We start from the raw sequence: 134,632 nt of genomic DNA, 5'->3' as shown, positions 1-134,632 counted from the left end.
ATATTACACAAATAACGAATTTTGCCTTGAACAATTCTCGAAGTCACGTGTCACCATGAGCGACGTCACAGTGCAAACACGTGTACGTAGGCGCCCTAGCACTTGTACGTCATCGTCCGGCTTGGAGTGCGGCGGCTACGAGGGGAAGGGAAACCGGCATTCGGTTCGAAATTTCGGATCTTTCCGCGGCGCGTAGTGATCTAATACTTCGCAGACACGATCGTTATCGCGCAATGTATGCTCTGCGCTTGTCAGCTCAAAATGGCCAGACTTGGTGAGGGGCCCCTTAAAAGGGCCATGCAACAGTGCCGCGCGTTGCCCGCTTCTTTGGAACGTCTGGAGCACGCTGAAACCTGTGAACGGCTGCTTTCCGCAGCTGTCCAGGGGTGGCGGCATAGGTTTATGGTATCGCCGCTTTGGCTTTCCCATACGAAAGCAATTTAACATCTTTCTTTAAAAGAAAAAGAAAAACAGACTAGTGACTGGGGCAAATGTTACATTGAACGATCCGTACCATAAAATTATATTTTTAAATTAAATTATATTTGCGGTTCGTGCATGCGCCGTCGATACGATACCATGACAGCATGGCGGCGACGGTGACGTCAACGGCAAAAATGCACTTCCAGGGTCTCGTATATTCTTACCGCAATAAAGCAGTCTGTTGTCTTCGCTATAGACAAGAACGGCACCGCGAGCGGCGCTGCTGCGCCGGCGTTGAGAGCGCCGCATGCGGGGCAAAATTCAACTAGCGGGTGGTACGCTTCTCCCATCTCGTTCGCACCGCCTTGATTGCGTCTGGCACTGTGCGTGTTTGGGCATCACGTGGCCTACATGCGTGTGCGTGGACGTTTTATTTGAAGGACGACGTACACGCTTATATTTGCGTTTAAGTAAATCGGTACGCTTGACGATTATTTTTATGGCTGCAATGCGGCGAAAGGGCAGCGTCTGCTTAGCCATGTAAGTGACGCTGCGCAGGTAATTGGAAGCGAAATCGTATGTGCCGCCGGAAAAATCATCGGCATATACGGTGCGTGTTAGCTAAAGTCATTTTTGCAGTCTCCCAAAAATGTTTGCTACAAATCCGTGTTTTCTCTGATGGTGACAACGGACTTCCATCAACACTGTGCGGAAATAAACAAAACATATCGCCACAACTTTAACACAACTTCGCACACAACTTTAACTAGTACGTCCCCTACAATATAGAATAGAGGCAGCAATGTAATTAGCTTGGCCATTTTTTAACAGTGCTCAAGAGAAGGAAGTTGAAAGTATTAGTAATCATTTATGCTTCAGCAATGCCGGCGCGACCAAGACGCGGGCCTGTATCGTCCAGTAACTCGATCGATCGGTGCAGTCGTGATGCAGGAATGAGCTCCGGTCATGTTCAGTGCATCGTTCAGTTCAAGCCACTGCTAGCGCATGCAACAGAAGTGGTTTACATTCATGGGCAGGCACACACAAACGAAACACGAGAAAGAAGACGGTACAAGCGCTGGTCGAAGAACTGAAAGTTTTTATATGAATAAAAGGATTATATACCGAGTAATCATGCAATTCATGTTGGTTACATATAAAAACCGTCATACATTCACGAGTGATCAATGAACGAGCTCGCTTCGTTTGCCAGTTTACTTCGTAGGCGCACCCCAGTAATCCATGTCTGTCGTCTGCTTTTTTCGTACCATTTTCTTGTGAATCGGCAGAATTTCACTGGTGGCATCAACCCTTTCGTGTTTACATTGCTGTCGTGACAGTTAACAACATAATAATAATTTCCGGTCATCCGAAGAGGCGCCGTCGCAAACAAGAGGCGTTTCGCGCGCAGCGCGAACTGAACGCGGGCGCGACCGTAAAGGGAAGCGGCGGAAACATACACCCGTTGGAGGTGAAATCGTTCCGCCAGGGGAGAAACGAGTGCTGGTGTCTAGGATGAAATAGTGTTCCTGTATATGCTCCCTGCAGGAGCATATATATATAATATATATATATATATATATATATATATATATATATATATATATATATATATATATATATATATATATGCTCCCTGCGGGAGCATATACAGGAACACTAGGATGAAACTAGGCGTGCGGACGTCTATAGCGAACGGAGTCCAGCCGCTTTCGGAGCAGACGGTCCTGTAGTGGTGCGGCCTGTGCAGTTACAACAGAATGCGATCATTTGTGCGCTCGGCGTCCCATCCGACGTCGCACCCTGTGGGAACTTGTTCGAAATAGGTTGGGTGCAGTAGTTGTATAACAAGTCGTAGGCCGGATCTTACCGTGTGTCTCCGACTTGACATTCCAGCGTGCCCTGGAGCACGTTTCCCTCCTCCCCCTTCCTCCTTCGTTCTTATCTTTCTGCCCCCCCCCCAATATCCCCTCCTCTTGTCTAGGGCAGCAAACCATAGATGTTGTCTGTTGACTACCCTTCCTCTCCTACTTAGTATGCCACGCTTGTTTTTTATACTTCGAACAGATTATAAGATATCACCTAGCTATGAGATACAGCACAGTTTCTTTTTCTAATGTGGATTTCTGGAAGAGGCGGAAGTTACATACTTGAGAAGGCCCAATGTTGCATAGCTGATTCAGTATAATTTATAATTAATTTTTTTCGATATTCACTGTTGGATAAATGTCGAAAATATTAAATTGAGACCGAGCATTGTACTAAAGTAATGTCTGCTTAGCAGAAATGTACCACCGCTTTCGAGATGCCCATCTCTAAAATGGACCTTTTGGTCAATTTACCCGATAGGTGGAATGAATAAACGTGGCAAAATGAATGAATTCGAATACTTTCTTGTTGCTGCAGACAGTTTGCAATGTCTTTGAAGAACTTTCTGTGGGCCTAGTTGGTTCATAGTTCACAAATTCTTAAAGCGCAAGAAAGACGCGACACAAAGGGAAGGTCAAACACAGACAGGCGTTGAATGCAGCGCCTGTCCTGTGTTTGACCTTCCTTTTGTGCCATGTCTTTCTTGCGCTTTAAATATTTGTGATATCATACTTCTTAGAAATACAAGAAAATAAAAATTGGAGGACGCTTAAGCTTCGCCTTCAAGAGTGGAACGCGACAGCGTTCTTGTCGACGCGCCAAGGGGTGTAAGACAATGGGCTACGGCGCAGCGACTACGCGCCCCGCATCGGACGCGGTGAGTGTCGAACAACGCAGCGTTCGGCGCGACAACGAAATGTGCGCCTGAGCAAGCGACGCACGCCTGAGCCTTAGAAACAGCTCGTTTCTAAGGCAACACCGCGTTCACTAGAGGCGCTTTTGTACCGCTTTGAAGCATCGAACTCGTGGCTCAGTGGTAACGTCTCCGTCTCACACTCCGGAGACCCTGGTTCGATTCCCACCCAGCCCATCTTGGAAATTGCTTTTTAACGCGATAGCGTTAAGGAGCTCGTGTCGCAGAAAAGCCGGTGTCGGCTTCCGCGGCGTTGGCCGTGAGCGATAAATCACGGCAGGCACTTCATAAATAAAAAGCAACTTCCAAGATGGGCTGGCTGGGAATCGAACCAGGGTCTCCGGAGTGTGAGACGGAGACGTTACCACTGAGCCACGAGTTCGATGCTTCAAAGCGGTACAAAAGCGCCTCTAGTGAACGCGGTGTTGCCTTATATACGAGCTGTTTCTAAGGCTCAGGCGTGCGTCGCTTGCTCAGGCGCACATTTCGTTGTCGCGCCGAACGCTGCGTTGCTCGACGCTCACCGCGTCCGATGCGGGGCGCGTAGTCGCTTGGCGGGTCGACGGGAACGCTGTCGCGTTCCACTCTTGAAGGCGAAGCTTAAGCGTCCTCCAATTTTTTTTATTTATGAAGTGCCTGCCGTGATTTATCGCTCACGGCCAACGCCGCGGACGCCGACGACACCGGCTTTTCTGCGACACGAGCTCCTTAACGCTATCGCGTTAAAAAGTAAAGTACAACAACTTAACACTCGGGGGTGCAGTGGCTCCGTCAGCTGAATTTCAGGTTTTTCTACCCGTATGTGGTAGATACTGCGCGCATGAGGGGACGCTGGAGGGTGTCGAATTAACCGAAACACAGGCCTTAGCGTTCGAACTGAGGGACCTTTTATTTCATAGCAATGTATGGTTTCTGTATTGTTTTAATGTACGGACTTTTTCGTGCGTTAGAATTAAGCAAGAAAGTCGAGTTAACCGCGTGGTCCAATTAATTAGAGTCGACTAGTTTGGTGAGCGCGCCTCTGTTATAAGCGCGTAATCAAAGAATATATCACAACACCAAACGTTAATGTACAGGCGCGGCCACTGCTAGCGGGAACACGGGAGCTCATGGCTTCGCTCCGCGGAGCGCCACCACCGGCGCCTCGTGAAGCCTTGGCAGACGACTCAACATAGCAGACGGCTCGCCGGGCTTTTCGCCAATCGTTTTTATTGCGCATGCGCCGCAAGAGTTCATGAGGTGCCGGTGGCTGGGCTCTAGCTCCGCGGAACGAAGCCACGACTCCCGTGTTCCCACTAGCAGTGGCCGCGCCTTTACATTATGTACATTAATGTAGGCTCACAATAGTCTCTAGAGCGCGCTGGCCTCTTAACGGCATGGTGTATTATATAGAGCGGCTACATGGATTTTCTTACATTTCTTACATTTGGCCTACCCGGCCCATTCTTGGACAACTGGGTATTTGCAACTGGTTATGCGCCCACCATTGGTGAATGTTCAGAATGGGTATGTGCCACTGTGACGCGAGGAGTACAAAAGCCCTAAATCTACTGTCATATGCGTCGCACTCTTAATTAACCAGCTCGCCCGCGAGTCGTTATTAGCGGCTCCCAACCGGACTGCAAGAGCAGCGTTACCTGCATGCAGACGGATATCGTCAGCGCAGCGCTTGAGTATATGCACCGTCAACGAGACCCTAATGGTTTCCAGTGCGTTACCGCAATTGACTAATAATTCAGTATTTTCCCCCCTCTTTCTGCCATGCTCCTCTCCTCACCATTCTTCCCTCGACAAAAATATCAAACATCGCTTTCGTGCTCATGACGTCACTGCGTCGACGTCTCGCAATGTGCATCCGGGGTGAACTATACGTTGTTTGCATTTTTGCCATAGCTTGTGAACGGTGCAGTGCACAAACGCAAACATTGCGTGACAATAAAGTTGTGCCCTGTGCCGCGCACGGGACTGAATGTTCCGCGGTATGAGAAATAAGGACAACTGTGTGCATCGCATTCAGGTGTATAGTATAGCATTATATTAACCGCTTCACCAAAGCTTCGTTTCACGTATATTCCAATATTTGGCAATGGACCTGCATACTTCTGTAGTGGGAGGGTTTATCCATCGAAGGCATTTGTCGTTTTCTAAAGTTTAGTTGTCACATACAGAATGAAAGATTAGCAAGAGAAAAGAAAAAGAAAAACGAGGTGAGAAAAGCGAACACGAAGAAGGCGAAGCACGTGAGAAAAATAATTTGCTTCGGCGTTCGGACGATGCTTTAGTTAACGGAATAGTTAGACTTTAACTAAATTGGAAAGGTTAAAGTCTTTGCTGTCATTGTTTCTTCAATCTGTAATAACAATGAAATAAACTAATATTTAGAGATTGAATATGCCACGATTAGTGAGCGTGGCATAATATAACAATTTACATGATGGCTGACGGATTTTTTTCTCCCGCATGTATGATGAGGTTGAAACAAGCACTATTACGATGATTATAATACTGCTGCAGATGATGATATTTCTTCTTTTACTGAAGTTTCTCAGAACTCATAAATATGCAGACAACAATGAGACAGAGAAAAATAAAGTTGGCGGACTCAATGAATAATTCCGTGGAAAAAGAAAGAAAGATTGAAATAATCAATAGAAACAACGTCGTACTGAATAACTGAACAAAACAAAACGTAGAATCTACAAATTAAGATAGAGTTAATTTATTAGGTTATTTCTCGACGTAGCAAAGTTTAGCCTTTTCGTTCCGTTGGGGGATCTGGCAGTCGTGTAATTTCCCACAGGGTAAGAGTGTGCCACGTGGGATAAAGACATAACTGTAGCTATTGGAGGTGGTCAGTGTGGGGAAGTCACGCAGCACATAACTTGAGTCAACAATCACTGAAACTTGGGAGGCTAACTACAGAGGAACCCGAGCATAACGGAGAGAATAAATCGATGGCTGTTTACCGCTATACGTGCTGCTTACGAGAATTTAGATTCTTGCTTGAATGTGAGAGAAAGTTTGTTTTGTTCAGCATAAGATGGACAGAAACCGCGAAAGGAAAGTAAGATAGAGTTCCAAACTGTCGAGGGACTGGTTGAACTTCATACGGTGGACCAGATTAAGTTTCCAGTCGGCTACTCTGCACAGGGGGATCGGGAAAGGGCAGAAAATGTAAGAAAAAAAAGAGAAGGTTAAAAAAAAAGAGGAAGAGGGTAGATGGCAGGAATTCCTAACGTGCCGGCCTGGAGTCACTGGAAGAAAAAAAGCAAAGGGGCAAAGCTTGTATATCTATATATCCCGGGATATTGCGCAGCAAACGACGGTGATAGTTTTCGCCTGCGACCATTACGCCGGCTTTTCGGCCGAGACGAGCTACAATTATTTTCTTGCGGAGGGTTGATACTTTTCTGGCGACTCGCATTTATACATTTTAATGCGGACGACATTCTTGGAATCGCCAGACCAGCGTTCTTTCCTTGAGTCTAACCGTTTTCGCGAAACACGCTGAACTGACGGTTCCGCCGGCGTTCTGCAGAACTACGCGCCGGCATATCTAAGTTTTCCTGAAATGTTTAATAAATGAACCGCACTCGGGAATTGCTTCTGTCGTTCGGCTGACAAAGGAGTCTTCATTGCAGCATACATAATTTATTAATTTCCGTAAAAATACCTTAGAGGCCTCGATAGGCATTGCGTTGGGGTGACTTAGAAGATATATATATATATATATATATATATATATATATATATATATAATAAAGTACACTAAAATAAATACAGACAGTAACACGTAGCACACGCTGAATGAATCACGTCGAAAAAGAAAAGAACAACAACCCCGAGACAAGAATCGCTTCTGTCGGTCAGCTGAAGTGAGTGTCTTCATTTAAGCATACATAATGAATGGTATAGGTGGGAAAAGAATCAGTGGTGATATAGCGGTAAATGCGCGAGAAATGCGATAGCATTACGCCCAATAAATATCGAATTAGGAGCGACATTTAAGATCTTTTTTTTTAAATTAAGGGTGCATTAATATGTGAGTGCCTTCAAATTCGCCATTTGTACAACTTTCCCTAAAGCACTAAAAAAAAAGTTAAATAATGATACTTCTAATGAGTATTCTGACGCGCACGTTGTTGTGGCAAAGTATGTCCGCCTCGCCTAGGGACTCATCTGCAAAAACGCCACGTTCGTTTCGCTTAGTCTTTTTATAAAAAAACCTGTTATATAAAAACACTGTCAATATATATATATATATATATATATATATATATATATATATATATATATATATATATATATACGGTTCCATCGGAGACATGCCGTCCGTGGTGACGACCACAGAGCGACGGGTGACATGGTGTAATTAGTAGCAAAATAGCCAAAATTAATTAATTAATTGTTAAAATTTTTACAAGCCATATCAATTTTTATATCTGGAAAAACGCGATTACACGTGGAGCTGTGGCACGGCCAATTTTGTCTATCGGAGCGCGCGAAATCGAAACTATGGGAGGCTGCAGCGAGCACAAAGCCGAGCCGCTCGAGGCGACGTTCTGATTACGTCACCCAACAGCGGGAAGCCAGCACGCTGCTCGAATTTACGAAATATAAACAGGGCGTCTCCTCAACTTTATCGAAGACACCACAGGCGTGTCACATAATGCATGAAAATGGGAAGATGGCGACGGTTCAGTACTTAATTGTAAAACTCATAATTAATACAGAAACATTATTTTCTTACCACACATTGCACCTAAGAAGCCCCAAATGAGGAGGAGGAGGAGGAGGAGGAAGCACGAATAGACGGAAAGACAGGGAGGTTAGCCAGTTCTCAGACCGGCTGGCTACCCTGTCCTGGGGAAAGGGTGTAAGGGGAATAAAATATAATAGAAAATAGATGTTACAAAGAAAGGAAAGAAGAGCAAAAAAGAAAGGGGAAAAAGGAAAGGAGAATACGGAAAGGAGAATCTGTCTCTAAGACCAGTTCTCCACGTTTTTAAAGCTTTCTGATTTGAGAACGGTCTCGGCCAGTGTCCCTGGACCCTTTCCTCCGACAAAGGGCGTTTGTAAAGACTATCTAACACTCTTGAAAGTTCTTTCACGGGTGTACTGAAGTGAGGACATTCACAGAGAGTGTGGGCGATTGTTTTCTCGCACCTACAGTTATCTCATGCTCGGCTATCGCTTATTCCTATCCGAAATGAGTAATCCTTCGTGAAGGCCACGCCAAGCCACAAGCTGCACAGAAGCGTCTCCTCAGCTCAAGATAGTCCTGACGGAAGACGTAGCCATAGATTCGGATCCAAGTTGTGGAGACGATCGTTGGTAAATTTCGTCGAGTTCCACTGTGGAAGTGCAAGTTCACGTGCGGGCGAACGAGGCCCTATAGCTATGTCTGTTCTGGATTACGGTATAGCCACACAGTGCAGGCCGTCATGAGCACATCGGGTGGCCTTATCTGCATGGGCGTTCCCGTAGATACCGCGACGTCCCGGTATCCACTGATAAGCTATGTTGTATTTTTTCTCTATTGCGTGGTGATGAAGAATTCTTATTTCAACGACAAAATATTTATTCGGTCCATGACGAAATGGTGACATAATACACATGGAGAACGGCCTTGGAGTCGGAGAATATTAACCGCGTCTGTGACGGTTCTTCAAAAACGAATTCTAGAGCAGCACGGAGGACGGCGAGTTCTGCAGTCGTCGATGATGTAAAATGCGATCTTTTGAATTTTGTGGGGACGAACTTCGCGGGAATAACCACTGATCCTGCTGAGTTGCAGTAGAAACTGAACCATCTGTGGAGATGTGAAGGCGTCCGCTGTGTTTGAACACGGTGCTGCATAGAGTCCTGTCGGTGTATCGGGAGACAGAGTATAACGACCGTAAAACTGGGGTCCTTCATTTACGGATGAAACACGATAATTCCCAATTTTCGCACCCTGAGCAAGTCTTATCAAGTCTAGTTTGAACCATATTTCTCCCCGAAGTTTGCCCTTTCGTATATATAAAGAATAATAATAAATGCAGCCGCTGTAAAATTAATGAACGCTGCCTACCTTGTGTGAGCGAATGGTCAAGTTATGTGATTGATATTAGTAATATGTATTATTCCCCTATGAATACGTATAAACTTTCTTGCCGCTGATCTTGGAGGAAGAAGAAGTGCCTCGGAAGATAAATATCCTTTCTCTAGGAGCCTCCTCTCTTGGACAGTGCCACAGGGATATTTGCTCAACCGTGGAGGATTTTATAATTGCTACAAAGAGATTTTCTTGAATTCTTAAACATTTTATTTTTGTTCATTTCCTCCAGTTAGCTTTACCAGTTTCAGTTTTTTAATAAAGATAGCCTAATTTCATCCAAATCTTGGCCAATCCCCCACAGTGGGTGTGCGCCATCGCATAAGGAATACCATACCATACCATACCAAGAACGCCTATAGCTGTGGTCTCTTCATTTTCCTGTGTCTCGGACGTTTTTCAACATCAGAGACTGTGCAAAGGGCACAACGTCATCCTCCAGGATGGGGGATAGGAATCCCCACCAAGCGTTTGACCCTGGTCGTCCACCACTGGCTGCATCGAAGACAAGGGACCGCACTGGCCCTTCCACTGTCGCCCTTGAATCTTCCGACAGCTCAACGGTTGAAGAAATGGAATCGGACAACGATTTCACACTTGCCGTGGGTCGCCGTTTGAAGAGAAAACTCAGGAGGACATCAACAGACAGTGAATCGTTGCCCAGACAGGACAGTGGTAAGCAATCATTCACTGTTGCTTACGTCCCTACCACAGCTACCGACGATCTGAATACCTTGAACAGGCAGAGCTTAACAGAGTACTTTGAGCGAATTGCGCCAGGCCAAGTCAACGAGATCAGAATTAACGCACGGAGGAACATCCTTTCGGTGGACGTGAACAACAAGTCAATTCTGGATACGCTAAAGGCTGCCACACTACTAGGAAACATCCCAGTGCGCTCCTTCTTTGCGTATGGAAAAGGAACCTCGACTGGCGTTATTTCTGACGTGGACAAAGAAATCGCAGACACTGACCTCCAGAGGCTTTTGAATTCCACCGCACCAATAGTGCAGATTCACCGCTTCGGTCAATCCCGGTGTATTAAATTAGTCTTTGACTCTGAAACATTACCTGACTACGTAAAAGTAGGATACGTAAGACACCGTGTGCGCCCTTACGTGCCAAAACTGGTGCAGTGTCGGAAGTGCTTCAAAATAGGACACGTAAGCGCAGCTTAATTGCAAGGGCGGCGTAAAATGCCAACGGTGTGGAGGGGCCCATCAAAATGATAGCTGCGATGCTACTGCCCTAAAATGTCCTAATTGCGCCGGTCCACATGAAGCGACATCAAAAGACTGCCAGAAAATCAAGGACGAAATGTCAGTGCTTCGAAAGATGGTGCGGGACAACTCCACTCACAGACAGGCTGCTACATCGATACGCCGCCGCAGACGTCGATCGCGACACAGACGACAGCACGACAAGAGTACTTCCCATACAGATGGACCATCGACCGCATGGCAAACTCCTCGCTTGCCAAGTTTGCTTCTGCGATCAAGATGCGGGCCCGACGTACCTTCTTCGGCAGCAGCACGTGGAACACATGCGCTGCATAAAACGACGCTTCCGCCGACCGACTCTGACATTGACTGGCCGTCGCTCCCACCGAAACAAACAGGCTTAAATGCGTCGGGTGATGTGTCTTCAAAGGTGGTTGAGAATGATCAGACAGAAAATGAAAATGTACGAAGTATGCTGAAACACCTGATAACTACGATGCGTTCACTTCTCTGCGGATTACAGACGCCGGTTGCTAAGACCGCGCTACATGTTCTAGATGCTTTGGAACCGCTTCTCGCGGCTCTACAATAAGGCATCATGGCGCTCTCTTTTGAAAACCAATTACGAAGATCTGCAATAATGCAGTGGAATGCCAGAGGCCTACGAGGCCGCCTGGCAGACTTTCGGCAATGGATGTTCAAATACCAGTTTCCCGTGGCTGTAATATGTGAACCAAACATGACGTCTTTACTACGTGTATCTGGATATGTGCCACTGTGGTCGAGGAATGATCACAATTTAAGCAAAGTGCTCATGTTTGTTCGTCGGAATTTAACGTGCCTTCGTAAAGACATTCCTGCACACGCTTCCAACGAGTACGTTTGCATAACGCTGAAGTACAAGCGGCGCACACTCTCAGTAATTGGCGGGTATATACCCCCAACATCGAGCATAGACTGTTCGTATTTGCTGTCCATACTGAAAGCTTGTCCGGGTCCCCACGTAGTCATCGGTGACTTTAGTGCCCACCATCCCATGTGGGGCTCTGCTTCGACGAACGCCCGCGGTAGAGACTTGGCTGACTTCATGCTTAGTCAAGGCTTGATGGTGATCAATGATGGCTCACCGACATATCTTCGAGGCTCTTACTACAGCAGTTGTCTTGACATTGCGTTCGTTTCAAAAAGCCTGCTGTCTGCTACGCGATGGTGTACTGATCTCGACACCCATGGAAGTGACCATCTACCAACATATGTTCAGTTGAAATGGTTACATCCCCCAGCTCCGCACACTGTGCGTTCTATCGATTGGCCAACATTTCGAGAATCTGTCACCACCGCATGTCAAGCCGTCCAAGCACCATCCAATATTGAAGAGGTCATCGCGGCAACTTTACGTGACACAACAAAACACCTCAGCGCACCTTCACCTAGATCATCCATTGATGACCAGTACGAGCGACTTCGCGCGATACGGCGTCGAGCAGAACGGAAATACAGAAGGACCAAATCACCATTAGACGTCACTGCATCACGCCGGGCTCAGCGTCATGTCCTGCGCCACCTTGACAAGCTTGACAAACAACGCTGGAGATCATTCTGTGGCTCTCTGGATCCGAGAAAACCTCTCTCTAGAATTTAGCAAATTGTGCGAAGCCTTCGCTCGCCTCCACAACAGCTTCACCCGTTCAGCGCTGTGGCCATACGGCAAGGCCGGCGTGAAGTCGAGGTCGCCGATGACTTTTGCAAATTACTCGTGAGCTCCTCGAACGATATACCAACCCATTCACGACTGACTTTCCCGTCATCTAGTGATCACCGTCTGGACGCGCCTTTTACTATGCACGAGCTCGACGCTGCGATATCTTCTTCCCGCCGATCAACTTGTCCAGGACCAGACGGAATTACATACTCCGCGATTTGTCATCTTGGAGTAGAAGCTCGAGAAATTCTCCTGGCGCTCTACAATTCTACGTGGGACACAGCAACTGTGCCTAATCACTGGAAGTGCAGTCGTCTTGTGGCTTTGCTAAAACCTGGGAAATGCCCGCATGATCTCTCACATTATCGGCCAATAGCCTTGGCAAGCTGTGTCGGTAAAGTGATGGAGCGGATGGTACTGAGCAGACTGGAATGGCTACTCGAGAATAGTGGTGGACTTCCTGATTTCATCAATGGATTCAGAAGAGGCCGATCATCCATTGACGGTGTGATCGACCTAGTAACAGGAAAAGAGACGCCGTCGTCTGGTATGCGCAATATTTCTGGACATCAAAAGTGCCTACGACAACGTCTTCCACCATTCGATTCTTCAGTCGCTTGAGGATATTGGTGTTGGTGGCCGGATGTATGCATGGCTGCAGAGTTACCTCAGTGACCGCACCATTTTCATGTCCACTTCGGATGGCGAGACTGATAGACATGAAGTTCGCAGGGGTGTTCCGCAGGGTGGTGTCCTTAGCCCAGTATTGATCAATATGATACTGGTGGGCCTTGCAGACGAGCTACCTGAAACAGCGCGTATCAGTACGTACGCGGATGATATCTGTATTTGGTCATCCGGGGTCACACGTCCACAAGTGCGTGCAAGGCTTCAACGTGCGGTTACCATAACGGCGAAGTACTTGCGCCGTAGAGGCCTGCAACTCTCAGCAACTAAGTGTGCAGCCATGGCATTTACGCGCAAATCGATGTCAAATTATCCAATCTTTGTCGACGGAACGGCGCTTCCTTTAGTCACCCACCACAGATTTCTTGGCGTGATAATAGACCGCAGTCTTTCTTGGACCAAACATGTTACTGCGCTTAGGGCTAAACTGATTAACTTCATACACGTTCTTCGTGTAATATCAGGACTGAGATGGGGCCCCTCTGAGCGAAGTTTGCTCCAAGTGTACCAGGCACTTTTTGTGGGCTACATACGCTACAGCATGCCTGTGTTATCTAACATGGGGTCATCTTGTATACGCACGCTGGAGAGCCTTCAGGCTCAAGCACTACGGATATGTCTTGGCTTGCCACGCTGCACGTCAACTAAGGGCACAATAGCGGAAGCACGGGCTTGTCCTATCGACATATACAGGTCTTGTGAACCTGTGCGAACCTATCTTCGCCTGCTAACCAGACACTCACACCATCCACTGTCAACGCTTCCAAGCATCAACCTTGACTGTGCTTTTTCTAAAGCTATTGCATGTCACGCAAGCATTGTACCTGCAAGATTCCAGGCAACCGACATCCCCGCGACACCTCCATGGACATTGCCAAGACCACTAGTGAGGCTTCAGATACCCGGAATTAGGAAGAAATCTCACGTTTCCTCCATTGGCTTGAAGCAGCTCACCCTGTCCCGTATATTTACTTTATATAGTGGGACTGTACAAGTATATACCGATGGTTCGGTCACGCCATCTGCCACAACGGCCGCATTTGTCATCCCACAACTTGGAATTACTCAACGATTTCGATTAGACCACAAATCGACATCTACGGCTGCGGAACTTGCGGGAATACGGGAGGCTGTCCGTTTTATGAGAACGCAGACACCCCATAAATGGACAATATTGTGCGATGCCAAATCAGCGCTACAGGCGCTAAAATACTTTTTAAACAAAGGACCATACTATCTGCTCGTGCTGGAAATCGTCGAACTTTATCACAGTGCCGAGTTAAGTGGCCACGTGATCACCTTTCAATGGGTGCCTAGCCATTGTGGTGTTTTTGGTAATGAACTCGCTGACAGTGAGGCAAGATCGGCCTCCTCTTCCTCTGATGAAGTACGGATTGCCTACTCGCGACCTGACACCAACTCCATGATCAAGGCACTCATGCAGGACCTTACAAAGGCTTACAGAGCCCACTCTGATAACATTCACAGACGTCTACATATGATTGACCCAGACGGTAAATTCTGGTTGCCCCCGAGGCTTACACGGAGCAAAACATCATTGCTACACAGGATTCGGCTCGGCGTTGCTTTCACCCGTCGCTACGCACACCTCATCGGCCAATCGAACAGCCCTGATTGTGTACACTGCCAGATGCCCGAAACACTGCAACACGTCCTGTGCGACTGCCCAGCATATATGCTGGAGCGAAGGACGTTAGACAGTTTCTTAGCCAGTGTTGGCAGGCAACTACTGTCGGAGGAAGCTATCCTCGGCCCATGGCCTGACACTGCAATTTCAATGCGTGCAACAAAAGTATTGTTGGAGTTTCTGCAGGACACCAAGCTCGACGAGCGGCTCTAGCGAGGCAACTGTCTCATGTACATAAGCACTCACCACTTCTCTTATCATCATCATCCATTCCAATACTTTCACTCCCCTTCCCTCTTCCCCAGTGCAGAGTAGCAGACTAGAGCGCACTAGCTCAGGTCGACCTCTCTGTCTTTCCTATCAATAGATTCTATTCATTCATTCTTGCCGCTAAACACTTTCGCGAGAATTGGCATGTGTAATATCTTAACGCCTGCCGGCCTTGTGTGAGCGAAAGCTTGTTGCTTTTTTCATTCGCCGCGTCATAGGACAGCTGGGTGCATCGTATCGCATTTTCGCACGTCGCACGCAGGTAAGGCGAAGCGAATGGCAGCTGAGATGCTGAAAGGGCGTTTGCTCAAGTATGTTATGCTCAAAGAAGGGGGGCAGATTAGTTGGTATTTTATTAATTTTTTTTGCAAGTGCACGTGGTGCGAAACAGTAAAACATGACAGCAGACAAGGACGAAAGACCCGATAGAGATCTAGTATATAGACATTGCAACGCTCAGAATGCATATGAATGCCAAGATACGGCAACAAGAGCCCGTAAGACGTGGAAAAGCGTCTCACTTCTTGCGAAGCATGCCTGTGTGAGCTACATACTTTTTTTTTCGTTTGTTAAATAAAGTGCGAAGAACAAAGTAAGGACGCCACAACCAAACATGTACAGTCAACCACAAAATTTTACGGAACACGATATCTGAGAAAAAGCTGAATGTCTGCACAGCCTCACAACGCTGCCTAGTATTGGCATTTAGAGCCTCTGGTAGTATACGTGAACATCATTATGATGCTCTGTTTTACTGGCTGCTGTTGCAGGCTGCTCTGAAATTGAACGTTTCCTGAGACCACGTGGTTCGTAAACTTTAGGCGGTTGACTACACGTCCCAATTTGTTGTTTGTTGGTACGAAGTTATCATGTCTTCGACAAATGGTGCATGCAGCAAAATCATCGTTTTTGTTCGTCGTGAACTTACCTATGTTTTGCAACCAATTGCGCCCCACGACGACAATCACATCACAGTTACATCACAGTTAAAAAGAACAATCTTTTGTTTACTCTCACAGGCGTGTATATATCGCCTTCAAGCAATTTTGATACTAAAAGATTAGCGGATATCTTGAGTGTTTGTCCAGCCCCATGGGTCATCATAGAAGATTTCAATGCGCCCCATCCAGCATGGGGAAGTACAAGGACAAATGCAAGAGGGCGAAGATTAGCAAGCATCGCCTACAAATATGGCCTTACTCTTCTGAACGGTGGTAGCCCCACCTTTCTTCGAGGCGTGACGTACGGCAGCTGCCTCGACATTGCTTTCGTCTCCAACTCTCTCGCCAGATGTGTGAAGTGGTTTTCAGATATTTAGACACATGGGAGTGATCACATCCCCACCTATCTAAACATCAAAGGCTTGTCTAGATCTGGTCCACGGAATACCATTCGGACGATTCAATGGGCCAACTTCAAATCTGATATGGCAACGATGGCGAGGACCTGCCCTCTGGGTTAGAGCAAACAATTAAAAATACGATGCAAAGTGCCACTCGCATGATGACGATCTTTTCCACGTGAAACGACTTCCACATGGAATTAGAGCGACTTCGAGCACTTCGTCGCCGGGCGGAACGTCGATATCGGCGTACAAAATCAATCCATGACCTTAGGGCAGCTAGGAGGATGCAAAAGAAGATTCAGCGTCGTATTAGCGTCGTATTAGTAGAACATTAGCGTCGGAACGTTGGACAACGTTTTGCCAGACACTACACCCCCGCAAGCCACTGTCTCACATTCGGAAAACGGTGCAAGGTCTGCGTTGCCTTCCGGAACAGCGTTTTTCATTCAAGGCGCTCGCGCTTTTCCAAGAGCGGCAAGACATCGATGTCGCAGAAGACTTTTGTACGCGGATCGCAGACCAAGTGACTCGTCCAGATCCTCCATCCCGAGGTGACGTCCCCCATTCCCGTGATTGCCGCATGGACCTTCCTTTTAAAATGGAGGAGCTCGAGGCGGCACTAGCTCTCTGCAGACGCTCTTCATCTCCGGGTCCAGATGGTATATCATACCGAACATTGTGCAATTTCGGAGAATCCGCACGTATAGAATTGTTGAATCTTTACAACTCCTCATGGCAGGAGGGAAATGTTCCTGACGAAAGGAAAGTAAACCGCCTGATGCCACTCTTGAAGCAGGGCAAATCCCTACCAGAGCTCTCCTCTGACCGCCCAATAGCGCTGGCCAGCTGTGTAGGAAAGATAATGAAACGGATGATCCTTGGCCGCCTGGAATGGTACCTTGAGCACTACAAAGTTTATCCGAATTCCATGGCTTGTTTCCGACGTGACCGCTCTTCCATCGACAATGTAGTTGATCTCGTTTCATATGTCCACCACGAAAGGTCCCGTAAGCGTTTATCTGCAGCTTTATTCTTAGATGGGAAAGGAACATACGATAACGTATTACATGAGTCTTCAAGGGGAGTACGATAGTGCGATTAAAAGACGCGACAAAAGAAGAAACATAAGGACACACACAGTGCTGTGTTTGTCCCTATGTGTCTTCTTTTGTCCCGTCTTTTAATCATGCTACCGTACTCCCCTTGAAGATGCATTACCAACAAGCCCACATTGCAACCCTCTTATTACATGAGGCCATTCCCGACGCTTTTGCGACGGTTGGCCTAGGTGGTCGAGTCTTTTCGTGGGTTGCAAGTTACCTATCTGCAAGACCATTCTTTGTGTTAACTGACGATGGCCCAACTACGCGACGCTATACCAGCAGGGGCGTTGTTCAAGGCGGTGCTCTCAGCCTGTCACTATTCAACCTCGCTCTTGTTGGACTTGCTGGATACTTGCCAACTACCATCAAAATTTCAATATACGCAGACGACGTCTGTGTCTGGACTTCGGCAGTTACACGTCCTCAGATACGTGCGCGGCTTCAAAGAGCGGCAACTTTGACAGCGAACTACTCGTGTAAACAAGGTCTTACCATATCACCAGAAAACTGCACACTAGTGGCATTTACTGGCAAACCAATGACGCCTTATGTCATCTCAATCAATGGGCCTATGGGCCCATTGGGCCAATCAATGGGCCGTTTCCTATGTCAGATCCCACATATTTCTTGGTGTAATTATTGACCGAGATCTCTGTTGGAGCCCGCACGTGGCCTACATGAAATGGCGTCTGCCAGCAACTTCCCAGTTTTTTAAATACTTGACAGGAAAGACGTGGGGGATGTCAGTAGACTCAATTCTGAAACTCTACAGAGCTTTCTTTCTCGGTTTTTTTTAAGATATAGTCTGCCTGTACTGAAAAACACCTGCAAGACAAATATTCGTGTTCTGCAGGCAGCACAAGCTCAAACACTCAGAGTTTGCCTTGGTTTGCCCAGATGCACGTCTACAGAGGCAGCTATTGCGATTACTCGGGACCATCCAATGCAAACTCACGTTATGGTGGAAGCCCTGAGAACGCACATCAGACATTTCGCACGTGCCCCCTATCACCACCTTGCAACACTACCCTCAGACATGCACCAAGCATCATTCTCTAAAACTATCGTCGAGTACAACGACAAACTTGCCTCGGGCTTCACCGATGCATCTAAACCATCGATGTTCCATCAATGTTCAGAGACAGTCCCTGGCGTCCGTTCTGGCGCACCTTGACAATAGGCCATTGTCAGTTGAAATGATTTTCGCATGTCGCCGACAGAAGACATCGCAGCTAAAGGCGATGAAGGGACTACTTCGGTTTTTGAAAGGTATACGGGCTTGGACAAGCGGCTGTTACAGTGATGTCACGTACCACGCAAGAGTGACGGACTGTTACTGACGGTGCGTGTGCTGTGCCATGTGCTCTCTCTCTCTCCTCCCCATCTTTCATTCCTCTCATCCCGCTCCCATGGGTAGGGTAGCAAACCGGTTGAGCTAAACTGGTTAACCTCCCTGCCTTTCCTTCTCCACTTATTCCTTCCTTCCTTTCCTCCTTGTTTTTTTGTTTACATCGTTTCTTTCAAAACTACAAATAATATCTGTTAACGAGGATCTGCATGCATGACTAAGTTTGTCTAATGACCTGCGAGCAGCCCTCCTTGCAGTTACCTTGTCCGTGAGTGATTTCGCTTGTTTAGGTACGCCGTGTCTAGGAAGTAGTCACTGCGTGTGTTAATTCTTGGTGAAAGTTACCAGAAAAATTCCTGACCTTGGGCTGCAAGACGGTAAAATCCCAATTTCTCCCCGGTTTTCTTTTTAAAAAGTGACGCCCGATTTCTGCACCACGAATAAAAAAAATCATAAGACGCGAAAACGAAGGAACCTACGTATAAGGCATTCGAGCACTTCATCCAAAAAAGTATTTTTTTTTTTACAAAAGCAATAATTTATGCTTACACATCTATCCCCACATGCACGTTTCGCTTTCTCAACAAATTTCGTCTCGTCGGCAGTTAGACATCCACCAAGACGGCGGGCCGTTCGTAAAAGACGGTGCCATTTGTAAAACATTTAACGTCCCGGAGCGCTTGCATACGTAATTTACTGGAAAGGCGGAAATCCACCCGCACACTCTGTCCTGAAAAAAGCAACTAGCCCATCAGTACTTCCTATAGCACTTCCTATTAAAGCTCCGTGAATTATCTTGTGATCCAAGGGCACCACTAAACCGGGCACGTAAAGTGTTCCCACTAACAGCTTCACTGGTAAAAGCTAGCAGAGCAATGTTGGAAGCAAAGGGAACATTTAGCAACATATTTTCGAGGTGGAAGTTGTTGATACCATTAGGAATTAGGTTTGTTTACTGAAATACATTTTAGTGGGCTTTTCCCTTTATTATTGACATTCGCATAAATTAAATAAAAATATGAATTAATAGAAGGTCGGAGGACGCCCGCACCAAATATACTGTAAGAAGCTTTTAGTCAATTGAAAAATTTAACGAGTGAAAAGTTGGAAAAAGAGACCTCAGATGTGGGCGGCAGAAGTCTGGAAATGACAAGCTGGGGCGCGAGGAACGGGAGGGGGGAGAGCGAGGACTCCCCCACCCCTTTGTAGTCGGCGTCTATGCCTATAGTAGTTACTATATATTTTTCTGTTTCCACCTCTCTTACTGTCAACCAATCTTCCCCTCCTCCGTGCAGGCTAGTAAACTGAAGAATTGCGTCTGGTTAACCTCCCTGCCTTTCGTACTTCTCTCCCTTTACCTCTAGGCATAGGCTACACGCGGCAGGGAGCATAGGCTCCCTGCCGCATGTCCCAGCCAACTTTTAATCTGGTCGGTTGGCATTTGCAGTGAAATAAAACAGCGTCCTAACCCTTTCCCACCTCAGTTATCCCGAAAAAAGCTGATACCGTATCTTCATTGCAGTTTATTTAACGTCTCTCCATTGCTTCTTGTTATTATCTTTTTTTTTTGCCCAGTCGTGTAATTACACTCGAACGACTAGAAAACTTGGTGGGTAAGCGAGCGAGCGCGAAGCGAAACCATGAAAATGTAATGAGCCCTCGCAAGCAACCGCACAGTCTCAGTCCTGGCGCTCGCTTTGTTCTCGCGCGAAAAAGAGGCAACCGCGAACGTCGCGCGGCTCTCGTAACGAGGTGAACCTCGTCGTTGTCGCAAGAAGCGAAAACGTCGTCTCGTAGACAGTATATAGTACGCTCGCGTGGCCGCACGGGTAGCGGGAGAGAGTGCAGTAGCGAGAAGCGACGGAGAGATAAGCTCGGTTCACACGAAGACGAGGATGAGAGAGAGAGAGAGGGAGAAGGAGAGAGAAAGAAAGAGAGAAACAATACGTTTGGGCAAGAAGAAATGTGCCAACCTTGCAGAAGTGCTGTTGAGAGGGGGACAAAAGTAAGGATATAGAAGGCTGGCTCTCTAGACGCCTCACGTGACCCCCCCCCTCCCCCCCTCGTCGTGGGAAACGCCTGCTCGGCACGCGTCCCTCCGCGTGGAGCAAGGTGACAATTGCATCGTACCCGGCCCTGCGGGGACAGTCGAAGCGGTCCGACTCCAGGAGCAATCACCTGTGCGAAGCGCATGCCTCTAGTGGCGAGGGACGCGCCGTGACCGCTCAGGTATTCCGTGCTCCTCATTCAACGCGTACGTCGTTCCTTCGTAAATGGCGTGGTCTAAGTCGTATACGCTCTGCGAAGCACCGGAAATGATGCGGGACGAAGCTTCAGTTATTGGTTCGAGATCGCCTGATAGGTATACTGCAGCCGTCGAAGTACAGCAATCATGAGCTGGAATGCGTTTGATTACGTCGGCGTTGTTGTCGGTCTCGGTAACCGTGCTTTGCTTGAACGAATGTAGAGAGAGAGAGAGAGAGAGAGAGAGAGAGAGAGAGAGATGTTCCGGTGGGCACGAAATGAGAAATTCCGTTGTTGCGGAATTAAGGCATTTGGTCGAGAACTCTCGGATCAGCGCGAGGGCCTTGCATGACACACCTCCCTGTTCACTGATATTTGCTTTCAGTGGTTGTGCGCTGCGGAGGCGCTACTTTGTACGCTAATGACGCGGTTTAGGCGGTCAAATGACACGTAATTAAGTGCACTAGCTGGCGCTTTGAGCGGGGATAGCTAACGAGAGAAGACATTTGATAACACCCTTTTCATCTATGCAAGCTAAGAGAAAAAGTAACAATAAATAAACTTCGCGGGAACGACAGTTTCTGGTTATGTGTTGTACAGATTTGTCCTTTGACATTAACTTTTCTGTGCGAATTTGCTATCAATAATAAAGCATACAAGCGGCGCTGATTTAGTGTGGTGGGCGGCACTAAGAGCAGGGACGCGAATATTAAGCATGCTGGATGTAACACGTGCCATCTCGCGTGCATTATGCAATGTAGCCAGAACGGTGCCATTAGGCACAAGCTTATATACATAAAAAGAAAAACGTCTGCGGGCCTTCATGTTATATATCTCTATCGCAAGTGATGGCAGGATACTGACTGAGCGTTCCTTCTTAGAGCAGAGTATAACGCAGACACTTCGTTTTATAGCATCAGCATATAAGGGTTCACGTCACGCCTTGCCGTTTTCTCATCCGTTCCCGGTCCACTGTGGGTAGACATAACCTTTGCTGACGAACGAAGTATGTTATGGCACACTCTTATATGGAACATTTAGTTAATATGCTGCCATCAAATGAGGCCAACATATAACATTACGCCCGCGAACTTTCTTTAATGTAAAGGTGTCGGCCTGTATAACGGCGTCATTTCGTCTTTATTACGTACTGTGCGTGGGATGAATGAATCCTCACCGGCAGGCGTCAGTGATATGCTGGACAAGTTAGTCTGGCTGATCGCCTGCATGGCATCGCGAGCTTACATTGGCGCCGTATAATTCGGGAGGCATTACAAACCAGCGCCTATGTTCCTTGATTTAAAGCTCTTTCTCCCGCACAGCTTACCAGGACAGGAGGTAGCTCTTGTTTGTCGCCTATGGTTTGAAGTAGCACTTGAATACTGATGCCCGCACCTCCCTCATCGGAATGGCCAGAAGTACGGAGTGGGAAGTTTGTGGATGCAAATGGATGATTGCGCACCTTATATGCGACTGTCATCACTTCAGTGCACAACGAAAAGAGCTCTGCACAATGCTCGACAGGCTTGATAACCATCTCCTTACAGAAAAAAATATTATTGTGTCCTGGTCACAGCCGAGGTTAGCTCGAGTTACTTTAAAAGTTCTAGTGTGTTCTTTTAAAAGCTTCGGTACTGAATGAAAAGCTAGAGTCGTAACTCGAAAAGACACAAAGCCGAAAGACGTGAAGCCATGAAGTTCCCGCACCATGTTTCTTTGACGTCACGGTTTTTGGCGCCGTCTGCTCGGGCCTATAGTCAAATGTTTATCGGTAAAATAAGGACTACGCTGTATTCCAAAAAAGCGAAAGACTAAGGAAGTTTCAAGAGCTTTTACTGAACTACACCAACCGAGACGCTAATACTCTTTGAAATTCGTGGCGACAAGCTGACGTCCCAAAGCTTGGATTTCGGCGCGAAATTAGAAAAAATTAACTTTCACTTTCATCTTTTCTTTTAAATGGCCCCTTACCAGGGATCACAGCGAATATTGGTTATACGCTGGAAGTTGTTACGTGTTTTCCAGGGAGCGTTTCGCCGCAAAATGTTTTTAAATCGGCTCATTAAAAGCCGAGACAGAAACATTTCAGTGCCGCGACCCCATGATTTCAGGAGGCGAGCTCCACTGCCAAGCGAGACGCTCTCTCCACTTGCCCCGTCTAGCCCACTCTAGCCTCCGCAAGCAAAATTCTTTCCCTGCGTTTCCCATACCGGGAAATTCTACCGGACCTCGAAGATCACGTGACGCGTACGTCACGGGCCCCGCCTTGATTTTTTTTCTCCTCGCTTTCTTTTTTTTTTTTTTTTGTTGCCGCGCGGCGCACTTTCGCCGACGACGTCGCGCGCGAACTGTTGTGATTGTCTCGTTTCGCGCAGCGCACGATTTTGCGCGCTGTGCACGAGGACACCTGACTAGCGGTATAAGCCAGTGCTGCACGAATACTGAGGCAGACACAAGCGGATCACAGAGCATGATCCCGCCGCTGCAACACGGTAGTAAATGACGTGGTTTCGGTGTCTGCACGCGCGACTGCACGACGTGGGAACAAGCAGACGAAACGGAAGCACATCTATCTTGCTACGGTGCGAAGTAAAAGAAAAAAAAAACCCTGCAGACATTCGGTTTGTGTGTTTTCTTATTTGTCTAAGATTTAATTCGTCTATTCGAGCAACATATTACACAAATAACAGATGTTGCGTTGAATAATCCTCGAGGTCACGTGTCACCACGAGCGACGTCACAGTGCAAACACGTGTACGTAGGCGCACTAGCACTTGCACGTTATCCTCCGGCTTGGAGCGCGGTGGCCGCGAGAAGGGAAAATGGCGGTCGGTTTGAAATTTCAGATCTTTCCGCGGCGCGTTGCGACGTAATACTGTACGTCGATTAACATTGACAGTGTTAGTAAACATTTCGCGAGGACAACGACGGTGGATGTGGAGGATCTTTTTGAAACCTTTTCTGTCAACTGTGACAGTGACCCGGACTCTCCCATTTCGAATCTGTGTATTGCCATTGACCGTGCTCGCTTAACCGCTTTCTCGAATGCTCCGTTCATTTATCCGCTGGTCTTCGGTCGGTCGGTCGGTAGGTCGGTCGGTCGGTCATAAAACTTTAATACTTTATTATCGGTACTGGGAGTGATGGGTTCCACCACCCCACCAGATGGCCCTCAGTCGGTGCTGAGGGCGACATCTTGGGCTCCTGCTGTGATCTGGTCTTGTTCTTCCGTAGCAGAACTGGCCAGCAGGGTCTCTCACACTTTCGATACTACAAGATTCTGGAGTTCTTCGGGTGGCGGGCCTGCGGAGTAATCCCAAAAGATGTGGTTATCTGGCCACATTTTGAGCAATCGGGTTTGAATTCATCTGGGTTGATGTGATGCATTCTGACCGGGTTTGGGAGAGTAATGGTTTGGAGTTGTCGCCGTCTAACCACTTGAGCTTTGGTAAGACTTTTGTGAGGTAGCGTAGCGTTTGGGGGGGGGGGGGGTCTAGCTAGATTAAAGTATTGGATGATTTCCTGGTAGCTGGTGAGACCTTCCTCTGTGTGCTCCGGGCTCGAGTCGTTGCTTATGGCTTGGCTGATAGGTCCTCCAGCCATATTGTAAGCTGCCTCGTTTCTAGGGTTGCCAGAGTGATCCGGTACCCAGATCAATTCGTCCCCCCGGTTTTCGGGTTGCTTTGGAGAATTTCGAGAAGGGTTTTTGAGATTCTTCCTCTGGAGTAATTACTAATGGCACCTTTCACTAACAAATTCGTTCAACGGTTTCTTTCTAGCGCAATACGCCATATATGAACGAACAACTTAAAGTTCCACATTCTACTTTTGCCGTTGAGAAAGGCTAAGAGACACTTCTATTCTTCGTTTGACGTGCGAACACCTTCGGCGCTAGCCAAAGCCTTATCCAAAGCCACGACATATGCCCACGACGATATGTCCACGATATATTGAATGATGTCATAGAATTCCATCTGCGCAAGAAAACTACCAGGAAGCGTTGGTGCCGTTTTTCGAGACAAACAAAATGCGCGACGACCTCTGACAGCGTGTATGCTCGCGGGCTTTTGTACATGCCTTCACTGTCTCTCTTCCAAAGCTCCGCACTCTTGTAGTCCCTCTTACTTTCTTTCTTGTCTATGGCAGTGAACGGGACACGAACCTTGCCCCCTCCTTTTTTAAGGCTTTTTTTTGTCTTTCTGTGCGAGACAGGAATTGAACCTTGAGAATCCAATTGCTTTGCAACCTTTGCGCGCTTGTGCTTCGTTTTTCAGAACCGAACCGAAAACTCTGGGCTCATGGCCGTTATAGGATTTCATGTCTTCGTCTGAGAGCAATATGGTTAGTCCCCGACATTTCGGTGTACAGCGGCTGTCAAACGGAGGCTTTTCTCACGTGCCGTGTATTTAGACGGCTAACGAACAAAAATATAAATCTCTTGCACGGCATCGCAATCGATTTTTTTTCCCTTAGAAGTTGACAGGTTGATCACGGGCCCCAAGCCATTTCTTCTGAAAATAAGACGGCTATCTATAACCTCTCGGAGAGCGCACATTTCAAAGCGCGTCGTGCTGTTTGTTAGCACCTCACACTGCTCTGTATCATTTACGTGCATCCTTTCTGACGCTAGCGCCCACATGACGTTGAGCGTTGCGTGGATCAGTATGGGTTAAGTCAGCTTAGCTGCTGTGATGATAAGAGAGTCACGTTTCAGCACTCCTTGAAAGAACCAAGTTCGTTTCCACTACTTCCTGCTTTCCGTTCGTTGATAACGCGGATACTAATATTTCATAATTAAAGGAGTTTTACCCGCCGTGGTTGCTCAGTGGCTATGGTGTTGGGCTGCTGAGCACGAGGTCGCGGGATCAAATCCCGGCCACGGCGGCCGCATTTCGATGGGGGCGAAATGCGAAAACACCCGTGTGCTTAGATTTAGGTGCACGTTAAAGAACCCCAGGTGGTCAAAATTTCCGGAGTCCTCCACTACGGCGTGCCTCATAATCAGAAAGTGGTTTTGGCACGTAAAACCCCAAATATTATTAAAGGAGTTTTGTTGCTATTGCTGGAAGCGAGTCTCAACTCGGTGAAAAAGCAGAGCTCTTTTAACGAGAAACCGAGGCGCTGGGAGCTCTCGAGTGTTGCTGAGCCCTAGACTCCAGCGTGCGTCGCGTAGCGCAACTCCTGGCACTAGAAAACTGAGGGATAGAGTTAGTCTCGCTTTCCAGAGTTCGCGAGCAGTGCGAATATAACGGGAAACCGACTAGGCGATTGCGAGTGAAATAATACCATGTTGTCACGAATGCAGTGACCTCCTTAAACTTGATTTGAATTAAATTTTTATTTGTCGTACCACAAAAATTATGAAAAGGACTTAAAAGCAACACTGGGACCCGTAGTCACAAACTAGCACTGCGTCTAGTTGAAAAATATGAGTTTCTATTAGTGCAACTTGAGAGACATAAACATTAAACTTTGACAAAGACATAAAAATAGATTATGGAGCCAAAATCGCGATCTGGTTATGAGGCACGCCGTAGTGGGGGAGTGGGGAAATTTGGACCACCTGGGGTTCTTTAACGTGCACCTAAATCTAAGCACACGGGAGTTTTCGCATTTCGCCCCCATCGAAATGCGGCCGCCATGGCCGGGATTCGATCCCGTGCCCTCGTGCTTAGCAGCCCAACGCCATAGCCACTAAGCAACCGCGGCGGGTGTAGCCATACCCCCCCTCCTCCCCCTCCACCCCAATGAGCAAGATATACACACTACGAATGAAAAAAGATACGCTATTCTGCTGACGGAAGACAAGGGTCGTGAAAAGAGGCAGCGTTCTGTAAACAAATGGTAATAACCTAAATCATATTAACGTATCAAAAAGTGACCGCATGTAGTGCTGTTGTTGTAAAATATTAACGTTCTGACATATTAAAAAAACAAAAACAAGACAAGATATACATTTGTCTCGGCCCTTTACTCGTCGCTCCATTACTGTACAACGGACTTCCTTTGCAGAAGTAGCAAGTGAAATGACCTGCAGATTGTACACGTTTAGATGTTTCCCGATGCATTATAACTGAGATTTCAAAAAAGAAATGGACCGCGGATCCTTTTACCGCCTTTCAGACGGGCGAGCTTAAGACCCGTGTCATGCTCACCAAACTGACACGCGCATAGAATCAGAATGAATGGATGAGGTTCTGCTTGCGCAATTAGAGCACCATACATCAAAAGAACTCGTCTAGTTATCGGGAGGGGATTGCAATCTATGCGGCCTCTGGCAGCCCCGAGGGGACGTACCTGGTCAGGCATAGTCTTAATTATCGCATATGTTCACTTCTTTCACTCCAGCTTTCGCCGTTATCGGCAACGTTTTTCTTTGTCAAGCTCGGAATTCTTTTTAACTTTGTGGGATGGTGGAAGAGGCTTTAACACGGAACGAGACATTTAACAACGCCGCCGGTTATCTTTGGTGGGATTCGTACGGGCACGCATAATTTAGAGCTTCAGAGCTTTATTTGAAATACGTTTATGACTGCATGTGAGTTTGCTTATTTGACAATAAGAGGTATGCGCAATTTTGTTATCTTTTTTTTCGGTGAACAAGAATTCAAGAAGTTAGGCATACTCGTTTGGTGCCTTCTGGCAATAAAGCTTTTTCACCATCATTAATCGAAAGCAAAAGAGAAAGTGAAACAATAAAAAAAATGAACAAAATAAAATATGGTCTGGTAACTATTTCGAAAACGATGCTGCGGGCATTAGCTGCTTGAAATCTAGGCTTTCCCTTTTCGTTGTTTCATCATTTCTTGTAGAGATAGTATTCACGTGTAAAGGGCGTAGAAAGCTATATTCTTGGCGTTTTCTTGAGCGGCAGCACCGAACGTGTGTGTGTGTGCATATACATGAAACAAGCTTTAATGATATGCTGCAGCTGTTAACCTGGTGTTTCGTCTCGTCGGACATGCTATTCCAGGTGCTAGGTGAGGATTAGGATATATGCAGTGATGTTCTATATATATATATATATATACACGGCTGTTTTCGCATTTCGCCCCCATCGAAATGCGGCCGCCGTGGCCGGGATTCGATCCCGCGACCTCGTGCTCAGCAGCCCAACACCATAGCCACTGAGCAACCATGGCGGGTCTGCTCGATCTGCTCATGAAGACTGCGTGCTGGAGCTAATCGCGCTGTAAAAAAACATGCAGCAGCGCAACTTCCCCGAGTGCCTGCAAATGATGCCTTACAATCGTCCTGGAACACACCTAGTTTCCAGTACACACGTCTACATCTACTGGACCCCTGTCTGCAACTTCATCCTCCACCTGGACTCTCCCGTACTTTACCGTACACCGTACGGTAGACAACCGTACTTTACCGTAGATTGTGGCTTGGAGTCGCATTTACGAAGTCTTTTGCTTTCCGTATCGGATGGGGGGATAGTGCTGCGTGTGACCACTGCGGGTGCGAGGAAACTCTCGAACGCATTCTTTGTCATTGTCCCCGATACAGCGCACACAGGCAGTCACTCGCGACCGCGCTGGCATGTCTTGACCACCGGCCGCTTTAGTAGCAGACAGTCCTGGAACGCGGACCTATACGGTCGCCACACCGCGAGGCAGTAAAGGCACTCTTGAAATTTTTACGTTCGAGTAAATTGGAGCGACTGTAATTCTCATGAATGTTCACGACCTTCCCTATGTTTTTCTTTCATTTGCTTGCTTTTTCTCTCCGCTGTGTTTCCTGCCTCTCATTTCCCCTTCCTCTTCCCCCAGTGCAGGGCAGCAAACCAGAATCTCATCCAGTTAACCTCTCTGCCTTTCCCATCCCGTTTATCTCTCTCTCTCTACCTTTCAGTTTTCTCACTTAAAATAAAATAAGCATTATGTTTTTACTGTACTAGATTTACCAGTTCCGGATGGGTATTATGTAACATTTTCTTAAAAATAAGCGATGGCTATATTTTAGACACATTTACAATATCTTCAAATTTTTGCTATTCTTGCAATTTCAGCATTTTCGGGGTTTTATAACGAAATAAATACGCGGTGTAGTTGCATACTTCCTTTTTTTTTAGTTCGCGAGAAACCTTTTGAACATTTGTCAGAAATATTGTTCAGCTTCATAACCTTAGCTAAAATGGCCCCCACAGAAAGATACCCTTATTTCTAGGTCAGTCAGAGGCAGTTGCTCAAAAATCAAAGCTTGCCAAATTTTGAAGAAAGAAAAGCATACTGAGAGTGACACAAGTTTAAGTTTCCATGGGGCAATATAGTGGTGTAGATTTACAGAAAACAATTTTGGCAGGGTACAATGCTTTAATTTTAATGTGATAGGCCTTCGCTTTTTTATAATCTGCAAGTCGTTAAAACGTTCTTTTCCACCTTTAGTGGAGTAAGAATTTCTTTCAACAAATCCGTGCTAAGTATGGCAAAAGGAAGGTTGATTCCTTTCTACAGAGACATTTTGCCACGTCACGTAAAATTGCCGCTGAAAACTAAAAATAGTCGTACCCCCCTTGTCTGTCCTTATCTGAACACATCCAGCTCGAAAGACGATCAAATGTTGCAAGATCATCAAATTGAAAGATCGACCTAATGTTTAAACACTGCAGTCGTAACAAGAGAGAGAGAGAGAGATGCAAATGAGAGATAGGCGGGTATGTTAACCAGAGTTAGAAGAGCGTGACAAAAAAATAAAAGCGTGAGAAAAAGAATACGAAAAGCGACGGAATGGGATCATTATAGACTTTCTATTGGGCCACTGTCCCGTAAAAAGGTCAACAAAGCCTTGACTGACTTTCACTGCGACGACAGTTCATGTCGTAACAAGCGTTAACATGCATCTAAGGTACAATCAGCGGCAAACGCTTACGGTACACGCGTGTTCCACGACCAACGTGAATTTCTGCTGTGCTAATGTACCATCAACAGCATCACCTTATTATTGTTTTTTTTTGTTGATGCCCACTGCAGGACAAAGGCCTCTCCCAGCGATCTCCAATTACTCCTGCCTTGCGCTAGCTGATTCTAATTGCGCCTGGAAATTTCCTAATTTAATCACCCCACCTAATTTTCTGCCGTCCTTGACTGCGCTTCGCTTCCCTTGGAACCCATTCTGTAAATCTAATTGTCCACCGGCTGCCCGCCCTACAGGCTCAGTCTATCTGTAACGGGACGCGTTGAAACATATAAGCCTAGCTGAATCACATTGTAGGTCGCAAAGGTTGCCAGGTACACGCTGAAACATGCGAATCACACCGCTGTGGCGGTTTAGTGGCTACGGCGCCACGCTGCTAAGCATGAAAACGCGGGTTCAATACCCGGCCATGGCACCCGCAATTCGATGCAGGCGAAATGCGCAAACGCCCGTGTACTATGCATCGGGCGCATGTTAAAGGTCCCCAGGTAGTGAAAAATTAATCGTGATTATGGCCCATGAAAGCTTAGAATTTAATTTTATTTTAAACTTCGAATTCGAGGCTTTAGTATATGTGTCCGGCCTTCGCGGAAATTCAGTACCCCCCCCCCCCCCCTTCTTTTTTTTTTTTTGCGAATCCCACATCCCGTAAGCTTTTGCGGCTGACTGTACAATCGCGCACAAGTAAAACACGATAGGTGAATTTCAAACCATAACAGCAAAGGCGCAAGATTTGTGCTTGAAGGTGCAGATATTCTTACTAGTAGATTTCAATCATAACTCCCATATGTGATAGCCCGTTTTCAGTCGTGAAAAATCAACACGAGAGACCCGAGGAGAAACGCGAGAAAAATTCTCAGGCTTTAGTTTCTTTTTTTTTTCTTGTTGTCGCGCTCACACTTGATTTTTTCGCAGCAGTATATGCATTCTAGGCGTAATTTGCTTGGGCGTAAGTAGAGAGTGTTAGCTCCTTTAACAGAGCAAGTCTAAACGAAAGCGTGTCCACCATGGTGGCTCTCCGGCTATGGTGCTCGGTTGCTGAGCACAGGGTCACAGGGTCGAATCCCGATCGTATTTCGAGGTAGGGGTGGAGTGCAAAACCACCCGTGTAGCTCCGATTCAAAAGGAGAAAGAAAGAAAGGAAGAAAAAAAGAAAGTCGAGCTAGCAAAATTTATGAAATTTCCTCTTCCGCAGTGTTCTTGCCAGCCGATTGTGCACACTTTGAGACGTTTAAACACAGCCAATCAATCGCATTGACTTTGAACAACCCTTAAGGAATTGTTGTGAAAAGTTCCTTTTTTAGAAAACTTGTCGCCTTACCAATCCGCCGAGGACTTTCTCAACGTACTACTTATAGTTTCCAGTTGTTCCAAGCCAGAGGTTTTAAGCATTTGCGTTTTTCCCACGGCATATACTCAGGAGTACGCACTTTTGGGCCAGTTTGTTTGATACAGTTACTGGGCCGAGGAAGAACGACAAAGACGGTATACGCTTTCAAATGAATTTTTATGTTGAGAAGTGGCATAGCTTTACCGGAAATAACAACATCCCACGAAAGCGAACGAAAATAGGCAGGGCAAATCATCATCACGTGTAGTTAAACGAAGTTCAGCCAAGCCATTTCCCTTCTACTTGATCAGTGCTACGGAAGAGGTGATGACGTAGTTAGCATCCGCCTTTTTTGCGGTCAAGCTCGTGTCAGCGCTCTGTCCGTAGCACTAAGTAGAAGGGAAATGGCTTAGCTGAACTAAATTTGCTTAACTGCGCGTGACGGTGATTTGCCCTGCCTATTTCCATGTTTTCATGGGGTGTTGTTATTTCCGTGAGAAAAACGTCACTTCTCAATATAAATATTAGGTTGCAAGAAAACGCATCTGCTTTACATACTTTGTGGTTCGCGTCGCTCAAGCGCTGTGGTCCCATGGTAACTGTAGTACTCAGGGGGTTTACGATAAAAGAGTCAGGAAACGCTCCCTTCCTCAGAGGGAGACGCACTTGCAAAACACAGTAACACAAATGCCGCTACATTCGAAAGCAGCACCTTACCTTATACTATTATCAATTTTTGTCAATTCTTCAAATATGTTATGGAACAACGGTTTCGTTGACATTTGCACAACTGCTTCGCTCAAAAAGGGTTACCCTGACACGAAAGGCACGTATATATACGCTCGGTAATGCTTCCGCGTTTAAGGAAATCGGCTAACATTTGCGTCTAGTCGCTAACTTGCACTTTACATCGGGCTGACGTCTCGTTTCTTTTGCCCTTGTGCACAGAGTCATCCGACATGCCTCTCGCTTCTTACTACTGACGCCATTTCCGCGCCTGAGTGCGCCCGTACTCATGACAGAAGGCCGAGCTTTCTCGTCCTGTGTTTGCTTTGCTTCTCGCGATTACGCTCACGTCAAGGGCAGGGAAGAAAGGAACTGCAGGCGCTTTTCAAGCTTTCTGTTCTGGTTGTCTTCAAGCGGCACATTTTATTCTTGGCTAGCTTTAAACCGAGACGAACGCAAATCCGTTTTTTTTTTAGTTCATCTCTTTCTGGGAAAACTCGACGTCCATTTTTCTTGCGGATCCGCTTTTGGCCTGTCGGAACGGCGAGGCTCAACGACGAGGCTCTGCCGTTTCCCGGGAGGCGACCGCCACACTCTGTCGTATCCTCATGAGGCTCGAAAACAGCTTAGGGACATGATTGCTTTTGAAGTCGACTCTTATTGCCTATACTGGTAAATTGCGGACGTGAAAAACCTGTTTTCCGCATATGTATCGAGGTTAGACGCAGAAAGCAACGTCTCCACGTACGTGGACAAAGTACCCGTCTCCTCATGTTTGTTATATATGGCAAGAAAACTCTCTAATGATGATAATGATGATGACGTTCTTAAAAATGGCGCTAAACCACTGTTGAGGTTTCGAGTTACTTTTTGAAGCCTTCGTTTTCTCCCTTGTTAAGACCGTCGTCTGAACGCTCGTTATTCTTTCTTTGCCCCGCTAGAATACTGTAGTGGGGCATTCTTGAGGGCTAGTTGGTTCATGCTTGAAGGAAGGTTAAAACTGCGCGAAAAAAAAAAAAAAAACGAGGACAAGCGCAAGAAACACACTCGTGGTGTGTTGTGCGTTTCTTCCGCTTGTCCTCGCTTCTTTCGCTCAGTTTTGACTTTCCTTTTCGAATACTGCAAAGGATGCTACATATACCTGTGCTTACCGCTGAAATCCGGCACATTTTCGCTTTTCCGCGCGCATCGCTGGTCACCCTCATCGGCTAGCTTATATAGGTGCCGGCCGATAAAGCATCCACCGCATGAGGCGCATCTCCATCGGGCGCCGCGCCTGTTCCGCACCTGCAATGTGTTCACGCAATGAATCCCAACGGTAACGTATTCCGTGAGGTGGTTTCTAGTTTAGGTCAGGTTAGGTTAGGTAATTAAGCGCGTATGGGTAGCGCTGGTCTGAGTGACAACCACGCGATGCCGTGCCGTGAGCGTCGTCCCGCGTGCGCGTAGTATTCACCCTCTCCTCTTTCGATCTTTACAGCCTCTCACCCACCTCTCCTGCGTAAGGCAGGAAACAGGGTGTTCGTCCTCTCGCTCTCCCTCTTTACCACTTCTCTCTCTTCTCTCTCCCATTTCTTTCTCTTTCTTTTTTTTTTTGCTCCCTCTACAGTAGAACCCGAGTATAATGAGCGGACATGTTCTAAATAAAAAGTTCGGTATGTGACGTATTCTGATATATTCAAAAGTGCCTATAACGAACTATAACGTCCTCTGGTAATGCGTTCGTTGTACGGTATATATATATATATATATATATAGCTATATATAGATATATATAGCTATATCCAGTGAAAAATAGATGCAAGAAAGGAACCCATTTACTGAAAGCAGAACCCCGTGAAGTAGGCAGTAAGTTCGGCCTGTGTCTCAGCTTATAGTGCATGGTCTCCCCCTCCTAGCGTGAAAAAATAAATAAAGATAACGCCCCTCTACGCTGCCTTCGCCGCATGCACGTGACTTTGTGGTGCTGGCAGTGGTGGCGCCGAGTTCGATATAGCTTATGTTCAGTTCGTTTTGAATTTACAATACTGTTGGCCATAAGGCCGTTACAGAGTGGAATTTAAGGCATCACAAATACAAAACTGGTTGTTACAACAAAAATAAGTTGTGAAACATACAAACTATGTGTTACAATAGTAAATCACATCGATTAAGTGTCACTCATAGAAAACGGGTAAAAGTCATAATTTGAACAGTAGTTAAAGAATGTAAACTGGGTGCTACGACACTAAATTACATCATCGAAGAGAGAGAGAGAAAGAGAGAGAGAGATAAATGACATACGAAACGTAGCTAGGGAGGTTAACCTGAAGATATATATCCAGTTTGCTACCCTGCACTGGGGAAGGGGTAACGGGACAGAAAGATACATGAATATGCGCATACATAGAATGAGAGAGAGAGATTTCAGAAAAAGAGGCAAGAAAGACACGCACACACATATAATCGAAGTAGCCGTCATAGAAAACAGGCAGAATAAAAAATTGTACACTAGAGTACACTATAGTACATCAGTAACGTGGCAGTGATAAAAAACAGATAAACTAATAGGTTTAACGGTATTATAGCACTTTGGCAATCACTTTTCTAATTCATGAAAAGCACTCAAATTCATAAAACAGATGATACGTGGTATATGTAGTAGTCGATAAATATATATATATATATATATATATATATATATATATATATATATATATATATATATATATATATATATATATATATATATATATATATATATATATATATATATATATATATATATATATATATATATATATATATATACATACAAGAATGGAAGCAAACATCAATATTCAGGTTTGCAATATCGTCAGTATGCATTTTTCCAAGATTCCAGCTGAGGTGCATTGCACAATCGCAGGGCGTTCCAGTCTCTTATACTTCGAGGCAAATGAATATGCATATGCATACGCGTCGATATGCAGCTGTGGCACAACGAACATTGAGTCGTGCTTTTTCAGGAGTATTCACTTTTTCTGGGGGAGCTAAGTAAGCCGCAATGTCGATGTTAGGATGGTGTTTAGAAAGCAAAAATAGGAATTATAGTTTTGCCTCTAGGGGCCGCTGGGATAGAGGTGGTAGTTGAATCAGATTTAACATCTCTCTTACCGAGTCGGCGGAGGAATATCTGGACAAAATAAACTGTGCAGCTCTTCTTTGTACCTCTTTCGCGTTCGTTTATTCGACCCACTTGGAACGGGTCCGTTATAATGCTTGCGTACTCTAACGTTGGCTTCACATAGGTAAGAAACGCGGTTAGTTTGACAGATTGAGGCGCAAGCTTCAACTTCCTGCGCAGAAACTGAAGTTCTTTTTCGGCAGTGCTCCTGATATTTGTGATGAGCGTTTTCAAGCCTAGGTTCTCGGTGATAATTATTCCTAGGTATTTGAGTGTATCAAATGTAGCTAGTATTCGGGAATCACAAAGTATTTGTGATCTAGGGCATTCTTTATCTTGTTGGATACCCCGAAAGCCAACCGTCTTTTGTTCATTTATCTTCATTTTCCAGTTTTCACCCCGCATTTCAATGCAGCAAGGTGTCGCTCAGCAATTTTTTTATCATTGGTGTCATTAATTTTCGGGTAAAGTAGACAGTCATCTGCGTACAAAAGTACGGCGATGTTTTCACTAATAACGGGACTGATACCATTCATGTATGCCAAAAATGAAACAGGACCTAAAACAGGCCCCTGCTGTACGCCTGAGCTCACAGTAAGGGTGGTCAATTTTATGCCATTCATTTTCGCATACTGCGTTCTACCGGACAGATATGCGTGGATCCATTCTACCGAATTGCGATTAATTCCCCATTTGTGCCAACTTGCTGAATAATAGAGAGTGAAGGACTCTGTCAAAGGCTTTAGAGAAGTCTGAACAAATCGCGTCAAGTTGTTTTTCGTTATTCAAAGCGCTAGGAAAGTCATTGATGGTTTCCATTAGCTGCGTGGTGGTAGAAAGGCGTTGGCTAAACCCGTGTTGGTTTGAAAAAAAAAAGAGGTTTTATGTTTAGAATAAGTGTATATGGATTTCCATTTAATATTTTCGACTAGCTTGCAGAAGCACAGGTCAAAGATATGAGACGATAATTTTCAATTTGCTGCTTGTCACCTGTTTTATGTATTGGGATTACTTTTGCCACTAGTCAATCGTCCGGAAGTCGCTTTTGAGCGATTGATGCAGTAAATATTATTTCCAAGTAGTGGGCGCTACACATTCCGCTTATCTTCGGAAAAATGAGTTCGGTATTTTATCCTGACCGACACATCCTTGTTTTTCATCCCTGTCCAAAATAAGAGAGAGAGTTCCTTCGTACGTTACTGTTATATCAGGCATTGGTGCGCAATGGTACTGATATCGAAGAAGGGACAATGAACCAACTTGATCTGAAGCAGTAAAAACTGACTGAAATTATGAATTAAAGCATGACGATATCACCGCGGGGTCAGTCACAAGCGCATTGTTTACGACTACGCTGTAATATTTTCCATCACTTTCCGGTAGGTAGCGCCAAAGACGTTGCGGGAAAATTTGTGAGTGTTTCTGTGTGATATTTATTTTTGGCTTCTGTTAGCATGTTTCGTAGTAGCGCTGGCATGCTCAATATTTTGTGACGATTCCTTTCCTTTTTCTGCCTTTGGCGACTGATCCTTCGCTTAAGGTGGATGATCTCGCGAGTAATTCATTGTTTTACAAAGTAAGTTTCGCTTTATAGAATAATTCGCTTTATCCGGGTTCAACTGTGTGTACCTTCCACATTGTTTTCTCTTAACGCTTAATGTAACAAACTTGGCTGCTCAGATTTTTTTGTTCAGCTTCTTAGTGTATAACGCTGTCTGAAACTTTCACAATTCTGCGCCATTTCGGAGACTCCCAGTACAAAGCTTCGTGCGTGTTCAAGTCCCTCGGTTAGTTCTATCGTGCCCGCAGGGAGGCGTAACAGTTCATAACACCGCCACTGTCCCCGAGTTTTTTTCCAAACGATTCTTCCTCCCAACTCGATTTTACTCGTTTGTTTATTTTTTTTTTGTTAGTGTATTTGCCAAACTAGTTTCACGGTTCCCACTTCTTTGGCATTCAAGCTGCTGCTCTTTGTACTGGAACGGCTCCTTCTTTTTGAACAAGTAGAAGCTCCTTTCCTTAAGACGTACTCCGGCCATCCACGGTCTTAAAATCGTCCTCTTGTACGTAGTATCCGCAGGGCAGTGCTTTTAGCGGGTCTGCCTTGCTGAGATAAGCTTCACAACGAACTGTTGGAGCAAAAGCAAGGAGAAGTCGTGTACTTTCTAAAGTAATTTAAAGACGATAAAGTAGGGCGACAAGTCGCAACAGTCAAAGTAAATCTGGTCAACACGGCCCTCTCGAGATGGCTAAAGCCAAAGGTATTCGAAAAAAAAAACAAATAAAAAGCCTAAACAGGACAAAACTGGGGCCTGGTTTCCCTGGGATGACAAGATCGATCGATACTGAACAGCCGCTTTGTGTACACTGTTAGAGAAATAAATGAAGAAAGAGTCGTTCCTTTGAAATTGAAAAGGGTCTCTTTGGAGACATGGGAATTGCACCTGAGGCTGTTTCTTTTGTTAAATTTTTTATCTGGGGCTTATTATTTCACTTATTTTTACCTTGACAAAAGCTTAAGCCTGCTTGAACTTGTCTTTGAGGTCACGGGATCAGAAACAACGTTGTTTCAAACAATGTCATTTTTTTTATTCTCCGTAAGCCGTCATGTGAACGTAGCGATACGCCTCTTTGCTCAAGAACATGTTTTCACTCTTGTGTAAGCTGCTCAGTGGGCTCAGTATAGAAGGGTGGATACGTGCAAAATGTGACTTTTGTTCCGAATCCGCTTCCACGGAGTCATGCGAACGTAAAGTTCTGGCCTGAAACATTGGCAAGTTAGTTGCGCAAAAGAAAAGAGTGATATAGTGAGCAACGCCGACGACGATGACAACCACAACAGCAACTACAAAACGAGACGTTGGCGTTTGCTTTCATTACGAGGCTCAAGTCCCTGATAGTTGTAGTACGAAATCTACACAATGAGTGTATTTTTTTTTCAGGCTATACTAAGACTATACCGGAGAGAGAGAGAGAGAGAGAGTAAGAGGGAAAAAGAAGACAAGGGTATTAAATCAGAAAATGTCTGGGGGGGATCTACTCTACACTGGGGGAGGGGAAGAGGAAGAAGAAATATTTCAAAGAGATGTGGCTGCAATGCATAGCAGTCTACTTTTTCAGATGCAATAGTTTCCAATACTTTAATTTATCTTTAACGAAAGAAAGAGAGCGGGCATGGCGCACTGCTCCGCGTACGAAGAAGCATAGGATGAAGCATGAAGCACAATACAATATTGTAGGAATATTGCAAGCATGGACAGGTGGTGCTGTGCAAAAAAGTTATGAAATCTTTACTTTTCACGTTTTCAAAACTTTATTGAAAGCTATGTAATTTTTTTAATTTGTTTCATGCCCTTCATATAAGTTGCACAGGCAAGGAAAGATTGTAAAACGGTTTCTTTTTGAACTGTAAACAACGCCGACAACACTATCAAGGCATCGACAGGTACCGTTAACTGAAGCAAACAGAGAGAGAGATAATTAAAATTATGGGGCTTTACGTGCCAAAACCCCGATCTGACTATAAGGCATGCCGTAGTGCTTATAAGGTACGCCGTAGTACGGGCTAATTTTGACGGGTGGTTTGATGTACACGGGTGTTTTTGCATGTTTCTTTAAAATGTTTGAAATAGACTACTTGGTACTGGCTTTCTCGCGCAGGTGGAAGGAACGTGAACCAGCGCCATTCCGTCGTCGTCATCAGCGTCTCAGCCAGTGCCGCAGAACGCCGCGTGCATGACTGTTGTCGCCCGGGCAGCAGACCGCGCTGGTCGGAGGCAGCGCTACGTCATCCTCGGTTCCCTCCTAACATGGGCGGCGCTGCTCGCGTTCGCTTACGTATGGAGTCCCTCAATCGTCAGGTGAGCAGTAGTGCGATTTTATCTGTTTAGTGCGATAGCAACTATACGGACACTCCAGGCGCATTTTTGCCGTCGCCGTCGCCGTGATGTTACATATAAAGTACAATGGCGATAACACCATGCATCTCCGCGCGTCGTATGCTGTATGTGCGAGTGCAAGCACGCGAGGGAAGCGCACGATCGCGGCTCAATCTGGCTCTCGCGAAGGAGAAAGCGGGGAGCAAACGCGCCGTCTTGCGTCGCGCCAAAGGTCGTGGGGGGATGGGAGGCAGGGAGTGGTGGCGGCGTTGCGCTCCGGCAGCATGTGCGCATTTCGCGACCGGGTGCAAGGGGAACTGACGATGGAAACGTGGAAAGTGGAGAGGTAGTACCGGAGGGAGTGAGGGCGGAGTTTTTTTCCTTCCTTCATGGAGGGCGACTTCGACTCCGCCAGCAAGCGCGTAGCACGGCTTGCACGGCCGCGCGCGCCGTATCTTGAAAAGGATCTGCAGACGGCTCGTAACTTTGTGCGGGCTGTGTTATCGCCGCTCTTGCGTTGAAGCGATAGATCATGCGAAGGTCACTTCGCTCGCTACTGCTGCCGCACTTACTCGCACCAGCTTCCAGCGTTTTGCAGCGACTGTCCATGCTCATCCAGTGCGATATGTTCATGTATGCTTGTGCACGCTGACGCCATGCTTGTTAATTCAGTTAGTAAACGAATCTTTCCAAGTTTATACTGCCGATAAAACTACTATCCTCACTTCTCATAGCTGTCTACTAATTTGCTATCGCAATCGCGAAACTGCGACTTCTTTAGTTAATTTGTTTACGTTTGCAGGATACTGCAGGCCAGGGTGTAATTACGAACTGGCCCGGCTATACGCCTTGCTTCAGTATATCTAACGCAAATAGGAATGGATTATTAGTTGCTGCACCCCCTTCTGTCACGTTGAATACGTATGTTTACGAGACTTGTTTTTGCCGCTTCTGTCTAGGGGTGCATAGAGAAAAAGAAAAAAAGAACAAACGGCAGGCTTTGAGCGGCGGGTCAATAGAGCTATTTGCTTATCCAACATGGCTATTATTCGCTTCAGTACGCTGATTGTTTCTACACATGATCACTTTGACGAAGGCACTAGACCGCGTATGATACATTGTTGGGCGTTCTGCGTTCCGTCAGCAATACAGATAGTTTTTCCTTTTTCGTAATACTTGCGGCCAATAACACAATTTTTCATGCGCTTTGAGTACGTCCTTCGTTTTCTTTAAACAATAAAAAGACGCTACATGCGTGATTGTGCACTAATCCGAGAATTAATTACTCTCATTAGAAAAGGCATAAATTATCGTCCTGTCACCTTGACTTCCTTTGAATAGAGTTTACCGCGCCTTGACATAAAATTATGTAACTTTCATGCCCGTTTGTCGACACATCGTCACTATTCTTGACTGAATGGGATGTACTCTGCAGACTGCAGTAAAGAGAAAATTAGTTCAAGTGAAATAATATTATTTCATGTTCCAGTGACATGAGTTGTAGGACCCGATTAGCAGGGATTGAATGAAATCAAGTTATATTATTAGTATGATTACTTTATGTGATAACATATATACACTTGAAGGTGAGGAAAAGGCAAGCAAGGATCAGGCTGGCAACTGGATCAGCAAGGGGCAGAACACCTGCCAACTTTTCAGAAAGGAGGGCACAGAAATATGGAAATGAAAGTTGTAAAGAAGGGAAGTGAAGTGCAAAGAAAGAACAAGATGGCATGTCTGATTAAACAGAGGAAGAAATATGACAAAATTTACAGTACAGCCGGTCACTGCAGATCGCGCTACTAGAGGAATGTTAGAAAATAGAAGAAATAAAATCCGAGGTCTTGGCCATCGAAAACAAAGGAGATAAAAACGTGAACCCAAGTTAATTACTTCTAGAAAAGTAAGGAGAGCGCGATGGGCCTGATCGTGTCGAGACGCACGACCACTGGGGTACAAACATTCGTCGAGTGTCATACACCACAGGCCAAGGAGGTGTAGTCCCTCACCCAGCGACGTGTACTGCGCAATGAAAGCGAGGCACTCCAATACCAGGTGCTGAAGTGCCTCGCCCCAACCGCAAGACGCACACGAAGCACAGTCGACGCGTCCCTGTCGCTGTAAACGTTCACGCACGAGAACATATGCCAACGGTTAGCTTGATTAGCAGGGCTCTAGGGCGACAAGACAAGCCTCGACCGCTAACACGGAGCGGTGGCGTTCTAATTGAGGATGCGCTAGTCTGGGCGTTGCTTGACGAGGTGATGACGAATCAGCAGACGAGCGTCATCAATCTCGCACAAAATTTCCGGGCAGTCACGGTCGTTGTGAACGCCAGTTGAAGCCAACCGACCAGCCTCTTCATTTCCGGCCGGCAGCTCATGTATTTTTATTACTTGAGTCTTGCTTTTCCGTAATTTTGTATTTACTGTGAATGTAACTCTTCGATGTTATAACTTGGTTCAATTTGGTGCCTTCGCACGGACGAATGAAGTTATACAATGCAATAGTTACATTTACTGCAGTGACAGGAAGAAAAACATTATAGAAAGGAAAAACCGAAGTAATACATAGGATGCATTTGGATTATGAAAAACTGACAAAGCATAACGAAGCTATAACGTGCATATAAAAATAAGATTTCACCTGGTTTGGTTACAGGCAAAATATTTCAGTGGACACGGGTACACATTAGTAGAAGTGAATATATCCACAGACGGATCGCTTCATTCAATGACTGTATTTCAGAAGAAAGGAAAACTTGTAGCTGGTGTGCGAGCGACAACTGGATTTACAAGCATACTGTAGGGGCTGCTGACGCCTGGTATTTCATATAATTAATGGAAAAATAAAATACATTGCTGGTTCACTTTGCCGAATCCCGAATTTTTTGAGGTACTGTAGAGGGAAAAAAAGAAGCAACGACAGGCTGACTGTAAGTTAGCTAAATTACATACTAATATGTTTACCTGTAATCCATTGGTCTTGCCGTAACTTCTCTTTTTGTTCCACGACCGTCCACCAGAAAATCTCGTTACTTTGATTTTGGACTGTAATCTAAGTTTTTCAGCATCCTTCAGCTTAATACTGCTTGACGATTCACCGCATTGTGCTTGTAACTAGAAGCCATTCCCATCACCGCGATGTGACCACTACAATTTGAAAGCACCCTTGTTAATGGTGCGTATTGATGACACCTTAGCGTGCCCTATATATTTTGCATATAATGCATGTTGGGACTAAACTACTCGGTACAAAGCTACGCGCTTAGTACATGGTCATTTTTAGGAATCTGTTGAAGTAAACCAATGCAACATTGCTTTGCTTTCTTAGTGAGTGAAGTAATAGTACGCCATAAAATATAATGATGTTATTGCTTGTACACCATGGTAAATATGTTAGGTTGGCCATTATAACTAGATTACTCATTACAACGTTCTGCTATAGCGTTATTGTTCCACACGGTTATCGTTACAAGCCTAGAAAAGTTGTCGCATGTGCGCGAGCGATGGGGACGAGTCAGCACTGCTAGCTACTAGCACCTGGCAGCAGCATGTGGTAACAACAATAATTCAGTTCAATTCAGTTCAACTTTATTAACATTGATCAAAACTTCAAAGAATACTCAGAAGAATGTTTGGACCCATAGCCAACAAGGACCGGGCCCAGCAACAATATGAGAATTAAAAAGAAAACAGCATGTAGTAGCATATCAATACATTTAACTTAATTCCTCGGTATTTCCTTAACTAGACAGCAATACTTAGCGCTTAATAAGGTTTTTGATCGTCAAAGTTTCTTAAACACAAAGAAAAAGCTCTTCAGTGACTGAAAAAAACTGTGTGAGACCTTGGCGTTGTGGGGCATCCAGCATTACAGATGAGATCGCCATAAAATCCTAGAAGCTGCCTTGTATATAGCAGAATCAATATAGTATGTTTCGAGCAACAGGAAAATATAAACAATTATTGTTTGCAGCTCTCGTATTGCGGGCTAAAAAAGTACATTTGCCCGCATGGAGGGGATTGCTGCATTTTATTGCGCTATAGGTGCATTGAGCAGCCTTCATTCTATCAAGCGAGTCTAACGGTAAAACCTTAGTTGAGCGAAAAAAGGTTTGCTGCTATTCGTCACTTGAAAATGTATCGTGACACTGTATGATGACAAGATTGTGCTGCCAATAACCTACCAATATCAATAAAATAATTCCTGAAAGTCTCCCCCGTTTCTTGCTCATGGAAACTGAACTCTATCTGAAGTGTTTGTCCTCCATTTGTCGAAATATTCTTGGTCCTCTTCTTTTTCTTGGCTTTCATTTATTGCGGAATTCGCGGCGCTTTGGGTGGCGTTAGGCCGAATAGGAGTCGTAGACGAAGCATTGCATGGTTGGGGCGGTCGCTCTCGCGTTGTGCTTTAGCCAGCAGGTCATCGCGCGCGACTCGTCCACGGGGCTCGTAGGACCACGTTCAAGATGGACGCTGAGCAAAGCCTCGCGGAAATGAACACGAGTATCTAGGACATTAAGGAAATCAACGGCGAGGAGCAGGAACGGCCGAGAGGACGAACGTAGTCTTCGTGCGTCGAACGGGAAACGACTACTGTGTATAAGAGCGCGAGCAATTTGGATGGCTTTTCATTCGCAGTCGCACTTGCGGTGCCTGTATCCACTCGTCATGTTCGTCCGTCAAGTATTCCCCCTCGGTGCTGTCCTCGGGCTCTGCGCGATCGGCCTGGCACCGCTGTACCGTCCGGCGTGGTCGCATCAAGTACAGGATCTCCGGGAAGTGTTCCGGTTTGCGAGATGTCGCGCCACCTGCCTCGGTGAGCTTGGCCTGAAGACGGATAAAGACGACATCGAATGCGCGCCGGACAAGGAGTGCAACATGTGTTGGGACGTGTGCGAGTTCTTCTACAAGGACTTCGAAGTTTGGAAGCACATGTGCACCGTGGACGAATTATGTTTTCCCGGCTGCCAACAGGCCTGCTCGTTCTGGCACAAGACGTCAACGAAGCTACGTCCCGGCACCGCAGTGACTAGCCGCACCGAGGAAGAGCACTCGGGCGTGTTCTCTGAGCCTCCGATGCTGGAGGCGCGTGGAGCACATGACGTGCGTGTGACCTGGTCCAGGCCTCTGAGCTCCCAGGACCACCACATCGAGCGAGCGCTAGTCTACGTGCTCTTTCTCAGAGGGCTTCTCGACGATCAACGCTTCGGGGACGCCGAGCAGACGCTGTACCACAACGCCACCCTGAGCCGCAGCAAACTCAAGCAGGCCTCGGAGCTCGAGATTGTCGCACTCTCGCCGCAGGGCGTCTTTGCTCAAACTCGAGTGGCGTTGGGCCTGGACTCGGCAGACTTCGACTCCGTGCAGGCGGACGCCTCCGTCGCCAGTTCGCTTCCCTCCTTTGCCGCTCCGAAAGTGGTGAATCAGAGGCACACCGGCGGACACCAGGTCGAGGTCGACATCGCCTGGGACTTTGACGTCTCGCCGGAGGCCAAGAAGGTCAAGTACGAGGTCACGTGGAGGGTCCTCGGCGAGACGGCGGACGTGACAGGCCACATGTACACGTCGCGGCAGTCGGCCACGCTGAAGCTGTGGGAGGGAACCTCGTACTCGGTCTTCGTCAGACGCCTGTCGCCTCGGACGGGTGAGCCCGACGCCGAGACGCTCGCTCGGGTCGTCGACGCACCCGTCGCCGAGCCCGAACCGAACGCACGAGACGTCGCCTCAACGGCCAGCTGCGTGCGCGTCGAGGTGGTGGCGGCCTGCGCCGTCTTCGCCGCGGGCATCCTTTTCATCTGCATCTTCGCGCTGGCCTTGATCACGATGCGAAAGTCAATTAGGCCCAAGGGAGAACACCCCGAAGTTACCAAGTCCCCGTCCGCGCACAAAGGTTGTCCCGAGAGGCCGCAGCTGACGAGGCTCCCAGCTGTGTAGAGGCGCCAAGTCTGCTCGGCGTCCATCTTGGAAGCGGTCCTACGAGCCCCGTGGACGAGTCACGCGCGATGACTTGCTGGCTAAAGCACAACACGAGAGCGGCGACACCAACCAGCGGTTCGTCTACGACGTCCAGTCGGCTAGAGGGACCGTGAATTCCTGACATGCGCAGTTGGCAAGCACACATGTGCTGCAAAAAAGTCACCAGTCCCGATCTACAGAAAGTTGGTGCTCTTCCGACACCTGTCAGAAGATGCGGTTCTCTTGAAAACCACCTTACACGGAAATTGGCGCTTCTAGTGGCAAGGCGGTTCTATTCTGCACCATTGACGACAGAGTCAGCCCACATATCGTTCTTCGTGGCCGAACAGGTCCGTCTTGCAAGGTCATGGGCGAAGTGTTACAGAGTCGGATTGAGTGTGCCGTGTAAACTTAGAATGACCCTCTCGTGTGCGCCATACACCGTTGAGACTATTCTGTGTCCAGTATGAGTGCTTCTATACTGAATGTTGTACAGGTTAACTGACAAGGTCAAAACGTCACAACGGCTGTGGCGTGGCCTACATCGCCGAACTTGAAAACCTTAAGACGGGCATAGATTGGAACCGATATGACCTAGCCAATGGTAACTCGGGTTTGAACGCAGTACCGGTATATCACCCGAAGACGAAGACATGCCAATATATGCACATTCCGACGGGACGTGACGAATAGGGCAAGTCGTAATTTCCCTTGCATTTACGGGCGCGCGCATACACTGCGCCATATAAACCGCGCTTAAGTAAGCGTCATTGATTTTCGATGTTCCTGTCTGTGTGAACAAAGGAGGAGTATGAGCCAGGGAATGCAAAACTTTCGTGTCTCATCTGACTGTCGCGTGTTGTGCACCACTTGAGCCAGCATCTCACATATTGCAACAATGTGTCATCATCCTGCCTCTTCTGTAGCGATTATCATATTATGTAATCTTGTTTTTAGCATTGTTATTTATTTGTCATTAAATAGTGTTGCCCTTTGTCGTCGTAAATAAGTATATTTATCTTGCTTTAGCGCCTGCAAAATACTTTGTCATCCACATTGGACTTTCGTATTTATTTCATTTAATCGAAGAGCTGCTCTGAAAGATTGTGTATTAAAGAGAGTCAATAAAATTATTATAGTCTGCATTGTGGACATCGCTGTCGTAAGTAACGCAAACGTGCACTTCCTGAGTGCTTTTGCGAAGTATAGGAAAGTCAACCCAAATAAAGAATTGTTGTTCGGAGTATGGTGCTGAAAAGTTGTACATATATGTAATGTTATGTGTCTACTTCTAATATAAGGTCCATTTTTGTTTATTTGTCCAGGTTCCAGTTTTATGCACATTTCCTTTAATTGATTTTCTGCAATGTATTGCAAGATATCGGTTACTTGGATTTCGCTAAAACGTCGCTATGTCTTCTGTATAATTCAAGAAATGCCATAAAGCCAACCTTATTGCTTTGCCTATCCTGGAACAAGAGTTGCGAGACTTCGAGCTTAGCACCAAAAGCACACTCTATATATCTCTCTTGAGTTTCAAATGAAACTTCTATCAATTCTTTTTCTAAGGTGGGCAGAGCAATTAAGTTGGTCTTTCGGAATTCCTTCAATCATACAGAAGCCATTGATACGATGTTTAGCGAAATCTGAGGAACTCGTAGTTTGCAAATCTATGCATAATATAGTTAAAGGAAGCTAGCAGGAAATTAGAACCAAAGGAGATAAACAAAAATGGACACTCATGTTCGAAATAGGTGCATACCATTACATATATACACACAACTTTTCAACACCACACCGCGAAAAATAGAATTGACAGTCACTTAAGTATCCTTACGTTATTTCAACGCGAAAGCGTTATGGCTTCATTAAGTTACTTCATTTATTTATTTATTTATTCAGATGCCCTAAAGGCCTGGGCAAGCATTACATAGGGGGAGGGGGTGAAAACAGTAAGCACAAAGCAACGCAGCACAACGGTGTGTACAGAAGTCGTCGGCCGTTAACAGCATGTTGAAAAGAAAAACTCAAAATATAACGACAGTTAGCAACAAGTGTCAACAAGCATTCAATTTTTACAGCGAGTTGTGGTATAGATATATATATATATATATATATATATATATATATATATATATATATATATATATATATATATATATATATATATATATAAGGGGGGAGGGGAGCGGGGGGGAGAGGAGGGGGAACTGTCGTTCGCTCGACCGCTCGTTCGTTCGGGCTCTTCGCTTACATTGGCAATCATTGTCGAGGGTTTTTGCATAATCTTTTTTCAAACTTCTTTAAACACATGATTAATCAAATATGCAGTGATAAACAATGGTCGAACGAGAGATAGCGATGGAGCCAATGTTTCGACACGTGGACCTGTTTCTTGGTCAGGGGAACAACTCAAGTACACAGTTTCTTTGGGCATGTTACCGGTGAACAGGTTTCAAGTTAAACCGCGTTTAACGTGTTTAACAAGAGCAAGCTACTTAAGCGCGGCATCATACACGCAACTTTGGGGGAATGTCAGTTACATAAGGTCACAACACAAAACTTCCCTGGAGATCTCTCTAGTGAGTGAAACAAACCTACCAGTACGACACCCGGTATTCAAGTGGTCTCTGAACAGCTGTACCAGCATTCGCATGCAATCTTGTGGCGAAACTGCCTTCATTAGCAGGCACGTATATTCTGAATGGCTGTGCACAGTAGCAGGGTAAGACCACGCTATTGTCTTTCCCGCTACCTTCTCAGGCAATACGAAAACTCAGATACCTAAATATGCACGGTGAAGTTTGCCTTCCCGAAATATCCTTACAGCTCTCTTTCTGACCCTCCCCTTTTTCCTTTTCTCCCTTCCCCGCTTTACTAAAATGATTCTGTGTCTCAGAGACACCTTTCGTTTTGCGTATTCATGAAGTCTTTTATTCCTTAGCTCAAAAACAGGCTGCTTAGAGAGTCACACATGGCTGCTTTCCAACGCGACTTGTGGGAGCATGAACGTAGCAGTTACTGTCGCAGCATTGGGAAATTATTTGCATTATGCGTGGACAGGAGTTAGGCGACACTCCGGGCGAGGTAAGCGTGGTCGCGAGCCGTACGGGCTATCTGAATATTAATTCGCGTCGTCGGGCTCGCCGGCACCGGCGTGCGAGCACCGACAGGCATCTCGAAGGAGCATCGACACGTATTTTGGAAGTTGTAGAGACTTTACCACGTGTTCCTCGCGCGTATGGCACTTAGAAAGTATGACGCTTGGGAAGAATAGGTAAGAGATATTTTAACTCGATACCGAAATTGGGCCCTGATAATGCAACGATTCCTTTTTATTTTTTTCTCTCGGATTGCCGCGCAGCAAAGCGTCAGTATGAAAATAAATATAAGCATGCAGGCCTAGTTCATAGAGATACTGCAATAGTAACTTATAAAATGCGTTGTCCGTAATTCATCTTTCATAGTCTTCAGCTTGATCACTGTTAAATTTCACGCATATGAGTATACACCTTCGCGAAGTGTCTTTGTCCCAGGGTGCGCCCGAAGTAGACGGCGGGCATTCGCTGCGGACGCAGGAGCGGAGCACTTCGGACACTGGGAAATGTCTTCGTACACGGTTGACCCATTCCAATGACATTCCTGTTCACGCTGCGTCAGTGGTCACAGCGGCACTGCGCGCCCGCGTTAACAACTGGATCCGGCGGTTGTGGATGCTGGATGACAAAAGTAGCATAGTGGAAGGAATCGCTTCGTTAACCGGCCTTGGTCTCGAAATGTCGGATCTGGCGTCATAGACATCATCGCAAAGTCATGAAACAGAGCAAAATACACTGACATTGTATCGTTGTATAGTGATAAGCCTAAGTATGAAGATGCAGATAATAAATAAATAAATAAATAAATAAATAAATAAATAAATAGGCGAAGGAACGTGCAGCGCATGCGTGTTGCAACCTCATCCTTGTCGTCATGAAGCATGCAACTTCTGGGTACCGATTAAAAAACTGGACCGGTATTCACAAACGTTTTGGCTTGTAAGTGCTGTTTATCATTGGTTGGTCACCGTTGCTAATGGCGATTCTGCATCACAATTGGCTGAAGTCTGATCTTAAGACGAACACTTCTAGCGCAAGTTCTTTCTTGCGAATATGCGGGACCCTGAGGGCGCTTTCCTGACGTAAGACCGTGGAAAACAAAAGGCAGCCAGAATTCTGCGCCTGCCATAAGAGCTAATTGCTGTTCTATAAACGTGCCGCGCAAGATGAAGAACAAAAGAAGAGGCAGACAGGACAGAGCGCTCTGTCCTGTCCTGTTTTTATTTGCTTGCACAGCACGATTATAATTCAAGTATGAGCCAACTAGTCCGGAAGAGAGTATTCATTGTAGTTGTTTCACGGAAACATATGAACGTCACACAAAGAAAAATGGAAACAAACTGACAGTTGTGTCTTGAGGAGGACGCCACGCCCACGCACTTGAAGAGAAGGAAGGACAGGAGAAAAAGGGGAGAAGTGGAAGGCACCGCTAATCACTTCACACATGGACTGAGTAATATCAAGTATTGCACAAGCAAAGTAGAGTCATAACAAGCATCTTCATTGCAGCGATTTTACTGCATTCCGAAGGGTGCTCCGAAGCGCATCCAATTATACCGCTCGAACAACATTGTAACTTCTTTTTTTTTTCTCCGGCAATTAACATTTACAGTGTAGCTGTGCAATTTTTCCTTCGCTTTGCTCGCGTTTACGGGACTGAACCACGCCAAGGATCGCAGTTAATTTGCTCGAGATTGAGCTGTAGGATTGTTTACATACTCACCTAACTAATACCGTGCATTGCCGTTGAAGCGGCGTATACCTTATCACTGGGATAAGCTCGCAAGGCTTTCTGCGTTCGAGAACAGTTCGTAAGCATTGAATATGGCATTGTTTAAGCTGTCGCACTTGGCCGGGATCTTGACTTTCATGTTGTAGGATCAATGGCGTTTCCAGGTATCTTTTTTATTCAGGAGGGTAGGGGGGGGGGGGGGGTGTTCTACGTGAAAACAGGCCTTACAGCACACAACGTACATGCGGCACTGTACGAACAAACAATAGCCTGATAACTTCAGGACTCTACCGATGGCGTTGTACGCGTTACTCAAGTCCTGTTGACGCCACAGAGTTTGATGTCATGCAGAACTAGCCGTATACGGACGAGATGCGCCGAAAGTGGACGTAGTCGGTACGGATTTCCCTGATACGTGATTCATTTTCGTTGCGCCTCGCAACAGCCTAGTTGCGAGTCAATGCTGAATCCTGTCCTTGTGCACGCGTTTTTTTTTCTTATTTTCTATTTGCGCTCTCTAATAAACAGAGGCGAGATCTGAATTCTCGAAGCTGGTCACGCGTAACGAACTGTTCGAATCAACGATTCATCCTCTCACTGAACCCCTCGGCTGCTCCTGTGTCCGTGTGCTAACAAGTCGCACCGATCAGGAGCGCACACCAAGGAGCGTACCATATTTTTAAGTGAACCCTTATGAGCTGCATATACCCTTCATATGCACCCAACAGTTTCACGTGATAATATGGAGTCCTACGTAAAAAAACCGACAGCATTCGACGCAGGACAACATGACGCGTTATTATGCGCGGTTAACTGTCGGGCATATTCCTGAGCGCAGCCTCGACCGGCCCTCGTTTAGTTGACACCACGGCCCTAGCCTCAACGACGCTGCGCAGTATTAGTGAGAGAAAGTGCTTGCACGTGTGAATTCACGACACGCCGTCCTTACCTTCTCGCGAGTAACGCGGCTGGTGAGGCAGGTTTGGAGCAAGTGCGCTTCCGCGTAAAGGACTCGCTTGGGCGTGCACTGACTTCTGAGAGGTCCGTGCTATGCCGCTCTCGTTCGAGGCTGCCTGGCATCATCGCGCTATCTCGGAACGCGCTCAGCGTTGCGGCGTAATTGGGTCCTATAGAGGAGGAAGTTACCTTGCGCTCTTTGACGCGCCTGTGCTCCAACCCCCCCCCCCCCCCCCCGCCACCTCGCCCCGCCGCTTCTTTCACACCCATGCCCTTCCTCCTGCCCGTGCCTCCAGGGTTCTGCGTTTTTAGATGGGCGTCGCATATACAAACTGTTGGCTCGGCTGTGCCATAGAGGTCTCGTGCCCTCCTGGCGCCGACTAATTACTGCAGCCTACGGTCGCGGCCCCGACCTCTTCGCTGCATTGAACGAACTAAGCTAAACGATTACGCCTCGTGTTGTCCTGCCGTCAACCGGTTGGATTGGACGTCGTCCTACTTGGTACCGGAAATTAGATAAGCGAAAGAGCAGATACGTATCGAATTGTTAGGAACGTCGCTGGCGCAGAACTTTAAGCGGTCGAAACGGAAAAGTTGCAGCGCAAGTTAAGACGTCGCATTTCGAATTGTGTGTCGTTTGCCATTTGGACCATTTCGTCTTTGGTTCTTTTCTGTCTTGCCAAGCCCCCCCCCCCTTCCCTCCCCTTTTTCTTTCACGGAAATAGCGATCTTTTTGCTATTATGCGAAGTGCGCAAGTTGATTATACAGTATAACGTAATATTAACATTGAGGTTTTCTTTTAACAAGTGTTCACACAAATGGGGATTTACACGACTTCTGCACTACTGTCGAAGCACTGAAACGGCCAGCTGAAGAGCACATTACATAAGAACTCTCTCTTCTTTATACACGCTATAAGGAAACTATATTTTTGGAGGGGGGAGGGAGGGCTAGGAGGTGGAAGAAAGGGGAGGGGGGCATTCACCGCTCAGACGATTTTGCGCATTCTTGACATGGACGCGTGTTTTTCTCTGAAATAGTAGAAGAATGATTTCGCTCCAACCACTCTTTTGTTCTTGCCTAAATTATCTGAAAATATTGCATTTTATGGTTCGGATCATTCAATATAACACTTGGCACTGTTCTTCAAAAATAAAAAAAAACTACTTTGAATTTGACTTCATCGGGGCCCCTCCCAGTAAATGATGCTTAAATTATGGTGGCTATGTCACTACCACTGTTCGGAATACCATCGATCATGACCTTCGAGATTTGTTTCCATTGATCGCTCGGAGTTACATCCGAGGTACGCAGGCGAAGACAACTCGGCCTTATTTTTTTTTACTTTTTATAAGCAGGCTAGTAACATTGCGAAAAACTACAATGAGTGATCCGAACCATCAAATGTGATTTTGCTGCTAAATCTGAGCAATAACAGAGCAGCGTTAAGCCTAAGATTTTTTTCTATAAAACGCACGACCGTATACAAAGCAGACAACATTTTCTTGTGAGCACTTCACATTTTTTTGGCCTACATTTCTAGTCCACAACTTAAGCATTCAGCTCTTCGTATCCGAGCGTGCTTACCACGCTTGCGTAAACGTGTTCGGCCTATTAAATTAGATTGGAGTCCACCCCGCTTTGATCGGATCCGTTGAAGCAAACAACCGAATTGGCGTCCCTTATTAATTTTGCATCGGCGGCTTAACGTACAGCACGGCATTTGAACGAACACCCTCAGAAATTTGTAGCACGAAGACGCGGGTAACTAGTTTTGAGGCTAACTGAAACTGATTTCTAACGCTCGAACATGGGGGGGGGGGGAGGGGGAGAGGGTGGATATAGGTCTTCTCTCGCAACTGTCTGCCGATTATTGGGGACGGAACTCGCGTCATATCTGGCACATAATCAAATTTGTGGGAAAGAGTTGAGAGAAAGAGAGAGGAAGATTAAAGAAAAATAAAAGCGAAGAGAAAACGTTGCTTTAGCCCGGGTATTGCTTGCCGAGCCGCTTTCGCGGCGAACTGAAGTAAAATTTCGCTGTTGTGGTTCTGAAGTGAAATGTCGCAACGCCCTAAAGAGGACAAGTCAAGAATCTGATGGTACGAGAGGAAGAAATCAGTAACGAGTAAATAATTTTGGAAGAAGAATAACAGTAGAACGAAGTTACTGAAGGCTGAGGCCGCGTCACATCTCATACATGGTGCACACGCAGCATAGACGCTGAAAATGAAAATTTTCTTAGAACGTGGCTTCCGTTCTTCTTCCTTTTTTACAGATCGTGTCTTGCATGCCGACTAGCTTGCTCTCTTCCCAGCAATTTCGTGCTCGGTCTAGTACTAGATCGTCTCTTTAGAAAGAACATTAAAGAGGAACAATAAGATAAGCTAAACTGGTGCACATTCGAACCAGATTATAGGAAACAGGCTCATGTGATAGATACATGCACGCACACAGATAGATAGATAGATAGATAGATAGATAGATAGATAGATAGATAGATAGATAGATAGATAGATAGAAAAGGAAGAGCGCAGAATCTTAAGTGGCGTTTAATGGGTAGCAGATAGGGAGGGGCAAATTGTATAGCCAGATCTGTATAGTCGCGTTCCGAACTCGTATAAATAAATAAATAAATAAATAAATAAATAAATAAATAAATAAATAAATAAAACGTTCGCGCCAAGTAGTACCACCATATGATGTTTAGAAAAAAAAAAGAAAACACGAAATAAAACGCACCATTCAGACACACTAAACACGTTAGAGAGGCAGGCTGAAAGTTTGGTTTCACACTTTCCAGTGACACGTGCCGGCGCTGATGTGCAGACTGCGTTATGATGAACTCTGCGGAATGGCATTAGGCACGGTGCAATCAGCATTGGAAAACAAAGTGCCGACGATGACACGAACTTAATTGAACGTACGTGAAAGCACGAAACCGTAATTATGACAATAAAAGCAAACTTCGAGCAAGCACTTCATGTCCGACTGCGGGTCCACATGAGTGCGCGCGCGTTCGTTCGAGGGTCGCGTCTGAGCTCGTTCAAGTGTGTTGTTCTTCGTCTGGCGCCATTGTCCAATTTCAGCGGTACTCACGCAGAACACGCATTCAAAGAACTAATCGCGCTGCACTACCGGAAAGCAAGAGTGTTTTTCATAAAACCTGCAGGCTCCGTTCTTTTCTTTCCATTATGTATTCTCACATTTCTTTTTGTCTTTTCTTCTTTTTGGAAGTCGGAGAGATATATTGTGCAGGTTATACATAGGTGGTTCTTGTTTATTCTTTCTTTCACTTACAAACATTTTTTTTTTTAAATACAAGGCTATGAGAGTAGAGAACATGGTGCTTTCGCAGAGGAGTTCCCGGGTGAGGCGGACATATACTTCGCCGTGAATAACGTAAATTTCAGAAGACTAGTTAATGAAAACTTACTGAATGACTTTTTTGTTAGACCCTTGGGAAGAATTTTGTTTATACGCCAAATTTAGACGCAGTCACATTTTACTGCATCCGCGTTTTCCTTAAATCTTGAAAAATCACTCCTAATTCGAGATATTCGTAGTCAAATTTCAGCGCTCAACCCAGGCAATATCGAGACCGAGCGCGCCGGGTGAGCGTAAAAGGCAGGCCCGCCATCATAGCTCACGGAAGCGTCTTGCGACGAAAAGCGCTCCAAATTTGAAACTGAACGTTGCGGCCAGTCGCGGCCGATAGCGATGCGGCACCTTTTGCCTCGCAAGCATATGTCACGACGTCACGGTATCAGCATTTGCCGCGACGCGCCATCATTCAAAATTCGCCACGCACGTGGTCGCTGAGCGTTTCCGTCTGACGTAATACCGGCGCTGCCTTTTTAGCGCAGCCGGTGCTCTCGGTTTTGATGTTGCCCGGAATGCGGGTTGAAATTCGATGATGAATATCTTGAATTAGGCGCGATTTTCAAGTTTCTCGAAGAAAAGGTGTGCATTAAGCTGTGACAGCCTTCAGATTTGCCATATAAGGAGCCGCCCCAACAAGGTTCTAATAAAAATTCTAATTACCGATGTTTTTGTTACGTAGTATTTTAAAACTTACGTTATTAGTGGCAAGGTATGTCCGTTTCGCCTTACAACTTCCATGTAAGAATACCACGTTCGCTGTGCTCATATACGCTTCATAAAAAAACGAGTATATTCTATACTCATATACGCTTCATAAAAAAAAAAAAACGAGCATACTCTAAAAAAAGAAAAGAAAGAAGCACACCCAGTATAGTGCGAAGCTTCGCGCGCACCTTTCAATTTCGCGGGAGATAAGCGGAAGACCCAGTCTCCATTGTTTGACTCGTTTCGCACCTGTATAGGGGCCTTCTTCTCGGGGAGCGAATAAGCCCCGGCCTGAGTACGTCGAGCGCAAAAGCGGATTTGGAATCTGCATAGAGCCCGGAGGCGGCAGGCCATCGATCAATTTCACGGGCGCAGTGTGACGGTCTGTGCATAAGAAGGTCGGGACCGTGAACAACGGGATAGAGTTCGGCTGCTACACTCTTGCCTCTTATCAACTGGTGGCCGTGAGGAAACGAGGTTGGCCAACAACAAAAGCTGGAAAGCTGATATCGAGTGAGATTTCAACACCCAGAAACTCTGGACGGACAGGCTGATTGGTATAGGGGCCGATGAGGAAGAAACTCATCAAAGTAAGAGTGGTGGAAGGTAATGAATAATAGGGAGCGCGGAGAGCGAGAAATACTGGTTACTTTCCTTATTTCTATTGCTTGACCATTGACAGTGCATCCAGCTATATCTTTGAATAACAACTTACAGTAGGTTCGTATTGGGATCTCCTCCTGCGGCGTATGCCATATGTATACGTGTCGTACTGCTGCATTGCGCAATAACGCGAATTGTGGTTTGATTATGACAGAGATGGGGGTGCACGGCGTACACTCTTAAAACGGTTGCACCCTTTGGGGTGTATATTTGTCCCAAAACAATAATCGTGATCTGCCTTGCTTGCGTTTCATATATCTTGAAAACTCGGCGCTCGCTATTTTCCCGTCGAAAATTCTGTGTCACACTGATAACGCCCAAGCCGTTAGTGACTCGCAAGTACCGGGTTCGCAGCGTTAAAGAAAGGAAATGCGCGCAAGACAGATGGCGATTATTGCTCTGGGACAAGATACACCCCAGCGGGTGTTAACTTTCTCAAGAGTGTATGCTCAACATTTGCACCCTTTGGGGTGCATATTTGCCACACAACTATAATCGTCATTTGTCTTAATTGTCAGCATTTCCTTTATTGAACGCTGCTCGCCTGGTACTTCAAGTCACGAACGGCATGCGCGTTATAAGCACGACAGAGCATTCTTGACAGGAAAGTAGCCAGCGCAACGTTTTCAAGAAAGGAAACGCAAGTAAGACAGATGACGATTATCGTTGCGTGGCAAGATACGACTCAAATGGTGTACATTTGTTTAAGAGCGTAGCGCACAATGCGAGCGTGATTCGCCCATGCATCTTCTGTGAAGTTTTAGTGCGCCCACATTGTAGCGCGTAAGCCTTATGCTTTAATAGATTGTGGTCGAACGGGGTGATCGTTATTGACGCGTAAGGCACACTGCTCATAAGCGGTAGTGGTTGCCACTGTACGCATATTCCCGGGTCGAATCATACGCATTGACCGTGCTCGGGCGGACGCCGATGACCAGTCAGGTCATACTATAGTGGATATCGCTGCTCCGTTCTTTTGTGGACGGGTGACTGAGGAGGGATTGCAACATCCTGGCTACGCCATTTCTCTTTGTTCAACAATAGAAACAACTAGATAAACAAACCGAAAGGGATAATAGATATAATATGGATAAGGATCAATGACACGACGGAACGCTCAATCTGCAAGCACCTAAAGTCCGCACCGCTACACAATGGAGAGATGTATACTTTGCGGTGTTTAACCTTTGGTGCACGAAAATTCCACGTACAGACGCAGATGACATGTCCAAGAGCATAGTTCCGAGCTCAGCTCACAGCAAATAGCATAAGCGAAGGACACATCGCTGTGAAACCTTGCATATTACCTCGCGTGTAATACCCCACCAGTGCAATAAAGATCAACACCGATCCAACCACGTGTCCACTACAAAGCCCTTTAATACGATGTTAACCTTTCGCTGCGAGTACTCGTTGACCTCACATCCAACCGATATCCTCTGCCCCTTGGTGCGGCTATTGCTATGAAACGATATCACTAATAAAAGAAAAAAATAAGAAAAAAACACGCACAAGCGTAGCTAACTTGCGCTGTCACTCTTTCGACGTCCCTTCCTGCCTTCCCTTCGACGTCCACTGACGAGGCGAGACAAAAGCGCAGCAATGTGGGCGGCTCCCATCGTCTCGGCCGGCGCGGGTGAGGGCCACTTTTCGGGCGCGCAACATCGTCGCCGACACGTATATTTAGGCACAGTCCAAGCCGCGGCGCGACGCTCCCCGACGGCGTTATCCCGCTGCGCCGCGACCTCGCGGTCGCTCGCTCTCTCGCTGGCGCGTGGCGTTGTTGTCGACGTACGCTACGCGGCGGCTGACGGCTAAATGGACGGGGTCGAAGGCGTGACGCGGAATCGTCTCCGCGCGGGCGTTGTCTCGCGAGCGGATCCCACGGTCCTCTCGGCTATAGCCGTCGCGCGTGTCGCCGACAGTGACTGATGGTTGCGCGCGCTCTCGCACGAGACCACTTCGCGGTGCATCCGAGCGCCGCCGCCCGCCCATCCACCCGTTGTCTACGGCGAGCGCCCCAGATCGAAGCAGCAGGCATCCCAACGCGTGGCATATCCGCCTGGCGACCTTTTGAGAGTGCGGTTGGCTTTGAGCGTCGCAACGAGGCCGTGGGATATTGTTCGCGTGCAGTGCGCGGTGCATGCCGGCGCGTTCCGCGCGTGTGACGTAGGTATAAATCAAGCGGCTTGCTTAGAGAGACACTGCGCACGAGCGTTTCTTCGGAGGCTGGCTTCGATCATTTACACGGCGCGGTGTCTCCGTGGCTATGACATTCCACGGACGCGCGCAGGATCTAATTCCGACCAGGGCACAAGTATATCGACGAGGGGGGAACCAAAGAAAGCTACGTGGCGTGTACTTATATTTAGGCACGCGATTAAGAACCCTAGGTGGTCGAAATTATTGAGTAGAATTCTCTACTGCTGCTTACTCCAAAGACCGAGTGCAGTTTCGAAACTTTACAACCGCATCTATTAAGATAGATAGATAGATAGATAGATAGATAGATAGATAGATAGATAGATAGATAGATAGATAGATAGATAGATAGATAGATAGATAGATAGATATAGCGAGAGAGAGAGAAGGAAGGAAAAAGTGGAGAAGGAAAGGCAGGGACGTTAACCAGTTTTGCTTAACCGGTTTGCTACCCTACACATGGGAGAGGGATGGGGGCGATGAAAAATAGGGAAGGAGAAGAGAGAGAGAGAGAGCTCATAGCACAGCACACGCACGAGACAGAAGTTATAAGGAAAAGGCAGGGAGGTTAACCAGGCTGGACACGGTAGGCTACCCAACCCTATACCAAATTAAGTGGGAGTGCACGCTACAAAACATACAACTACACGACACGAACATCACGAGGGTGCAATGGGAGGCACTGCTGTCTAGCTCGGCCCTCTACGACCAGCTCAAGCTGGTTCAGAGAGCTGAGGAGATGGCAAGAACCAGTGGATCTCTGGGCTAGGGGCCCCGACCATTAGCTATTATTCTGATTATTCTTTGATTAAAGTTTATCTATCCTATCATACCCTGCACTAGGGAAGGTGGAAATGGGATTGAAAGAGGAGAAGGAAGAAAGAACTTCACAGCTTCAATTGTTACACACACAAGCGTTCATCACTGAGTCAATCACAGGCGGTCATACAGGCTGGTGCATTTCAAGAAACGCAACCGCGCCTTTGTCGCCTTGCACATAGCAGACGCAAGAGCCTCACGTGCCCAAGATCTTGTCCTCTTTAAAGGACGGTCGTTTAAGTGACCTAAAGGTATTAAAACTATGAAAAGATATCTTGACACTTATTCCACTTATAGCGTATGCTTATAACTTGTCACGTCATACTTTAGCAAAACACTTATGGGACTCATATGGAGGATGTTCAGCAACTACAAGTTCAGTTACTTGTAATCTTGACGTTTAGCCCATTTATTCGCCATGACGTTCCATTTTATTAAAGTCTGAATATACTCCTTCTGCGTGACTTATTTCTTGTGATGCTGCCGCTGATTACGTTCAAGCTCTATCACCGTTCCTGGTGCATTACTCGGTCTGATCTTGCACGTCTTATGAATGACAATGAAACAAGGTACGTTCGCTGGAAGCCAGAACTTCCTCTTTCCTAAACTATGCACAAATTAAGTAAGATTTTCTCAGGGCTATAATTTTGAGACAGGACACCAATTGAAATAAAATTATTTTGCGCCTATTTATATACGAGCATGTTTCTCATTAAAAAATGTTTTAATTGCGATTGTAAGAACTCTGAACACATACCACAGCATTAACATTTAGGCGCATTGTACAGAAACTGTGCTAAAGCACGATACGCGAACTGTACTGAAATATGCGCATAAAATAATAATAAAGCAATGGAACCACTACTGCCCGCGTGGGAATAAATTATATATATATATATATATATATATATATATATATATATATATATATATATATACGCACGCACGCACAATAAATTTGGTGTGAATACCAAAGAAATAGGATGCTTTAACAACCAATCAAAATAAGAAAAGCTAATCACGGCCTCCTGTGGAAACTACTACTACGACCGCTACCATAGTAGTAGGGGAAAAGGGGAACAAAAGAGGGACGGATGATGACAATGATAACAAAATTATTAGTGCAGTAATTGGAGTCGTAAACAAAACGGCATATTTAATCTTCACTCTTAAGGCTAGTCCCTATGTCGCGCGAAACCGTAACATGCCCCATACTGCTATCGCAATTTATTTCCGGTGAGGCCGAGGAACCAAAATTAAGCCCTCTCAGAATGTCCCGGCAAATTAGTAGATGACCGAGAAAGCTACTGCTGCTACGATGTGTCCTTCTAATTAGAATGCCGGAAATTTCGAGTAAGCCGCCTCGTCGGACAGCGAGAGTGATGCACTTTTGTGTAATCCGCGGCCGCCTCTTTCTTTTCCTTTCTGCTCACAGCGAGCCTCCAAATCCCCTGCTGAAAAAAGAAAGATAATTTAATCTGGGCATCGTTTGTTGAAGCAAAGGTCAGCCAGTGCGGACTACAAGGTGGAATTTATGTTACGTTTTAAGGGATTCAAACCTCAAGTCTGTCCGCGGGCATATTTTATTCACAAGAGAGCCCACGGTGCTTGAGGTCAATTTAGGGAGGTATAGGTTTATTTAGGAACTCACATTCGCTTTTTTTAAATATATGGTGTTTAGGAAAAGAGCCTTGGCTTCGTGACTGAGCAAAACCTACTAGGGGGGGCTGCAGCCTGCCTCGGTGTCTAAGTTATCACTTCTCCGGCACGCTGCTTCCAACCAAGGTGGCACTATAAGAATGTCAGTGTTCCTCAATGTACATGGCGTCGTCCCCGTCACTGAACTCCCGTTACCCTTCGTCCGCGCGTTCCGTCTTTACTAAAAACGATGTTTTTCTGCCTTTATACATCCTAATCATGGTAACTTTGTGAACGCACGCAACTTCACGATGTAAAGGTAACCGGCGCTAGTTATAGTTTAACTATATAGTTTAGCATATGCCGTGTAGGCTTGAATGTTTGGTTATTTGTCGCCAGTAGGTCTGAATGTATATACCAGAGACGTTAGTAAAGGTTACTTAAGTGATAAAAACTTATCAGTGCCAGGCATCAAGTTACACGTGCTGGGAGTAAAGTTTATGGGCGAAAACCATCTGTAACTTCGCCGCCAGGCGTGGCGCTATAAATGCTGTAAATTTTACTTGTATTGATATTAACTGAGGTCTTACGAAAAATGTGTCGCGAACGTCCGAACTTGTGCTTTTCTTTTTGGCCGTTACGTTAGGTAAACAGTGCTGGTCAGCTTTAAATTGTGCAAACGTTTACTTTTGTAGAGGATGCCACGTTCAGAGTGTATACTTTTGAATTAGAATACATGGCGACATTGACAAACTCTTGGTTAAGCATTCGCCTTATATTCTGCACCGTCTTAGTAATGTTAGTGCCGTTCACCACTGGAGGACCGCCGTAATGGAACAATTTCTTTCCCTCAACTACCACTCACGACCGATCGATACTGGTTGTAATATACCGCAGACGGGACCTCGGGCTGGTTGTTGACGAAGCAGCAAAAGAAAAATAGTTGTAATAGAATCGCTACAATATCCTAGGTCATGTAGGTATCCTAGGTATTGTATTGGTTCAGCTGCTGAATGTCTCTGCTGGTAATAGTTGTAGATGTGATAAAGAGAGAGATATATGGGAAACGAGGCGAGGTCAAGAAGAATGTTTACACAAGGAGCTTCTATATAAGTACATGGGAATAGAAAAAAATATTTTTGCTCAGCACACGCTTCACCGAATTTGATTAGGTCTGTTGCACTTAAAGAAACAAAGCTGAAATCTACCGACTATACATGGAGCGGATTTATTATTCTGGCTATAAATATTTTAAAACAGAAAGTCGCAGTTTCGCCCGTCGTGGAAACATCGATTTCGACAGCAAATTAGTGGACAACAATACGAGATAAGGATAGTAGTTTTATCGGCTGTATAAACTTGTAAAAATTCGCTTAATAAGTAAACTAACAAGCAAGGTGTCATGTGCGCACAAACCAAGATGAAGACGTCTCACTCGATGACCACGGAAACTCGCTGTCAGAACGCTGCAGTGAGGAAACGCGGCAGCAGCAGCGAGCGAATTGACCTTCGTGCAGCCGGTCGCATCAATGCGAACTACGCCTGGCTTTCAAGATACAGCGGCCCGGCCGAGCGCGTGCGGCCGCCCGGGCCTTTCGGAGTAAAACGTGCCCCCTTCCCTTCCCTCCCCTCGAAGCCTTGCGTGCGACGGAAGGCGGCGCGCTTCCTCCCCGCTTTCCGCCGTTGCGTGCGCGAGATTGAGCCGTGATCGCTAGCTCACGCTCGCAAGCTTTCACTCGAGCATACAGCGTACGGCGCGCGACAACAATTTTGTCGCCCTTGGACTTTATACAGAACATCACGGCGACGCCGACGGCAGAAAGGCGCTAGGAGCGTTCATATGATTGCTATCGCAATAAATTTTGTTGAATGTTGCAAAATTTAAGGAAACCGAGCTATCAAGTTTAGAGCTTTGTAACTCAGCAATAAACAATGTGACTACAATTCTGTAAAATGAATCTATTGAGGCGTCTAAAACGGACGAAAGTGATGTGCTATACACCATTCTGAAGCACAGCACTAAATTGTGAGTTGAGCTTTTGCAAATCAATCGTAAGCATTGTTTCATTTTCTCGGGCCGAGCAATTGCCGGCGACCTTTTGCAGGACTATACGTACGCCTGCAGCAAGCAACACTCCACTTCCTCTCGTTCTCTCGTTACATTTGTGTTTTCGTATGAGTTTGGCACCATTTCCGCGTACGTGCACGGAATCGTCGACGAACCGAACAATGCTGTTCCAGTTGTTGGTCCTCGTTTCAGAATGCGATTTGTAAAAGTAAGTTATGCTCTGGGGTATTATGTACCACTACCACGATCTAATATGAAGCACGCTGCAGTGGAGACACCGGATTAATTTTGACCACTTAAAGTCATTTAACTTGCCCCTAAATCTGAGCGACTTTGTCCTCCAACGCCATCGACTTGAGGTCGCCACGGCTGGGATCGAACCCATGACCTCGTGTTCAGCAGCGTAACGCCGTGGCCACTGGGCCGCCGAAGCAGGTGCTTTGTATGTTATGTTTATTATAATGGTGAATCTGCATTGTATTTGTAGAAACCAAACAAATTTCTTCCAAGCATAAGACAATGTACCGTCATCGTGAAAAACGTTCACCTCGCGAGTTGCGATTCCTTTCCGCGCAAAAGATTCAGAAAGCGAAGTCATAAATTTAACTACCGCTCGATACATGTATAGCGCCAGCTCCAATAAACTGGTTATCGCGCACCCCTTCTAACTAGGCTCCATTCCATTTTTATTTCTTCTTGTAATGGCGACAGCCCGTAATAATATAGAAGTAATGACGCGGTTATGAGCGGTAGTGAACATTGCCCCTAATAGTTCCGGAAATAAAGTTTCATCAGCTGCGCTGCGCGGCCTTTATTCTTATCGTTCTATTTCACCGGCAGCTGCAGCAGAATTTGCTTTGCCGTGAAGTAAATGAGTCGGAAAGTTATCACGCTTATCAGGACGACCTGAAAAATTCAGCAGGACTCGTACGCTGAACGCTTTTCTGTCCGTGATTTCTTTGTGCGTTGCCTCGCATTGCATCCTATCTCTAGTCACCGTCGATGGCGACTGCACCCGACTGCTGTATGGTTGCTCATTCCACGCACGCACACCGGCGATCAATGTCACGGCTCCCGCACCTCCATTCATGCAGTCATTGATTAGGGAGGAGAGAGAGAAAACACAAACGGCAGCAAACATACTCAGCTTGCACGAAACGCCTTCTACAAACAGTCTGTCGACAGGCAGAAAAGTAAAAAAAGAAAGGGTTTGTGGGTAAACTTACCAGCGTTGCAAATTGTGCACCCACCAAAGAACAAGATCGAAACTTTTTTTTTAAATAGAAAGGGATACCAACTTTGACAACTAGAACATCTCCCGTTCCTGGAAACCTGAAAGCTGAATTAGGCACCCTTTCGGTACCTTCAATAATTTATGGCCCCTGTTCTTATCTATTGGCAAACCAAACTGCGTCTCCCTGAGTAGAAGCAACGAAATGCAAAATTCAGACTTGCAAATCTCGGACAAACTTGCACGCATTACTCGCTGCGCACTTACAAGACGAGTACGCACGCAAGCGACCGAAGTACACCCCTGTGTGCCAGAAACGCCCAACGCACTCCAGCAATTTGTCTTCGGCATCACGCAACGCGAACCGCACGCTTCAGTCGTCTGCCCAGCTCGCGCAGCACTCATATTATTTTCAACGGCTCCGCGTGAACCGAGCGTTACGAATGGTTCCGCCATGTCTCGCCTCCGCGAGAGGTAAACGTGTAATCTGCGAACTTGCTGCTAGGGAAGCAAATGCGCAGACTCGCCAGACGCGTCCCTGTCTTAAGGCGGGCGTTACAAATGACCGCAACCGTCTTCGCCAGAAGTTTGCCCGGTTGTGCTTAAGAGGAAACTGTGCCTTGGGGTCTCCTATTTAAATACGTGGGGATGAAAGAAGTGTTTTCCCCGCCATTCACGGCACATAATTCCACGATGTTTCTTTCCTTCTTTTTGCATTTAAAAGCAAAAGTTAAAATCTAAAATCTATCGACTGCAGGCAGCAGATTTTGAAACGAAGCTTTGTTTACCTGCCCTTTGAGTTTGGTGTAACTGCTGTTGTTTCCGGGTCGGTCGGTATCTCGGCGAACCAGGAAATATATATATATATATATATATATATATATATATATATATATATATATATATATATATATATATATATATATAAACCTTTAACGTGTAATGCCGGCTCACAAGAGAACACTGACCCGTTAATGAAATAGCGCATAGTAGTGAGCGTGGCGACTTCTTTGTTTTACTCTATTCTCTTCGGTTCAGTCATTCGGTGTGCACCACAGCTTGTGTGCCTGCCCTTGACCTGTTCTCCAGAACGGGCATGTGCCACCGTGACGCCACAGGTTGCGGATCTTTTTTAATGAAGCCGTGCCGCACTTCTCTGCGTACACCTGTGATCGCCATTTTCTTTCCTCGACAAGCGTCATACACCGCCTTTGTCCTCGTGACATCGTGGCGTAGACGTCTCATAGAGTGCGTCCGCCTCATTTGGTGTTTGCGTTTCGGCATGAATCTTGTTCCGTGTAGTGCATAAACATAAAAAAATTGCGTGAAAGGTAAGTTGTGGCACTTGCGGGGGGTAAACATTAACATTGAGATTACGCGTTACATAGCTGTAGTAGACGCACTGTTAAAAAAACATTCTGTTTGACACGGTGTAAAAGGTTTGTCCGCTTTAGATGCTCTAACTAGTGCAGTTTGCAAAACAGCGATATGCTATTCTTGTGCAGTGTTACGAATTTGTGAACCTCATCGCTTCAATTCCTTCAAAACTTCCCAATTTTTGTCAATTTACGCAAAAGAAGAGAGAAAGAAACCTGGAAAACGCTAAATAAAATTTCAGCTTGATTCGGTAGAATTCATACTTCTTTTTCTTAAAGTCATCGTTTCATGCAGATTGATTCAATGGTCGTCTAATGCAAGTGTTTATACGTTTCACGTGTATGTGAATTCGGAAATCGAAATTTGCCACAGGCTGCAGCTTCCTCCTGCTGCTTTATACCTGTTCCATCATAGTGCGCGAATTGTTTACAATGCGTGGCAGTACATCCTGTGCGCGAGCTCGCCTAGCGATTGAGTGATAAGATGAACATAATATAACCCGAGAACAAGTTATCTTGTCGAACTGTCTTCTAGTTTTCGCAAAGAAAATGTTCAAGATGCAACTGTGCTTCCGCATCGTGCGTATCTTTGCATAGCTTCCGGGTCATGTTTTATTCATTTCTCATGGACACTGAAAGAACAGCAGTAACTCTGAAAGCGCGAGAAAAAAAAAGATAAGCTCGTCGGGCAGTGCATTCTTTCTTTCGGGTTATAAATAAGTAAAGCGCTCACGTGTTTCCTTATTCCAAAAATATATTGCAGCCAGTCGAAAACACACTAGTGAACAAAACGCTATGATATTGCGGATTCCAGCCAAAAATTCATTACCTGCAGCTCTATGCTATCTGTTGATGTTATTATTTTCGATATTGTCAAACAGGACGTACGCTGCTTTCTCCAAGTGGACAGATCGGGGTGAATAATGGTTTTTATTTTTGTGGTGTCTTAAAGCTCGCCTTTCCATTTTGTTCATTTCATGGCGCTCACTGTTGTCTAAATATCCAAGTTGGTGTGCCATGGGGTGTCTGTTTTTTCTTCCTTTCTCTTTTTCTTTGATCTCTCATGATACATTAAACCTGCCTTAGCTTGCCAAGAATTTTCGTCTGCTACCCTCTCTAGTTATCATTAGACTTTCTTTCACTATTGCACACGCGTGTTTTCGCATACTGTTTGATGCACACGGTTTCCTTGTGACACGAATACTCAAGCTGTGTGCACGACGGGTGGGCTATGCTGTGTCAATAACCTAAAGTGGCAGTGAGTGTTCAAGACACCATTGCGCTGGGCTAGCCGTCATCGATTGCGATAGCAAACTAGTGCACATATATACGAAGTAAGGAGAGTAGATTTATCGGCTGTATAAACTTGTAAACGTTTGCTTACTAACTAAATTAACAAGCATGGTGTCCCGCTCGCACAGGTAAACGTGAACACATTTCACTCGATGACCGCGGAAACTCGCTGTCAGAACGCTGTAGTGAAGTAGCGTGGCAGCAGCAGCGAGCGAATTCAGCTTCGTGCTCCGTCCCGCAAACTTTCGGCACTAGCATGGGAACACCATTCGCTCCCACGTATTCGAACATTTTCATGGGACATCTTGAAGAGGACCTGATAGAACTCTACCCTTTGAAATGCCGCACCTATATGTGTTACATTGACATGTTTATGATATGGGAACACGGCAAAAGGTGTTAACCTACTTAATTAGTCATTTCAACCACTTTCACTCGAGTATTAAATTTACTGCTCACCATTCTCCTAGTCAAATCAACTTCCTCGACCCGACGGTATACACAGAAAAGGGAAAACTGAGAACGACACTTTACCGGAAGCCTGCGGATAGCCAGAAATATTTAGACATACAACAGTCATCACCAGCGACACTGCAAGCAAGGAATTTTTTGTTGGACAAGCAATACGAATAAGGACAATATGCGGTGAAAGCAACGATTATATCCACCACCTTAATGACCTTAAAGCAACGCTAGCAGAAAGAAACTATCCACAAGTAGCTATAGACAGAGCTTACGACATCGCGTCACGATTGGAGAGGCAGTTGGAATTAGCTAAGAAACAGCTTACACCAGAATCTGGCAGACCACCAGCCTTTATAACAAGATATTCTAATGCCGTCCCAAACATAAATAACATCTTACGAAAGTACCACCCAATATTATAACGTAACGAGCGTCTGAGAAAAGCGTTCCCAGATGTACCAAGGGTTACCTATCCCCGCAACACAAACTTTAAAAACATGTTAGTGCACGCAACAGTCAGCCAACACAATTCGTCCTTAATGAAGGCATGTTGTTAACCCAACTGCAAAGCCTTCAGGCACGTTCAAAGTGACATTAAAATTAAAAGCACCGCAAATAGTTATACGCACGAAGTGAAAACTAGCTTTACTTGTGTAAGTTCGGATGTGATTTATATGCTTGAATGTTCCTTCTGTAAGAAGCAATATGTCGGTGAAACGTGACAATCAATGAACGTCAGGTTAAATAGACATCGGGCGCGGACACAGCTAAAAAGCATCCCAAACCAGTCACCGAGCATTTCAACCAATCAGGTCATAACATTGATGAACATAAGCTCTACATCTTGCAGTCAGATTCCCGTTGTGAGCGAGAAAGAAAATACAGATAATTATACCTTATCCATAAGTTCAATGCATTGCAACCAATAGGCATAAACGTTTCAAGGGGAGCTTTAGCATCTATTCGCTATGCTATATTTCAAGCTCTAGGCAACAACACTTAGTTATTTTCATTTGGTTGCTTAGTCTTTTTCTTACTTTTTCTTTGTTATCTTTTTCGTTCCTTTCCTTCTTTCTTTATTTTATTTATATATTTATTTCACTTCAGTAACTTCTTTCTTTACCAGCACTGTTTTCTGCCGGTCGTTTTATTATCTCTTTCGGTGAGACGATGGCCCACTGACCTCCAGCGAAGCAGATAATAGAGGGTTGCTGTGCACACGGCCGTTGACACGCCGGCTGACACACAGTCATGTCCTCGGCCGTGTCACTGCCGTCTGCATAGCAGCCCTTTATTCTCAATTTCACACCCTCGCCGCTAACACAACTTCCGTCGTTGCCTCACCCACACGCCTTACCACCTGTTCCCTTTAGGAGAACCCTACCTATATATACTGTGTCGAGGGAAAACATATGTCGCCTTAAAAGAAAGCAAGCCCCCTTCTCGAAACGTTGGCTCTCACTTTTACCTTGTTCTCGTTCTGCTCATTGTCTTGAATTTCATCTCCGTCCTTCCCATGTTTTCATCTGACACTTAGTCTTTTTGGAGCGCAGCCCTTAGGCGCCCATTCCTGCTTCGAGCGAGGCGGTGTCCTACCTCGTAACCGAGTGATCGAATTCAGCGAGAGATGAAAGCGAACGTCAGGCGCAGCGGGAGATGAAAGACGGGGATAGCGAGGAGAGCGCGAGGAGGAATGTGCAGGACGTGGTTGCAGCGGAACCATGAGCTGGAAAGCGGAAGGGAAGGGTATGGCGAAAGTGTGACAAGAAAAGCGTAGTGCCGCGTACGACGGGTTTTGCAGAGTCGATGGCTACGAGATGGCGCCAGAGTAGCGCACGTTGTCTGTATGTAAACAAAGCACTGCATGAGCGGAAGTCTGTCTGCGGCAGCTGCTATGAATCGCGCCCACGCGTCGCGATTAGCGAGGTAGTCTTTGCCACACTTCACTACGTTTTCAACGTGCATGCCGAGTGAGGCAGATTGTCCGCGCCAGCCAATAAGTCGCGAAATGAAAAAAGAAACGTATATAGCTGCGCTCAAATTTCGCATTAGAGAGTATCGTGAGCGTCGGGGAATTTTCTTTTTATTGAAAAGGCACGAAATGATGCGAGACGTTTATTCCAAAGTGCCTTGTATGAGCCAGCAGATGCTTCGCCTTAAAATATAAGAATTAGCTAGGAGCCCCGACGAAGAAACACATCATTGGAATAGCACGATCATATCCGAATCTGCGAGCTCAATCACACCATGGAACTCGCGTGATTATCCGTTTGAAAATGGAAGAAAGATTATTTGCGGTATGCTGCACCGAAAAATAAATGGCATCTTATTAAAGCTGTCTTTTCGCTAAAGTGCTGACGCTGAGGCACCGGTGGTCGCCGCGTTAGGTTGCAAAATTGTCGCAAAATCTCACGCGGTCACAAATTCCGAGCGTCGCCGAACAGCGTTAGCTGATGCGCGGACATTTAAATGAAATTCCAAGTACATTTCACGAGCATATTCGAAGGCACTGTGGGCAACTTCGATCAGTATCCCCACAGTCTGTGTAAGGTACAAAACGGCTTCTCCCCTTAGCGCTTGACGTTTACGAGGGTATAAAATGGGCGAAAGAGGCAGGAAGCGTATGTGGCTATCGCAGCGCTATACGTCTCGCAATAACCGAATTGCGAACGTCCGACAGCAGCAACTTTCTGTGACAGGCGATAAAGCGAGAGAATTCGAAGTTCCCGTTATCGCTACTGATCCTTTTCTTTCGACCACTTTTCTTTCGCTATTCGTAGGTTGACGAAAAGCAGCGGCGAAGCCTTGCGGGCGACGCTGGACCTGAACTTCAAGAAGATCGTCTACGCGTTTGACGGCGACTACTTTATCCTGACTGCTGGCGGTACGTGATTGCAATCCACGACGCCCACGCGCTCCACTCTTATCTTTTCTCCGCGTGTTCAGCGGACTCCGCAGTTTCGTATTCTTTTGTTCTCGATGTGCGACGTCTGGGGCTCAGAAAGGCAATTAGCGGAACGTACGTAGCATTTATGACTTCGAGCGCATCGCCAGCTCCTTGTGAACGCTGACCTTTCCGTATTGAGAGAGCGACATAACGAAAACGAAAAGCGACGATTATGAGGACAATTGTTCTGCGGCAGTTTCTTGCTTACCTTTGTCAACTGCCACGCGTGGTCATGAACAGCGTGGCGGTCGAGCTATAACAAAGGTCTCAATAGGAGCTTTGTTGGCTTGCGGTAAAAACCTACCTCTACGGGGGAAGAAAAAAATGTTGAAACTGCGCTGAAATCTAGAACTATGCTGTAAAAAAAAACATTGAAATGGAGGTACGTAACAAGTTTACCAAATATAAGGTAGAGCTACACACACACACGTGCGCACGCGCACACGCGCAGAGTTCGTAAAAAACGTGCCGATTGGAGGCTGAAAAATCGTGGGAGGCGTGAAAGTAATATTTTTTTTCTTTTTCTTGGGGTGGGGGTGTTATTTCGACCAGAATCATTTGATACGTTTCAAAGGACTCTGGTTCGGCGTTCCACTTGCAGGAGAACAGCGAGAAGTGACGTGCTTTAGTATATGTTACCGAAATTCCCCCGCTCCCTTTCTCCCTAAATTTATACGGCGTGTACAGAAGAACGTACTTCTGGAAGGCTGTGTGTTCGTCTATCGAAAGAAATATATTCGTTCACGAATAAAAGAGAAAGAGAAAGAAATGTTTATTAAATGATAAGCGATAGCCATACCCGGTAGTACATCCGGTTAAGTGCGGAGGTAGAAGAGCAGGCACATACGGTTGTCAAGCTTTTTAGTATGTGAAAATTAATTACTTTCGTGCACAAAGCTAACGAGGCGATTATCATTTGCATTCGGCACATGCGTGGATGTTCGTAAACATGTGGTATGTTACTAGTATACGTCGCTATTGGCTCTTAGGAAAAAAAAAAAAAAAACGAGCCGCCTCACAACGGTCATGTAAAAACAATGTTCATCTTCAGCATGAACGAACAGCTTACGATTGACGCTCTCGTGCCATGATAATCACATAAAAACTACCGAGACCCTGACCAATCAGCCAATATATGCTTGTGATAGAATAACATCAGGCTTTGACAAATTGACTCAAGACTCTTGCGGTACCTTTTGTTATTTCTGCACACCGATTCGCGACCTGTTGTTTGAGAAGTGTTCAAGAAGAACTCTAGAGGGCCGTCCGCATGAAACGACTGATCATTACTTTTGTGAAAACAGCTCGTAAAACACCGGCTGCTAGGTTTTGTTGGATGGGAAAGATAAAATTATTAGACCTAACTGAACATAATCAAATCACCAGAGCTCAGTAATTCGCGACAGTGACCTGACAAGAAGTGACAAGACAAGAAAAACAAGCATGATCCAATTCTTATCATTCTGAATAGAATTGGATGTTTGGAAAGCAAGACGACAGTTGCACGCTGCCAGAAATGACCTTTTGGCCATTGTTGAAGCCCAAGTAAAAAGGCCAAGCAGCGAAAAAAAGAAGAAAAACAAAATGGAGCAGGGGAGTTTTGACAGCACGTGCGCAGAATCATCGCCTCTCGTGAACGGCGTAAGAGGTGAGGCTTTGTGCAGGAAGCTACACATACCGCATTCGATGCCGCTTTTCTCACGAATGCTCAGAATAATAGCCTCCGGCACAACAAAGTAGCGCAAGTCGTTGACGTTGAAAAAAGAAAAAGAAAAGAAAGTGTTTGTGCTGATGCCACGTGGAACCGATGTCCGCTTGATTCTCGGTTGGCTTGGGAAAGTGAAAAAAAAATCTTTTTTTTTTCTTTAGAGTGCTCCACGGGAGGTTCATTGAGAGTCAGGTGCACTGGAGAAAAATACACCCCGAAATGGGGAGATACATTTTGGAGCGAAAGGCCCTGTGGGAACACGTGCTGTCGGTATCATTGTCTCGCTGAACCGAGCAGCGACGTGGACGCTAGGGTTGGTGTCAATAAATTGCGAGCCGAATGCGCACTTCTATTCCTACGTGGTGGGCCGACGAGTGCCTTTGTAGAGCATTTATGACGACTGTCTTGACGACGTCTCAAGCATGGCGTCTAATCTCAACCATGGCATATCTAGGGGATATATATTAGCACAGTCGGAAATCGTTTTTGAAGAGATAAACAGACGTATCGCTAATGTATCTTCACTGTTTGACACAATTCTGTGACTTTTTTTTTTTAACCTGACTGCTGCATGCACGTCCAGGTGTTGTATTCTTGTGACTTTGCCCTGCGAACAAACAGGTGAAGCATAGCGGTGGCTCTCTTATTTCTTGCTCCCCTCCTACGAAGTCTTTGTTTCCACGTCGCGCTAATATGTATCCCATAGACTTGAACCAGCTCGCCCAGCAACACATCCTACTGGTGGTACGTCTCTTGCTTCTGTCAACACATACTTGGGCACTATATTGACGTTTGTTAGACGGCAACAGGCATGTCTACCCAGGTTGTTTCCCCTCTTGCATACGCCTTTTGTATAGAAATACTCTTAACGGTAACTACAAAGCTTAAAAACTGATTAAGAATGCGAAGTCTGCAAATTTTCAAAGTAATTGTATGAACTTACGCCCTTATATTTCGTCCGCCTTTTGTGAAGAGTATGCTGAGCATAAAAGCCAACCGAAATTGTCTATAGTGAGCGCGAAGTACTTTAGATGTCCGTGTGCATAGATTTTTTTTTTTGTGAATTGGGTCTTGTGATTAGACAACACGCTCCTGGCGGTCGATAACGCCCTGGTGGCACGAGTACTGTTTTTTTCTGTGAAATGTTCTAAATTTACAGCCATAACCGTGAGTGGTGGAACTAGCCAAGGTTAAATCTAGTACACATATACAAGTGCCAAAAACGTTGGAAGGGGATGCGGCGTCGCGGTAGCTCAATCCGTAAGAGCATCGCGCACGTAATGCGTAGACGTGGGTTCGCATCCCACCTTCCGTCGGTTGTGTTTTCATCAGCTTTCAATTATATTGAATTTATACACTTCAATTAAAGCAACAAATAACTTTTCCTGTGTTTTCCTTGATGGCATTGTCTGTTGGCTTATGATGATTGTGAGTTATATTATAGTCTTCTACTGATGATAGCCAAACCTGTCTTGGTCGGTTTCTTACGTGATCCCATAAGATCACCGCTCATCTCACCCGAGACGCAGGAACGATGGATACTAGGCTCTCTGTAGAACACCTTAGCAGTATGCGCTGTTTTGCGTTCTCCATTGTTGGACGTTACTTCCGTCGACACGGCACAGTGAGCGGGACCTTATGAAGCACGCATATTTCATCTTTGCTCTTATTTCACACGGTCTGCACCGTTTCAATTTACCCTACTTCTTCGTAGTCGCTTTTTTTTTAATACAGCCTTATTTAACTGTCTGTTATTGTTACAGAATGGGTACCAAGAGTTAGAAGTGCAGTAGAGGACAGCAGAGAAATAGTTGATGTGACGAAATCAGGAAATTTGCGGGCATAAGACGGGGTCAGGTGGCGCATGACAGGGGTAATTGGAGATCGCTGCGAGCGGCTTTCGTACTGAAGTGGACCAAAGGAATATCAGCAGAATCCATCTCACGATGACTGTCGATGGTAATGCGTTAGCAATGAATCGGAGAGAGAGAAACAAGCTTTAACGATATGCTGGAGATGTTAGCCTGGCTGTTCGCTTGACATGCTACTGCAGGTGCCGGGTGATGATTATGAAATACAGTGGTAAGCACTTAACAGCACATACAGTCACACATACACACATATGTATGTACACTGCATGATTATTTACACGTTTCGTTATGGCTCGTGGACCGCAAGAATGTCAGCAGCGCTTCCGTGGCGCGTAACACACAGATGTTGCTTTGCCATGGGCTGAGAATGTGCCGTAGTGCCAAGCTCGAGTCCCGTTGGAGAGGCAGTGCCGCCTTCAAAGACTCTCCCTCTCTCTGACGCGTAGAACGTGTTGCAGGTCTTCAGGGACGTTAGGTTCACAACAAATTGGCGAGCCCGTGAGTTGAATTATACATCTGAAGTAGTTTGTGTATAGGCCACGTTTAGTCTTATGCGTAGAAGGCTTGGCTCAATTGAGGTCTCGCGGTATGTAAAAGCCACACAATGGATATATTTTGTATAGGGGTCTGTACTGGTAGCTGGCGTCTGTCTATAGAGGGACTGCAGGAGAGGCCAAGCGTGTGCCAGTGTCGCCGCGTCTTTTCTCGAGAAAGGTATCTGGACCATTTCTCTCGAAATGTCGTGTCCAACTTTGGCAGCATAGCCAGCATGGACGTTGCCTTGTATTCCGCAGTGGGCTGGTAACGACTGCAACACAATGCTGTGATGCAGTCCGCAGGCTTTATTGCATAGGCGTCTGATGTCCATTACGAGTTGTTTCTGCATGCGTGGCGAATTGCAGGACTGCAGAGCGGCTCTTGAGTCAATGAACATGACCCAAGACTCAGCTGTCTGGTGGATTACTGAAATCAAAAAGGCCTGCAGTGCAGCTAGTTCAGTGGCTGTAGTTCAAGTGAGGGGACTGAGAGTGGCAGAGATGGTAACACTCGCAGATGGAATCCACACACCAATGTCAGATGATGTAGCAACGAATCAATATAGCAACACAGCGTATTGCCATCGTCGAAACAAGTTATGTGTGAGGGGTGTACTGCAGCGGGACTTCTCTTTCGTGCTTCCCTAAGAACACTCGGTGCCATCTAGCGCCGCCTCCGCGAAGCCTGCATGTGTCCTCCGAGATACATGGCGCGTCAGTGCGTGCGAACGCTGAGAAGCGCGTCATGAGGCAGCCGAGGTACTCTCTCGCGCTTCTTTCTGGACACAGTGCGCAATCTAAGAGCACTGTCGAAAGAGAGAGAGAGAGAACTTTATTTATCCCATCTTAAAGGGAAAGGGGCTGCGGGAAGAAGGCGAGGGAGGTTATCCTATTCGCGGTAGGCCTCCTCTATCACCTCAGCCCACCTCAGGATGGCTTCCTGAAGTTCGGGGTTGTAGCTGCGCATGGCAGCCTCCCACAGCTCCCTACTACTTAAAACTCTACAAAGGTTAGGGGGAGGGGAGTGGTTCTTGCATTTCCCCATAATGTGGTTAAGGTCCGCTCTGCTAGCAGGACAAAACTTGCAGGCTGAAGTAGGGTATATATATCCCGGGTGAATTTTGTGACGTAAGGCAGGAGATAGAAAAGTGCGAGTCTGTAGTTTACGCCATAGTACCTCGTGTATGCGTGACAACCGAATCATTAAAGGAGGGAGTGTTAGGCGACCTAGGCGGTAATGCCCGCGAATGTCGTGGTATGTAAGTAATCTGTCTTTGTAGGTGAATGCTGGCGGGAGATTATTGGCGTCTGAACCGTCCCATAGTCTAGCCTGTGCTCGGTTCGTGAAAGCTCGAGCACTTAGGTGGGCCGCTTCATTGCCGGTTGAAGTCTGCGCGTGCCCTCCAAGACGAGAAGCCTGGCACGCCGGTGTATGCGAAGGCTGAGAATTGTTCTCTCGCTTGCCGCACACCCAGTGACACATACTGAGTGACCGAAGTTGGCGAGATGTTCTTTGAAGAGCGGCACGAACGCAGTGCATACATGGCCCGGATCGCTAAAGCGTTGGCCTGAAAGTACTTAATTGAAAAGCGGGACGTACCCAGTGCATTTGCGGCGCAGCGTACTAATGCGTGAGGTTGTTGTGCTTGAGAACCCTTTGTGACGTGGGTTCGTTTCCGCTTAGCATCGGATAAGTTTAAGGAATGTTTTTTTTTTGTCATTTGAGAGCGACCACATTCTCAGTGACACTATACCTATTCAAGTTGGCGCCAATACATTCATTAACGAGCGGCGCACGCCTACTGGCACATACCCAGAAACCCAATTTGTCATCAAAGAGGTTCATTGGAGACTAGCACAGACCAAGTGCAACACATCCGGTGCTCCAAGTCGGCGTGAAAAAGGTTCGCTGAAGACCGGCACGTATGTACATATCGCCACATACTCAGTGACCCAACTTGGTCCGATGGTTGGTTTCGAGCCTTGTTAATTCGGTGCAGCTGCCTGATGCTCTACCCATTCTACTACTGACTGCCCGTGATCCAGGTAGGCGGGAAAACGGTTACATACAAACATACATATATACATTTACATAGATACATAGACCCGGAGAGTGTATGAAGTACCCTAAGAATGGTAACCCATTAAAAGTGGCTGTTGATGATTTAGTGGTGGCAGCGTAATTGCTGAGCGTTCTATTTTCTGCAGAGCCACATTCTCGACTGAGCTACCAATAGACACAAAATGCATTCGAAAGGATGCATGAGACACCACTACCGACTTGCATCGTAGGTTGACAGCAGTCTGGCTGATTCTATGAAATTGAGGACCGAATCTACATATTGCCTGGGCTATAGCCTGGAGTGGGCCCTACTTCCCGCATAGAATGAAGAAGAGTCAGTTCGCTGCCTCCACCCACTGAAAAATTTGAGTGCGTGTGTGGGGCATCTACTGACCGAGAACCCAGACTACGAGCGGCAGCGAGAGGCACTGCGGAGCTGCTGGAACAAGATGAATTGGCATCTTTTATCCGCTGATCAGGTTCCTGGTCGTGCCAGACAAACAAGGACACGCTGTAACAGAATTTCCCGACTTTTTTAATAAACAGTGGCCTAATGAAGTCTCTTTCAATGACGATCGAATCTGAATCTATTTATAATCTCACTTTGTGCAACCCCAAGTGAAACTTGCACCGATATTGTCTGCTTTCTTTGGTGGAATGTACTGAGATTTTTTCTTAGATGTATGTCGTGATGTGCTTTATTTTGCACTGTATGCATAATTCTTCGTAATGCGTTTGCATTATATATATATATATATGCTACGGACTGTCGTCAGTTCTCCCTCGCTCCTCGAAGGATGATGATGATGATGATGATGATGATGATGATGATGATGATGATTTATTGGCATCAGTCACGTAGCCTGTTTGAGTTAATCGGATATGCTATACAAGCCTTTCATTCTAGCATTTTGTATACATCTCCATGCTCCTTTTCTCTTCCTTAAAGCGTCTATGTATACCTTGTACCGCTACCTATGCCTGTAATGGATCCTGTCATTTAAATTTCTTCCCTGACCTTTCTTTCTTTTGTACCAATACTCTAAACGTCTCTTGCTTATCTTGACTGTTGACTGCTTGGTGCTTCCATCCATTTTAAATCAAAGCGATTCCGGAACGTGTACGTTGCCTACTGGTCTCGTTGGGTGAACACTTTCGTTTTCCATAAGGATAGATGGATGGATGGATGAATGGATGGCTGTTATAGATAGATGTTATGAGCGTCCACTTTGGAACGGAGTGGTGGGTTGTGCCACCAAGGTCTTGTTATTTTATTGCCTAATGTCCTACCTACGTTAAAAAAGAAAAAAAAGAAAGAAAAGATAAACGCTCGATGAATTCCCATAATCAAAATTTCTGAACCCCTATTGTGAACTTTGTTTTTGTACGCATCCGTTGTTTGTCGTTTCTCTACTTTCCTTCCATCAATCTTCCCATCACCTCTTACTAATCTCTAGTACGGACATGCTTACTTTCCCCCTGCTCTCGCTGAACCCAAGGGCTTCAAGGAGGCCAGCGATTCCTAAATCGACCGCTGGGCAGATATCTTCACATTCTAATAAAACATGCTCCATCATTTCCCTAGCTTTGCCGCAGCAAGCACATGCCTCTTCCTTCTTATATCTCGCCTTATAAGTGCGTGTTCTAAGGTATCCTGATTTCGCTTCGAAAAGTAGTGGGCTTCCCTTTGAGTTATCATAAATTGTTTCTTTCCTGATCTGAGTGTTGGTGGCGCCACCTGGTGTTTCTCTGCTGCACATATTTAATGCCAAGCATTCTTTAAAACTTCCCCCAGTTTTTTGCGTCGTTGTCGGGGTAGCCTGCGCGCCACCGCCGGTTGTGCCGCGAGTTGGTGTTTCGCCGTGACATCATACGTACACCAAATGACATACACCAAATGGCGCGTCTAGCAGCGTTGTGCCTTCTATGCGTGACGGCTTCAGGTCGCCTTCGATTTCCATGTAGTTCAATGGACGGGTCTCACGCACGCTGTCGCTCGACAAAAAAGATTGCGCGTCTGATGGTGGGATTAGAATCAGGGCCTACAGCTCGATGCCCGATCCATCAAGCATGCACGGCGTGAGCGAACTACCTTACCACACTAATCACGTGCAAGCTAGGGATTTAAAACGGTTGGCCAGTGCATCACGTCGCGTAGCAACAACTGTGTTCTTTTGTGCGACAACACATCACCTTCTCTGGATCCCACACACACTCCAACCAACGAGCTCTGGCAGGGTGAACTTGCTAACTCCTCTAGCTCCAATAGTGAGCTACGGGTGAGAGAAAGGGGGAAAACGGCGGGTAGAACCAACAGAGTCCTGGTCTAGAGATTCCGCCCACCAGCCAGCTCTTCTTAAATTTATTTAAGGTTTCCTCCTCCTCCTCCTCCTCCTCCTGCATTTCTGTCTGGAAGCGAGCGTTTTAAGACGCTATGTGATATTGCACCACCTTCGGGATTGTGACATTGCACCGCCAATTCACCCGGTGCGCACTACCTTCTGCATTGGCCAAGACCGTAACGGATGAGGTTGTAATGTTTCATCGCCGGAATACTATAAATCAGTCGTTGTGTCATTGTCACCGTTGTCGTCGCCAAACAATGGCCATCGTGCCGTAGTTGTGCCGTCGCCTTGCCGTTGTCTTTAGACACACGCTCGCATCACTCACACACCCACACAACAGATCGCCATATATGAATGTATTTGCGCCATGTGGTAACACACTGCCCAAACGAGGCTAGATGGCCAGCCACTTCCAAAATGCTTTGCATAACATTGATTGGCAGAGTTTGTGGGATTTGCATAATTGGGTTTCTTAGGCGACTGACAAGTGGAAATCCTTCAGCTATCGCTTAGACATCTCGCGCGAATGCTCTGACCGGCAAAAAAAAAGAAAAAAAGAGAAAGAAACTCGTTTTGCTGGCGCGCGAAGCATCAGCTGCTCGGATTTTGGTCATCGAAAAATCACTGCTGGCAGCGACCATACACGGTAAGCAGAAGAGGCTTGGCAGATCAGAAAGTAACGTTGTAGAAATATTTTCAGACGTTTTTCGAATGAACTGTTGCGCGTATAGATAACTCACATAGTAGGCTCCCAGGAAAGGGGGAATGATTGAAAATTGGCTGTTGGTCCTTTTAGGTAACAGCGAGAAGAGGAGGAGCTCGTTGCTAATGCTTCAGTCACCCAGACCTGCTTTGTGTGAGCCAGACCCCACCCGGTGGTCTGAGAACGCGTGCGAGTGATCGTCATACTATCCCCTCTTCATTTTTTCTTTCTTTAGTTTTAAGCCCAGAGACAAGAATTACACAAAAGCGTCCACACCAGCTTCTCTTTTATTTAAATGATTCGCGAGGTTTCTTTTTTTTTCTTCTTTAGCAAGAACTTGGGATCATCTTAGTAAGTCTACACCCTGGGAGATTTGCAACGTTCGCGCGAACAGAGAAAGATTGAACTAGGCAGCATTCTTCTTCCGTGCGCGCAGGAAACGATAAGGAGAAATGGACACGAGGCTTTACGTCTTTGAGACGTCGAGTGCATTTCCCGAAGCAATCAGTTCGACCCGGCTTTTCGTTGCCCCGCGGTCCAAGCAGACAATCGAATTGGAGATGCTCGCCAAGCGTTCCCGTGATGGCGAAGCGCTATAGCGCCTCGCTCTCAGTCTTACGCAATTGCTTCGTGCGCTTTCCAGAGCAGTTTCAGATAAGCGTTCGCGGTGACACACGGGCTTTGCACGGTTTAGTTGTCGTTGTCCATACCACTCTTGGACGCGGCTTCGCCGTATGCTCGCGCAATCTTCTTTCGAGGAACCAAAGTAAGGAAAAAAAGGATGAAAAAAAAAAAGGAAACGAGTGAACGAACGAATGAATGAACGAAATGCGGTGTTCTTTCGACAAGCGTAGCCTCCTCCGAATGTACACACCGCAATAGACCTTGCTATGTCAAGGACACACCGATGGCCCATGCGTGCTCGTCGAATTTACCAAAGCGGAGGGGGTGCGCTAATTGGTTGATTGCGCCAGAAATGCGCGATCCCAGGGTCGGCTTCATCATTTGTATTCATTCAGGCTCACTACCTCCCTGCCCGATAGAGGACCTACTGTACTGAAACTTATCAGCAGGATGCTATGGCGGGATAAACCAGCTTTCCGCACTCATTTCGTCTGAGTTAGGACAGAACACCGAGAGAGCTTCGCGGAACGGACAGGAGATTCAACCACGGGCAGTCAGCGAAGCCAAGCGAGAGGGGGCCATACAAGTATAGCATCTAATGGCAACATGGCGCCACTACTGAGAGTGATCAGAGAAGACGCTTCTGCAAGCATGGTTTCGTGTTTCTTACCGAAGCTGTGGATGTTTGGAAGTTTATTAGCTGCTGTCGCTCGAATGCTATGGCCCACTTGCGTCGCATACCCTGTTGATGCTTAGACAAAATGACGAGATAGCGGGCGCAGATGCTGCCGAGATATGGAGCAGCTGCGCCTAGTTTCGCAGCAAATCATACATTGCTGGCACCACTGAACGCAGCCCGAGGTGCGTTATTCCTGAGGGATCCCTCGTACGAATAACGCACACTAGAATTCCACAAGCGCTTGTCACAATGTGTTCGGTCTGCATTTCTACACACACGCACTCTTACAAAAATTAACACACGAACGAGCGAATGTGCTCGCACATTATCCGTTGCTTTTATTTTCCGAGTTCTTAACTTTTATTTGATGTCATTCTCCGGGTGCTTTCGAACGCTCATGCTTCTCGAGATGACAAACAAAAAAAGAAAAAAAATCATCAAAGCCAGGTTTACTCCTGCCGACGGAAGACAGCGTCTTCCCACGCCTCGTTTATTGTTTTCGCAGCTGGCGAGGATGCCTGCAGCACCCGAGGAAGGCGTATGTAAAACGTCACAACACGAATACTATGTCGAACTGTTTTTTCTTTCCATCACTGTATTACTGTTCGCAAATGACACTTTTGCACTACTTCTGAAAGAAAAAGATGGCGACTCTGTGCACGCTCACGGAACACGCAGAACCGATGGACGCATAACTAAATTGCTATTTGCATATCGTTCGTCACTCACCGACGCTTGCTGAAATGTAGATAAATTTCCATTCCCTTCAGTGTAAGAATCTCACACCATCACACGTTGTCATCAAACATCGAAGACAGAAAAAAGAAAAAAAAAAGATTAAATTCTAGGGTTTCACATGCCAAAGTTACGATCCGATTATGAAACAGGGCGTAGTGGGAGACTCCGGGTAAATTGTTTAACACCAGGGGCTCTTTAACGTGCGCACCAGTGCGCGGCACTCCAGTGTTCTTTGCATTCCGCCCCCACCGAAATACGGCCGACGTAGCCACTGAATTGAACCCTCGACCTCGAGCTATACAGCACAATGCCAAAGCCACTGGGCTACCGCGGCGAATAAACATCGAATATATTAGTCGTTCAATTATTCCTAATGGGGTGGGTGCTAGTTGAGGTGAGCAAAATGTTTTACTGCTGGCAAATAAACCCGAACCACTCCGTTATTTACAACCTTCGCTCTTTCGTTAGCAACAGTTCTCACTTTCGTTTCCAGAGCGTCGAGGCCCTCGTGAGGCTCGCGAAACCGTTCCGGTGATCGCTTTCTTCCCGCAGAATTGTCCTGTACTGCGTCCTTTTCTGTATCCCCGAACGCTATGTAGTGAAGACAAGTTAGGGATCGAAGGGGATCCGCGAAGCAACGCTGGAGATCCAAATTTAGTGTTATTCCGAGCATTATTTATGAGCTAAAATATATGTTCCTTTGGCTCAACCAATGGTTTAACATGTCCTACATCTACTAAGCCTGTCCTAGGCTTTTTTGTATCGATATCGCCAAAGACAAGCAGTACTGAACCAGGTCACAGCTGCTTCTCTTTTGGTTGCCAGGGACGTGTCACACTTGTCAACTCATTTGGCGTCGTAATATAATTAAAATATTGCTACTTTGTATATTATGTGTAATGAAATACAAGATTAAAAAAGCAGATGGAAATAAGGATGAGTTGACATCCTTCCTTTCTTTTCTTTGGCACTTGAACAAACGGTTCGATGCTCTCGTTTGCGCCATTTTTAATTCAATTCCCAATTTAAGTACTATTACTCTTCGGTGGACGAAGTTCATTTCTTTTGCTCCAATCAGAGTAAGCGTACTCAAGTGGGAGCGTGAGAACACTCATAATTACAGTAATATATGCGAGAAGCTGTGATACGAGTAGAACAAATTAACGGTACTAGGTTTGTTCTTTCAGTGTGCGCAAAATTGATTCGGTTAAAAGAAGAAAAAAAAACAGCTTTTCTTTTATTTACTTGTTTTTTTATCATCCGAAGCACAGCGCCTAAGTGTATATATCGGTGCATTAATAAACAAAGTGAAATATGCCCATTCCTGATATCAGGTTGTCTTCGGCTGCTAAGCACGAGGTGGCGATAGAATCCCAGCCACGGCGGCCGTATATCGATGGGGGCGAAAACACCCGTGTACTTAGATTTAGGTGCACGTTAAAGAAACCCAGGTGGTCAAAATTTGCGGAGTCCTCCACTACGGCGTGCCTCATAATCAGAAAGTGGTTTCGGCAGCCCATAATTTTAACGCCAAGTTTAATAAAATGACAGACTTAAAAAATAAACAAAAAAGAAGACACATGGATATAGGGGTGCGCCGATGTCGTATAGAAATCCTTTTTTTTTCTCTTTATTTGCAAGTCGTCTGTCCTATCGCTCACGATTCGAGCTTCTTGTTTATCAGCTTAAAAAAAAAAGAATAAGTTTACGCAAACGGAGCGAGAATGCATGTCAACGAGATCCGCGCGTCAAGGTGCGTCGTCGGCTGTCTTTCGTTTTTCGGCAAACGTCCGGCTTCTAAAGATAGAAATCCCTTCGACTTGGGTCTAAGAAAACAAACCCATTCACGAGTGACGTCGAGCATAAAGGCCGCCCTCTATTATTTTTTCAGCCTCTTGCTTTTTCCCCCGTTTCCATTGCACCAGCTGACAGGACTGTGGAAACTAGCGAAACAGAACAACAGGAAGGATAGCGTTCACTCTGGAGGAGACTCGGGGGTGTCTCTGGGGACTCCGCGACGACGCGGACATTCCCGACGTCGAGTCTTTGTTATGGATGCGACGCGCTGCTTTCGTTATCCGTCCCGTCAAGTCTCGCAGACAGGCGACGACGCCGTTTGCCAATAGCGTATACGCGGCGCTTCTCGAAAACTGTACAGCGCTGCGGAGGCTCTGGAAACTGCGTGATCTGAGCAGACACAGCCTCCGAGACATCCACCCGCCGCGGCGCGCCCGGTATATCTAGCTCAGGATCTCGCAGGTCGTATATCGGTGGCCGCGTTGACGGCAGTGCTCACATAGGCCCCGGTATAATAGAGCAGCGCCTATGGTGTTCAGCTGTTGCAGGGCGCGATGTCGTGGCTTCATTTGCCGACCGGCGTTTAATGGACACGGAATGCAAAAAATAACACAGTGTATTGCTGCCTAGTCACGGGATCGAAGTTGCCGGCCGGCTTTTAATGGCGACAGAACGCTCGGGTAGTGAATCCTATGCACTTTAACTAACCCTACGTCGTCATAATGAATTAGGAGATTTCTACTGCGGCGTTCCCTTGTCCAGCTGCTTGTTTTGAACGCTGGACTTTATGAGCTATAGTTATTGTTTTATAAAACATAAAGAGATTTTTGACGGCGAAAATTGTATCTTATTTGTTGTGTCATCGTTTACAGAAGCTGACGAGTCACCTGTTCGCATACCTTTCGTAGCTGTGAGTAGCTCCGTAAAATCGGTGCATGTTTGGCTGACGCATTTAGTTTAGTAACGTCTGCTGCCAGGCTAGTTGGTACATGGCATTTAGAAATGGTTTTAGGCGCGAAAAATAAGACACGGACAACAGAATAAAAGACACAGACAGGCGCACACTCGCAACTGATTTTTTTATTTTCCCCGATGCTTCACCGAGTTTAGAGTTCACCGAGTTCACAATGACTTTAGTTTCCCGACTAATAGGATATGATTAGGTTTGGTTTCTATCTCTTGTGACCTCTACCTGTGTATGTTCCTGTTCGCATGCCTGAGGGTATACAAGTGAAGCATCAGGGAAAATAAAAAAAAAAGATCAGTTGCGAGTTTGCGCCTGTCAGTGTCTCATTTTTTGCGCCTAAAATCATTTCTAAAATGACGCCTTTAGAATTTTACTCATTGGAAAGTGCATATCTGTTCACCTCTAAGGTTTGTAGACCGCACACAGACAATTTTTAAGGTCGGCGCACTTTACATAAGCTTATAAAGCAAGTTTTGCAACTATTTTGTCCCACACTTTTCATCTGCCGTATTCTATAAAATGTATTCATTTGACTCCTCATTGACAAAATGAAAAGTTGATAGGGCGACGGAGTAGTTCGTTAGGGTGCATTTAAACGCTTCATGAAGCGTCTTAATATACATTTATAGAGGGCAAACTTTAGACTTCCCAACGCTGCTAACCTTTGGATCACGGAGCAAATGTTACGACGATTCTTCTGACGTGGAACTTACGGAATGTTTTAAGAGTGGGATAGCCGCGGCTGCCAGGAAAATCAACAGACTTAGCGATTTTTTTATCTCTGCATTCATCTGCTGCGACATCTGTAACCCTTCCGCTCGCTTTAACCGCTTAACCTCGCGTCCTTGCATGTTTAAGATATCGTCTGCTTCCGCGTTCTAGGCTGCAGACGAATTGGGCTTCTATATACCATTCGGTGAGTCCAACGAATTGATAGACTGTCTTTTTTCTGGTTCGTATGTTTATTTCGGAGAGATCAGAAAATTTCTTAACCTGCACCGACCGATCATACTACAGTATTAAATTGCTGAATGAGAAAGTATAAGTATTATACGAAGAGATAAAGCTTTTGCCCCAATGAAGATCGCCGCAGGTTTACCCTTTCAGGCACTTTGTGCACAATTGTGCACGTCAGCATAGTATATTATAGGAAATAGCACTGACGAAAATATTTATGTTCAAAATGAGCCGCATGCATATTGAAGCACTTCTCGTCGGAAATGTGATGCCAGTTTGAAAGTTATTTCTAGAGTGCTTTTGTGAAACGACTTGGAAGCCAGTATGCGGCATGTTTGCTCACGATGCCAGTGTGTCGTCGTGTAGCGAGTTCACTTCTTTCATTGTTTATGACAATTTTTGGCATCAGACATCAGTTTCAAATGAATGGGTGGGGTTCTTTCCGCGTGTGTAAGACGTGAAGTAGTTGATTTTTATCATATCTTACATTCCTGTCAAGACTTCTCGCATGGAGTCCGCATTTGCCATATAACTGAAAAAAAAGAAGAAAATTAAACTTCTCAATTTGTTATGCAGCTGTTAGCTTTTCCCGATTCTCAGAATGAAATAATTGTGGTTAAACCCTAATTTTCGATGGACAGAATTAACTTGTGCCTAAAGGGGTTAAGCACACGTGACCTTTATAAATATCAATGTATTTTTTTCTGTAATCTTTATTTTTTTGATTGCGTAATAAGCTCTGTTTCGAGCACAACTATCATGTCCCGGAAGAAAAGTAACCAGCGCTACGTGTAGGCACCAACCTGTCCTTAAATGTTGTTGATAAAAACGCGCACTTTGTACAGCGCACTGGAAACATATTATTCAGCAGGACATTCCAACATAAAAGTAAAATAACCAATGTCGAAGTCAAATTGTGAATCACGCCGATGTAAACATTTGTTGTTCACAATTAGCCTGCGCTGACATCTGACAACTTAGATGACGCTTTGACTCCCCGACGTACTGCACGGATTTACAGACGCCACTGCACATCGACGGAGCTCCCAACCCGCTTTTAATAGGGACGGCGGCGTTTGTTTTTCTCGCTGGGTGCTTCCGCGTCATTCGCCCGGCCCCGAGTATATACGGAAAGGCTCTTCTGTTCGCTTGAACGATATCCGAGAGCCTCGTCCTCGCTGGGCCTCGTTGCCTGCCTTCTTCGCCGCCTCTCCCTTCGCGACGAGAAAGAATTCACCGACGCTTCGCCCGACTTCGGCGCACCGCCTGCAGCTTTCTCTCGGAGCCAATAACCCCCGCGGCGCACGTCATTCGCCTCTCCCCGTGCTGGGCGTGTGCTGTTTGCCGCGCTGCTGTATCCTTGCTGCTTCATCGAACTCGCGAAGCATCCCGACCGCGGACCTGGTAACAAAAGACGGCGGAAGACAGAGAACCCGAAAGGATACTCTTTTGGTGGTCGTCAGTGTTTTTTCGCCTCATTCCTGGGTGGCAGCAACGGCAGTATGAAGGTTGCCGCCGACAGAGCATTCAAGGCAGCCACAGATGTCGGAAAGCAGGTCACGTGCGCTGGCGGCGTCGTGCAACCGCCGCAGTGTTTAGGGAACCTATCAGCTAAGGGGCGTTAGGGGGGGGGGGGTGAGAGAAATAAAGAAAGGAAAGGCCTTGTGCACGAGCTCATTTTGGAATGCTTGTAAGTATAAATGAAACATCGTCTGCTTCCGTTCTGTGTTTTAGCCTTGGGGAGCGTAAGCGCTAGAAGCGCAGCTTCAGCGTTTAGAAGTAAAAAAAAATCGATTGCTGTTTAATCGCTGTGAGCTGGTAATGAAAGTTTGAAAGCTGATTAACATGGAATAGCTCTTTGGTCTGGCTTATCTTTCTTTTTCTACTGCAATAGTAATTTAAAAGCTTGAAACTGGGCCTGCTTAGTACTTCCTTTCGGTTACGCCATCGTCGCGTAGTTATCCTGTACTCGTCGTCTGTATAGATAAAAGAAGAAAGCGAGTGAAACAGAGACGGTAAGTTGGACGCAAATGAGGGAAAAAAATACCGTGGAAGTTTACAAACATGGCAAAAAAGAAGACAGGAAGGAAAGTCTGTATGATAACGCAAAGGGGAATGACTGCTATCTGAGGCCCGAGCTGGATACCCGAGGACAAAACATACCGGAGCAAATATGCGACACAGGATGAGGCATGTGTATGCTAAAAAAAATGAAAACGAAGACGACCCGGCACGTCGTAATGGAATGCCAAGATATCCACCCAGCGAGATCCGTAGGATGTGGGCACCTTCCAGAAACCTTGGCATTCAAAGAATGTGGGAGGATTCACTGGTCAGTAGTCGAGATAAGTAAGGGACGATAAGAGTATTGGTGAAAAAAAAGCAGGAAAGAGATTGATAGAACTGGAGTCATTGCATGCTTAGGTAATGACACAATATAGTGAGAGGAGCTTTAAATACGAAAGATCGAGATTAGATAGGCAGAAGGCTAGATGGCGATACATGTAGTAAGACCGTATTAAATTAAGCAGGCTAAGTGGCCATTTTTCCCAATCACACTTCAAAGGGGATGCTAATAAACAGGATCATCATCATCATCATCATCATCATCATCATCATCATTATATAACCACCACAGGGATCCCGCGGTAAGGTACAACTGGATGCCGGATGCGCTAAGCACAGCACCATCACGTAGACTTTTCTTTCCTTTTTATTACACTGGAACAAAAACGAAGAACAAGAACAAAGCCCCTCTAATAATGTAGTTATTAGACAATGAAGCCAGGGAAAGCGCAGGGGAAACTAATTATTACGTTCAATAGAAGTGTACCGCGCCATACGCAATTCGTGTGACCCACCACACGCAGCTTGTGCTTTGCAGTCTCTGGCGCAGTGGCCCTGTGGCAGGCATAACTGAAACGCCGCGCAGCACCCGGTTGGCTGTGTGCATGCAGTTCGAAGTCTACCACCGGACTGGATATCTTTATTGGACACTTGCATTTTCTTGCCTGAGTTTTCAATCTATGTGTAAATTTAGAGTTACTTGCGCTGACACGCAGCCCTGGCACTTCGAAGTTTGCGCGGGCGTTTTGTGGGTTGTTCAGAGCCTGAGATTTGGCGTCTCTGCATGTATTTCGGAAGACGCAGCAAGCCATAGTTAACCGGACGAAGGAGGATTTGCGCTTGAAGAAATGTCAGTAGCCGCTGTGCATGAGAGCATGTTCCCGCCGCAGTAAGCGATTTCACAACCGGAAGGATCGCTATAATCTGCTGTCTTTTTTGTTTTTTCCAGTTTAGTTCACGGTTTGTCTACGTGGCACTCGCATATACTGACAGGAAAACCTTGCGACATAATGCGGACGTTCACCTCTGCATTATGCGATAGGTTTCAGAAAAGTAATCAGTGCGAACCGGCAGGCTCAATTTCAGACAGGTAACCTTAGTTAGGGCAGTGTTACTACGTACCCCACTGAAGTACCGCTGAATTACCACTAAACTTGCTGATATTGTGCATTATAACTTCATTTGACAGATTACATCGTATAGGAAACCTCACCAAGCCCCTAGCAGACCGTCTGCTTGTCTGCAGGTAGCTGCGACAGCAGAACTAATGTTCTTGAGAGAGAAGGAACAAAAAAAAACATTATGCAGAAACTATCGACGATACAGTTGCCAATTTAAGCGAATAGCATAGCCGTTCTAGAAATCTGTTCGCTTTATTAAAGGAGCGATGCGCTTGAAGGGAAATATTTGTTGCATTGATGATATTTATATAGCATTCCTTTAATTCATAGGATAATTCCGTAGAGACTAAAGCCGTTAACCAACACCCACATGTGTTCATATATACGGCGGCGTCGGGGCTGCGTTGCAGGCTGCGTTGTTGGCGGATTCTTGATTAAAATTTGATGCCCACAACGCCGTCAGGTTTGGCCACCGAAACATTAAAACGGTATCTATCTCATCTCTACCACGGGAGACAATAAAACGCGACGGGACAAAAGAAAATTGCGGATTACTGCCTAAAATGAACCGCTCAAGGAAGTTCTTTCTTTATGCGAGTAAGGCATACACGAGGTAACATTTTATTATGCGTGGCTCCGACGGCACGTCGCCGTAGGCCGGCCTCTACCAGTAGATTTAGGCGCACGAGAACATCGAACTTTTACGGTTCTCGTGCATATGTTTTTTGCGTATATTATACATATATCTTTACGTATATTTTACACATTTGCTGTATGTAAATACTGAAAGGTTGATAATTATTAGGCGACGGTGTCTGCGTAGCGATGCTCGAGAACTATGACGTATATGTTACAACACAGTTGCGCAAAAGTGAATAAGTCAGCGCCATCCTCATTTGTAGGTATAAGATGAACGTCAGTTGCTCTCGCAAAGAATAATTATTGAAAGCGCATTATCATCTTCCACGAAAACATCGAGGATGACGGAATTTTTATGAAGTGTTGTTCATCGAAGGGTCTATTTTGACGTTGTAACAACATGAGATCCAGTTCCTCGCGTTATCCGCCGCGAAATCTCAGTGGCTATGGTGCCGCACCGCTGATCTCGAGGTAGTAGGTTTGATGCCGGCTGTGGTGGGCGCATTTCAACGGAGAAATGCGAAAACGCTCAGAAGGTCGATTTTGGGAAAAGCCATGCTATATATAAAGAAAAATGAACGACAGGGTGTTGTGTTGGCCCCTCACCTACGCGAGATCCGCGTACCGCGAAAGCCCACACGGCTAGGAGCCAGCCGTGGACTGCCTTTCTCTCGATGAACTCGACCATCTTACAATTGAGCCCACGCTCATTCTCAACACGAAAGTGCATGTGATACCGCCCAACAGGGGCCACACTTTAACGTGCCTATTGTAAGTCCCACCACCTCCCAAAAGCCAGGGCGCGAGAAGGGAAGGGAAAGAAAAATGCAGAAGGCAGGGAGGTTAACCAGAATAATGTCCGGTTGGCTGCATTCGCCACACGACCAGTCTTGTGATGATTGCAAGAGGTGTGATGAGAGGCTAAGCACGTGCAGGTACTCTGAGGCAAAAAAAAAAGATAATAATATTGCGAGAGAATCACGATGAGTGTCGACGGTAATGCGTTTAGCATTGAATTAATACAGCGACACAACGTATTGACAGTGTCGGAAACTAGTTATGTATGAGGCGTGTACTGCAGTGGGATTACTCTTTCGCGCTTCTCTAAGAACACTCGGCGCCATCTAGAGCCGCCGCCGCGAAGCCTGCGCGTGGCCTCCGAAATCCATGGCGCCTCGGTGCGTGGCGATCGCTGCGAAACGCGTCATGCGGCAACCGGGCCCCTCTCGCGCGCTTCTCTCTGTACACACTGCTCCATTAGCGGACTGCCGAAAAAAATCCTCGTGTGGCCTCCTCTGAGTCGAGAAGCGAGACGCGCCGGTGCCGTCGAAAGCTGAGAATATTTTCCTCGGTTGCCTCGCACTCAGGGGCACATAATCAGTGACGACCCAAGTTGTCGACAGGTTTATTGAAGAGCGGCATACACCCAGTGAATTCATGGTGCAGCTCGCTAGAGCGTTGACGTGAAATGCGTTCATTGAAGTGTGACGTACGCCCAGTGAAATTGTGGCGCGTCCTGTTAATGCGTTAAGTAGTTGCCCTTGAGGAACCCTTGTTACGCAGGTTCGATTCCGCTGAATATCAGAGAAATGCAAAGGATCTTTTTCGTCGTTACAGTGCAACACATCCCCAATGGCAATGTTATGATTTTTTTTTTTTGCCTTGGTCGACGCGGTGGTGTTTGCCCAAGACTACATTTACAGTGCATGTTTATTCGAATTATTCTCGCCACCACTGAGACGAATCCACAGTGGGGAAATTTTCATACAGCTATAAATATTTTGGCACGAATAAACAATTATAAAAAAATTGACAATTGCTTTAGCATACGCCAAAGAGCGTGAAGGCGAAAACATGCGCGCTCAAGAGACATCCACTAAATTGACGTTTTTATTCGATTGCGTTGTTACTTCTTATTACTTGTTTTGTCTCACTAAAGGCCATGGGTTGGAGTGCCTTAATTAAAGCTACACTAATTGCATGTGTCTTAATCAACTTCGTTCTAATTAACATCATACGTCGTGGGTTCGAGTGCCTTAATTAAAGCTACCTTAATTAAGTGTGCAATAATCAACGTCACCCTAAATAACACCAAAGGTCGAGGGTTCGAGTGCCTTAATTAAACCGATAATAATTACCTGCGCCTTTCTTTGGCATGATTATTGACATTTATGTGCAATAACCGATGTGGAAGAAGGCAACGACGAACGCGCGTGCAGTGGCATGAGCGCTCCGATTTTCTGTACCTCACAACGCAACCTTGAAACAGAGATCTAAGGCTTTCGCCCTTAATCTAAGAAGAAGGGCGTCGGTCACGTGAGGGTGAGTCGCTGCTTGCTTCTTGAGGATTATCCGCAACACGGCCAGGGTGTTGCACCAGCGGACACTGAAGTTCTTGCTTTAGTCTTATGTTGAGGACCAGCGATAAACACAGTATGGAGTTAGATGGAGGCCGGGTCGTCGCTGAAGTCTCGAAGCCTTGGCCAGCAGCCTGACAGCCTCGCTTCTTCGACTCAGCACAGTGGCCGTCTTCCAGAAGCGTTGCCTTTCTCCTTCTCCTCGCTCTTCAAGAACCTACGTGTTTTCCTGATTGAGTTCATGAAAAGCTACTTTAGATGCACGTACGTTAAGGAACCCCAGGTGGTCAGCATTCATCCGGAGCCGCCCATTACGGCATCCCTCACAACCCACTGCGCAGTTTGGAAACGTTGAGCGTCAAACTTTAATTTTCCCAGCGTTCAACGTAATGCGCACTTTACAGCGGAGATGTTTGCGCAATTGGAAGCACTCGAAAACGTTATATGCCTGTTTCACGGTGTCAGGAAACAACTATTATAAATCGCTCACCGAGATCATAGATAGAGGATATGTGGGACATGATAAGAGTGATGTGCAGGCAAATTTTGAAAAGTGTGGGTTAATTCGGGCTCAAAAGAAAATCGGGGGACATTCGTTTCCGGCTTGTTTACCGGCGTTATATTAAACGCTAATGAAATTTTTTTGCTCCCCTGAAAGAACAAAAGGTCGTAGCAAATTTGTATTTGGAGAGAACAGAGACAATATTAGAGGTGTATCGGTGACGTAGGCCAAATGTTTAAAGTGTGTAATCCGTAGAAAGTTACTTATTCTTCTTTTTAATTGCGATAAAGACTTGCCCTTAACGCATAATTCTTGGTGCGTATATGTGTATTATATGTGTGCTGTGAGGCCTGTGTTGTGTATGAATTGAAGCAATGTTTTGTGGAATCTGTTGTCATGTATCCAGGGTCATAGCTGGTTGTCACACTGTAGCGGAGGTCGGCTTGCAGTAGGAGACGCGAGCGTTCCGATTGTAAACCCGTACGTGTCCATATTAGGTGGTATGCATCTGCTTCCACCACAGGAACGGAGCAGTATGGACACGTAGCACCCAGTGGTAAATGCGACCAGTTCCACCTTGAGATAACAGCCGGTGTAAGGGCCACCCCGGCCCGAAGCCTCCTAAGCACAACTTTCTCCGCCCTTGTAAGGTGAAGGGGGAGGGAGCAGACACACGGTGGGATAAGAGCGCGTGTGTCCTGCCGGAGAAAATTTTTATGGGCTCGGAGCGAGTTACGGGGTTGGGCTGGGAGGGGAATAGGTGGAGGATCAGGATTGGGAGGGCAGTGTGCCTGCTGGTCAGCAGCAATGTTGTGAGGGTTCGCTGAATGGCCTTGAATCCAGTGTACCTTGACGCAAGTAGCTGTTTTACTATTCATTGTGTGTATTGTCTCGCAGATTTCCATCGCCTTATCAACCTTCTTGAGTTCCTGAATAGCCGCTAAAAAATCAGTTAAGATATCTAGTTGCTTGTTGGTAGGCAGCTTAGATGTCGCATCTTGCACAGCGTCGTGGATGGCTTGAAGTTCCATTACTAGAGCGCTGGCTTCCGTAGATAAATAGCGCTGGTGGCCGCTGATAAAATTATGCGTAGTACTCAGGAATGATGTCCTTCCGCCGTCTGGGAGAATGGCAGCATCCGTATAGATTTAAAAGCGCATTTTACCTATTACGTAGGAAGCTTACCAAATAGACAGTTTTAGAATAGCGTTTGCAACGGTACGTAAACGCATTACGAACGTAAAGAAATAGCGTCGTGTTCAATGCGCATGCTCGGAACGTTATTGGGTTTCTGCGGTTTACGTGCAATATGATAACGTATGTTGTCTGGCGAGTTTAACCTTCGTAATTTTTACGAACGCTAAGAAATAGCGTTGTCGAACATGGCGGCACCCATGGCTCCCGCTTCAGCGTGAATTCTCGTGATGGCTATGCTCTCATTAACGTTGATCGCTAGTAACTATTGTAATGACCTTTCGCTTTCTCTAAACTCACCTGAAAGGTTAGTTATGAGCGCACAGCACGTCCATTTTCTGAGATCGTTCGGCGATTCTGGGGCCCGTAGGCCTGACAAGACGCGTCCACATAGCAACAGCAGGATGATTGCTAATGGATCGTCTTGGCTTGGATACGTTTAGAAGGAGGCACCAGACGGCGCCCTGCTTTATAACGTCGTCTTTACGTTTGAGTTTCTATACGGTAAACTAAAAGACTTGAAAGGACGCTCACCGTAACGTCCTGCGAAGGGGTTTGCGTTTAACGCACGTATTCTAAAACTGTCTAATGTCCTAAAATAACGTTTTGTTTAGTTAGCACAACTCAGAATTGGGGTAAAGAAACAAGACACATAGAAAAAGGATACATAAGAAAAAATTTCACTCAGAAACTGCTCTGGGAGTTGTCTAAGTATGGGTAAGCATTGTACTACTCGCTCATATCCACGCAGCCAGGAGTAATTATCAATGTTATGAAACTTAATACGACCATTATAAACGACAGCGCTGCGGCAACACGAACTACTGTGGATGGCGGCGCAAGGTGAATTGATGAGGCAAGCAAACTACTGCAGGTGGTGGCGCCAGGTGCACTGATGATCATTATGTGCTGGTGTCGCTCTTTAGAGCCTCATCCATCCGAGTTGAAGAACCATATCGCGCCGCGCGGACCATATCGTGAACGCAATCTGCAATGCAGACTGAGAGTGCTTGCTGACGGCTGTTAGCTTCGCGCGCTGTGTTTCCGCCACTTCGCGTTGAAGAGTAATGCGCGGGCCCATATCCTGAAAGCGATCTGCGAAACGAGCAGGGTGCGGTGCGTGCTGAGAGATTTGTGAGCGCTGTGTTCTCGCCGCTTAGTTCGCGTGGAAGCGACAGGAAGCACGAATGCAAAGCCGCTCGCTGCTGCGGACTCTATCTATATGTTATGCATGATTAAAAAGAATGTTCACACTTTTCGCTTCACTTTGCTGAGTGCTTGAAGCCTGCATCACCTCCGCCGTGGGTCGACCCGCTATTTCACTGTCTCCGGGATCGGCCCACATTTTTGTCTTACGTGACAGACGGTTTTCTCGTTGGATAAACATAGAAATGCCTAACAGGAGGCAGGGGGGCGCTGTCTCCTGTTTTTCTTATGTATAATTTCTCATGTGTCGCCGGTATCTCTCTCTCTCATGCATCGCAGGTCAATGGGTGCTAACAGTGGGCAGCTACTGGTTTCTAGGACTTTTTTTCTTGGTGGCCGACACGAGCAAAGCCCTTTCGTGGATCAGGAGGTACAAGGTACAAGAGATGGAGACTAAGGTGAGTTTTGCGTATACATATAATTTTAGCCATTGGGGATCAGGTATGTGGAAAGTTTGAAAGTTCAAGCTTTCTGATACATCGCTTCACTTATACATGGGCTAAGGAGTTTTGAGTGATGAAAGTTACTTACAAAGAAATTCTGTTTGGCAGGTTAAAGAAAGAAATTAAATTAAAAAGAGACAAGAAAGAAACGAATACTGGATGGCGCGATGTAAGACTTAAGCGCGAGGTTGAAAACAAAAATAAAAAAGTCGCAGTTCCGACCGAAAGGCGAAGCATAAATAGCGATGCCATCTAGACAGCTATGCGAACTTCTTAAAGTAGTTTAATCGGCCGTATAACCTCGTAAACATTCACTTACTAACTAAATTAACAAGCATGATGTCACACACGCACTGTCAAACATAAACACATCTCACTCAATGACCGCGGACGCTCGCTGTCAAAACGCTCCATCGCTTGAGGAATAGCGGCAGCAACAGTGGGCGAACTGACCTTCGTGTTTGCCTCTCGCTTCAACGCGAAATAAGAAGCGAGAACACAGCGCATGCGAAGCTATCAGCCCTGGTCACTGCTAGGCTCTGTACCCATCGCAGATCACTTTCAAGATAGGGCCGGCGCGGCCGCGCTCAACCGTGCCATACGCAGCCTCCGCCGTAGTAGACCCACACCTTCGATGCTTTGCGCGTGATTGAAGATGGTGCGTTTCCTCTCCGCCTTCCTTCCTTGCGCGCGTGAGACTGAGCCACCATCATCGGCTCACCCTCGCACGCTTTCACTCGCACCCACATCGTGCGGCGCGACCACGATGTTATCCCCCTTGGACTTTATACGGAACATCACGGTGACGGCGGAAATGCGCTTCGAGCGTCCATATTGCAAAAAAGTTCCACAGTTATCATCCTTGCCTATGCCTCCGTCCTGTTGTCAGACTAAACGCTGCACTCAACAGCTGCGTCACGTCAGGGAAGAACTTTGCGCCGAGCCTCACTGTCTTGCATGCGTAATCATGCGAACGACAAATGAAAATTGGAGTCGGATATCTCGGAGCACAAACACGCTAGAATTCCTTACAACTGATTTTGTGTTGAAACACGACTGCCTCTAACTTTTCAGTACAAACATACCCACTTACTGCAGTCAAGAAAAAGTTCATTCAATTTTAGTTAATTGGGCTGCTGACAGCGATAATTAGCATCTCACTTTGTGTCCCCCTGGCCACATAACTTGTTTGCACAGGTGTTGCTCGCGTGCCTCCCAGTGCCTGATTCTAAGAAAACCAAAAGCTCAATTTTGAAGACCCAGTATATATATATATATAATATGTACACGGGTGTTATATATAACACCCGTGTACTTAGATTTAGGTGCACGCTAAGAATCCCAGGTGGTCAGAATTTCCGGAGTCCCCCACTACGGCGTGCCTCATAATCAGAAAGCTGTTTTGACAGATAAAACCCCATAATTTAATTTGATTTGTAACCCTTGTAGAAGAACTGTTGCGCAGTAATTAGGTTATGCTAGCCGGAAATAACACACCACTCACGTCGTTGTATAAGATAAAATCTGTATAAGCATTGTAGTTTCCTATGAAATTTCACTTCTTTTTTGCCAAATGTACTGCGTAATCCATGTTTTATTTCCTGCCACATGTATATATCTGCTTCGTGTCGATTGCAAATATCATTGTTGAAATTATGTAAACCTGTTCTTATCGCTATTTGTGCGTATATAACATATGCCCAACCTGTAAAAATCCCACTGAGATTGGCAGTATCTGAAATAAATAAATAAATAAATAAATAAATAAATAAATAAATAAATAAATAAATAAATAAATAAATAAATAAATAACAGTAGACTCCTCTTAGGACGGGCTCGAAGGGACCATGAAAATTTGTTCATCTTAGGAGTTGAGTTGAGTTGAGTTGCGGTTAATGGCACATAAGCAGCTTAGGCTATCATGCGCCAAACACTAGGTATGGATTCTTTCAATAAGTTGGGACACCTCAGTGAGTCCTTGTCTGGGCAAGAGCCCGGAAAGTCCCAACAAGTTAACTAAGGACCTCGGCCTTCTTCTCAGGGATGAGAAGGTGGATGAGGTGCTCTGTAATATGTAGTTAATATGTAGTTAAGTTAGGTTTTAAAGTTTTAAGAGAACTCCAGCTTCTTTTAAAAAGTTAAAAACACATGATACTTCAACAAGCCCATCTTCTCCTAAAATCAAAGCTGGGTGAAAAGGGATATGTTCTTTGTAGAATATGGTAAAAGACTTCTTCCTCAGTGGTTCAAGTTTTCTGCATGAAAATAGGATATGGTTAACTGTTAGTTCATCTCCACATAGTTCACAGTGCGGTTTGTCTTGCTTTGTTAGAATGAAGTTGTGTGTTAGGTGTGTGTGTCCTATGCGAAGACGGCACAGGACCACTTCTTTGAAACGTTCCTGGTGTGTACAAGATTTCCATTCGCCTAACACAGGTTTTAGCAGGTGTAATTTGTTGTTTGCTTCATTGTTCCAAGCAGACTGCCATTTTTTCCTTAGTTTATGATGTATTAACTTCATGCAGTCGTTAGGAGGTATCTTTACTTTTGTTATTTCTTTGTGCCGGGCCTGTGCCGCACATGCGTCTGCTCTCTCATTGCCACTAATTCCGACGTGGCTCGGAACCCAGCATAATTTAATGTTCAGTCCTTGTGTGGTGGCTTTTATTAAATTGTGTATAATGTCTCCTAACAATGGCCTGACTGCATCATCTTAGGAGTTCATCTTATCAGACGAATAATTGTCAACATGACCAGGTGCATCTAAATATCTTACTTGAAAACGGTAAATGAAGTAGGCTTAAAACTGGGGGAAAATGAAATAAAAAACACGTGTTTAGCTGAACTTAATAGAAAACTGTTTTCGAGTGGTACTCTTGGTTCGTTTCATACAGTCCGTGTTGGATGTTTGGCGTTTCTGTGCAAATCGGCCAGCAGCCACAAACGATGTCATCTCACCCGATGACCCTAAATATCCTTCTGTATCTTTGTGCTGTTGGAAAAAGTTCACTAGGGAGTTAAAGCAGGCATCTGCTGCCTCACAGGTTATCGGTGCAAGCTCCGGGGTAGCGAAAGTACGAAGGAGCGCGCTGTGCGCGCGACAAAGTAACGCAACCTAGAGGAACGTCTAGGTGACGTTGACGTTCGCGGTAGAGACGTACCGGGTTCATCTTGTGATAACATCCTCCCCGTGCGCCGTACGCTGTGCGTGCGAGTGAAAGTGTGCGACGGTGAGCCGATGATGGCGGCTCAATCTCGCGTGCGCAAAGGAGAAAGGGGGGGGGGAGGAATGAAAAGCGCGCCGTCTTCCGTTGCGCGCATGACACCGGGGAGGGGAGGGAGGGGAGGGAGGGGGTGTTGTTAGGTGTTGTACTTCGGCTGTGCGCGGTCGCGTGGGCTTAACTTGAACGCTATCTGCGTTGGGCATACAGTCTAGGTGAGCCGATGGATCGTAGTTTCGTGTGCGCTGTTTTCTCTCCGCTCAGTCTGCACTGAAGCGATATACAGCGTGAAGGTCACTTCGCTTGCTGCTGCTGCCGCGATTCCTCACGCTAGCGTTTTGACAACGAGCGTCCGTGGTCATCGAGTATGATGTGTTCAGGCCTGCCTGTGCGCGCTGACACCATGCCCGTTAATTTAGTTAGTAAGCGAATTCTTACAAAGGGGCAATCTACTCCCGGGGCTGCTGCGTATGGCGCGGCCGCGCAAGCTCTGTCTTGAATACAATGTGCGACGCGGACAGTCCAGGCGCACCGAGGGCCGATATCCTCGTATGCATTATAGCACCCATACGCTTGCAAGTCATCCGCGTTCGCGAAGTGAAACGTCATTGTCTATTTTTGTTTCCTCCTCTAGTTTTCGCCTCTGTCCGAGGGCAATGTGCGCCGCATGCCTCCAGTAGGATGTCTTGATGCACGGCCCCAGGCGTGGCGCATCGATGCACCCTAGCCTCCAGGATCGGCAGCGTGGAGGTCACTCTGAATGTTCGTCTTAAACGAAGAGCACGTCTGAGGCGGTTCGTCTTAAACGGATTTTTTTTCATTGGGTCTATGGAAAAGCGAACAAACGTTCCCATTTCGTTCGTTATGTCTGAGAATTCGGCTTAACCGAGTTCGTCTTAACGAGAATTCACTTATACTCGGCAGCACGCGGCATTTCGCCGAGTTAGTCTTATTCGAGACATATATATATATATATATATATATATATATATATATATATATATAGCTAAGGAATAGATAGCCGGCAATACGCCAGAACGTCTGTTTACTTCCTCCTCTTCTCTCGCGCCTGCCGTGCAAGCTCCCAGCCCAAGTGCCCCTTCTCTTCATTTCACTCGACCACACTGCTCAAGATGGCTCTGACTGGCGGCATTGGTTGTTTCGCGACGGTAGACTTTGAGAAAGCGTGGCAGTAAACCCCGGGATATCGAAGAGCGGCCGGCGCACTGACGTGCAGTGCAAGCAGGGATATCATCTGCTCTCTCGTCGGGCGCATCGTCAGCGTATAGCCACACACGTGTCAAGCTTCGCCACTGCGCTCGAATAGGCCTAACTCAGCGGAATGCCGCGTGCTTCTGAGTCATTAATGTCCAACGATGGAATGAAGAGCGATTCTTAGTCACCGCGACGTGGGCGGCTGCAAGAGAGTTGTCGTTGCACGCCGGGAAGTGGTTGGTTCTTAAGCTACGTCTGCGCCGAAACCTGTGGTCTGTTGCGCGTCTGATAAGCAGACTTGGGCCACACGGGAAGATACTCGATAATTATGACTTCAGCCGTGTTAATCGCTTCGACTTTCTTCAGCAAGACATCACTGAGCACAGGGCAAATGCCCGTGCCATCGGCCAGTGACTGCTCAGAGACCCAGAAATGGGGCACCGTCGAGTCAGGAAGTATTTAGTTTCCGTGGCCCGTGAACCCATAGGGAGCAAGTCGTACTAAGGGAGCCGGTGCCTCACTGCGCCTTCTTACTGATGAGCGCGATAGCCGCGTCAACGACTGCTTTGCTTGACAAGGGTCTCGGGCTCTCGAGAACCCTTAGTAGATCGAGGACTCGAGGTCAAGGGCGAAGATTTACTGCAACGTCCTCCATGGCGAGCTAAGCTTCGCCACAGAATACGTAGTCAGCTCCCAGAAATGAGGTCGGTGGGCAGCTTCTCGAAGACGGCAATCGTGACCAGGAACTTGCTTCTGGCCATCTGGCCACTGTGGACATGAAGGTGAAGCCCTCCGAAAGGAACCACAGTGACGCCGAGGTCTCAACGGGGTGCCGAGGATCAGAGCTGCAGCAAGACTGGGGCTTGGCGTCGAAGCAGCTCCGTACGCTCAGCTCCAGAGTCTACAAGAGCAGGGAGCTGCCCTATTTCATCGACGTAGAGCCGCCGCAGCGCTGGAAGCGACCGCGTGGGGTCGCGAATGGCCTGAGATGGAGCTTGCGGGCTGTTCTCTTACCATATCCGAGGCGCCTGCACGGAAAGCATCCGCGGCGCGAGGTAAGCGCAGTAAGCGCAGTAAGCGCCCCACACGCTACCTTGCGGTATCCTGCAACTCCACCGCTCAGCGGATGAAAGGCTGGAAATCATGGTCGACTGGCTGCACAGACTGTATGACTGCGTGCGTCGAGTCATGCATGCCGTTTGGAGTTGGGAGGAGCCCACGCCAGGCAGCGTGCTTCCAGAAGTCGTACCTTTCCGCAGTTGTAGATTGCGACGTCCTCGCTCTCGACTTGCCGGCATGGCCACATTTCCATGAAACGAGCGTCATACGCTCTCAGGAGCGCTACAAATGCAAGTGTCAGCACAGTACTCCAGGTCTGGTGGGGCAGCGGGAGTGTGGGCAGCATCTCTTCGCAACTCGAAGGCTGAGTAGAACTTGTTTCTGGGCAAGTTGGTTGAGATCTATCAATACATTGTTGCACTAACAGGAAAATAAAGACAAGGAGGGCAAGTAAGAAAAGGTAGGTCGAGCGCTGAATTTCAGCGCTCGACGTATCGTTTCTTACTTGCCCTCCTAAGTTTGTAATTTCCTGTTAGCGCAACATCATATTCATTAGATCGAAGGTTGAGGCAGCTCCAGGTAACGTATCCATGACAAGGGAAGCTTGGAAAGCGTTCCCTGGCAGAAGAGACCTGGGACGGCGAAGACTCAGGAGGACTGCACTCAAGGATGCATCACCTTAAGGCTCGTTCTTCGTAGACTGCCCCATTGAAAAGAAACAGACAACCGGCTATCAGCCAGAACGCTGCTGCTGCTGCTGCTGCTGCTGCTGCTGCTGCTGCTGCTGCTGATGATGATGATGATGATGACGATCCCTTATTTAATGGTGCAAACGACTGTGTAGGATAGGACACGAACTGGGTGGTAATATGATGAAACAAGGGGAAAAAGTAATGGAAGATGTGAAAGAAACCCGAACGTCTGTTTGTTTATTTACTTCTTCTTCAGTCATGTTACTCACAGTCGCAGTTATTTGGTAGTTGTTTAGGATGAAACAGGCTGAACGATTTTGTATCGCTTCTAGGGACTGTATGAGAGTGTTATGTCCGGGGTCCCATACTGATGATGCGTATTCAAGCTTTGGACGAATGTAAGCAGTATACAATAATAGTTTTAGTGGTGATGGCGCTAGGGAAAATTTACGGCGAAAGTATCCTAGTGTACGAGTGGCATCAGATGTTATGTAGTCAGTACAAGTTTTCCAGGATAGGTTACTGGCAATGTGAACCCCCCGGTATGATGTGGCGCGTTCTGGCGGAGTGTTGTTAAGAAAATATATCTTCCTTTCCACTGAAATGTGTGGTTACCCTCTCAAGGAAGCGTCATGCTGTTAATATACACTTTTAGTGAACATCTAACGGCACGAAACCGGACAAGACGAGCGAAACGCACGAACACATCGCTGTGTTCCTGGGTAGTTATAAGTATAGTTCTACTGTGCACGAATGTCTCGGGGAGGAAGAAAGATGTGGTCCGGCGTCGCGAGGCACTTTTAATCCCTTTACGCCCCAAGTTACGCTACAGAGCTGTGAACTGTAAAAGCAGCGTGTACAGTAAATTCTGCTGACCGCGTGGCATACCGATCTCCACACACCTGTTTAGAAAGTTTAGGGATGCACTGCAGAACAAGGGCGCAAAATGTCAGCAACTGCTGAGTTGGGCTCAGGGTAATGTGCTCAGGTTCAGGGTAATGTGGCTTGTAGGACCACGTGGCTGTGACGGACGGACGGACGGACGGACGGACCGACCGACCGACCGACCGACCGACCGACCGACCGACCGACCGACCGGCCGACCGACCGGCCGACCGACCGACCGACCGACCGACCGACCGACCGACCGACCGACCGACCGACCGACCGACCGACCGACCGACCGACCGACCGACCGACCGACCGACCGACCGACCGACCGACCGACCGACCGACCGACCGACAGACAGACAGACAGACAGACAGACAGACAGACAGACAGACAGACAGACAGACCGACAGACCGACCGACCGACAGACAGACAGACAGACAGACAGACAGACAGACAGACAGACAGACAGACAGACAGACAGACAGACAGACAGACAGACAGATAGATAGATAGGCGAAGTACAGCGCGGTTAATGAAACGCACGTATGGTTTTCGACTCTGCAGTGGAAAAATCGAGCAATTCCATCTGAAACCTAGCACCTGCGTTCAAATATCGCCTTTCTTGCTCTGCAGCACCGCGCAAGCGGAATTGCTCCGTGCAGAATTGTGGACCTCCACACTCCATGCTCTGCCTGTTTTAGTAGTTTACGTTTTTGCTTCATTTTCCTAAAAAGGCACGCACGAAGTAGATAAAGTTACCCTGGTGTGGCGCACATATTACTAGACACAACTACTCGCAGCAGCTGCGCAGATTGGCGAATTCGAAAAGGTAACCTGTAAAGGAACGTGCTGCTCGGATAGTTCTATTCATTTTTGCAGCTCTAAACAAGCGTTCGCCTTGAACGAACACAAAATAATGACCGAGGTCTTCATTTTGTCATATCTTTATTTGTCGTCGTTTGAAGTGTGCGCTTATTTAAACCTGCGATAAGCAAAGGTAACATATTACCGGCAGAAGAGGGACGAATAATTTAAAGCTCTCCGTAGCTTTTCAGAGTTGTTAGCCCTCTTTAAGCGCGACAGCGAACGCATTCAAATCACGTCTCTTTTTTTGTTTTCGTGTCTCTTCTTTCAGCCAACCGCTCAAAGTTTGGTTCCAGTGGTGCGGCAGGTGGTCTTCAATCAAGTCTTCGTTCAGCTGCCCATTAACGTCCTTTTCTACTGGGTGAAGGACTTGCGCGGCTTCGACCAGAGCCTGACCCTACCGCCCTTGTCTCGAGTCGTGGCACACTTCGCCTGTTTTGTCGCGATCGAAGAGGTGCTGTTCTACTACTCGCACAGGTGGGGAACACGGTTCATCTCGAAGAAATAGATCGTTGTTTTAAAAGCGAAACTTTCTTTGGCTTGGGACGCGAAACCGTGTTGATTAGGCAAAGAAAGATTATCTCTAAAGAAAGGCGCAGAAAAAGGGCAGTCCTGCGATTGAGTGCCGCAGAAACACGAGCCATGAATATATTCATGGTAAGGGACAATATAAGGTCTAGCAAAGGCACCGAAAAGTAGCGATGCAATAGGTAAAGGCAGTGCACACTACATGAACACGCAAACACAGATGCTTCATTAAGTAGCAAACATCAAGCAACCGTGCTTATGTGGCGAGTAAAATCCCAGGCTCTCGTTGAATGAAGAAGTTCCTGCCCACAACAAGCGCCAAACAAGCAGTAGAGCGATTTATTCTCGCTACGAGAATCTTCAACAAGGTTTAGTGACTACAACAAGGTTTACGCTGATTAAATGCACATCATTTTATGTTTACCGTACATTTATACGTAAAGAATATCACAAATAAACAGACAGGCAGAAGAATAAAACGCCACACCCGCTATCTTCAACAAATTATGACGTTCGAAAAGCATATATAACATTCGCACACCAACGGATATTCAGAATCATAGTTTCTTTTTCTGTAAAAGAAAGGAAGGAATATTCAAAACTGCAAACCCAGGCATTCAACCTCTGTAGCTTCAGTTCTCGATTTTGTAGGCTGATCTTCGTTTTTCGACAAAGCGGAACATCTGTGAAAGAGCAGCTGCATCCGCACGTGTTGCAGTGCACAGAAGCTAACCATCGCGTCCACTTTTTAAACTTTTACTAAACCCTCTGTCACATAGACAACATCCCACTTGACCCGCGTAATATTTACCACAGAAAAGAAAAGAATTTCATGCACGGCACCTTCTCTGCAGTCTACAAAGCTATTTTTGTGCCCTTTCACGCCACCTCGCCTATTGTAGCCAATCAGTTTGCCGACTTGCATAGCCTGGAAAATTTGGGGAATCTGGAAACGCCGCATTTACATTAGCACGTTCCGCGGCCTTCATAGAGTTGTGCGAAATTGTGTGCACGTGTGGTTATAATAACAGCCATTCTTTTCTGTTCACTGAGAAGACTGAAAGCGTTGACATGGTGGACCGAACGAGTGCGCCAGCGACATAGTCTTATCTCTTTCAAGAAAGCAGGGTGGGCTGTTGGACACATGATGGAAGACTGCACAGGCTTCTGGGTCAGCAGCTGCTCGAGAGAGTCTCGAGGAAACAGCAGAGCGGCGGCCTGTCAGCCATTTAGCACGTGGCTCAATCAAGGCAGCAGGGCAATCTCGAACACGAGTTCTCCTCCGAACCCTTCCTTCCAGCCTCGGCGCCACTGTACGACGAGGCGAAAGGGGAGTCCGCCGCCGCTGATAGAGCACTTCGAGGACCATTACACAGCCGACTCTCCTGCAGTTGTGGGCCGGGATTAAGAATGCTCACGTCCCCCGACGAAGAAAGGAACCTTCGAAGGGAAACTTACGAACAGCGTCCGTCTGGAGTGCGAGAGGCTCGCATCAGTGGTGCGTCGGTCTTTGCGCGCCGCGTAATGAGCGCACGAGGACGAAAAGGGGCGGACAATCAGGGCGGCTTCTTTGCGAAGAAGTACTTTGCAAATCGTAGGAAGCTGTCGGTAAGGGCTTTGACTAATCGCGCGACAAATAGAGACGCAGGAGTCGGCCTCTCCTGGAGTGCTTTTACTTCCCGGCGTCCGTATGTCGGCGAAGCGCGTGGAAACTGTGTTGATTTGTGTGTAAATGTCACCTTGCGGTTATTACAGCGGCTTGGCCTATTATACGCGCATTACCTTGTAAAGTGGAGAATGTACAGTGTCGTTGTCGCACAAACACAAAAGTGACAGAAAGGGACACACAGTATGCTGTAGTGTATGCAAAAAAGGACCCCGCCCCTCCTTCGCCTCCCCCCCCCCCACACACACACAAAAAGAAAGCAAAGAAAGGTAAGAGAATGTGCTAGCTTCATGGAGCTCTTCGTAATTGTACTGCTCTGTTCTCTCTCTAGGTGGATGTAGGTGGACGATTTACAAGTCATTAGCCAAGCTGACGTCGCCGGAAAGTGTCTTGCAGGTTTATGGGGACGGTTATCCCAACTGTTCTCCCACTGCCCTTGCGAAATTGGGTGGTCTATATATAACGGACATCAAAGAAACACAGAAGAAACACTTGTAGTGCTTTGGACGAGGCTTATGGAGGAGGTACTGAGCAAGTTTTTTGAGTCGTACACAAGTTTTTGAGTGGATTGGGTGGTTCGAAGAGGATGAATGAGCGTAAATTCCATTATAATCTCTTCGAACCTTCAACCAGTCGTACACAATTGCAAAGATTCAACACAAACCCAGTGAGAGTTGTCGCTACAGAATTGAAATGATTTCAGACGCTGGTAAAATGAGTTGAACTCTTGTTAGTAGATTTCAAGTGTGGAAATAGGCATGGCACGGGTTGCCGCGATGTTTGTTTCCCAGTGCTGACAAAAAAAAATCTAGAAAAAGCATAACTTGCTTGATTTTGTGCCAGTATATTAAAAAATGAAACAGTAAAGGACCCAGACCTTTTTTCGAAGATAATCATAGATCACGAAAGCTGGTGCTATGTGTATGACCCCAAAGCCAAGCAAGGTTTGAACCTGTTGATCAGTACGCTCCTGTGGGAACGATGATCATGGTTTCCTCCTTTTCTTTTCAACGTTTTCGGAATTGCGCAGGGAATATTAGCTTCTCCTAGATGGAGTGCTATACAGCTATTTTTTGAAGGAGGTATCAAGGTGACTAAGAATGAACGTGCTCTCAGGTGTGCGTTCGGTGAACAGGGTCAGCTCCCATCGGATGACGGTGAAAATGCATGCTGCTGGCCGAGCGCTGCCGATGAGATACAGAACGCCTTGTCGCTTCCTCGTCGCCAATCACGATGCATCCGATCTTGTTCACCGTCCATCAGCCTATCTTATGTCCACTGCAGGACGAAGGCCTGCAATGGACCTGTGATCCCTGCGATCTGCAATCACCCCTGTCCTGCGCCAACGATTATAGGAATCATGAGGGAGGTAGTGGACGAATACTGAACCAGGGAGGTCAATTCCTGTTCTGGTTGTTGAAGCTTAGTGGGGCTCCCTAATTTGGTTGTACCTGGATTAGTACAGCCCACTTGCTCTCGGCATATTTTGCCGGTGACAGGCGCCACTCCAATCCTGGATATATATATAGCGCAGCCGGACAAGTGTGCATCGATTAACGATACCGGGAACCAAACGTTCTCCGTATAGGTCGCATGATGGGCCGATACTGGGAGGGAAACAGCGAGGGGAACTGCTTCACGGAAAGACTTGCCATGCCTACAGGTTGGCTGCGCGACGCAATGCTCTCTCCTAATTTATTTCTTTCCTCCATGTTGGTCGGTGTGTTGATGCGTCGTTCCCATAGTTGCAACACCTCGCCCCGTGGCTGTGCGATAACTTAAAATGGTTGTAAAACGTAATGCCGAAGTTCTGTCGCAGTACTCGCATTATGGTTCGAACGTAAATCACCCATGATACATTAAACCAAGATCGTAGCGCCACTCTTCTATGTCGCGTTCTGCCCACGAAGTAGACGAAATCGATGCATGGAGGCGCAATACCATCGGTGCCGCTCAACATTAATTTCCCTTGTGCAAGCCAGCGCTTGAGACGCTAGGCGCGTGAGGCGCATCGCATAGCAACAAGTTACTTGTAAAGAGTGAGCGCACGCTGTGCACCACAGTGCACTGCTTCTAGCTGACGACAAAGAAAGCAGTTACAGGACGCGCTTGGCCCCCCGAAATTCACTGCGCCTCTCCGTCGGGGCACCATGGTGTATTTCTACGAAGCGAGGCACGTTGTGTCTCGTTATTCGACACGTTTTGATGCTGAATAAAAGTGCCGCTTTCTCTGCAAGGTCCGTCGTGGCGGCTGAGGAACACGTTCGCCACCGTAATATGAGGCGCGTCCCTTGTCGTAATGTGCGAGCTATTGTTTACAAAGATAACCCAAGGTTGGTGTCTGCCAGGAATTTTTCTCTTTCGATTTCCGCTGCTCTGTCGCCTTCATCTCTCTTTTCTCTTTGTTTCTTTGGATCCGTTAACGACCTTCCCCCGTATAGGGTAGCAAACCGGAGGTGTGTCAGGCTGACCTCCGTACCTTTTCTTTCTGTCCTCCTAGATTTCTTCCTATGCTGCTCTGGGAAGCGTGTGCTTGGATACTCCGCTCGTGGACGACATTGTGCTACTAGGCCGACAAAACAAATACCCCCTCTTCCCCCAAACAGGCGCAGACGCACACACAAGCGACGCGACGCATTACGGTGGTGGTGTTGTGTATAGCCTGACGGGGCGAACTGGGCGACGGCTTCTTCTATTCGGGGCACGTGCATCTTTCGTACGCCGCGTTCCCTCCCATCGAATCTTCCGCGTCATCAATAATGAGCCACTGTCGCCCGGGGCAGCAGGACAGACCAAAATATTAGCGGGCAACGGAGCGAGATTAGGACATCAACATGAATAACGTTAGCGCGGCGTCCTTTCGCCGCGCCCAGTCCCTAAGAAAGACGGTAACATCAATCGTCATCGTCAGCCGCGCAGCCCTTTTAGTTCGCTGCCGCCTAGAAGGCTTGTACGTGCTCGGAATGAGAAGTAAGGTGCCCAACAAATGAAAGCTTCTGTGAGAAGGTCGCCTTCGGTAGAGTTCCTTTACCCCTCTGTGCGGTGCCCATCGCGGTGGTGGAGTTCACATGTCTCCTTGAGTGTGAGGCCCCCTGCCTAGGAAGAGAGACAGTTCTTGCTTTGCGGGGTAAGGTCTCGCAGGCTCTCCATCAAGCGACGCACTTTGTTCCTCGCGTTTTACTAACGCTGCAGTTCGGTGATCCGCTTTTGATCCGCCTGGGCAATGGCACCCTTCCAAGCCAATCAAATGAACATTAAGCTTCAACAGCGAGATGACCTGAGCGTCCCAGTGGTTGGAAGTGGCTTTGGAAAAGATGTCACTGCGCCTAAAGTCAGCACCGTCAATGAAGTTAAGGACATTGCAGCAGGCTCCGAACTGGAAGCTGTGTGGGTCAGCGCTATGGAAGTGTCTTTTACTGAAGAGATCGACGAAAGTAGGTACATCTGAAGATTTTGTTAGACGCTCTACTGTCTCCATAAATTTATTTTCTAGGCTGATTGTAAATGCGTAAAATAACAAAACGTGTGGAAATAGGTTGAATCTTAACGGTCTGCAAGGACTGTCTATAATTTTAAGGCGGAAGCTAGTGTTCCTCCTGCAGCTTGGAAGTGTGCAGCTAAGGCCCCTCCTCCCACCCTCCTTCTGCGAGAAAAAGAATAATAAAAAAGAAGCTTCAGTAGTAGGCTTTAAGAGACTGTGTGACGTGGTATCGGCCTGTGGATTTCACACACATACAGCATATACAATAAAATGGCATGTGCATTGTTACGGTATATGTGGCACAACTTTGTATACACGCCGAACCACCCGACCCCTTAGAGCCTTCGCATTGTCTTTTTAGTTATGCGACGCTGTCGCAGTAGTATATAATGCTTTCACTCGGCATTGAACGAATGACGCTGACTTATATCATTATTGAAGAAAGATGATGATGATATTCACGGAAATTTCTAGAGCATGCCACCTTAAATGTGCGCTAAAAGCGACAAATAATGTAAAATTATATTCGAACGCATCCCCAGGCGTTACCATATGCGGTTAGCCGTACGCTCTCATGTCGCACACTCGAAGGCGTGAATCCTGCTCTGTTCACAGTGGCAGTTTAAAGTACCTCTGATCTTCCTAAGGAAGCAATGCAAGCTGAATAAGCCGCAGTTTGAGAGCCGCATGCTTCATCTACCAGTTTTCTTTTTTTTACACTTTAGATGGTCGTTTTGCAGTCCAGGACTGCGCAGTGATTTCCCGTGGATCTTGAATGATCCCGCGTGGCGAAGCGAACTCTGACAGTTCGCTAGCCTTACTTCGAAATGGTGCACGTTCTGCCGACGTTAAGTGAGAGAGAGAGAGAGAGAAGGAGATTCTTGAATATGGGAAGGAAAGGTTGGGGTAAAGTGCAGCGCAGTAACTGTCTCTCAGCAGAGGACACCTCAACCGCGCTGCACAGGGGGTAGGGAATGAAAGTAGGGGGAGAGAAAGAGCACCAGAAACAGCAGCACGAGTGTAGACGCCGGATCACATGAGTCGGAGAGGAGGAAAGCAGCTCCACGACGCACGTGGCGGCGTTCGGCGATCTGCAGGGTTCGAAATCCATTCCCTCATCGCGGTGAGAAAGCCTACATACTGCGGACAACATTCAGTGGCTCATTCAAGGGAAAGCTACGGGCGCGTAGCTGCTGCACGTGTGTTACCCCGCCCTGTAGTCCGGCAGCGTTCGACAGCGCTTTTGGTTGCTCGGAACGGACGGTGAATCGACGCAGCTTCCACGTTGTTGCGTTTCGCCTGCGACACGTGGTTTTGCCGGCGCGACTGCGGCGGGGCGGCAGACATTTTGGCCCGATCGTCGTCGCCGCAACACTCATCGCCAGGTGTTTCCAGGCGCGACTGCGGCGATGCGACCGCCTAGGGATCATCCTCGCATTCCAGTCATTGTGCCCGAAACAGGCGATGCCAAAGCAGGGATCTCATTCCAGTCATTGGGCCCGAAACAGGCGATGCCAAAGCAGGGATCTCGTTCCAGTCATTGTGCCCGAAACAGGCGATGCCAAAGCAGGGACCATCTTCTCATTACAGTCATTGTGTCCGACCGGCAGCGCCACGACAGGGTGCTACGAGATCGTGCTCGACATGGTGCTACGGCATCGCTACGACAGTGTGCGTCACCATTAGCCCATTGTACATTCACGTGCTCGTCTTTTGAGGGGTTCCTTCTTGCCCTCAACTGCGAGAGTATAAAAACAGCTGCCCCCGGACGCCAAAGGGAGGGCTCCGATTTCTGCTGTTGAGTGAAGTGCTCTCCCGTCTCTCTACTACGGTCAAACCTGACCGCCAACTCTTTGCGATGTTAAAATAAACAAGTTGTTTCGTTGTTACCAGTCGACTCATGCTTTGCCGGGACCTTCGGATGCTTCCAGTTGTACCCCAGGCCGCCAGGCCAACGCTACCCTTGGGGCTTGCGACCCAGGTACAACCACGGGCGTCAGCGCCGAGTTCCCAACAGATCGTACCAGCGTCGCGATCAAAACATCTGGTTGCCAGCGGTGAGATCGCCTCCGACTTCAAACAACTGTCTGCCAGCGGTGAGATCGCGACAACGGAGGCCAGCAGCAAAGAGATGCAGTTGACTGTATGCTGAGCAGCTCAACGACGATCCGGGAGCAGTGCAACGAGCCCTGTGTGACGACTGGTTGCCTGCAGCGGAACGACTGCGCGGAATTCCTGCCTGCGAGGTTTGGTGAGTGCGGGACTTTCTTCTTCTGAGCTTTGCCAGGCTTTTGTTAGTGTTAGAAACAGAGCTGGTAATTGTGGTTGTCGTTGCTGCCGGGTTAGTTTGCGGCAAGACAATAGTAAGCAGTAGAGAAAGCAGCATTCAGAGCAGCCATGGATTTGAAGTCGTTGCGCAAACCGAAATTGTTGGAGCTTGCAAGAGAGTTGGGTCTGGATGTCTCAGACAAATTCAGAAAACCAGAACTGCTAAAGGCTATTCTTGAGTTAGAGGCTGAGGATGACGAGCTGTCGGAATGCCTTGAGACTATTGAAGAGAGGGAGACTGCAAAAGAAAAAGAAGAGCGTGAACGTAAAGAACAGAAAGAGCGAGAGCAACAAGAGCGTGACCGTCAACACGCTTTGGAAATGAAGCGTCTTGAGGTAGAGATGGAACGCGCTCGTAATGGAAGTCAGGCACACGGTGCAGGAGAACGAGTATTGTTCAAAATGACTGACCTGATGCGGCCGTTTAAGCTTGGAGAGGACATTGGTTTGTTCCTGGTTAACTTTGAGCGAACGTGCGAGAAGCAGGGGTTCTCTCGGGAAACGTGGCCACAGCGCTTGCTCACTTTGTTACCCGGCGAGGCGGCCGACGTAGTCGCTCGCTTGGATAGAGAGGAGGCAGAGGATTTCGACAAAGTAAAATCGAGTCTGCTAAAAAAGTACCGGCTGTCTGCGGAGGCGTTCCGTCGGAAGTTTCGGGAAAATGAGAAAGGCAAAAGTGAGTCATATACAGAGTTTGCGTATAGGCTTATGTCGAACATGCAGGAGTGGCTCAAAGAAGAGAAAGCGTTTGGTGACCACGATAAAGTTCTGCAGTGTTTCGGGCTAGAACAGTTTTATAGTCGGTTACCGGAGAACGTGCGATACTGGGTCTTGGATAGGCCAGACGTGAGTACGGTGGCTAGAGCCGCTGAGCTAGCCGAGGAGTTTGTGACGCGTCGAGCTCGCGGAGCTAAGGACGGTCAAAAGGGTGAATTTGGCTCGAAGTTTGTGAGGCCAAAGTTCACACCCATGAGATTAAAGGGGGACACGCGTAGTGCGGATGCGAGCGAAAGCAGTCCGACCAAACGTAAAGAGACGGCGGCAGCCAAACGCAGAAAGCGGTTCGAGATGAGGCGAGCGCGCTTGTGTTATACGTGCCAGAAGCCGGGTCACTTTTCGGCGCAGTGTCCGGAAACAACACCAAAAGTTGTTTTTTTTTCAATAGGCAGCACTGACGAGAACATGAAGCTTCTCGAGCCTTACATGCGAGACCTCCTCGTAAACGGGAAAGAGTGCCGAGTGCTTCGCGATTCCGCAGCTACGATGGATGTAGTTCACCCGTCTTACGTAGAACCCCATATGTTCACGGGCGAGTGCGCATGGATCAAGCAAGCCGTGGAAGCTCATAGCGTGTGTCTGCCGGTAGCAAAAGTGCTTATTGAAGGACCTTTCGGAGCGCTTGAGACAGAGGCGGCAGTGTCATCTATGCTGCCACCCCAGTACCCGTACCTATTTTCAAACAGGTCCGATCACCTCCTGCGCGAGAAGGGGCTTTTGTTTGGTGAAGCTAGTGTTCAGGCCTTAACCAGATCGAAGGTTCGGGAGCTCGCTGCAAAGGCGGTAGTTGCGGGGCCGACGTTATCAAACAACGAAAAAGGGTCAGAGGCGCAGCAAGCTGATATTCCGAGCACGCCCGAACTGAATAAACTTGAGTCTGTAACGTTAAAGGCGCCAGATACTGGAGAGGAAACGCCCGACACGGGAAAGTTAGAAGAGCTATCTACTGATTTGCTCATCGCGCCTACGTCAGACGGACTTGATAGGTTGCTAAAAGTCAGCCGGTCGGCTTTGATAGCCGAGCAAAAGAAGGATGGTAGCCTAGAAAACATACGCTGCAATGTCAAAGAAGGTATCGCCAGGAAAACTGCGCGTTTTGTGGAAAGAGGTGGAGTCCTGTACCGGAAGTATCTAGACCGCAGAGGAGTGGAGTTCGATCAGCTGATCGTGCCTCAATGCTATCGTCAGGATCTGTTGCGCTTGTCACACGGGGGTTCGTGGTCCGGACACCTAGGAGTTAAGAAAACTAAGGACCGTCTCTTGCAAGAGTACTATTGGCCAGGGTGTTTTCGGGACGCAGACCATTTCGTGAGGACATGTGACACTTGTCAGCGGGTGGGCAAACCAGGGGACAAATCGAGGGCGCCGTTGAAATTGGTACCTATCATTACGGAGCCTTTTAGACGGCTCGTTATTGATACTGTGGGACCTCTGCCGGTAACAGCCACGGGGTACAGACACATTTTGACTGTGATCTGCCCAGCGACAAAGTTCCCTGAAGCAGTGCCGCTTAAAGAACTCAGCTCAGTTGAGATAGTCAATGCACTACTGTCCATATTTGCGCGAGTTGGTTTTCCTGCAGAAATTCAATCAGATCAGGGCACAGTGTTTACTAGCGCTTTGACGACAACTTTTCTCGAAAGGTGTGGGGTAAAGCTGTTACACAGCTCAGTGTACCACCCACAGTCGAATTCCGTTGAGAAGCTCCACTCCGTCATGAAGCGCGTGTTGAGAGCCTTGTGTTTTGAACATCAAACTGACTGGGAGCTGTGTCTGCCTGGGGTGATGTTTGCATTAAGAACCGCGCCGCATGCAGCTACGGGGTTTTCGCCAGCTGAGCTGGTGTACGGTCGCTCGCTTCGATCTCCGCTTCGCATGCTTCGAGAATCATGGGAAGGTAGGGGCGACGACCCAGTCGTGGTGGAGTACGTACTTAAGCTCCTCGAACGCTTAAGAAGGGCACAGGAGTTGTCAGGTGAAGCAATGACAAAGGCCCAGCAGAGGGCCAAGGTTTATTATGATCGGACAGCCAGGGCCCGTCGTTTTGAGGTTGGCGATGAGGTCATGATATTGCGTACATCGCTAAACAACAAACTAGACGTGCAGTGGGAGGGCCCAGCACGAATTGTTCAGAAACTGTCGGACGTTAACTACGTGGTAAGTCTGCCAGGAAAGCGGAAAGCACAGCAAGTTTACCACTGTAATCTGCTCAAACCTTATAGACAAAGGGAAGCAGTGGTGTGCATGATGGTAAACGTTCCTGAAGAGCTTCCGGTCGAACTTCCAGGACTAGGCTCAGTGACGAACAGGGAAGACACCGGTCAAGTCATTAGTGACCTTATCAGTAAAGCACCGCTGTCGCCCGAGCAGAAAACCGAACTACACCAGCTATTACAAGAGTTTCAAGGTCTGTTCTCTGAGAGGCCTGGTAGGACTTCTGTACTTACCCATGATATAGAACTTGCCTCCACAGAGCCAGTACGATCCAAGGCGTATCGGGTGTCACCCCGCCAGAGCGATATTATGGAGGCTGAGGTAAAGAAAATGCTACAGCTCGGTGTTATTGAGGCAGGTGAGAGTGATTATACCTCCCCTTTGATTTTAGTTGAGGTACCGGGCAAGGAACCTCGTCCTTGCGTCGACTACCGCAGGCTTAATTCCATCACTAAGGACGAATTTATCCGATCCCTAACATCGAGGAGCGCCTTGAGAAAGTTAGTAGCGCTCAGTTTATTTCCACCCTAGATCTTGTCAGGGGTTATTGGCAGGTTCCACTTACAGAAGAGGCTAGTAGGTATGCGGCGTTCATTTCACCAATGGGAACATTCCGTCCTAAAGTGTTGAGTTTTGGTTTGAAGAACGCGCCATACTGTTTTTCAAGTCTCATGGATAAAGTGTTGCGGGGACAGCAAGAATTCGCTTTACCGTATCTAGACGACGTAGCGATATTCTCCGCATCCTGGTCTGAGCATATGACACACTTGCGGGCAGTGCTAACCCGCCTGCGCGAAGCGGGCTTGACAGTCAAGGCTCCTAAGTGCCAGTTAGCACAGGCCGAGGTTGTCTACCTCGGTCACGTGATTGGTCAGGGTCGTCGCCGCCCCTCTGAAATAAAAGTGGCCGCTGTGCGAGACTTTCCGCAACCGCGCACCAAGACCGATATTCGGTCGTTCTTGGGTGTCGCCGGCTACTATCAGAGGTACATCCCTAGGTACTCTGATACCGCGGCTCCCCTGACGGATGCTCTAAAAAAGACAGAGCCTCAAACAGTCGTCTGGGACGAGACCAAGGAAAGAGCTTTTAGCGCCCTAAAGAGTGCCCTAACAAGCCAGCCTGTGCTACGATCGCCAGACTATACAAAAGGGTTCATTGTTCAGTGCGATGCTAGTGAGCGAGGCATGGGCGTTGTACTGTGCCAACGGGAAAATGGAGAAGTAGAACACCCCGTCCTGTATGCTAGTCGTAAGCTGACCAGTCGTGAGCAGGCGTATAGCGCCACCGAGAAAGAGTGTGCATGTCTCGTGTGGGCCGTTCAGAAATTGTCATGCTATCTAGCCGGCTCGAGGTTTATCATTGAGACGGATCACTGCCCTCTCCAATGGCTGCAGACCATCTCTCCCAAAAATGGCCGCCTCCTGCGCTGGAGCCTCGCTTTACAACAATATTCCTTTGAGGTGCGTTACAAAAAGGGGAGTCTCAACGGTAACGCCGATGGCTTAAGTCGAAGCCCCTAACGTAGGAATCAGCCTCAAAATTGTTGGTTACTGATGTTTTCTTCCTGAGGCAGGATTTTTTTTTAACATATTGCTTTTGTTTAGTGTTTCAAAGTGATGATATGCTTTCTAGTGCAATTTTTCAATTTGTGGACGCGTTCTGAGTGATGCTAGACTACTGTAGGGAACTAGGCAGTGGTATAAAAAGGGGAAAGAGCCTGGCAGGGCTTAGTGAGGGTTGTGCCGTGCTTGCTGACTGAGCGGTTGAGTTTCAGCGTAGTTCTAACGCTTGCCGGGAACGAGAACAAAAATGTGAACTCTCCCGAAGTCACTTTGCAGTGTCCCGTGCGAACCTGAACGAGAGAACGAGGCCTTCTCTGTGCGCTGCGCTCAAGAAACGTCGAGGGACGCCCGACTTCGGTTATGAGCATCATCGAGCGACATCCCTCCGGACAGCGGATGCAGTCCCCTGTCCATCGGGATCTCCTTCCCCCGGCGGGGCGGTCTGTTGCGTTTCGCCTGCGACACGTGGTTTTGCCGGCGCGACTGCGGCGGGGCGGCAGACATTTTGGCCCGATCGTCGTCGCCGCAACACTCATCGCCAGGTGTTTCCAGGCGCGACTGCGGCGATGCGACCGCCTAGGGATCATCCTCGCATTCCAGTCATTGTGCCCGAAACAGGCGATGCCAAAGCAGGGATCTCATTCCAGTCATTGGGCCCGAAACAGGCGATGCCAAAGCAGGGATCTCGTTCCAGTCATTGTGCCCGAAACAGGCGATGCCAAAGCAGGGACCATCTTCTCATTACAGTCATTGTGTCCGACCGGCAGCGCCACGACAGGGTGCTACGAGATCGTGCTCGACATGGTGCTACGGCATCGCTACGACAGTGTGCGTCACCATTAGCCCATTGTACATTCACGTGCTCGTCTTTTGAGGGGTTCCTTCTTGCCCTCAACTGCGAGAGTATAAAAACAGCTGCCCCCGGACGCCAAAGGGAGGGCTCCGATTTCTGCTGTTGAGTGAAGTGCTCTCCCGTCTCTCTACTACGGTCAAACCTGACCGCCAACTCTTTGCGATGTTAAAATAAACAAGTTGTTTCGTTGTTACCAGTCGACTCATGCTTTGCCGGGACCTTCGGATGCTTCCAGTTGTACCCCAGGCCGCCAGGCCAACGCTACCCTTGGGGCTTGCGACCCAGGTACAACCACGGGCGTCAGCGCCGAGTTCCCAACAGATCGTACCAGCAGTCCGATCAAAACAACGTGAAACGATTTCGCGTTCGCCCAGACGCGGTAGAGGAAAGACGCAGAGCAAGTAAACCTTGTGTTCGGTCTTATTTAACTGTTGCTAATAAGGTGTTTGTTTTCTCTTGCCCAGCCTAAACTAACGTGGATTAAAACGCGAGTCTCTTTTCAGAAGTGCTCTCACTTGTGCGCACTTTGCCTCCGTAGCTTTCCTTCCATAACCATGGGAAGTTGTCCGCGAGTATACTAAACGTAAAAAGGGGCACATCACATCTGTTGTTTTGAAACCTTGTGAAGCGCACATAATGCGCTCGCACATATAGTGTTTATTGATATAGTTAAACAATAAAATGTGAGGTTTACCGTTCGGATATTGCCCAGCACTGGGGTGATAGGTACGGCGTTGATGGAGCGCTCTGGATTGACTTTGCCCACATACCGGGTTTTCTCAACGTGCATCTAAATCTAAGTACAGGAGCGTTTTCGCATTTCGCTCTCATCAATATGCAGCTATGCAACTGACACCCAGATATCTCAAATGGATCCCCGCATATATATGGGGGAATAACCACAGAAGACCCGAGGACTCCTCCCAAGCTCAACGGGAAGGCCCACCGAGCCGCGCGAGAACTAACCCACCGCGGCTCGGACAGTGACGGCCCAACACCCCGCACCACCCGCGGAAAGAGCGGCGGAGGCGATGGAGAACACGGAGGAGGCGACGACGACGAAGTAGCGATACAAAACGACAGGGACAGGTTGGTCACGTACCGCGACATATTGACACACTATACGAAACAAAGAGACACTTGTCCACAACCGCACAAACAACTCGACAGGTCTCAAGAAACAGATTGGAGAAGGTTGCAAAGCAAAACCTTCTGAAACCTATAGCACACTTAAGCAGAGTAAATTTCCAACAATACCCAGACGCGAGCTGCAAGCACGAACCCGCAGACATAGCGCACATCTTATCCAAATGCACGTAGATAAGCGCGATATACGTAGAGGACAACATAGAACCGGACCTTGTCGAGGAGCGATGGCTAAGCACTCTGACTAGGTCTGATCTACACGACCAACTAAGGGCAGTCCAGCGGGCGCGGGCCGCGGTGGAAAGGCTATGCCTCACCGCACGTGATGCTCAGGTGGGCTGAGCCCGGCCTGGCAACCTCACAGGTGCTTTTCCCAATAACGTTTTTTCTTCCGTTCTGTTCAGCGATGCTGGGGATGAATTGCAACAAAAGAATGAGGACGATATCCGAGAAACTGCGAGTAGGGTTGAAGATTAATATGGAGAAGACGAAGGTAATGTACAATAGCCCGGCAAGGAAATAGGAATTCACGATCACCAGTCAGGCTCTGCAATCTATGTAGGAGTAAGTTTATCTAGATCAATTACTCACTGAGGACACTGATCATGAGTAGAAAACTTACAAAACAATAAAAATGGGTTGCTTACGGTAGGCATTCCCAAACGCTGACTGGCGCTTACCACTGTCGTTGAAAAAAGAAAAGAAAACGTGTACAATGATTGCATTTTACCAGTGCTAATATATGAAGCAGAAACTTGGAAGCTAACAAGGAAGCTCCAACACAAGTTAAGGAGCACGCAAAGAGCGATGGAACGAAGAATGTTAGGCGTGACGTTAAGAGACAGGAAGACAGCGGTGTGGATCAGAGAGCGAACGGGGATAGCCGATGTACTAGCTGATATTAAGAGTAAAAATATGGAGCTGGGCAGGCCATGCAATGCGCCCGGCAGATAACCGGTGTACCATTAGAGTTACACAATTTGTGCCCAGAGAAGGGGACTGCAGTCGAGGATGGCAGAAAACTGTGTGGGGTGATGAAAATAGGCAATTTGCGGGGCCAAGTTGAAATCGGCTAGCGCAAGACAGGGGTAACTGGAGATCGCCGGGAGAGGCCTTCATCCTGGAGAGGACATACCAATGGGCTGCTGATGATGAATATACAGGTTCCGCAGCAGCTAACCTAACCCACGGCCTCCATAGTGAGCAGCAGAACACTGTAGCCACTAATCCAGCGCGACGGGTCGTTGAGGAACACCGGATGGCGATAAAGCGTCCAAATTTGGCGGGTAGTTTCGAGGTTCGCGATCTAAACGATCTCGCCTCCGTGCGCCGTCTTTTCCACCCCAGGCTGCTGCACCACCGGTTGCTGTACCAACGCTTCCACAAGAAGCACCACGAGTGGACGGCGCCGGTGGCCATCACGGCGGTGTACTGCACGCCGCTCGAGCACCTGCTCTCCAACGTTCTGCCCGTGGTGGTGGGGCCCGTGGTTCTCGGCTCGCACCTGAGCGTGCACTGGCTCTGGGCCGTGCTCACGGCGCCATACGGCGTCATCGTGCACTCGGGATACCACCTGCCACTGCTTCCGTCGCCGCAGATGCATGACTTTCACCACCTAACGTGAGTGTCATTAGTGATCACTGGAGAGGCCGCCAAGAAAAGGGGGAGGGAGGGGTGCAATGACATCATCGAGACCACTGTATTGTTGTACAGCCAAGGCGGTGAAAAGCTGCGCCTTATCTCGATCCGCTTAGGTGCAGTAGCACAGTGTAAGCTGCGAATAGGATTACAAAATGGCGTACTCTCTTATATGGAGTCCTTAGGTTGCGTCGCCGTACGCCATATTGTAGAGGGAGTATTTTTCGCGGCGTCACCGTAGCCTTACGTCAAGACAGGCAAACTTCATACGCAGAAACCAGTTAGCATAAAACCTGGCTTTTACGCGATAAAAGCTTGTCTCACTTGTTGATTTTCTCAGAACCTACATTTTTTCGCAATTCTTCCATATGCCAACAGGCATAACTCTTTTTATAATAAAAATTTTGAAGTGAAACATTGCAAACTTATTTCTTAATGGGAGTGCGATGAACTTCCAAAACTAGGATCATACGACAACATTTGATATGGCTTTATGTTATAGTGACAGATATCTGTGAGAAGAGCATGCATTCTTGGTCATTTCTCCATTACACTCCCAGTATATTTTGGACATCGATGGTTTTGGTTCATTGCACAGATAAACGTGTCTTCTAGTGCACTACCAGAAGTTGTTTCGTTATTGTGAGCAAACCTAAAGGGATAAGTGCTGGCGCGAGGCTCACATCCATAACAATTTCTAAAATACAAAAAATAAAAAAATTTACAGGTTACATAGCACTCTGATTTGCCTAAAAAATGTGCTCTATAATATAAACCAGTAACATGTATTCTTACACTTGTCCAAAAGCTTTTGTCCGAACTTTGCGTCATAGCTTAAATTAGAAAGTTTAATAGATAGTTGATGGGTTTAGTTGAAGTAGAACAGGAGTTATCTGAGGCAGGCTTTTGTAGTGTAGCGGAATCGACCAAGACAATGACTACAGGGGACGTGTCGACATATGTTCGCTTACCTACTCTCTGACTATAATATCAAAATATTGATAACAGCTCTCTTTTCGTTCACGGTGCGTCACTGCAGTTACTACATACGAGCAGAAACGAACTGTTCTGTCAAATGTAGTCACCGTCTCGGATTTGGCGTTGCTGTCAAGCTGCGACAGTGCCGCTCAAACTCCTGCCTTGATTAGACCTCGCGGATATCTTTAGACGCTAGCTACGCCGTATACGAGCATTCCACCACGTCCCCCCAAGAGAACAAAGCTTAATGGAAACCCTGATGCGACATCGCACGGCTACATTGCCGCCTTGCGAGGTGGTTTACGCAATCATCGCTGCGATTTCTTCACCTCCGGCGAAACGGGAATGAAGGCCGACGTTGTTGGGAACGGGCTGATCGCAGAACGGTGCTTGTCTGCCTTCCCAGATAGAACGTACGTGAGGCTAGTGGACAAGTCGCCCTGCACTACTATAGTATCACCGCTTTCCTTCGTAGACAGGAAAGATTCATCTATAGTGAGATGCATCGGGCGTTGCTTCGAAGGCTGCATTTGTTACCGGCGATGGAGGCCAGACTCTTCTCCTGTGAGGCAGCTACGAGATCGTATCCGCTTCAGTGCGCAACTTCTCCGAGCGGGGTAATCTATCGGGCACGAAAAGCCAACCAGACGGAATGTTGGTTCTAAAGGCAGTCGTGGAGCAGACGCACTTGACGTCTGCATCCGGAAGGGCTGTTGTAGTAGAGGAGTGCTTGCTTTTTGTCAGATGCGTTTGTGAATTTGTGTGCGGTGAACACGAGCCAAGGTTACCTTGAGCGATTTTTGCCAGAGCATCTTGAGTCTTCCGTTCCTTGGTTCCCGTGGGACTTCTGCTTCATAGATTGCCACGCGCGACTTGGGCGATCTCGTATGCGCGCCAACTTTGCTGTGCCATTGAAATGGATGGAAAACATCGGAAGTCGAGTATTTCGTGAACGCTACTGACAGTGATCAGAATGATAAAAGCAGAATGGCAATGCTTCCATTGCTTCATTATCGTAGCGTTCTTTTTTCGCAGCAACTATATGAACGCTATCTATCTGAACGCAACTATCTGAACGAGGGAAGGAAAAGAAGGCAGCGTATTCTTAAAGGACCATTATTATTCTGCCCTTCCAGAATGGAATTGAAGTTGCCGGAGTAAACCACCATGTGTAGGCTACATAAACTAAATATAGAGATACATATTGAAATGTATAGGGTTACATGTTGCGTCGTTGTTTCTATAGCATAGGAAAAAAAATTCAAGTGGAAGGTAGAGAGGCTAACCAGACTAATTGTTCGCTTGGCTACCCTCTGCTGGGCGTAGAGGAAAGGGCAGTAAAGATGAGAAACGATATGAAAGGAATTTGAAAAGGTCGTGCTTCAAAGGATCATTATTGCTTCTACAAGTTTCTACAATGTTGTTGAGGCGCCGATTTCAGGGTAACAACGCTTGTTCATACGCGTACTTATCGCACGTCGTTATGTTTGTTTGGAACCGCCTGTTGTGTAAGCTGGAACGACTGCTCCAGCGATGCATTACGTGTAGTAAACAGGCGTAACATTCGGGGAAACACAGGCCTATGCCTAGAATAGGATTATTAGGCCGTAATTCTTATATGGCTCCCGCTGTAATTATCCCCTGATTCGCCAAAGCCTCATTGGTTCCCAGTGCTACACATTGTTCCCTTCCATCGACCCGTGCACCCAGCGGGTGGGCGGCCAATGAGGCGCTCAAAAGACATCCGCTCCGATTAGGCACCGCGCGGGGAAAAAAAGAACTAGAGGTAGAACCGAAAGCAAAGCCACGAAAAAAAAAAACTAAAAAGAAAGAACCGTACATTGCCGGCTTTTCTCTCGAGGCACGCAGGTTCCGCGGAAACTACGGCATTCTGGGAATCCTGGACTGGCTGCACGGCACGGACCGGACCTTCAGACAGAGCGAAGCCTTCCAGAGGCATCGGGTGCTGCTGTCGTTGAGGCCTGTCCACGAGCTGTATCCGGACACAGGGGCAGCCAGACGCGACTCGCGGGGCGAAGGGCGATCAGCCACGCAGCCGCACGGCTGACGCAGAAGCGAGCTCGCCTATATATGTTCTCTTTCTTTGCCCATTTGTGATATCACTGCATCTCGTACCCATGAGAGTGGCTCGAAGATCTGGTAGGACAGCCTGCGACACGACGCTTAAGGTAGCTTTTTGATAAGAGAAAAGAGGAGGAGAAGAAATAGAAAAGGATCACCGGGTGCGTAATAGAGCACAGGGTTTTCGCTCGTGGTCACCACTCTCATTTGTGTGTTGATGCCCTTTCATTTGTGCTCGTTCATGTGCTTTAAGTTACTGTTAAGGTACTGTAACTAGTCAAGCAATCACGAATGCAAGCAATTGCTAAAATCAATCAATCAATCAGTCAATCATTCATTCAATCAATCACCACGACGGTCATTGGTGTGTTCACTATCAATGTGTGTGGTGTGGCTGCACATGTTTGTTTAATGACTGCGTGATTCTTGCCAGACACAGAGAAAGGACGCGCGTGCACATGATATTATGGAGGTATAATCTATCAGGCGCAGTGCTTAAAGGTGCGTTAGCATTGCCTCTGTCGACATCTTTTGATAAAGAGACTGCCTCTTTTGGAAGGGGCAGTACGACGTTTTGAGCAGGAGTGGCGCGGTTGTGCATGCTGTATACATGTATGTGTTTTCCATTGAATAAACTGTTTAAATTAGCGCATCGTGGTGTATACATCTCTATTTTGTGCTTGTCTGATCGCGGTATAAAAGAGAGAGAGAGCCTGAACAAGGCAGGGAGGTTAACCAGAAGGCAAAATCTCGTTTACTGCCCTAAACTGAGGAAGGGGGATGGGGAGGCAAATTGACAGGAAAGCAGAAATGCTATCCAAGTTCGTATATATCAAAGGACCCAATACGCAGCAGTGCGACAAGTCTTCACTTGCTGACGCCACGCTAGTGAATAGGTTCAGGTTTGCGACGCTTTCCATGTAATGAACGCATCATACGAGGACAGATCAGAAAGTTTTTGAGTATACTTTTTTTAGGCAAATCACGGCTGCAAAAGCGAAACCAACTTATTTATTCCCAGCGGTGGACTTTTCTTGGATCCGCCCGGCCTTAGCTCCGCTGCATGGAGCTTCTATACGTTTTTGAAGATGGCGGTTATGCTTCACACGTCTGCGGCGTACGAGCAACAAAGTGTGATTCGTTTTCTATGGAGCAAGGGACGAATGCCCATTGCAGTTCACAGCGAAATGCAGTCCACGTATCGGGAAAGGTGTCTCGCTTTGAGAAGTGTGAGGTGGTAGTGTTGTTAGTTTGTAAAAGGCCGTGATGACTTACATGACAATGAGCGTTCCGGTAGGCAACGTGCGTCCCTGACTGACAACAATATTTCCGCGTGGATGCAATGTTCAAAGAGGATCGGCGTGTGCGCTTCAAGGACATTACCCGGGAACTCGGCATTTCGTTTCGGAGTGTTTACGGCATCGCTCACGGGTCCTTAGGGTACCGGAAGGTTTCATGTCGGTGAGTGATTAAGCAGTTGGATGATGTGATGAAAGGCAAGCGAATGATTGTTTCACTGAATCATCTGCAACGGTATGCCGCGTAGGGTGGAAGTTTCGTGGAGCGCATTGTTGCTGGCGATGAAACGTGGATACTGCATTTCACGCTAGAATCAAGGCAGCACAGTATTGTTACGTCTCAACACAGCCATAGGCGTTTGCCACGAGCAACCCGCACCCATCCATCAGCGCCTACGAAAAAGTCAACGCAGCGTTGAAACCGATGGCTGACGGGTCCACAAGAGGCACCCACCCACACAACTACCTAACAGCCAGAACGAATGATGAAAAGGGCCAATGTCAAATGCTACCGAAACCCGGCGCCGACCGTGGATTCCCAGGTTGCTATCCTGTCCCCTCTTCTACGCTTCAGGTGAGCATGCTACCAAGCCCCGAGCCGACGGTGGATTCCCAGATTGCTAGTCTGTCTCCTATTCTATGCTTCGGGCAAAGATGCTACCGAAGCCCGGCTCCGACCGTGGATTCCAGGTTGCTATCCTGTCCCCTATTCTATGCTTCGGGTGAGCATGCTACCGAAGCTCGGTGCCGACCGTGGATTCCCAGGTTGCTAGTCTGTCTCCTATCCTATGCTTCGGGTAAACATGCTACCGAAGCCCGGTGCCGACCGTGGATTCGTAGGTTGCTATCCTGTCCCCTATTCTATCTTCGGGTGAGCATGCTACCGAAGCCCGGTGCCGACCGTGGATTACCAGGTTGCTAGTCTGTCTCGTATTCTATACTTCGGGTGAGCATGCTACCGAAGCTCGGTGCCGACCGCCGATTCCCAGGTTGCTAGTTTGCTAGTCTGTCTCCTATTCTATGCTTTTGATGAGCATGCTGCCAAAGTCCCGTGCCGACGGTGGAATCCCAGGTTGCCATCCTGTCCCCTGTTCTATGATTCGTATGAGCATGCTACCGAAGCCGGGTGCCGACCGTGGATTACCAGGTTGCTAATCTGTCTCCTATTTTATGCTTCCGGTGAGTATGCTACCGAAGCCCGGTGCCGATCATGGATTCACAGCTTGCTATCGTTTCCCCTATTCTATGCTTCGGGTGAGCATGCTACCGAAGCTCGGTGCCGACCGTGCATTTCCAGGTTGCTAGTCTGTCTCCTATTCTATGCTTCGGGTAAACATGCTACCGAAGCCCGGTGCCGACTGTGGATTGCCACGTTGCTATCCTGTCCCGTATTCTATGCTTCGGGTGAGCATGCTACCGAAGCCCGGCTCCGACCGAGGATTACCAGGTTGCTAGTCTGTCTCCTATTCTATGCTTCGGGTGAGCATGCTACCGAAGCCCGGTGCCGATGGTGGATTCCCAAGTTGCTATCCTGTCCCCTATTCTATGCTTCGGGTGAGCATGCTACCGAAGACCGGCTCCAACCGTGGATTCCCAGGTTGCTATCCTGTCCCCTATTGTATGCTTCGGGTGAGCATGCTACCGAAGCCCGGTGCCGACCGTGGATTCCCAGGTTGCTAGTCTGTCTCCTATTCTATGCTTCGGGTAAACATGCTACCGAAGCCCGGTGCCGACCGTGGATTCCCAGGTTGCTAGTCTGTCTCCTATTCTATGCTTCGGGTAAACATGCTACCGAAGCCCGGTGCCTACCGTGGATTCGCAGGTTGCTATCCTGTCCCCTATTCTATGATTCGGGTGAGCATGCTACCGAAGCCGGGTGCCGACCGTGGATTACCAGGTTGCTAGTCTATCTCCTATTTTATGCTTCCGGTGAGTATGCTACCGAAGCCCGGTGCCGATCGTGGATTCACAGCTTGCTATCATTTCCTCTATTCTATGCTTCGGATGAGCATGCTACCGAAGCTCGGTGCCGACCGTGGATTCCCAGGTTGCTAGTCTGTCTCCTATTCTATGCTTAGGGTAAACATGCTACCGAAGCCCGGTGCCGACTGTGGATTGCCAGGTTGCTATCCTGTCCCCCATTCTATGCTTTGCGTGAGCATGCTACCGAAGTCCGGTGCCGACCGGGGATTACCAGGTTGCTAGTCTGTCTCCTATTCTATGCTTCGGGTGAGCATGCTACCGAAGCCCGGTGCCGATGGTGGATTCCCAAGTTGCTATCCTGTCCCCTATTCTATGCTTCGGGTGAGCATGCTACCGAAGACCGGCTCCAACCGTGGATTCCCAGGTTGCTATCCTGTCCCCTAGTTTATGCTTCGGGTGAGCATGTTATCGAAAAGCATTTCTTGTTGGGCTAGTTGGCAGCTGTTTATTGTAAAATACGACGACGCCAAATAAACAGGCACACACAAGAGAACCGGGACAGGTGGCGCCCTGTCCCGTTTTCTTCTCTTGTGTGTGTCTGTTTATCTGGCGTCTTCATATTTTACAATGTTATCGAAGCTCGGCGCCGACCGTGGACTCACAGGTTGCTATCATGTCCCCTCTTCTATGCTTCAGGTGAGCATAATACCAAGCCCCCTGCCGACCGTAGATTCCTAAGTTGCTATTCTGTCTCCTATTCTATGCTTCGGGTGAGCATGCTACCGACGCTCGGCACCGACCATGGATTCACAGGTTGCTGTCCTGTCCCCCATTCTATGCTTCGAGTGAGCATGCTACGAACCCCGTTGCCGACCGTGGATTCACAGGTTGCTATCCTCTCCCCTATTCTAAGCTTGGAGTGAGCATGATACCGGAGCCCAGTGCCGACCAGATTTCCTGTTTGCTATCCTGTGCCCTATTCTATGCTTCGAGGGAGCATGCTACCGAACCCCGGTGCCGACCGTGGATTCCCAGGTTGCTATCCTGCCCTCTATTCTATGCTTCGAGTGAGCATGGTACCGAAGCCGTGGATTTCCTGGTTGCTATTCTGTCCCATATTTTATGCGTCGGGTGAGCGGAAGCTTCGGAGAGGGGGATGCTGCGGAGTGTTGCGATAGCATGGGTGTCGTATCGCAATCGATTCGACGATTGTGATTGGCTGCGATACACTGCTCAAATTCCCCAGTCAACTCGCCTAGGACATTAGGGACCTAGAGACGACGGTGTTAAAAGCGGAGACTTTTCATGCAGTAGGGCCGCCTTTTCCTGATGTGAACTCGGACTTTTAACAAGCTCCGGCATGAAGTGGTCTTCCTTAACTGGAGCCATGTAAATAATGTCAAACGAAGCCTTTTTCTTTCATTCCTACAATTAGACGCATTCTTCGATGGGCTTTGGTTTCCTTGCCCTAACGCCACCTCGAACCGCAACAGTATGGTGTGGAAACATTCTGGTTCGCCTGTGAAAAAAAATCAATTCACTGCCATCTGTTGGGAGAGTGATGTTAATGGACTTCTTGGATCGCCGAGGACCGCTCCTGCTGGATTTCATGACACAATGTGCAGCCATCAATGCCGACAGTTGTTTTTCCACGCTTTCACGTCTGATGGCTGCCATCAGGAGAAAATGCTGAGGGATTCTCAATGGGGACAACGCGGTTATCCTCCACGACAATGCGAGGCCACATGTGGCAATCAGAACCGCCAACAAACTCCGGTAATTTCACTGGGAGAGTTTGGACCATCCACCATGCAGTCCGGACCTCACCCCTAGTGATTTCTATGGTTTCGATCCGCTGCAGCAGTTCCTGGCAGGACAGTGATTCAAATGCAACGATGAAGCCAAGACAGCAGTCCGACGGTGCTTCCACAGTCAGCAGGACGAATTCTACCGCAGAGTCATCTCAAATTAAGTGATGCCATGGGACCAATGTCTGAACTGGTGTGGGGACTATGCGGAAAAGTAGTGTGAAGTACGTAGAATAGTACGTATATTTCTAGTTACCCGTATGTAATTTATCTTGGCTAATGAAAAATAAGGGTAAAGTGTTTCTAATTTGCCCTCGTATTTTGCGACTTAGATATGTATGAGACAATGGTATATCAAATTCCATGACTCATACCTATATCTTTCTTTTATATGTGATGCATGTTTTTTTGGTCGCGAATGCTATCAGTGAGAATACTCTCTTTAGCTTTTGCAGAATTACCTGTTATGCATGAAACAAAGTGTATGTACAAGACTCATGCGCGCCCTAAGACATAACTGTAGTAAAGTTTAAACCCATAAGTCTATAGAGTACCCAAGAAGCCAATCGACGTAGTACGAGCTTATAGATTTGTATAACGAACAGAGTGCCTCTATACAGATCACCTACGGTATATATAAACGACTATTGTACTTCGAATTGATGCAGCCTGTTTATAAATTGGATGTTGACAGAATGTGAACATCAGGGTTGGTGCCAAATGTCTTTTTCATAAAATTTACGCCACCTTGCGGATTCCTGCGCCCCTATTTGCTTGATCAATGCGCATCGCTTCGAGTAACTTGTTGATTCTAGTGATCCTGTATATGCTCCTGCAGGGAGCAGAGTTGCGCAAGAACTTTCCCGGCGCCGCTCTCACCACTATTCGCCGAGCGCTATCACGTGGTACAAAATTGACGTCCAATGGTCAACTGAGCCGCTGCGAAGCCAACTTTACGGACCCGGCGCCGACTCGTTTCTGTCAGTGCCACCGAAATTGCAATCAGCGGACCGTCGAGCGCGCATTGCACCGGTCGGCTCCGGGTTGCAGGTACGGTGGTCGACGATACTAAGTTCATGACTTTGGTGAAGTGGTACGAAACACATAATTTTGAAACTTGTATTCCAGTATGATGGGGTGCAGCGCACCAAACTGCACAAATCGCACAGAAGGTGGCAAGGCTTTTTACGCGGTGCCGTGCGGACGGACGAGACCGGCCAGCTCCGAAAGGGACCAGGATATATGCGAGGTGCGTTCGCCTTGTTTACAGAGGTGAGTTCGGCTTGTTTACACTAAAGCACCATTTATCTCGAGTAACACTCCTGTACAGGCTGAAACGCGTACGCCTGGCATGAGAGGTTGTTCACTTGTGCAATTTTCGGAGTTTATGTGCAGCGCGACACACACGCGGGACAAAGAATGGAATGTGCAGCGCGTCTGTGTCACGCTGCACATATAGGCGAATAATGTTAACTTAACAACTCGCCGAATTCGCTATGTAGCTCGTACGATCGTTCTGACTATGCGGCTCTATAACAGCGTGTTCAAAGCAGAGTAAATACTAGTAGATACGATTTGCCCGCTACATCCTGGCTTTTTTCTACTGTTTCTTGTTCGGCGTTCTGATTTTTCACGTAAGGTAAATTAATGTAATCGTGTTCATTGTTTTGTAGTATGCAAAAACATCGTGTGCTCCCGCTGATGAGACAGCTGTGATAGCTTCAGCATTTACCGCCCGCAATATGTTGCTTGTTCGATCAGCCTTAGTCGACGTGAGGAATGTGAAATTATTTTTGTATGTTTAATAAGTGCTGTGTTATAGTAAATTGACCTGAGTAGTATGAAGAGATAAAGAAAAATGTGTTGTCATATTACATTCTGCAATGTGTGAATAATTACTTTGCAAGTTTGCCATCTTATGTGATTAGTGCAATAAAAATAACCTGTTGTTACTCTTATTAACTTGTTGCCTTTCCAGTGGCTTTGAATTCTGCCCCCAAGGCTCCAAGAACTAGCACTCATCCCCTGCTGCTACCAGTCATTGCTCATCCATTCCCTTGTACGAAATAAATTTGATCTAGAAGCTCGTGCATTTTTTTCCACTCGCAGATTTGCTGCTACGAAGCAGCTGTGAAGTTTGCGGTATGAATCGTAAAAGTAAGCTTTGCATATAATGTGCGCATGTGAACATTTGAAATGAGTTTAAATCTACGTGTCTGTACCGCATATATCAAAAACGTACAGCACCTGTGAATGACGGTTAGTGATGAATGACGGTCACGGTTAACGGTCACTGACATAACTGCAGGCACGATAGTTCTCTTGGCCACGATCATTATTCGTCTGGTTTCGGCAGCCAAAATGTGCTCACAAAATTGTGCACCACATGTGTGCAAAGTTTTCTTTAAACACCCTTTAAAACATTCCTTGCCTACCGGCCTCCGCGAGAAAGCTTCAAATGCGGCTGAAATCATTGCACCACTTTTTTTTTGTAAGGTAATGTGTGTTTGCATGCGAACTTTTGAGCTGTTCGAGCCACGGGCGTAGTCAGGATTTCATTTCGAGGGATCGAGGAGGGTTCTACTCCTTATATGTACCTTCGTGCGTGTGTTTGTATATGTGTGTATATAAATGTACATACAAACTAAAAAGTTTAGAAGGTTGGCACCCCTCCTGCTACGCCAATCGTTGGAGCCTAGCCTGCATTAAATAATGTCATCTTGCTCAGCGCTCGCGAGCAATTGTTATGTGTTGCTCGCGACCAGCAAAAAAAAAAAAAAAAAAAAAAAAAAAGAGAACGCTGTGCGGCATTTGTCTCCTGCGCGCTCGCGCAGTTGCTTCACTGCAGAGCTGGAACACAACGGAGAGCCTATGCGCAACGCTGCTCCCTGCGGGAGCAGCGTTGCTTGACAGATGGCCTCTGTCAAGGCAGACGAAGACCGCTGCGCAGCTGCATTCTGTATTCCCTCTCTAAGATATACGTGGTCTGGCCGTCTGGACTGTATAGCCTCGTCTACAGTTGTGGAAGGCGTAGCAATAGCTTCTGCTCTGCGGAAATTAAAGACTTTGCCTCCGCAGAATGTGGTTGTCCTTACGGACTCAAAGGCTGCATTACAACAAATATACCGTGGTTTGCCATCCCTCAAGTTCCCACGCAAATCACTAGCCATCGTGAAAGAACTCAACAACAAAGGCTTCACAGTAAAGTTTCAATGGATTCCTTCCCACATTGGTATCTCAGGAAACGAAAAAGCTGATGCGCTTGCATACGCAGCGCTCTATCATCCTCCCAAAATCAAGGCTCCAAAGAGTAATCAAGTGCAAAAATCTGACATTCGAAATCACTTTGCGTCGCTTTGGGTTCCACCGCATATGCCCTGCGTAACCAAGAGATTGCACCGAGAGGAAGCCACACTTCTATATCGAATAAGGACAGGATCTGCTAATACACCAGCCTGGTTATCTAAAACGGCGCGAATCAATTCTCCGAACTGTACGGCATGCAACGAGACAGGAGACATTGAGCACTTTTTGTGGTCCTGCCAGCAATTCCAAGATGAAAGAGACACTCTCCTGAAGAATCTGCAAAACAAGGACCTTCCGCATGCGCGCCTGCAACACCTTATATTTCCCGAGGGATCAGTTATAGCCCGCAAAGAAACTTCACGTCTCCTCATCGAATTCTTAAGAGAGACTGGTTTGATGAACATATGGTGAAACCCTTCAGCGGTATTGTTCAATTGCAATTGCTCGGGCGGAGCAATTGCCGGCCTTGTTCGCCAGGCTAAACCCGCCTGTTGCTACAATTCACCACCACCACCACCACCACCACCCTCCGATAGCATACACAGGGACACTAGTTAATTGGTTTCTGCCCTGCTTAGCAGGTTTCTGCCCTGGACCAGGACAAATTGTGCTTCAACTCCGAAACTTTCCTTTCTGGGGAACCTGTGTAGGTTTGTTTTGTTGTTTCATATTACTTGCAGTCCACTTGCTTCCAACATTGCCACCTGATCCCACGGCTAAATAAATAAATAAATAAATAAATAAATACGAGGAAAATAAACATAAAATAAATAAATACCGTTATAAGGTCGGTACACAGACATACCGATGTTCTTACACGCCCTTCGTTTTAGCACACGTGCTCTAAACGTAGCAAAGCATTGATGCAGAAAAACGACTTCTGAGTTTTTGCTATCTATCTATCTATCTATCTATCTATCTATCTATCTATCTATCTATCTATCTATCTATCTATCTATCTATCTATCTATCTATCTATCTATCTATCTATCTATCTATCTATCTATCTATCTATCTATCTATCTATCTATCTATCTATCTATCTATCTGGTTTGTCAAAAAGAATATATTCTAAGGGCCAGCTATAACGTACACGACGCTAATGAACAATTTTATTTACTTACTGCAGAGGAAATGTCTTCTCGCCCGAGTACTCGCGCTTCTGAAGCAAGGTGGGAGCAGCTCATTTAAAGTGGCACGTCCCCCTCGCGAGTAGTTCCGTTCATTTTTTCCCTCTTACGTGCGCTGAATTGCGAACGCTTGGGTGATGACCGCCGGGAAATGCGCTACGCGCTGTACAGTCGTCCATGCCGATGGTCACGTATGGCTCTGGGGTGTTGAAGGGAAAAGGACGAGGAGAAAAACAACGTACAAGAAGGGCGAAGACTGCCTGGAGCGCTTAGCGAAAGTAAAGCTCTCGAGCTGCTGCAGACTGCTTATGTGGTCGCTCCGGTGCTTCGCATCGGAAACTCTGTATGTGATTCAGTCGACGTGCTTCGGGCGGGCAGTCGAGTGAGATAATTATAGACTGTAAAGGGCGTAATTAATACTTATCTTGTTACTTTAATGAGTGAGTGTGCGTTGAACAAGCCAATGTTGAGACATGCAGAACTTCCGCACGTGCTTTGTTGTGACAGCTGCGGCTTTGTTTTGGTTCTACATTCATTTAAAATGATCGTGAATAGGTCTTATATTTTAAAGCGCAGTAAAACATCAAAGGAATGTTTTGCTTAAGTTTTTGTAAGTGGTCGAACGTTAAATCACCTGAATTTTAATTGACGTTGATACTTGTTCTTGTTCCATTGGTGTAACAAGAAACCCGTACGGGTGAGTCTGGGCATCATGACTATATACATTAGAGCTAATAATAACTGGTCAATGACTAAGTATTACTTTAAACAGTGCTTCTGTGTTAATTTACATAGGAGCTTGCTGCACGGTGCGTTTTAAACCACACTGCAAGACGCTGGTTTCATGACACTTCAATTACTCTTGTTCTGTGTTGGGGTAAGTTTTACGTATGCTGCGTGTTTGTGAGGTGAGCGGTGCGCATTATTGAAATTGTAATTTCTCTCTCAGCATAAAATGTAGATAGGCTAGCAATAATGCACGTTTATGAATGTGAGTGACAGCGCGCTTCGGAGTAGCGCGTTCTTGCGGAATTAGGATGTAAATTCAGGCATTATTGTTGCAGATGTCTTTCCGAAGACGTTCTGTATTTTGCATTTTGGTTCAGTCTTTTTAGAGTTCTCGCCATCCATGCTGTGAAAACCCCGTATTATCCATAGCTCGCACATCAAATATCATCATATGACAACAGGTTTTGATATGGGATCCTGCAAGTTTCATATCGGCTTATCGAATATGGGATTTATGAGGCATACGGTTTTTTTTAAAGGGCGATTGCAGTGTTTAATACAGCGCTGTGAAGTGCATCGTAACGGTGCACTTTAGTACCGCTGCATTACGATGCAATACGATGCTTGATGCGCCAGATTGCACTACGCGCGTCATGGCGTAGTGCGCGTCGGTGAAGTGGATTCTTCGGTCATTTGGGCACGGTTGCGGATAACTATAAAAGCGAGAAAAAGTAAAGAATAAATTACATTGTACTAAATTTTTTTTTCTGTCACCTTCGTCGTTCATGTTGAATTTGTGCTTTCTCTATTGCGTTCATTGAGCGAAGAGCGTTTAGCTGCGTAGATGTGAAGGAGGATAAATGCGGGCGTTTTAGTAAACATAAAAAAAAAAGCGAAGCTCCGCTTGTAAAAGATTCCCAGATATAACGTGGGATTCGCCGAATTTTTCTTTTTACCTTTTTCACGTTTTGTTTAAGTGCTCTGTACTGGTCGCGGTTCACCGCTGTATTCCCGGCCACTCCTACAGGGCCGCCTATCCCGCCTTTTTTATTTTATGACTCAGAGCTTTAGTATCACTCACTGGCGCGCGCGTGTGCGTGCGTTTATTGATATTGATGGTATATATATTTTTTCTCACGCCTGTTCTTGTTTCCCGCAGCCAAAGGACGACAAACAGGATAGGTCTGTACACACAGCCTTTCGACAGCTGGTCCTGTGGTTCCCTGTGAGAGACGCTGCGTTAACTCAGTTGCTATGGCGTTGCAATGCACTGTTGAACTCGAGGTTGCAGGTTCGATCCAGGCTGCGTTGGCTCCATTCTGATGGAGGACGTGCGCAAAACGCTCATGCATTTAGGTTTTAGTGCGCGTTAAAAAATATCCGTGTGGTGAAAATGAACTTGGAACTACGGGCGTGGCTCATAATAAAACGGGAATTTTCGGCACGTAAAATCTCAGAATTTAATTTTGTTTCGAGAAGGCAAGTTATGTTGCAACAATAGTACTGACATCTGGACGAGCTGGCGGCCGCAAGTCTCCAAGTCGGGAGGGAGGAGTAGCAGCAAGTCTCCGATGAAGACCAAAGCGCGCTTCCCAAAAGCTTATGCAGTAGCCTTACTTTTGCATGTTTTTGTTCTTTCAGTCCATCTTTCTCTTCCTCAACTTTATCAGATGCGCAGGCAGTTGGGCGGCTGTGGAAATTGAACAAATAAATATAAATAGGAAGGCTCGCATTACGGGCACAGTAGGGAGCTCATCCTATTCAATCGAAAACTATGCGTAATTTCTTCTCTGCTCGCTAAATCCTTCCTAACTGTACTATAACTTGAAGCTAAGCAAGAAGTCTACCACCACGATCAAATAATCGGCTTGGGAATGATCGAGGAGAATCCTGCACGGAGGATAACGTGATTCATTCTGTATTCTTTTTTGTTCTTGCTAAGTTCTTCCCCTCCCATTCCATTCTCCCTGTTTTGCTGCTTGATGTTTTGTTTGCGACAACTTCGCAGCTATTCATTGCGTCTTTGCAATCAACCGCGATATTGTTGGTCAGCGCCTGTGTTCTATCGTGCTTTATTTATCGTATACGGTTTTAAAAAGAAATATCCCCTATGTTGCGAAGCCCGCTTTGCCTTTTGAGAGACGTTTCAGTTATTAAACACAATTAAATTATAAAGCGCCTACCCCCCCCCCCCCCTTCCACTCCGCCCTCTCTGCTAGCTCGGTTATTCTAGGTTCGCGCGCAACTATCGCAAATGCCTTAGGGGATGGTTTAAACAGCGTTAAGGAAATGACGGTTAAAGTGGGTGATAATAATAAGAAATAAACTTGAATATTATTTCTGTTTCTGTAGTATTCAATCGCCAGCTCCCTTTCAACACAACCGTAATATATTAGATTCAGCTCCTAACTTGTTAGCGCGGGCTTTAATATCGGGAACGCAGCAAAGTGTTTGCGAAGCTTGGGCACTCAGGTCTGTGCATAGGCTTTACAGTGACCTTTGTAAAGCTCGCTGCCACTGGGACTCGAGACTAACCCGACGTTACGTGACTTGATGGCAGACGTGCGATAGTTGATATGCAAATTGTGCCGCGAAAGAAAAAAAAACGCAAAAGAACTTACAAAAGAAACGTTTGCTTTTAAGCTTCACGATGAGTGCAAAATAAAAAGAAAATGACAGTTCAATTTCAAGAAGGAAAATGCAGAATGAGGTGTAGGGAGACCTAAGGCTGCTCTTATTGACACTTCTCGAAGTTCGCAAATTGAATCTTTGCCTTTCCTCGACGCATGTCCACGATATCTAATTTTCGTCAAGTTGACAGTTTTGACAGCCCTGCAGCTGATTGAATTTCCGAGTTGTCACCATACGAAAAGCTCTCTCGACAGGCGGGCGTGTCACCTCGCAAGCGAGGAGAACGTCAGTGATGCGGATTCATCCGGAATTTTTGTGAAATTTGAATCCAGTCGTCTCTGGGTGAAAATCACGAGCGTCGTATCACTTGAACGGCAGCAGCTTCGTGGGAACTTCGCGCTATGTAGGA

The 134,632-nt window shown here is 46.9% G+C and overlaps 2 protein-coding genes across 3 annotated transcripts; both read left to right on the top strand.

The window, feature by feature from the left end:
• The first annotated feature begins 20,702 nt into the window (after window positions 1-20,702).
• On the top strand, window positions 20,703-122,071 carry LOC142579044 (fatty acid hydroxylase domain-containing protein 2-like). 2 transcript variants are annotated; one of them, XM_075688864.1, is made up of 7 exons: window positions 20,703-20,854; window positions 38,650-38,849; window positions 69,240-69,343; window positions 94,038-94,156; window positions 102,417-102,622; window positions 118,048-118,320; window positions 121,178-122,071. In XM_075688864.1, exons 2-7 carry the CDS (start codon window positions 38,725-38,727, stop codon window positions 121,293-121,295), a joined length of 945 nt encoding a protein of 314 aa, XP_075544979.1. In that variant the 5' UTR covers window positions 20,703-20,854; window positions 38,650-38,724; the 3' UTR covers window positions 121,296-122,071. The 2 variants fall into 2 exon arrangements, with proteins under 2 accessions (XP_075544979.1, XP_075544978.1); XM_075688863.1 differs by having other exon boundaries at window positions 121,186-122,070.
• LOC142579043 (uncharacterized) lies at window positions 43,339-45,972 on the top strand. The gene has a single exon (XM_075688862.1). The coding sequence runs from the start codon at window positions 43,493-43,495 to the stop codon at window positions 44,804-44,806; it is 1,314 nt and encodes a 437-aa protein (XP_075544977.1). The 5' UTR covers window positions 43,339-43,492; the 3' UTR covers window positions 44,807-45,972.
• Window positions 122,072-134,632: the final 12,561 nt, after the last annotated feature.

Source organism: Dermacentor variabilis, chromosome 4 (genome assembly GCF_050947875.1).
Source record: "Dermacentor variabilis isolate Ectoservices chromosome 4, ASM5094787v1, whole genome shotgun sequence".
NCBI lineage: Eukaryota > Metazoa > Arthropoda > Arachnida > Ixodida > Ixodidae > Dermacentor > Dermacentor variabilis.
Note: the sequence above shows the minus strand (reverse complement) of the source record. Positions and strands in the feature narration are given on the sequence as shown.

Coding starts and splice junctions, on each gene's coding strand:
- LOC142579044 (XM_075688863.1), top strand. CDS start 38,725: ATGACTGTTGTCGCCCGGGCAGCAGACCGCGCTGGTCGGAGGCAGCGC. Junction 102,623..118,047: donor CTGTTCTACTACTCGCACAG/GTGGGGAACACG, acceptor TTTCCACCCCAG/GCTGCTGCACCACCGGTTGC. Junction 118,321..121,185: donor CATGACTTTCACCACCTAAC/GTGAGTGTCATT, acceptor CGAGGCACGCAG/GTTCCGCGGAAACTACGGCA.
- LOC142579043 (XM_075688862.1), top strand. CDS start 43,493: ATGGCTTTTCATTCGCAGTCGCACTTGCGGTGCCTGTATCCACTCGTC.